Source organism: Amaranthus tricolor, chromosome 3 (assembly GCF_026212465.1).
Source record: "Amaranthus tricolor cultivar Red isolate AtriRed21 chromosome 3, ASM2621246v1, whole genome shotgun sequence".
NCBI lineage: Eukaryota > Viridiplantae > Streptophyta > Magnoliopsida > Caryophyllales > Amaranthaceae > Amaranthus > Amaranthus tricolor.
The window spans coordinates 36,722,391-36,825,546 of record NC_080049.1 but is presented as its reverse complement, the minus strand read 5'-3'; the positions used below and the strand labels follow the sequence as shown (position 1 = coordinate 36,825,546).

At 33.7% G+C, this 103,156-nt stretch overlaps 5 protein-coding genes and 1 long non-coding RNA gene across 30 annotated transcripts; 3 read left to right on the top strand and 3 right to left on the bottom strand.

Annotated features, from left to right (window-relative positions):
• Positions 1–27,248: 27,248 nt before the first annotated feature.
• LOC130807587 (uncharacterized) lies at positions 27,249–36,860 on the top strand. Of its 2 annotated transcripts, none has more exons than XM_057672854.1 (17): positions 27,249–27,787; positions 29,930–30,142; positions 30,378–30,436; positions 30,714–30,851; positions 32,541–32,615; positions 32,953–33,036; positions 33,138–33,199; positions 33,316–33,385; positions 33,548–33,623; positions 33,932–34,062; positions 34,924–34,983; positions 35,076–35,150; positions 35,226–35,330; positions 35,412–35,507; positions 36,224–36,304; positions 36,385–36,486; positions 36,558–36,860. In XM_057672854.1, the coding sequence occupies exons 1-17, from the start codon at positions 27,484–27,486 to the stop codon at positions 36,624–36,626; spliced, it is 1,800 nt and encodes a 599-aa protein (XP_057528837.1). In that variant the 5' UTR covers positions 27,249–27,483; the 3' UTR covers positions 36,627–36,860. The 2 variants fall into 2 exon arrangements, with proteins under 2 accessions (XP_057528837.1, XP_057528838.1); XM_057672855.1 differs by having other exon boundaries at positions 27,507–27,787; positions 29,923–30,142.
• A 3,785-nt stretch (positions 36,861–40,645) lies between these two features.
• LOC130807588 (UDP-glycosyltransferase 74B1-like) lies at positions 40,646–43,257 on the bottom strand. Its single transcript, XM_057672856.1, has 2 exons — positions 42,453–43,257; positions 40,646–41,409 (listed from the first exon to the last, which is right to left on the bottom strand). The coding sequence occupies exons 1-2, from the start codon at positions 43,122–43,124 to the stop codon at positions 40,648–40,650; spliced, it is 1,434 nt and encodes a 477-aa protein (XP_057528839.1). The 5' UTR covers positions 43,125–43,257; the 3' UTR covers positions 40,646–40,647.
• Positions 43,258–49,718: 6,461 nt separating this feature from the next.
• On the bottom strand, positions 49,719–61,811 carry LOC130807586 (DEAD-box ATP-dependent RNA helicase 22). The gene is made up of 9 exons (XM_057672853.1): positions 61,472–61,811; positions 57,643–58,171; positions 55,875–56,165; positions 55,235–55,357; positions 54,683–55,137; positions 53,440–53,770; positions 51,073–51,225; positions 50,875–50,926; positions 49,719–50,030 (listed from the first exon to the last, which is right to left on the bottom strand). The coding sequence occupies exons 2-9, from the start codon at positions 57,946–57,948 to the stop codon at positions 49,981–49,983; spliced, it is 1,761 nt and encodes a 586-aa protein (XP_057528836.1). The 5' UTR covers positions 57,949–58,171; positions 61,472–61,811; the 3' UTR covers positions 49,719–49,980.
• Positions 61,812–70,381: 8,570 nt separating this feature from the next.
• LOC130807583 (uncharacterized) lies at positions 70,382–92,893 on the top strand. Of its 23 annotated transcripts, none has more exons than XR_009040616.1 (7): positions 70,382–70,502; positions 70,609–70,727; positions 83,191–83,268; positions 83,500–83,592; positions 83,693–83,834; positions 91,614–91,781; positions 92,285–92,798. XR_009040616.1 is itself a non-coding variant. In XM_057672851.1 (5 exons), the coding sequence occupies exons 4-5, from the start codon at positions 91,694–91,696 to the stop codon at positions 92,506–92,508; spliced, it is 312 nt and encodes a 103-aa protein (XP_057528834.1). In that variant the 5' UTR covers positions 70,514–70,727; positions 83,500–83,592; positions 83,693–83,834; positions 91,614–91,693; the 3' UTR covers positions 92,509–92,893. The 23 variants fall into 23 exon arrangements, 1 of the variants encoding a protein (XP_057528834.1); XR_009040611.1 differs by having other exon boundaries at positions 82,736–83,268; XR_009040605.1 differs by having other exon boundaries at positions 72,438–83,268.
• Positions 92,894–92,950: 57 nt separating this feature from the next.
• Positions 92,951–94,799, bottom strand: LOC130807582 (protein PLASTID REDOX INSENSITIVE 2, chloroplastic). The gene is made up of 3 exons (XM_057672850.1): positions 94,397–94,799; positions 94,203–94,298; positions 92,951–93,434 (listed from the first exon to the last, which is right to left on the bottom strand). Exons 1-3 carry the CDS (start codon positions 94,664–94,666, stop codon positions 93,246–93,248), a joined length of 555 nt encoding a protein of 184 aa, XP_057528833.1. The 5' UTR covers positions 94,667–94,799; the 3' UTR covers positions 92,951–93,245.
• Positions 94,700–96,875, top strand: LOC130807585 (uncharacterized). Of its 2 annotated transcripts, none has more exons than XR_009040622.1 (4): positions 94,700–94,802; positions 95,637–95,734; positions 96,243–96,316; positions 96,738–96,875. It is a non-coding gene; the product is annotated as an uncharacterized LOC130807585 (long non-coding RNA). The 2 variants fall into 2 exon arrangements; XR_009040621.1 differs by lacking the exon at positions 94,700–94,802 and adding an exon at positions 95,209–95,528.
• The last annotated feature ends 6,281 nt before the right edge of the window (positions 96,876–103,156 follow it).

Genomic DNA, 103,156 nt, shown 5'->3' with positions numbered 1-103,156 from the left:
AATAGGCTACTTTTGAAGAGTAGACTCTACGACTTACGCTTGGAGGAAGGTAAACCTTTAAAACCTCACTTGGATGAGTTTTGTTCCATTGTTATGGATTTACAAAACATTGATGTTAAGCTTGATGATGAAGACTTGGCAATTTATCTTTTATGTTCTTTACCCCCTTCTTATAAAAATTTTAGAGAAACTCTACTTTATGGTAGAGATAATTTGAGTAGTGATGATGTGAAGAATGCCTTGACTCAAAGGGATCTCATTGATACACAATTGTCACAAAAGTCACCAAGCAATGCTAGTGACGGTTTGTTTGTAAGAGGGAGGTCACAAGAGAAAGGTTCCACTAGTGGGAGTGGAAACAAGGGTAAAGGAAGGTCCAAGTCCGTGAGGCCAAACAAAAATAAGTCTTGTAACTATTGCAAGCTTAAGGGCCACATCAAGAATGATTGTTGGAAGCTTAAGAGAAAGCTAGAAGAAGAGGCAAGGGAAGGAACTAGCAATGCCAATGCTAGTTACGTGAATGATAGTGATGATGGCGATGTTCTTGTTGCCACTCATGAGTACAAAGGTAATAATGAATGGATTCTTGATTCGGGGTGCACATTCCACATGACTCCCAACAAAACTTTCTTCCATACATTTGAAAGTGTTGATGGGGGAAATGTTACCATGGGAAACAACACCACATGTAAGGTTGTTGGGATTGGGAGCATTAAAATTAAAATGTTTGATGGGATTGTGAGGACCTTAACCGATGTAAGGTATGTCCCGGGCTTGAAAAAGAATCTTTTATCTTTGGGTACTCTTGATAAGATCGGGTGTAGAATCACTTGTGAAGGTGGAGTTATGAAGGTAGCCAAGGGTTCACTAGTGGTGATGAAGGGGAGGTTGAATGGGAGTTTGTATGCTCTTCAAGGTTCAACCATTCTTGGCTCGGCGAATGTATCCACAAGCACAATGTCCGATCGTGACACCAAACTTTGGCACTTGAGGCTTGGTCACATGAGCGAAAGAGGTATGTTTGAACTCTCTAAACAAGGTTTATTTGATGGAAAAAATTTTGGGAACCTTGGTTTTTGTGAACATTGTGTTTATGGGAAACACAAGAGAGTTAGTTTTAAACCCGCCATCCACAACACTAAGGGGATATTAGATTATGTCCATTCCGACTTGTGGGGCCTTCACGAACGCCCTCCCTTAGTGGTTGTAGCTACATGTTGACCTTTATTGATGATTACTCTAGAAAAGTTTGGTGTTACTTTATAAAACATAAATATGAAGTTTTTGATGTCTTCTTGGAATGGAAGAAGATGATTGAAAAGAAAGCCGGTAGGAGCATCAAGACCTTGAGAACCGACAATGGTCTTGAATTTGTTGATAGCAAGTTTCTCAATTATTGTTCTAATGAAGGTATTGTTAGACATAGAACTTGTGCAGGTCGTCCTCAACAAAATGGTGTTGCGGAGAGGATGAATAAAACGTTATTGGAAAGGGCAAAATGCATGCTAAATCAAGCAAATTTGGGGAAACAATTTTGGGCCGAAGCGGTGGCTACGGCATGTTATTTGATCAACCGTTCACCTCATACCGCCTTGAAGTTCAAGTCGCCACAAGAGGTATGGTACAACACTCCGGTAAACTATTCTAGTCTTAGAATCTTTGGTTGTCCAGCTTATATTCATGTAAATGATGGTAAGTTAGAACCTAGGGCTAGAAAAGGTATCTTTGTGGGGTATGGAGTGGGTGTAAAGGGGTATAGGGTATGGTGTAATGAATCAAAGAAAATTATTGTTTCTAGAGATGTTGTTTTTGATGAAGATAGCATGCTTGTATCTAATGTTGAAAAACCTTTTAATAATGATGATAATGAAGCACAAGTGGAGGTTGAATCCTCCAATGTTGATAATGAGAAAAATGATGATGTTCAACAAAGGTCTCCTCCTTTGTCCACAACTAGGCAAAGAAGGAAGATCGTGGCTCCAAGGAGGTACATTGAAGAGTGTGATTATGTTGTTTATGCTCTCAACATTGCTAGCGAAGTCGAAGGGTTAAATGAACCAAGTACGTACAAGGAGGCTATGGCCTCAAATGACTCAAGCAAGTGGTTGATTGCTATGAAACAAGAGATGGAATCTCTTGCGAAGAATGGAACTTGGGATATCGTTGTTGCACCAAAGAAAAAGAGATTGTGGGGTGCAAGTGGATATTCAAGAGGAAGGAGGGTCCTTCTAGTGATATTCCTCCCATCTACAAAGCAAGGGTTGTTGCAAAGGGATACTCTCAAATTGAGGGTATTGATTTTCACGAAGTTTTCTCTCCGGTCGTGAAACACTCTTCTATTAGGGCATTGCTTGCTTTGGTGGCGATGGAGGATTTGGAGTTACATCAATTGGATGTAAAGACGGCTTTTCTTCACGGTGAGCTTGAAGAAGAAATCTTTATGAAGCAACCGGAAGGTTTTGAGGTAGCCGGTAAGGAGAATCATGTGTGTAGATTGAAGAGGTCATTGTATGGGTTGAAGCAATCTCCAAGGCAATGGTACAAAAGGTTTGCTTCCTTTATGATTTCACATGATTTTGTTAGAAGTTCTTATAATAGCTGTGTTTATCTTAAGAAATTTGAAGATGGTTCTTTACTATATTTGCTCTTATATGTTGATGATATGCTAGTAGCATGTAGCTCTTTGCTTAAGGTGGAGGACTTGAAAGAGTTGCTTTCAAGTGAATTTGATATGAATGATCTTGGTGAAGCCAAGAAGATTCTTGGGATGGAGATTTTGAGAGATCGGGCTAAGGGTGTCTTATACCTTAGTCAAAGGAAGTACATTGAGAAAGTTGTTCAACGTTTCTCTATGGATGATGCTAAAGGTGTGTCTACTCCTCTTGCTTCTCATTTCAAATTGTCCAAGAATTTGTGTCCACAAACAAAAGAGGAAGAAGAGCAAATGGTAAGAATTCCATACACTAGTGCCGTTGGTAGCGTTATGTATGCTATGGTATGCTCTAGGCCCGACATTGCTCATGCGGTGAGTTTGGTGAGTAGATATATGTTTAATCCGGGTAAGGGACATTGGGAGGCACTAAAATGGCTATTGAGGTATTTGAAAGATACTTCAAATGTTTATCTCATGTATGGGAAAAATTCAAGTGAGCTAACCGGGTTTTGTGACTCGGATTATGGTGGTGATCTAGATAATAGAAAGTCCACAAGTGGGTTCGTGTTTACTTTGGGTGGTTCGGCGATTAGTTGGCAATCATCTTTGCAAGATGTGGTTGCTCTTTCTACAACCGAAGCGGAGTACATAGCCGTGGCCGAGTCATTCAAGGAAGCAAAATGGCTTAAAGGTCTTGTTGGTGAAATGTGCAATAAGGTGTGTGAGGTAAGTGTGCATTGTGATAGTCAAAGTGCAATACATTTGGCTAGAAATCAAAATACATTTCATAGAAGGTCCAAGCACATTGACATTAAGTATAACTTTATCCGGGATGAAGTTGAGCACAAAAGGATGTTATTGAAGAAAATTGACACTACGGAAAATCCGGCCGACATGATGACAAAGTCATTACCTACTACCAAGTTTGAGTTATGTGTTGACTTGGTAGGTTTAACTCCTTGCTTGAGATAATGCCCTCTTGGGCATTTTGAGGTGTGTATGTTTTTTGAATATGAAGTGGATTGATGAATGTTGTGACTTGGGTGAACTCAAGTCAAGGTGGAGATTGTTATGAATGGTAGTATACTAATGTGATTATAAATGATAGTATACTAATGTGTGACTTGAGTGCACATTAAAGGGTTGAATTCATGTGTGTGACTCTTGAGTTGTGGAATCCAAAAGGGTGTAATAAGGTGAAGAGTATTCATGGGAATTATTGGTGTTAATGAAGATTAAGGTGAAGAGTCTCATGTGTGTGACTCTTGAGATAATGCCTTTTCAAGTTCTTAGAGTTATTTCATAGTATTCATTACCCTAAATTAACTATGTATTTATGTGAGCCATTCATCTTCAAGTACCTAGCACTATAAATAGGGCTCTCATACCCACACTTCAAGTATGTAAAAACACATCAAACACAACCCTTAAGCCAAACACATAGCCTATTGTTGTTATCTCTATCTCAATTGTAATTCTTCATATTGAAGTGTTGTTTGTATTCATTTGATATAATATAAACATAACTACACACCACGGAGGACGTAGCCATCATTGGGTGAACCTCCTTAAATTTTTGTGTCCTTGTTTGTTACTTTGTCAAACTTATTTTTGCTCATTGTTGTTTGTTCTTAACATCGTAAGTATTTGGCGATCGTTTTCAGTCTTTGAATTTTATGGTTTGCGAAAACTAATGGAGTAACCAAACATAGCATTGCATATATATTTGGATACATTTAATACTTAACAGAAATTTTTGAAAAGTATATAATAATTTAAAGGCGTTCTAATAATCTTAGGATAAGTTGTTATAATAATAGATAGGACTGTAACCCAATCATTATACTTTTCTTAATTGGTACAAAATCTTCTGCTCAATTGTAAGTACTTTAGTAGAAATTTCATATATTCTGTTTATTTTTTTGTTTACAAAGTTAAATTTTATAATTAATCACATTAATTTAATCTTATTTATTACTAAGTTCTACTAAACTAAAATTAGAAATATGTACATTACGTAAATAATTTTCTCTCGATAAAACAAAATGGAGTGTCCTGAGGAGCTAGATTCAACTTCACTCAATCCTTTCCACTGCAGGAATATCTCTTGATATTTTTTGTGTCAAGAAACTCTTTGGCTGCGCTCTGTTTTATGGGTATGAGTTACCGCTTTCTTTCCCTCTCTAGACCCTGATTATAGTTTTCTATGGGCGGGATACGCTAAACGTGATGATGATGATGACTAATATATAAATTTTGTAGAATACTCCATCCTCTTAATATCATACTTTATAAAATGCTTTACTAAATTTATGTGTAATCAATTTTTCAGTTATCTACAAGTGTAAATATGAGCTGACTAGTGATCCTAGCCTTGTAACGATCCCAATTCTTAAATTTCGCCACCCTTTTCATTTTATCGCCACCCCCCTCTAAATAAAATTACGAATTTGTCCCTAATTTTTAAAAAATTATAATTTTGCCACTCCTTACAAATTTCTTATTTATAATAGTAATAGTAATAGTAATAATAATAATAATAATAATAATATTAATAATAATAATAATAATATCATCAATAACAACAATAACAATAATAATTAACTTTTTTATATTCTTCAAAAAGAATATAAATAAAACTAATAATAATAATAATAATAATAATAATAATAATAATAATAATAAAATTAAAAATAATAATTATTATTCAAAAAGAAAAAAAATTGAATCGCTCAGAACTGGGCGATTGGACCCCGGTTCAATCGCCACTTTTTTGGCGATTGGACCCCGGTTCAATCGCCACTTTTTTGGCGATTGGACCCCGGTTCAATCGCCACTTTTTTGGCGATTGAACCGAGGTCCAATCGCCCGGTTCTGGGCGATTCAATTTTTTTTTTCTTTTTGAATAATAATAATTATTTTTAAAATATTATTGTTGTTGTTATTATTATTATTATTATAAATATTATTATTATTATTATTACTGTTATTATTATTAATTTTAATTATATTCTTTTTGAAGAATATAATAAAGTTAGTTATTATTATTATTATTATTATTATTATTATTATTATTATTATTATTAAGAAATTTATATGGAATGATAAAATTGTAATTTTTTAAAAATTAAGGATAAATTTATAATTTTATTTGAAGAAGGGTGGTGAATAGTGATAAAATGAAAATGAGTGGCGAAATTTAATAACTTTCAATGTTTCATAGTGAACTCAAAAGAACTACCGTTGGGATTTTATTCACGGTAGACTTACACGTATTACATCTAGCAGCCTTAATAATTCCTACTGACTTCTCTAAGTGAGGCATGATAAAGAACATTTATAAGATTGTAATTCAATGTGGTCACCAAAAAAACATGTCGTTGTTCTCACATATATTGCTTTGTTGTTCATCTAACAGCCTCATATGTAAAGTGTAGATCATATATGTATTATTTTATGAGAAACCTTACTAATAATAAAATAGTGTTGCTAAACTTCGCCACCCCTCCAAATGAAATTACAAATTTGTCTTTGATTTTTTGAAAATTACAATTTTACCACTCATTTTAAACTTTTTATTTATAATAATAATAATAATAATAATAATAATAATAATAAAAACAACAATAATAAAATTAAATAATAATAATTATTATTCAAAAAAAAAAAAAAAAAGTTGAGTCGCCCAAAATTGGGCGACTGAACCATGGTCGAGTCGCCCAGATCTGGGCGACTGAACCATGGTCCAGTAGCCCAATTTTGGGCGACTCAAATTTTTTTTTTTTTTTTTCTTTTTGGATAATAATAATAATAATAATAATATTAATACTAATAATAATAATTTATAAATTAATGTGGTCTATTAGCTTAGTTAGTTAGAGCGTTGTACTATTAATGTGAAGGTCACAGGTTCGAGACCTGCACAAGCCATTATTTAATAATTATTAATTTTTTATCATATTAATAATAAAAAATTAATAATTATTAAATAATGGCTTGTTCAGGTCTCGAACCTGTGACCTTCACGTTATTAGTACAACACTCTAACCAACTGAGCTAATAGACCACACTAATCTATAAATTATTATTATTAGTATTAATATTATTATTATTATTATTATTATCCAAAAAGAAAAAAAAAAAAAAAAAAAATTGAGTCGCGCAAAATTGGGCGATTGGACCATGGTTCAATCGCCCAGATCTGGGCGACTCGACCATGGTTCAGTCTCCCAATTTTGGGCGACTCAACTTTTTTTTTTTTTTTTTTTTGAATAATAATTATTATTATTTAATTTTATTATTGTTGTTTTTATTATTATTATTATTATTACTGTTATTATTATTATTAATTTTATTTATTATTATTATTTAATTTTATTATTGTTGTTTTTATTATTATTATTATTATTATTATTATTATTATAAATAAGAAATTTGTAAGGAGTGGCATTTTTGTAATTTTTTAAATTACAGGGGCAAATACGTAATTTTAGAGGGGGGTGGCAAAAAAATGAAAAGGGGTAGCAAACTTTAAGGATTGGGTAATAAAATGTGTAACATATATCAAGAGATGTCACATTAGTCGATTGCAGGTGGGTCAAGTTTGACTCATTAAGTTATTAATTATTATTATTTTATTCTTTTTGTTGTAATAAAAAAAAATATTACTAAATATCGCCACCTTTTTCTTTTTATCACCATCCTATATAAAATGAATTTTCAAGATTGCCCCTGTATAATTTTCGAACTCAAAAACTGTAACATCTCTCTGAAACTCTTCAAAAACACTATGTTAACTTAAAATAAGCTAAAAATGTACATCGAATAACAATGGCGAACAAAAACGAGCATGATAACGATTCGGTAAGTAATTAATTGATTCGAAATTTGTCAAAAAAAAAATTTCCAAAACCCCCCCCAGTCGCACAAAATGTGCGACCAGACCTAGGGAGAGTCACACAAAAAATGCGACTGGACCTAGGCTGAGTTGCACTTTTTGTGGGCCTCCTCCTAGGTCAATTCGCACTTTTGGGCGATTGGGGGTTCTGGAAATTTTTTAATCAATTTTTTTTTTGAAATTAATTCTTTTTATTTATTATAATTATTTTTTAAGTTATTATTATTTATCAAATATTATAGTAAATTATTTAATTTTATTATATATTTATATATATATTTGTGTTTACTTAAATTATTTATTTATGTTATTTTAATTTATTTTATTTTATGTATGTATTTTATTTAGTAAAATTTTTTATTTCATATTATTGTATTGATATTGTTAATATATTGAAATTTGAATTATTAAACTAATTGATATTGTTCATATATTAAATAGTTTAATCTTTTAATTATTAAGAATAAATTTATATTTGCAGGACTTTGAAAACTTAGGGGATAATGTAGATTACTCTGATAGATTTGTTATCGATAGGGAATTTGATTCTATAGATGATTTAAATGCTTGGGCTGATGAAATAGCACTAAGAATTGGTTTTCAATTTACACGTGCTTCATATAAACAAAAGGAAGGACGTTCTAGAGTGAGTTTGTACTTAAGATGTCACCGTTATGGTAATATAAGGAGTGATTTGCATAACTTAGACAATGCTACCCGACCTGGTTCTAAAAGTAGGGCTTGTGGGTGTAAATTTATGATTTTAGGAAGTAGTCGTAAACCAGGGAAAAGACATTGGACGGTAAGAGTGTTTCTTGGTGAAAAAGGAAGACATAACCACCCATTCTTGGTGTACAGAGATGGTCAAATAAGAGTAAATAGGATGACGGTCGATATTAGGCAGCACATATGAGATCTTAGTGTAACTGGCGTTTATAATGACTTCAATTAGAAGGAATTTTCCTGGTTTTTTGCTAATATGAATAAAATTTATAATGTAAGTCTGTTAATAAGGAGAGAAGAGATGGATGGAAGGACTCCTCTTCAATACTTTCTTTATATGGCCACAGAGTTATGTAGTTTGGACAGACTTGGATAGTGAGGTGCAGTTGAGTAGATTATTGATTGCAAATCCTACATCTATGCAGATGATACGTTCGTGGCCCCATGTTGTGTTGATAGACACAACGTACAAAACTAATAAGCAAAAGTCGCCCCTTTGCGAAATAATTGGAATGACACCAACCAATCACAACTTCTTGGTTGCGTTCTGTTTGATGCGAGATGAGGCGGCTATGTCTTATTCTTGGGTGTTGGAGAGGTTGAGGGATATTAACGGCAGAGTCCTCCCCCCTGGAGCCGCATCCTCAACCTGGCTGACTCCTACGTGATCAGAAGTGTCAGCCGTGCTATGCCCTCTAATCCTAAACTGACCGGCATGCCCTCTGACGAGCGTCCAATCAACAGGATGACCGACAGACTCATCCTGACCGACAGACTCTTCCTGACTGACAGACTCATCGTAATTAGTATCATCATCACCTGAGCCGACCGTATTACTACGCAGGCTAGTCTGACGCTCAAAGCGGCTACGCACATGGTCTAGGGTACTCGAACGTTGGGCCTGACTATGTCTGGCCGCTTATTCCTGCTTGGCGCGCCTTGTAGAACCCTTAACCCCCCTCTCATGGGGATCCTCTCTCAGTAAAATCGGCCTAGAACTATTGCCGCTCAATAACCCTCTAAAAAAGCCTTTTCTTTTTTCCTGATTTCCAGCCATTTATTACAATTTTTATAATTTAATAAGCTATTAATAAAAAATTAAAAGGATAAAAAAATACATTAGGTTATATTCATTGTAATTAAAATTACAATATTAATTTAATAAAAATTTAATTAAATTTAATAAACACTTACAATCACATAAATTATTAACAACTAAAACAATTCACACATATAAACAAATAAACAATTATTATATTAATAAATAATTAAACAACTAAAATTTAATTAACAACTAAAATAAAATTTTATTAAAAATTATTATATTAATAAATTATTAACAACTAAATTTTAATTAATATATTATTATTATATTAAAAAATAATTAAACATTTAAATAAATTATTTAAATTCAAAACTAATTATTATAATAATATTATCATAATATAATAATATATTAAAATAAAATAATTTATTACAACATTTATTAAATAATAATAACTTAAAAAATAAATTAAATAAACAAAAGGACTTTCAAAATTCAAAAAAAAAAAAATTACGACTCGCACAAAAAGTGCGACTGAACCTAGGAGGAGTCGCACAAAAAGTGCGACTGGACCTAGTTTTGGTCGCACTTTTTGTGCCACTGTTCCTAGGTTCAGTCGCACTTTTTGTGCGACTAGTAATTTTTATTTTAATTTATTTTATTTTTTTTTAATTTTGAATTACATTAAAATAGAAGTTACCTCGAGTTTTTGTTAACTACTTCTCCTAGGTTTAGTCGCACTTTAGCTCCGATTAATTTAATGTGTAGATTTTGTGTTTTTTGAAGTGATAAAAGTGCTATTGAGTGAGTTTGAAGTGTTTTATAGAAGTTTTAAAATTTTTAAGTCCAAGGGCATTTTCGTCATTTTATTAAATTAATTTAAAATAGGGGTGGCGATAAAATGAAAAAGGTAGCGAAAAATAAGAATTGAGTAAAAAAATTACTAAATAAAATGTAGTTTTCTTCGCTAGAATATATATATATATATATATATATATATATATATATATATATATATATATATATATATATATATATATATATATTTATATATATATATATATATATATATATATATATATATATATATATATATATATTCTTTTTTATAATGGGCCAAAAAAATCTTTCAACTCATAGTCATGATATATTTGTTAAGAAACTAACTCAACTAAAAGCTTAAACTGATGGTTAAGAGTTAAGACCCTAGGATATGTTATATATTCTAACACGTCCCTTCACACGAGAGCCCTTTGGGCTTGAAGTGTGGATGCGACATAGACCCTCCTCATACCTAGCACCGACTATTCCACTTTAAATTAGGTGTGGTTGAGATTCAAACCCGTGATCTCTTGTTTCTTTGGCTTCTGATACCATGTTAAAGAATCAATTCAACTAAAAGCTTAAATTGATGATTGAGACCCCATAATATATTATATACTCTAAAAATATTGACTTAAATAAATAATAATAATAATTAATGCAGCAATCAAAAACTCAACAAATATTTATACATATAACATACAAAATAATCGGCATGTTAATTATGTATACATTTAGAAATAAGTATTCGTCTAATTTATACTAATATTAAAAATTCTTCTTTAGCTATGGAACCAACTTAAATTCACTAGACCACTTATTGCTCATATTGGTATACAATTACGGTATGTTTGGTTGTGGAAATTAATATATTAGTTGAAAACTCTCATAAAAAGTTAGATGGTTATGTTTGTTTTATTTTAATAATTTTATTTTTTTAAAAATTAATTTTAAAACATTGATTTTTGGAGATGTTAAGTTCGATAGTAATTAATAATTATAAATAGAAAACTTTAATCAAAACAACATCATGAAAATATATAGTACATGATTTTATAAAAATTTATACAAATAATGATTTTCATCATTATCATTAATTTAGTATCAACAAGTGAAGAGGGAATAAAATGAGTGAATGCCAACAATTTGATTGACGTTTATAGAGACCGATTAAAGACTTGATTGTACTATGATGTAGTATTTTCCACCTCAGAATGCAACTGCCTGCAATTATTATGATAGTCCTTGTCTCGTGGCCGGTTCATGACCTCACAATACCAGTTAACTACTTCCTCTTTTCAGAAATACATTATATTACATTGCGATTTTTTACGCTATTTATCCTTCAAGCTTTTATATACATATTATGGTTAATGTATAATAAAAAATATTGTCAATTGGAATCTTGTTTGAATTGTCTAATCACATACTTTGAAATGCTAATTTTTTATAATTAGTTTTTTGAAATGCATAGTTCAATATATAAATAATCAAAATAACATATTGGATTGCGAACACTACAATAAAATAATAAAATGGCGACAAACCATTTCATCGCCATTTGATAGCTAAACGGTCAAAAAGTAGGTCTGGCGACGAGATACGAGGTGGTCGCTATTCCTTTCGTCGCTAATCTCAAAATGGACGCCATTTCCTCGCCTTTTCTTAGCGACCAATTTGCGACCTGAATCCCGTCGCCAAACTGGCGACCACCGTCTTCTAGCTATTTAGTCGCCAACGGGCGACCACCATGTCGTAGCTGGGTCGTCGCCTGCCTATCAGTCTGCTTAGCGACCCGCTTTCCATCGCCAACTGTCGCCTATTTTATTTATTAGTATATATATATATATATATATATATATATATATATATATATATATATATATATATATATATATATATATATATATATATATAATATTTGTTGTAATATTAAGATAAATATATATATATACATGTAAAACAAGTAAATAAAAATAATGAGCTGGAAATATATATATATAATTAAAGTTTATGTACAAAGTCACAAAAAGTACATATATTTAATCATTCATTTGAAAGAGGGGGTCGTTACAAATTGAGATAGGATTGAATGAATTTTAAAAAAGAGTTCTCATTCTCTTTGAATTTGTTCAGTCGACCTTTGGTGAGTCTCATAGGCTGTGGATCTTTGACCATTTGATTGTTCAGTCACCGCTTTCCTTAATTGATTATTGAACTTCATTTACCATTTGCACCGCTTCCCATAATTGATTATTAAACTCCATAGGCTGTGGCTCTTGGACCTTTCGATTGTTCTTGAAATATTAAAAAAAAACGATTTAAAACTAAATATGAATATAAGAAAAAACTGGAAAATACTAGCAATAAACATGTTTCAAAAATGCCATTATTCGAAAATATTAAAAAAAAACATAAAAAAAAGGCATCATGAAACAAAATATTATCATAATCATCAAGAACATTGAAAAAATACAAAAAAATATATAATAAATACTAACCTTTTAATAACAAGATGAGAATTTTAGAGTTGAAAATAAGTTGTAACCCCAAGATGATGAGGATGAGATTAAGAAAGAAAAGAAAATAAATAGAGATTGAGATTAATGGATGAAAAGAAAAATTAGAGTTGGAAAGATAAAAACGCGTATAAGGAATGAAGAAGTATAAGGTAAGTGAAGATAGAGTTGTAGGAAATGAGAAATGAGAGCAGATTAAACGGCATTTATAATCAGTATTTAGCGACCGCCAGTGTGGTCGCTGGGTCTTGAAAATGAAAAAAGTTTGCGTGCTGCAGTAAGGAAAAAATCGGCTTGCAGTATTTTTTTAAAATTATTATTATTATTATTATTATTGTTGTTGTTATTTTCATTATTATTATTATTGTTATTATTATTATTATTATTATTATTATTATTATTATTATTATTATTATTATTATTATTATTATTTTATTGGTATTAGTATTATTATTATTGTTATTATTAGTATTATTACAACGTTGTTATTATTATTATTATTATTATTATTATTATTATTATTATTATTATTATTATTATTATTATTATTATTATTATTGTTATTTTCATTATTATTATTATTATTATTATTATTATTATTATTATTATTATTATTATTATTATTATTATTATTATTATTATTATTACTACTTATTTTTATGTGTTATTATTATTATTGTTGTTGTTGTTATTAATATTATTACTGCAAAATATTAATAATTCGGAGGAATATAATAAAATTGTATTAAATATTACAAAATATTAAATAATTACATATAAATAATTACATATAAATAATTAAACTACTCTTCATCACTAAAATACTCGTTGTTCTCAACATCTTCATCTTCGGATTCTTCGTTTTCTGAGAGTACAAGATCCACATGTTTTAAATTTTGTGTTGTACTCGGATATGGAAGATAATATAATTGACGTGCTTGACTTGCCAACACAAATGGATCATATAAACAATACGAGCGATCTTGATGTATGTTAACTTATTTTCAGTAGTAATTGGGTCATACTAATGACATTTGAACAACGTTACTCGTTTGATAGGTTACTCGTTTTTCGTTTCAACCCTTGATGTGATCCTTTGTTTTACTTGGCACACACAACAAAATGTTTGTTTTCCAATATGACAAATCCCAAAATATGCTCCTCTCCTTCCATCCTGCAGAGTACTTACTAACCTCTTTATTATGTTCCGATGCATCTTCTTCAAGCAATTTGTTTTTTCGTTTCTTAGAAGTTGTTTACCATCGTATTCTCTTCTGATAACACTTCGTTCACAATAGCACATATATGCACCATCTGGAAACACACTAAAATTCATTTTTAACACATAAATATAATATAATAATATAATTATTCAACTGATTAGTAATTTAATGACAATAAAAATATATAAAACAATTCATGAAAGTAACAATATATGATAATAATATAATTATTCTAATAACAATTATTAAGGAAAATTAATGACAATTAAAATAAAATATAAAACAATAAAATAATATAAAAAACTCAAGTAAATTAATAACAAACGAGTAAAATATGTACTAATTAAATAAAAAACCTCTTCTAATTCTTTAGTTACCGAAATATACGATACACAATAATTCTACGTGTTATTTATAGAAAATATGGCGACAACACGGCCATGACAAACCCATCGCCATGTTTTCAAATTCAAATTGAAAAAGTGGCGGCGACCATATGGCTTCCAAGCCACCGTCGCCTATGTTTATTAAAAAAAAATTACGGTCTACTTGGCGACTAAATCGCGACACAACTTGAATATCGCAAAGAATTATTTAAAAAAAACAAAAAAAAAATTGGCGATCATCTTGTCGCCAGATAATAAAATAAAATAATAATAAAAATAATAATAATAATAATAATAATAATAATAATAATAATAATAATAATAATAATAACAATAATAACAATAATAACGTTGTAATAATACTAATAATAACAATAATAATAATACTAATACTAATAATAATAAAATAATAATAATAATAATAATAATAATAATAATAACAACAACGTTGTAATAATACTAATAATAACAATAATAATAATACTAATACTAATAATAAAATAATATTAATAATAATAATAATAATTAAAAAAAATACTAGAAGCCGTTTTTTTTCTTATTGCAGCACGCAAACTTTTTTCATTTCCAAGGCCCAGCGACCAGAGCGCCGGTCGCTAAATATTTTTTAAAAAAAATAAAAAATTAAAAGCATTGAGCGACGGAGTGGCGACCAGTATGCCCGTCGCTATTTTGCTTTTCCTTTTGGCGACGTTTCTTGCCCTCGCCTATCCGTCGCCACTGGCGACCAACCAACCCCATCGCTATTTTTCCATCGCTATTTCGATAGTTATTTGTAGTGGAAAAAAGTCAAATGTAGCAAGTATAATAGAATAAAGAAAGTATTTGATATATCCCTTCGTATCAAATAGTTTGCCCTATTTGTAAATAGTATAGAGATTAAGAAGTTGAGTTAATGAATATTTAAAAATAAGAGAGATAATATAAAGATTAAAGATAGTACGGTGAAGCCATGTCCAAAATAAAGAGATAAATTTATTAGAAAGGACTAAAGTAGAAAATAAATCGTATTTATTGAGACGGGGGAACAATATTAACTAATGTTTGTTCATAGTAAACGCACGTTGAAGGATGAGAGTTTAAAAATTTAAATTTCACCCCTAAGACACGTACGATTGAAGGTATGAAGACTCTTGTTTGTAAAAGAACCTTAATATATCAATGACTAGGAATGAATATGCAATAGAAAATGAATGCAAAATAAACAAGACGTAATATTATTTATGAGGTTCGTATAACTTGGGCTGCGTCCTTAGTGGTAGCTAGCTTTGATTATGAGTAAAGAAAACAATGGATTTTTTCAAGAACTCTTATAATGGAGTTACACTAGAAGATAATGGAGAAAGTAGGCTATAGTGTATAGTGTTAAAATCATCATAAGGTTTGAGGGCAGTCACTTTTATTTACACTAATTAACATATGCCAATAATATATTGAAAAGGTCCACAACATAAAGAAAGATTAAGTTCGCCGCAAAGTAGCACATATCAAAATAGTGGTGGGCTTGACGACTGACGAGTGCTCGTTCGAGCGCCATATCTGCTCGTTCGAACACTTCATTAGTGACTTCTTTGTATTTGTTGGATCATTCAATGCATGTGGCAGCTTGAACATGCCTTATTCGAACACTATGTTACATGCATTAAAAGATATAAACTCATCAGCTTTTGTCTCCTCATCACCCATTGAATTACATATTGCAATTTCATTAAGTTGTGGTCACAAAATACCATAAATAATAAAATTGTGTATTTGGTTAAATTGTTGTGAAAATAAACACGCACGTTGCAGCTTTCATATGCATTGTTGTTCATCCAATAGCCATAGAAAATACCAACTTAAATTCTCTTGCATTAATAACTGATTGCTTATATTGTATTGATGTACTTTAAATATGAAATGTATGGATGAATTAATGATGATCAAATATTGAAAATATTACTAGTATTCAAGTTTATAGAGCCCAATTAAAGACTTCATTGTACTGTCACGTTTTGCACCTCAGAATGCTGATTATCAACTGCCTCCAATTATTATGATTGTTATTGGCCGCTCAACTCAGAGTAATTCTCAACTTCTAGACCGTAATAATCTTCAAAAATTCTATCCAACTAAAATTTTAAGTTGATGGTTCAAATATCAGAATATTTTATGTATACTCTCTCACGCCCTTTTTACACGAAACTCTTTAGGTTAGAATTGTTGATGCAACATGTGTCCTCCTCATCAAGGGATGTTCTGAGCATGTTCGGTTGCACAGGACTTCAAAAATTAGGGGTTTTAATATTAAATTCCGTAGAATATATTAAGTTTGTAAACTTGTTAGAAAATAAGTGTCATATTTTTTTTCTAAATTGCATGGGCCGTAAGAAATTTGTCAATTTTTGCTATGTCGCTGCTCCTTATACTGTCATACATAGTGTCCACTAAAAATAAGAAATGTATAAGATATTTAAACATATAACTGTAATGTCATATTTGCTTTTAGTATCATGCCGAAAACTTAAATTGATTAAATATTTTATTTGATAGTTAAAGTTCTACAATATGTATAGATATATATTCTATTAATAATGTATTTACATAGTAAATGCACGTTTAACAAAATAAGTTAATGATGTTTGTATTTGTAATCTTCAATTACTATATATTAAAAGGGTTCTTCAATAGGACAAATGTCATTCTTATATTTAATATTTTCCCTCCAAAGACAAAAGGATATATACTAGAAATTTCCTTCATTCGGCTAAATATGGTAATTAGAAAATTTTTTTCTTTTTTATATCAATCACATTAATTAATCAAATATGATCATTAAATTATCAATCTTATGCTAATTTTAGGTTGATAATAATATATTCTGAAGATCATTCTTATGAAATATTACTAGACAGTTAAATATTATTAGAGAAATAATTTAAGAGGACATATAATTATGTATAAATTATAAGATAATCATTCTTATGAAATATTATTACTCAATTAATTAAAGAAAGGGATGATATATATGATATATATTTAAAAAAAAAGATGATATAAATTTTTAGAAAAAAAAATCATTACTTATCAGATATTACCAGTAACCAAAGAGATGAATATTACTTTTAATTACTAATTTTCCGATCTAACACAAAGAATGAAAGTTCTTTAGTTATTAAAGTTTTCACACGAATATTAACACAAAGAAATAGTTCAATTACAATAAATAGTGTGCCTATCAAGAAAAGTTTTCCTAAATTAATAAAGTAAGAAAATTATTAAAAGTCAAAAATTTACATTCTAAATATATAAAAAGATAAATTATTGTCAATATCGAAAACTATACGGGCATATAATATTTGATTTTTATACACATCAGAGATTGATTATTATAAATAAAACTTGAAATCAACCATCATTTATAATTATCAAAGATTAAAGAATATTATCAATGTTAAAAAAAAATATCTAGCGATCAAAGGGAAAAGATAACAATTTAAATGAAGTAACAAAAATTTAGCAATTCAACATTATAGAATATTGTCAATTCAGAATCAAAACAAATAAGCAAAAAAAAAGGAGTATTAGCAATCTAAAGTAGAAATTGTAAGCAATTAATTACATGAAATTGCACACATGTAATTTTTTTTATCGATAAAGAAAATAATAGTATCATATATGCTTCACTATTAATCAATTTTTATGGAATACTATCAATCAATAGCTATAGTAAATTAAACGATATAGTCTAATATTCAAAAGTTTTGAAACATGCAAACAATGATTTTCATAACAAATACTCCCTCCGTTTCCTAATGTTCTTCCCGTTTATTTTTTGCACAATTTTCAAAGTAAATTTTAAGCGTTAATATCTCTAAATACGCATCATAAAAAATATATAATAAAAAAGTATATATTAAGACGAATCTAACGAGATCTCATATAGATATATTCTATCATCTATATATGTCTTAAAAATCTTAATTAAATTTCTCTCTCCAAAGTAGAATATTCTAAACGGGAAAAACATAATTAGAAAATAGAGAGAGTAATAGAATTGTACAAAAAACGCTATATTATAATTTTAGAATAACTTTGAAATATTTATCATAAATTTAACCTTTAATATTTATCATAAATTATTTTATAATAAAATTTATATTTTTAAATTTATAATTTTTTTCAAATCTAATTTGAATTCCCCTGATGGTATTATTTTATCAAATAAATTACTACTTAATTATTAATATCTTTTATAACCTTCAAAATTTTAAATATAGCTATGATTATAATAGATAGTGTACCTTATAAGTAAGAACATTAAAACATATAACTAAAATCTTCTTTTTGATATTTGACGCATGATATTGATCAACTCATTAAGATAAAAAATTATAAAACAATCTGTTTTAGTTTACTTAATTCACATGGTAAAATTATTGAAGAAAACTCTTAAAATGTTGTTTTTAATTTCTTTTTTATGTTAGATATAATTTTATTTATTTTATTTTGTCACCTAACAAATAAGATACAACTAATTTTTTTTAATAAAAAAGCAATTAGTTTTTAAAAAATAAAATATTTTGAATAATTTTATGTTCCGTGCTTGACACGGATTTCAAGCTAGTAAAAAAAACTATAGCCTTAAAATATGTTATATACATTATCAAATTTCCTTCCAAATGATGAAATTAAACGGTTGAAATGTAAATTAGTTTTTCAAATAGTTATTTAGGAGTAGTTGCTAACCTTACTTTAAAACTCAAGCTTTTCAAATTGTTCAACCATTATTTTTCTGTACTGTAAATATAACAATCGGACCACTTAATTCAATTCGATATCAAACTGCTTAACCATTATTCCAAGTTAGTTTTTCTTACGATCAATATTGATTATTGTTACTAACTGATATTTATAATGAAAATTATTTCATCTTTGAAGTTTCATGAAATATAATTATGTTCGACCAACTTTTATTACAAAAGTTTTATTTTCACAATTTTAATTTCCATTACCACACAATACACCTTTTTAAATGTTAATGCCGTTGAATAAAATTTATAAAGAAAATAAAATGATTTATAAAACATAGCAAGTATTAGCATTAAACTTGTCAATGTGCATATTTTCCTACCAAAACTACACTGATATTTTATTACTTTTTTCACCATTTAAAAATGACAACCAAACAGGTCATTAATGTTTCATTAAATAATACTCTTTTAGTTCCTCATAGTTGTTGTTCTCATTTGATATTTTGGATCATTTGTTGTTAATTCACATTAATTAGAATCTTTCCAATTATTCCATATTATATATTTTGGACGAAATCAACCTTATTTATCCTCGTTTTAGTATTTTAAATATGTGTATGGCCCCCACATATCTTCTATAAACTTAATTTTAACATTTTTTTGTTGCTTATTATTCCTACATGTTTCTCACCAACTCTATTAAAATATTTTTTTAACAGTTGGGTTTTCTATATTTTTTTCACTAATATTTTTTAATAGTTGTATCTTTAATGTTTATGCTCCCTATTTTTTCTTCATTAAATTTACTATTTAATAAAATAATATATTCATTATCTAGAAAATTTAATTTTTCTTAATTCTGGTGAATATTTTTTTAGATTAATCAAATATGCCATAAGTGCCTCATCAGGTCAATTTATGTATTTAATCTGTTGATCTTAATCTTCATTTTTTTTTAATTAGTGGTGACAAACTACAACATATAAAATGCATTAAATTCTTAATGTCAACTCTCAATTGGTTGATCCAGCATCTAACAGGAATATAGACATATAGTAATAAACTAATCAATTACAAATAAACAGAAAAAATTATAATTCAAATTGATTTTGTGCATTGTATTCCATAATGATGCAAGTACAATCTCAACTACAAATATACAATCTTCATCATTAACACATAATGTCGATGTAAAAATATAATAAAAAATATACCTTATGTATGCCCGCAAGTTCTTATATAAACTCCTTAGCTATACCATGACATGAAAACAAGCAACATATCATATTTGATCATTATTATATACTCCATATAGTAACAAGCAAAAAATCATTTTTAGCTATGGCTTACTCTCAACTTAAAAATTACCTCTTTGCTATATGCTTAATCATTATGTTGGTGGCTACATTTGCGTCTGATGATCATGATCACGATCACGATCACGATCACGATCATGCTCCTAGTCCAATGGGTGGACATGCTCATAAAGATCATGATCATGGTGCTTCGAGTTTCATTGCTCCTTTCCCTGTGCTTATGGTTGCCGGTCTCATTTCACTCCTTTTCTCAATGGCAAGGATTTGAACGTGATGTACGTTCATGCATGGGACATTTAATCATTTAATGCTCTTTCTATACATTTTTTTTATTTGTGGGATTTTCATGTTTGTTTTGGCCTAGTATTTCCTTGATTTGGTTTATATATTTTGTTTGTAATAATTTTATGGGCATAATTTATTTATTTACATTGTGATCTTTGTTATTTGATGGATCTAATTTTGTGAATCAATTATACATCAAGTCAATTTATGATGTGATTTTTTTACATACTTGGTATATGGTGGTCTTATGTCTGTTCTTTTTCCGTTTAAGCTGGTTTTGGTACACATAATAGGTAATAATGTGGATTTAGAGAACTTATATATTTGAAAGCACTAATGTGTATGATGAACTGGTAATCAATATGCGTAAACTGATTTCTGAGATAACTTCTTAAAACTTCAACAACTGAAGTTTCGTGGAAAATCTTAAGTGTTCAAAGTTCTATCTTATAATGTTTGAGAAATTCATTATGTAAAGGCAAATAGCCTTAGAAAAGGGATTGTTCATTGTACTTATAGTAATTGTAAATTTATATATATTATCGCGTACGATTATCCGTTGAAAATATAAAAATAGACTTCAAGAGGGATTGAAATGCCTTTGGTAATTAAATATAGTTTTCAACCCTTCTAGAATCTAGATTTTCACTTTCAAATGTTATTAAAAACTTTTGAATGATAAAATTTCTGATTCACAATGTTTATGAAATTCATTATTTATAGGCAAATAACCCTAGAGAAGGGGTTCCCGTCTTTCCAAGAGTCAAAGAGTTATTGAAGTGTCTATTCCAAGGCTTTTAATGGGCTGATAAAAGGCCCAATATATAGCTTGGACCGAATACAACTGCAATGGGCTTAATTTTTTTTTAATAAAACCCAAACAAATCAATTTAATGAAACCCCAATAAATCAATGACAAATTCTTTATTAAGACCGTCTCACCATGAGACGGTTTAATATAGGTTGGCTCAATTTTTGATTTCTTAAAATTTAATGAAAAGAACTTTTTTTATTTAGGTAATTGCTATGTAAGTTTTAATTTGGGCTGCTTATATGGGCACGTTTCACGGTGAGACGGTCTCATACAAGACTTGTTGTCCAACTCGTCTTGTATGGGACCGTCTCACCATGAGACGGGTCCATATAGTAGCCCATTTCTCTAATTGATTACTTTAAGATCGTAAGTAATCGTTTTAAGGTTATAAGTAATCATTCTAAAACTATAAAAAATGATAATTTTAAAATTATAAGTGCATCACTTTAAGACAGAAAGTGTGTATTGGCCAGCCCAATACAGATGGTCTCACCGTGAGACCGTCTCATCTAAAAATTAGTGTTTTTAAAAAGTTGTCATATTTAATTTGTTTGCTTACTTTACTTGTTTTTTTTTCCAAATTTTCTTCAATGTTATTATTATGAGTGAACAAATCCAAATCTTATATTCCGATACAAAAATGCTTGTTTTGGAAATTATTAACAGAAAAAATAAATTTTTTATTAAAATTGTATTGTTTCTAATTTCCTAAATGAATTCACTAGAACTTTATAATATAAGCTCATTTCTAGATTGTTAAAGAAACAAAATTCGGAGCAAATTTATTTGAAAAATAAACTTCTTTTAGGTTTGGTGCAAATTCATTGTCTATGGCAATGATTTTATATTTACGTCATTAAGTGTAATTGCTTCTAACACAATGACTATTTTAATTCAATTTGTTGTTCAGGCAACAATTTTAAACCCATTTGGACCAACTTCTCTTGGCTTTTGTGCCAAGGGAAAATCATTATTTTGGATAACGATTTTCACTAAAATATAAAAAGTTTGCAAAAAAAAAAAAAAAAATTCTCCACCTCAACAATATCCCACCTTTTGCAATTCGGCTCCAACCCTAGTTATATGCTTAATTAATAATTACTTATCGTTTGTGATGATGTCGACCAATTAAATTTCCCCAACTCATCTATAACATTGATTTTAATTCGGATTTTTCGTGTTTTGAATGAAAACGATTCGAAAAAATAATAAAAGAAGCAATCAATTTGGCAAAATATTGACAATAAATAAAGCTTTTTTTAAGTGAACAATAAATAGAGCTTTATTTCAACAAAAAGCATTTTAATGGCACATTTAAATTGAAACTGTGACTTTTAAAAAGGTTTTTTTCCTTAGAAAATAAGTTAAAAAGAAATATATTCATATAATTTTTTTTTTTCACATTAATGTCTCAATATATTCAATTGTACAAATTTATTTCGTCATTACATGCATTGTTGTAAATATTGTATTCCAATCTTTTGAATAATAATTCAGTAGTCATTAGAATTCAAAAACTTATACTAATTTGAGTAAGGTGAGGGAAAGAGACATATATCACAATTCAAAATATAAAATTATTAGATATAAAGGAATGATACATGAAAATGAACATTCAAAAATCAAATTCAGTAAATTACACAAAACACATGTACCGTAACATATAGATTATAATAGCTCCAAAACTTGTACAAACGTACAAATTTGATCAACTATATATTTGACTTGAATCAATCAAAACTCGAACAAACATAAGAATAGTGTAAATCGAACAAATTAAACTCAAAGCCTTGCAACAGAGAAAACAAGTCCTGCAAGTGCAACAATCAAAGCAGAAAATGGTGCAAGTGAGGTCGATGCACCTTTGTCACCGCCACTCTTAGGCATAGGAGATGGAGCATGGGCGTGATGGTGGCCCTCGTGGGCCGATACGATCATTGCCATGGCAAAAAAACAAGCAATATACAAAACAAATTTCAATTGAGAGTTTGCCATGGCTCAAACAAAAAAGAGGAGACTTTTATGTAATAATAATATAATTAATAACAATAATATACTTGTATATGTATATGTATTAATTTGTTGTTTTGTTGTAGAAATATTTGTGGAGTTTATATAGAACCCAACTAGTGGTTGGTCAATGATAATATATTAATATACTTGTTCGACCACATTTTCAAAAGAGTTATCTCATAAAAATAATTGCGACGTTCGTTTTTTTTGAAAAAATATCGTTATGATAGATAAAAATGACGTTAGAAATCTTTTATTTTTTTTTGTTAATTTATGTGTTTTAATTTTTAATTATTTAAAAATACGAAGATCAATGAGATACTGTCACATTGACAACTTAACCTCTCAAATTGGTCAAACTTAATGGTCAACTCACATTTTCTGTTAAGTGGTAGTCATTTGCAGAGAAATATATTACATTAGTTAGTTTTTTGTAAAAAAAAAATATATAAGATAGTTTTTTGCAAATAGACCTATGGATATGGTATTTTCTTATAAATTTTCTTTAATATTATATGAAATTTTAATATTATATGAAATTGATGTACTATAATTTACTTATCACAAATTGTTGTAACAAACGGTCTCTCAGAAACACGCATAAGATAAATATGCTAAATAGCCAATTAATATAAATTAATGAGAAAATAAAAACATGGACTTTTTATTTTAAGATCTTTTATTTAAAAAACGGTCTCTCACGAGAGTAAGCTATTTACAAATTCAAATTGCATTGGTTCCCTATTATGTGCGTAGTCGGACATTGTACCAACAGTTGTACTAGTCAGTTGTATTGGGTTGCACGACACTTTTGTGGTGTCATTCTGAAGTCTTAGTTATGTTCTCTTGTTAATATGCGTTGGAGGATAACTAAGTGGTTGACATAAGAGATATCAGTTTTTGGGCGTTGCATATGGTATCAATTCCAATTAGACCGGATATAAATATATATTTCAGAGGTAGTAAATAACTAAATATAGATAAGAAAAATTTTCACCTTTGTAGTTTATGAGCGATGGAGGTTAAATAATCGTGTGCATGATAATTTTATTTTTCATTATGTAAATTGTGATTTGTGAGTATGAATATAAGAAAGAGGCCGCACCCGCATATATCTGTTCGTTCAGACAGTTTTAGTTTATTCGTTATGATGAGCAGATTTTAGTTATAAAAAAATATTAAATTAAGTATAGCTGTATATATAAGTATGAATACAAGGAAGGGGGCACTTGCAAATTGCAACTATTCGTCTATATTTACATCCTTAGTTAATTGTTAGCAACAATTTAACACATCCACTTGTTCTCAAATTATAAACCTAGTAGATCTTATATTATTAAAATTGAGATTTTGACATGCTAAGGCCAATTCTCTAAGCCGAGAGCCACCAAGAAGTCATTTATTTTACCATTAATTAAATTTTTAAAAGCAAAATAGCCTACTCTTGTTAATTGTGTCAATCCAATTAAATATATCGAAAAATAAGTGGTAAATCAACCCCAAGGCATAACGTTTTGATTTTGTCAAATGTTGGATGTCTTCATGACATAAGCCTCGACGACTTTTCATAATTAATCAATTTATTTTCCACATACTTTTTTTATTTTTGGTTTAATTTTTTAAGTTGTAAGAGTAGTTTATATTATGGAACCGTATTGTACGATCTACTGATAATTGAATAAGTTTTATGTGGACTTAATCCATCCTAAAATAATGGGTTAATATTATTTTATTTTTTCATTTTCTACATAATCACTTGATTATACTCTTCGTAGAAAAACGGTGCACAATATGTCTATGTAGACTTAGATAAAAAAAAAATTATAATTAATAATTATTTAGGTGGATACAGCCTATTACGAAAATATTAGATAAAACGTCTTTCATTACTTTTTTTTAATTTAATTTTTTTGACTCTCGATTTATAGATATTTTGTACCCAGAATTATCTTTTTATAGGGACATTTTATTGGCCACAACAACCTCTTTATCTTATTCGATAAGAATATGAACGTCATCTCCTTTTAACTCTTAACATGGTTATTATGAATGAGATATACCGTGTAATATATAATAATAAAAATCTAGCCCATACCCATTAATACAAGAAGAAAATTGCAAGTTTTAATACAACAGCCATGGATGAATTAATTTACTTATAATAACAATAATATACATTAAAAATACTCCCTTAGTAGTATAAATAATATAGAAGTATAATTTAGCCTGTCATTATTCTTTCCGGTCGTATACATAATGGACAGCACGAATCTTGCGTTTTTTCTAATTTTTGTTAATCACAAATTTTAATGATGGTGTTACGGCGAGGTCATTTTAATTGGATTGACTCAATATATAATTATTTTTAAATTAATTTAATATTTTTTATAGTCTTAAAGTTATCATTTATAATCTTAAAGTGATCACTTATAATTTCAATGTAATCACTTAGAGAAATAGACTTACTTGTATGAACTCGTCTCGTGGTAATATGATCTCATATAAGACGGGTTATTTATTAATCTATCTGTAAACTAATTTTGTTGATGAATTAGACAAATAATGAAGGTTAAGTTTGACTTTGGGAATTTTATAATATATAATAATATGAGTAGATATATATACTATATAATCATAAGCATTTTGACTCTGTCTAATAGATTTTTCTTTAGCTATGTATAGATATATGTATTAAACAGTTTAGTTTATAGAATTGATTTAATATAATATTATATTTTTCTAACTTAAATCAAAACTTTATACCATCCAATTTAAATCTTAAGTTAAATTAATCCCACAATCAATGTGAATTAAATATTATATTTATCTAAAATATACTAGTTGACCTGATTCGGCCACAATTAGATTAGATTTGAATTGACCAAAATTAAATTCAATTTAAAGTGACCTTAAGGCTTCAACATGAAGTTACTCCTTAAAATTGACCAAGTAACCAAATTACCCAAAAACCTATTTAACCCAAAACTAACCCAACAATTTTTCAAAATTGACCTATAGATTCGGCCTTGATCTCGACGTATGAACACAAAATTTTAACTTTGAATTTGACTAGCACCCAAGATTAATGTGAACCAAACATGACCTTAATCATGCAAATATTAGAAATCAAATTTCAATTGAAAATCGATCTATTAACAAAAATCAAATCTGAACAAGTCAAAAATACAAAACTAAAAAAAAAGATATTACATTCCCTCTTGTACGCTGTTACTGTTTGCAAACAAGGTATAAAAAATCTTTTAAATTAGAAAAAAAAATAGTTATAAGGATTACTTGTTCGCAATAGATGCTTGATTCCAGGTTTGGACAAAAAACATTTATTTTAAAGTTCAAATTTTTTTCAAATTAATTTGAGTTTTTTTTTTAAAAAAAACCCTTTTTATTTCAAATTTCAGTTGGTCTTGGACGAGACAACCTCATAAATCATAATGCAACCTTCAATTTGGCTCGGCCCAATTCGCATGTATAACAACCTAGGCATTTTTTTTCATTTTCTGGGCATATTTCAATTTGGATCTTAAAGGTATCAATTTTGAAAATTGATAACTTTAAAGTCAAAATTGATAAATATTCAGAAAATTAAAATGTTGTTACACGTGCGAATTGGGCTGACCCAAAATTAACGGTCTCGAGGCCGTCTCGTCCAAGTTTTTGTACCCTACCTAGAAGGCCCATGATACATTATAAGCCCAACACCTATCACATAGTAGAAGAAGTATGTTGTAACCCAAAACCTAATATCCAACCGACCAACCCATAAAATATTATCATCCCATTTCACAATCCCCACATCCGTGTTTCAGCCCACAATTGATCATCATCCTTCCATAATCATTCCTTCCTTCCTTTCTCTCTCTTACTGCTTCGAGAAGCGGCAACAATCTATCCTTCACTTCGACATACACTAACAACAAGTAGCACAACAATAACATCAAATCCAAACAAATTTCGATGATTTCTTTAATGCGTAATTAACCCACTAAAACTAAAAAGATCCAATCTTTAAGCTTTTTCAATGGCTGCTACAACTTCTAATACATCTTCAACCCTCTCTCTTTCTTCTACCAAGTTCCCTTTTTTAATCCAAAAGCATAACCCTTTCCGTCAGAACTTTCTATTTCCAGCGACTTTTGATGGAAGACGACGATCTTTGAAGTTAAAATTTTCTGTAAAAGCCGCTAATGGTTCTACCGGTTCTTCTCGTAGTCGTAGGAAAGTTTATAAAGAGTCTCAAGAACAAAATCAATTACCCATTGGACAATTTAAGGAGATTGCTTCCGCTGTTGTTCCTCCTGCCCTTTTTATTGCTGTTTCTTTCGGTAATTTTATGTTCTTTTTTCTGGGTTATTGTTTTGTGATTGGTTTTTTAAGTTTTGGGTTATTAAGGGTTATTCCGAAACAGTCTTTGTTGCCAACACTTTGTACCTTGCTATGCCGGCATTGGAGCAATATAATTTTTGGTTCGTATGTGTATGGTTGAACAATATGAATTGAACTTGATGGGTAAATATTAATTGGTTTTTGAGTTTTTGTTTAGTAAATGGTTTTTTGGGTTTTGGGTGGGTAAGGGTTAATGGGAAACAGCCTCTTTGTTGTTATAAGGGTAAGTGTTAAGACTATGTACTTTCAACCAGACTTTATTGGCATTGGACTGTTAGAGCATTATAGTTTTTTTTATGTATGGTTGAACAAAATGAATTGAACTTGATTGTTAAATGCAATGGGAGTAGTAACTGATAAGGAGTTGATAATTACGTTGGGTTAATCAAGGAAAAATGATATTTATGCTTCATGTAAGTTGAAAAGTTATGGATATTTTGTTGGTGTTAATCTTGATTGATGATTGGCAAGTAAACATAGTGTATTACTGCATGGTTTTTTGAGTTTTGGGTACTCAAGGGTCAATTGAAACAACTTCTTTGTTGTTATAGGGGTAAGAGTTAAGATCTTGTACCTTCCACTTGGCTTTGGCTCACCTAAATTCTAATCATGAGCCACCTTATTGGCATTGGACTATTACAGCAATATAGTGTTTGGTTTGTTCTTGTATGGTTGGAACTTGAAACAAGATGAAATGAATATGATGGTTTGTAAATGCTAATAGTAAGTTGATTAAGAGAAATCATGTTAAATTGGATATGCTATTTATGTTTCTGTTGATTGATGATTGGCAATTAAACATAGTGTATTATGTATACGTTTGAGGTGGTAAAGTTTTCTTCTTGAAACTTGGAGAACCTGAGTTTTGTTGCGTTCCTTAAATACATGAATGTGGGTTTTAGTATATAATTGTGGATCATAGGATTTGGGTTCTTTAAGGGCTGTTTTGAGGTACATATACTGAACATAATGCTTAGAACTTATTAAGGTGTGAAAAATTTAAGAGTGAAACTAATGCACAATCCTAAACGGAACTACACCGAGTTAGACTCGGGATGAGCTAGGGTGAACATGCCTTAAGCTACATTTTATCTATTTAACTACACTTAAGGAATGCAAAGATAGTGATTAACTAAGGGGTCAGAGAAGTGCATTGCTATTTTTAGGAGTTTTTTTGATTAGCTTGATGAAAACGAAATGTTCTTAAGGATGAGACTTTGTATCATGTTTGGTTGTGATCCATCACTCGCATTTTTAAATGAGCAGGAGAATGTGATACAAAGGGTGTCTTATATTTTGTTTGTCAACTTTTACAAAGTTTAGACGAGTAATGCTCTAAGTTGTCGAAGGTGAATGCTAGGGGTCACTTGTGCAAGATGGACGTAGGGTTCAATGATAGGCTGGACTAAAAATCTTTTGGAAAGAAGCAGTTATAGAGATGGATTGGATAATATGCAATCTCATAAATTTTGTTACTTGTTTTTATGTTGGTAACTTGATATTGTAATTCTTTTTCAAGCTCTTATGTAGGACTATACTTATGAGTTATGAGTTATGACATTGTATTTTATTAGAAGTATGCATATCAGCATGTAATGTTTTTTGGGTACTTTCAAGTTCCAATGTACAGAAAACATAAAGGGAAAATCTTAATTAGTATAACAGCAATAGGAGGGGAGTGGGGTTACTCTTTACTGCATTATTTTATGAAATTCTTGAAAGTTTCCTATTCTTGACTTATGTCTCAAGTGATGACCTTGTTGTGATTTTAAGTGTTACCAGAAAATGTACAATTATGTTGTCAAGCAAGACTAAAGAAACTTGTTGCCTCCATCCATCCTTTATAACTTCTCCTCCCTCGAGTTTTTACCCTCATGAGAATAAGTTACCTTTTTGTAATATGTATGTATCTAGGTGTTGATAAAATCACAGAACATGCTATACAATTGTTACCTGGATGCCGATAGATAGAGGAACATTTTTCCTTATGAACCACTATTATTTTATAATTGCGGGGTATCCTTTTTGTATTAATGTGGGTTTTCCAAAAGGGTTCTCTAATTTATTCTTTCAGCTCACAGTTTTGTGGAAGGTGGTTGGTAAAATTCTTTCGCCAAAGCCCAAAAAGGCTGCAACAGAAGAAAATAAACCTGTTTCATCAGAATTGAAGTGGTCATTTGCTGCTGGGACAAACTTGTTAAAGAATATGAGTCAAAAGATTGAGAGAGATTCAAAGTTGAGGCTCAATGACTTTGCCAAAGAACTTAGGACTTTCAGAGAAGTTGACATGACAGGTACGTTCCGTAATGATATATTCCTTGGTTTTCTTTGTGATTCCTCTTTCATATTCAAATTTCAAGATTGGTTTTCAGTGTCATTTATTTGGTTCATTATCGTCTTTATGTTTTTATAGCTGTGGTCAATAATACTGTTTTTTGCTTGCCTATTAGGGTGATTACTTTTTGTGATTTGTTACCGGAGAACACTTCATTAAATTGAATAATATATTTTATGTTCAAATTTTTGTAGGTCGTAACTTTGGTGACGAAGGTCTATTTTTTCTTGCTGAGAGCTTGGCATACAATCAGGTTACACTTTTATTAAAAATCTATCTTTAATCTATGTTGGACTTCAATATCAATGAAGATGAAAGAAGTTATTGCTTTCCGATTGTTGTATTACCTCGGATTTTTTTGTGTCTCACCATTTATTACATTTATCAATCCTTCTATTGTGTCCACTTTCTAACTGTGTTCATAAGTGTGTTGCTAACTTACGTATGTGTTTATTTTTGGTTTAAAGTTTAGAAATCCGCTTTGCCACCACATGTGCAATGCTGATGGCGTGGATATTGTTTTGTTTTAGGTTGCAGAAGAAGTAAATTTTTCTACTACTGGAATCACAGCTGCTGGAATGAAGGCTTTTGATGGCATTCTTCAGTCAAATGTCTACTTGAAAACATTAAATCTTTCAGGAAATTCAATTGGAGATGAAGGAGTAAAGGTTAGCCTTTCAAAATCGTAGCTTTTACCGTTTAATTAGGCATATTTATAAAGCTTAAACATGTATTCTTTTATGCAGATGCCATAAGATTAAAGATCAATGTCTAGAAGTTGCAGTTATTTTTTTGTCGTCTTTCCATAACAGGGGTACCCATAAATTGGCCGTATTGTGAAGTTTTTCCAATTTACCGAACCGGTATCACCCGCATCACAAAGGTGTAAAAAAAACCGCTTTTTAGGCCGTTCTAAGAGATATTTCATGCTTTAGGCCGATATTTACCGGTACGACAACCGCATCATCCCCGTTATTGCATCACTGTGTCCGTTACCGCAACCATGACCATTACCACATTTTTGCACTATGGGGTACCCCTTTAAAATTCATTTTGTAAACTAAAAATCTCTTCAAGGTTTCAACGTAGATGAACCAAGGCTTAGCTATGCTTAAATTTTAGGCATATATTTACCCTCCATACCCAATATCAACTTTCATTCTCAGCTTTTTCAGGTCATATACAGGATTTTGGGTGGATAGTTTTGTGAGTTTTTGACCCGTAAGTAAGCCAGAAATGGAATTCATCAGCATAGACATCAGTAGCAGAACAATCACTACTAAAGAATAAGGATCAGTTATGTATAGCTACCTTCTTGGTAGAGTGCTTCCATTTAAAATAGTTTACAAAATTTAGACCTCTTTTGTTTGGAACAGATTTAAGCATTTTTAAATAAGAACACATATTAACTACAGGTTTATGGCATGTCTAACTACAACATCAGGATGAATTAGCCTCATCTCTTTTTTCCTACTTACTAAATAGAAATTGAAGTATATATGAGAAGGTCAAAAGGCCTTGTCTTGCAGTTTCTATGGAGACTTCATTGACGTCTTCTTTGAATGATTTGCCCCTTGTATTTTTTCTGTTATGTCTATGCCTATAGAAAATATGATAGGTTAGTGTGTCTATCCTGAACCTGCAATACGTGAATAATTATTCAATGCCCGGGGCATATCCTTTTTTTACCCCTATTTTAAAAAGACATCCAGCCATTATTGACCAGTTGATGTGGTAAAACACTTTGTAGGATGCACAAACTAGCTTTAGAAAAATGATTTTGATACAAATGATGTCCTTCAGAATTAGTTGGGCTTGAATTGCTGGGTTATCTCATAATTTCTCCGGGTTTTAAAAGTGTGGCCTATACTTTCGACTTTTGAGCCACGAAACTCTTAACTGAGCATTTTAAGCTTTGTCTTCTTCTTCAATAAACTAATTGGTAGGTTCAAGCAATCAATATAGCTGAGTAGGAACTGGGCACTGGGAACTTACCTCCGATTTCTTGGAATGTATTTCCTTTCAAGAAGCAATGCACAATCTGTCTTTTTCTTTCTTTTTTATGGATATCTTATAAGATATAGTACTTACATAGGAAAAAATTGCAAATGACAGAATAGGATCTTTACGATTCTGTATTATGAGGATATTGTGAAGATCCTTTGTTTGGATTCTGCTGCCGTTTAACTAAAAGTTTTAGTTTTATTGTGCATCTCTGATTGTATTTGTCTTTCAACTCTATAACCTCTGCCTCCAACCTTCCCACCACACAACAATTCTAGATATGTGTAAAGCAATTCAGAGACTTTATCTTGTTGTTAACTCCAATATTGTTGCTATTTATTTGTTTATTGCAGTGCTTATGTGAGATATTGGTGAATAATAATGGTCTTGAGAAGCTGCAACTAAACAGTATTGACTTAGGAGATGAGGTCAGTTTACATTTCAACTTATAATTTGGCTCTTTGTGAATGAATTTTCCTGCCATATTTAATTGAGCTCTATTTTAGTCTAGCAAATCTTAGAGCTAAATTTCTTCGCTTAGGCAACATAGTTGGAAAGCCAGAGGCTCTAGAGTATTTACATCTCTGCACTTAGGTCAATCACTAACGCCTATGTTTTGGGGTGTGTTTTTTGGGTTTTTTTTTTTTTTTTTGGGGGGGGGGGGGGGAGGGGGGTGGGGTGGGGGGGAAGTGGAGATGACCTAGGAGTTTTATCCTTTTACTTCCTTTATTTTAGTGGCTACTGAGAAGAATTGTTCCCTTGCAGGGTGCCAAAGCAATCGCAGAAATGTTGAAGAAAAATACACATTTGCGTACTATTGAGCTTAATAACAATATGATCGACTACTCTGTATGCTACTGAAATTAGTCTTCTACATCTAATGTATCTATATCAGACATAAGCTTGAGAATTGTCTCTATTTATGTTTTGTGTTCCAAAAATGGAGGTAGGGTTTTGCAAGCATTGCTGGTGCGCTATTTGAGAACAACACCATACAAAGTTTACATCTCAAGTGAGTTTCAAACTATTTTAGATCTCGTTTTGGCTTCTGTAAGCTCTTCTTCCATTCATCATCCATGACACAGCTATACTTCTTTTGACATTGACTGCACTTTTATACTGGTATAGTGGCAACTACGGTGGTGCGTTGGGAGTTGCTGCTCTAGCTAAAGGTATAGAGGGGAACAAGTCCGTGCGGGTATGTATTATAATTTAAGTTATTGCTTCTATGTACATAATTATTCTTATGAATTGTGAAGATGCCCAGTTATTGAAACCTTATCCAAAAATTAACTAAATGCTTGTATGTGATTTTGGCATTCACAAGTTCATCTAAAATCTAAGAAATTAAAAATCTCAGGACCTTCACTTGCATGGGAATTCTATGGGCAATGAAGGAGTCCGGGCTTTAATGAAAGGCTTGTTAGCACGTAAAGGTTATTTTTTTCTTACTTTAATGTTTGGGCGCCTTTAGTTCTAAAATTCACTCCATTTGCACTAGCCGTTTTCTGATATATTTCTATTGGTTTCATTTTCATGAAGGAGACATGTCCATGGTTGTCTCTTCCCATAATATTATTTGTAGCATTTTGGGTTTGAGTCCATGTTTCTATATGCACTTGTGCATAAGGGGAAATTGCAAGTACACACTCTCAATATTTTGTTTTCTTGAAAAAGTCAACTGAAAAAGGTGGAGTTTCCTTGCGAGTGAATGCGCTGAATACTGAATTTGACTAACTGACAGGAAAATTGGTACAGCTGGATATAAGCAACAATGAAATTGGCTCTAAAGGTGCCTTTCACATAGCAGAATATATAAAGAGCACCAAGAGCTTGCTATGGTTGAATATATACATGAACGACATTGGGGATGAGGTATAGTGTTTTTTCCCTTACTTTTCCTCAAGCACTAGCCTCTGGTATGTTCATTGGGCATTGGACTGATGTAAATATATGTAAATAATCAAATAGCGGTTTAGCAAGCAGATTGATTCCAAAATAAATTCTCTGTTTCTTCCACGCCTGTCCTTGAGATACTTTGTCTTCCTCAAAAGAGTGTAAACAATAAAAACAAATAAATAAAAAAGCTAGTAAAAGGACTAAGTTTTAATGCATTCTTTTATTTCTATGTGATATGATTATAAGTTCTTAATCAGGCACAAGGGGACCAAGTATTACCCGTTAACTCAATAAAGTACTTTCAGAGGATATAAAGATGTAACTTTTTGTTTTTTTTAGATTTATTTTGTAGTTATTAATTTATCCCAACTTGTGTTTATGAGTTTTGTAACTGACGTAACTCTATCATGTTTAAATGTATTGAAGGTGTATATTTTTACCAAAATGGATGACTTAGAATTCATTTCTTTCTGGGAAAACCCCATTGTATAATGTTCTTACTTAGATAGATTCTTGTTGAATTATTTTAACAGGAGTGTGTTTTCTGGTGGTTTATTGTACTTATCAGTTTCCATTTCTTAAGTTTGTTGATTGTTTGCATAATCGCAGCCACATGGTGATACTGATAGCTATATCATGAAACATTTATGTTTCATAAGAATATAGCTGGCCTTGCTTTAAGGCTTGTTCCCCTTTTCGATTAATGTCTTTCGATAAGTTTCTTCTTTGGAATGATGATTGTTTCCTTTTCCGATTAATGTCTTTCGTAATATTCTTCTTTGGAATGATGAATTGTTGCCTTCTTCCTGATTATCTTGAATGTTTGCTGTTAACTAGGGGGCTGAAAAAATTGCGGATGCCCTTAAGCAAAACCGATCAATTACTTCCATAGACTTGGTGAGAACAATCACACTTGGTATATCTGGTGTTTAAGAATTTGCTTTTAGTCGTCTATAAGTTATTAATTTATATAGTTCCGAAATCTTTAGGGTGGAAATAACATTCATGCTAAAGGGATCACTTGTATTGCTGAGGTTTTGAAAGATAATGATGTCATTACTACAGTAAGACCCATCACATTCTCTTTAGCGAATCCATTTACTTTTTCTTTCCCTAGTCTCAATTTATTTCTCTCTCAGTTGGAACTTGGCTATAATCCAATTGGACCTGATGGGGCAAAAGCTTTAGCTGAAGTTCTCAAATTTCACGGGAATGTTAAAACTCTTAAACTCGGCTGGTGTCAGGTAAATCTGAATGATCTTCTAATGTCTGCATACATGCACCTTGAAATATTCACTAATAGATTTCTTGGTTGTATTCCTTAGATCGGACGAAAAGGTGCAGAATACATGGGTGATATGATAAAGTACAATACCACCATTTCAACTCTTGACTTGCGAGCAAACGGATTAATGGATGAAGTATATTCCTTGATTACTATGTTTTCTTAATTTCTTGGATATCTATTTTGTTTTTCACCTTATATTACTAACAAGAAACCAACTCGACCAAAAGTTAAAATAATTTAAGTAAGTGTTATTAAATTTGAATGGAGGGCTACACATGACAGTGACCTAAGACTGAAGTAAACTGTTATGAAGGATAAAAACATTTCAGCTTAGCCAAGGCCAATTGACAAAATAAGTCATATTTTGTTTGATTAGGAGTTAGCATCATGTTCACACCTATTAAGAGTTATTTGTGTGCGACCATTTGGATGTCTATTGTGAAGAAAATGTTAATGCGGAATTTGGTTGGGGTTTATTCTGGCGAATACTGGGTTTGTATTAAATTATCAATGAGAGAATACCTCTATCTATACATGAGATAGGACTAAAATAAGGAAACAAAATATTACGGAATATTAAACTCAAGGAAACTAAATCACAATAATAAAATATAAAATATAATACTCTACTTCCCTACATAATGCTTTCCATTTCAGTCCGTTCAATTACCCCAATGCCATTAAATGGCTCCAAACTTGACGGGATTTTTGGGTCATATACTTGGATGTATCCAATCTCACCCTTGTTATTGATAATAAAGACGTTTCCAATCACATCATCTGCAACTTCTCATAAATAAGACTAATGTTTCTATATAGTAATCGTCTTACCAATACTTCTCATCGCAGGGTGCAACTTGTCTGGCAAAGAGCTTGAAAGTGGTGAACGAGGCCTTGACTTCCCTGGATCTCGGATTTAATGAAATAAGAGTACACACTTCAACTCTGGTTGTTCTAATAAGAAATGCGAAAAACTATATTTCCGTCTTTAATCCGGAACCTCTTTGCAGGATCCTGGAGCATATGCAATAGCGCAAGCACTGAAGTCCAACGAAGATGTTGCCTTGACATCTATAAATCTGGCCAGCAATTTTATTACGAAACTTGGACAGGTAATTTCTCTTATAAGCAACTTTTTCTGCCTGCAAATCTCATACCTTACAATCGTTCTGTTAACCTGCAGAGTGCTCTTACTGATGCAAGTGATCACGTATTAGAAATGAACGGAAAAGAAGTCGGGGTGTTCTTCTAGAAGATTTGCTGTATAAGGATAAATTTTTTGCTTCTTGACCAGGTTTTACTCGTCAGTACATACCTCTATTTAGTGATTTTACTCTTGCTCATATTTTTAGATTCTTTTGCATTTGGATTTATCCCTGTTTATCGAGTGGGGATGTAAATTTTGATTTTGAGGAATTGTAAACTTTGATAGATATTGTAGTTAACATAATTCATCAATGGCAGTCAGTTAGAGTTTTCCGAATCATCCAAAAATGAAAGATGCAAATGGTTAATTACTATTCGGAGTTTAGTTCATTTGGTGCAGATTAGCTACCACTTAACATTTGACTTCATACCATATAAATCGTCAAAATTTTCTTGCCCTCCATTTTGCGGAAAAAACATTTGTAGCAAACTTCATGAGACAGAAGTTTTGTAGCCTAAACCAAATTTGGTAAAAGTACTTCAGAGCTTAGAATTAAGTATATCTTTTTCTTTCTTTCTATATTATAACATTTACTTCAAAAAGACGGAAAGTATTATTAATACTATTATAATTGTTATAGTTGTGGTTGTATAAACAAGAATTGGTGGAGTTACTATTATTGAATATGATGGAAACAGATGGAATAACATTACGTTATTTTACTGTCATCTTTTTCTTTGTTTTGATTATCATCAAAACTATGAAATTAGGTTGGTGGAAATTGGAATAATGGTATCATATAAATAGGCTCTCTTGGAAACAGAATTCATTCCTCACCAACACTTAGAAATAATGACATTTGTATCGTAGTTGACATTATTTTACGAATCATGAACCAAAATAAATAGGCGCGCAGAGCTCAGAATAGGCTCTCTTGACCCGGCTGGTTAGAGATTTGATCTATGAGGTGAGCGATTGTGGTGTTTGTACATTTTGTACCATGGGGGTTTATATAGGATTTGTAACTCGGCTGGTACCAAATTCCGTCTGTCAGGTGAGTGTTAGTGGCGTGTATAAGATCTGTACCTGTGTGTTCGTATTATGCAGTGTCACATGATTCACTAATCTCCTCGCTAATCACGAATCAAAAAAAGCGAATTATGGTCGGTTTTGGACTGTTTTTGGACAAATTTGAGCGAATCGCGAATTCAAATACCAAATTAGTTAGCAAATCATGTTATACTGGTATTGTGACCTTGGTGGTAAGAGATTCAATTTGTTAGATAAGTGATAGTGGTGTGTCTTACGATTTGTACGATGTGGGTTTGTGTCTAGATTTGTTTCATGCACGTTCGTGCTGGCGCGTAAATATTGGCTACTAATAAGATTTTGTAACCCATTTCTCAACGTTTTCTGTTTTGCAAGTGCAAAATGACTGAAATATTAGGTTCTGTGACTGGATTTTACTATTGATGTAGCTACCAAGCTAGATACACCAAAAGATAAGCAACCTGTTAATGCCCTTTTCTTTGAGGATAGTGTATATCTCTTGATTTCATTTGATGTATACAATTTGTGTCTTTACTCTGAGTTGGCAGTAGTAGTTTTCAAGTTGGCCATTTGCCAAAATGTTCCTATTGATCGTAGGAATCCTTATCAGTTTGGGTCTAGTTTGTCTCCAATTCATGATTTAAAGGTTGAGTTTAAATTTTGGGAAGTGGTTGTTAGTTGTTAGTTGTGGGCTAGTTTAGTTGATTGTTTGACCAATTAATAATATTGACTTTTTTCTGCATTTGTATTATTGATTGTTTATTAAGAAAAAATTGACTGAACAACTAAAAATCAATAGAAAAAGTTGGTGTAATTTTGATATTGGCTTAAAAAATTGGCTTTCTAGCGAATTTTATGGTAGTTGCCAGACAAATTAGCTTTTTTAAAGTCAACCTAGACAAAAAGTTATTTTACAAGGTTTTAGTGATTTGACTATTTGACATATCAACTTTGCAATTGTACCAAAAGTTTGAATAACTTTGTAAAGATGATTGCGATTAGTGGTGACTGGTGACATAAAAGAGTTTGAATCAAAAAAGTGTCGACTTGATTGTAAAAGAAATAATGTTAAATTTGTTGGCTTTATGTATTTGTCATTAGGCTTTTCCAAATAATTTAGTTCAAAGATTACATCGTCATAATTTGACAATTAACCCTTATTTTGTCTCCTCATCTCGTTCACCAATTTATATTCCTTTTTATATTTTCTATATATTCCTTTCACCTATTATTTTTACATATCTTTTTATGTACTTTTAAAAATGATAAATATAGCAAATCTTGAAAAATTAAGTGTAATTTTTTGGAAGTATTTAAAGGGTCTTGTGATCAAAAGTAGTGGGCTAATACTGTTTTGATGAGGTGTCTAGCAAGTGATGAATAAAGTTTGGAAATTGTGACCTACTCCCCTCTTTCACTCAATTTGCATCATTTGTTATTTTGGAATGTCTTATTTAATTTGCATTATTTCTATTTTTATACAATGATCCATACTTCCTTTTAATTTCATCATTTATTTAATTCTTTTTTTAATTTTATTCACACAATTTATTATTTCTTTTCATTTATTACTATAATCTACCTTTTTTAAAAAAAAAATCTCATTTTCTCTTTACTTCAATCCTAACAAGTTATAAAAAATATAAATTTCTTTTATATTATGATTTAAATCATGTTATAATAATTTATAGTGCTGAATATGTCATGCAAAAGTATTTGTAGGGAGTATATTTTTATTTTATCTGTTTAAACAAAATGATTTACTTTTATAGATGCTACCTTTGTAGGAATCTAATTCAAACATGTTCTTTTGTTGGCCTTACTTGCCATTTGGATACCCAAAGAATTCCTCACTTTCCTAGGAATATAAAGTAAATTCATTTCAATTAGGTTTTCGCTTTATTAAATAATTTTTGATGGGAATAAAAATTGAGTGTTTTAGTTGAAGCACTTATTATTTTTCATATAAGATTTTTGATTTGATTTTCGTTGTTTCCTTTTCCACGATTTCTTTCTTTCAACCTACATACTAAAGAAAAAATTTAGCTTATTCTTAATTTTAGATTTAGATTTTGACTTTTAGAACATTATGAATCCAAATTAAATGTGTCTTATTGAAAAGTTGAGTTTAAATCTAAGTCTGATATTTATAAATTTATATTCCCATCATTCAACTCGTAAAGACATTTTATTTAAAATAATTACTTATTGAGTGGACTAATAGTAGGATTAATATTCAATATGATCAAACGCATTATACATGTTTAAAATCTTACCTGAAATATGGTAACATGGTGTAGTACAGGCTTCTCATGTACTGTACTGATCTGCATTATCGCATGAATCATGCACCAAAATAAGTAGGTAAAGTTTAGACGCATTAATTCAGGTTGGTCTGTATTTGCCCTCGTTAATAAAAATGTGCAGTTTGTGTTTTTGCTTAAGTGGGTAGTAGTGATCAGCTCAGTACAGTGCAATGCAAAAACCTTCAAATTAGGCATATGCCAAAATGTTCCATTAGATTGGAGATAATACTTGCCTTATATATGACATACTAGTTGGATGTGAAAGAAATTTGATAACTCGAATGTCCACCTCTATATATAACATACTCACCTCTGTATATCACATACTCATATAAAGGCCTTCAGATAAAAAATAAAAAATAAAAAAAAATAAAAAAAAAAAGTTCTTATTGTTAGGTTTAAGCATTGTTTCATGTCTAGTTCATTGACAAATAGATATTTTTCTTAATTAAAAAGAACACAATTAATTCTACAAGACCACAATAAAGTTCATTTCCTTGCATCTAGTGGAACAAAATTAATTGGTGAGACCATTTCTATTAAGCTGGCTTAATATACATTCATTATCTTAAATATGATCGATTACGAATTTTCAGGTGATCACTTTTTATAGTTTTAAAGTAATAACTAATAATTTTAAGTAATTACTTATAATCTTAAGGTAATCTAATAGAGAAATAAACTAACTATATAGGTTGGTTTCATGGTGAGAAGGTCCCATATAAGAGTGACGATACAATTAAAGAGTAACGGTACAATTAAAGAATAACTTAACGAAAACCATTTGATTTTGTTTTAGCAAAACAATTACACCTCAAATGTTGAACAAAATCTTCAATATGTTTATCAGAACTCCCATCATTATCAACAGCTTTCTTAGACAATTCCCTCCATTTAATTGCATTTTCTCTTATCTTTTTACCCTTTTCCCCTTCCATTACTTCCTTTAAGCATTCTCCAAGAATTTCCTTCCTTACAACTCCCTTATCATCTTCCTTTGCCCAAACTCCCACCCCCCAAACCTCCTCAATAAACTTCGCATCGGGCAATTGATCACTCCATTGCGGAACCCCAACCATTGGGATTCCGAGGCTCAGCCCTTCTAAAGTCGAGTTCCATCCACAATGAGTCACAAAGCAAGCAATTGCTTCGTGACCTAAAATCTCAAGTTGATTACACCATGTAACTATTATTCCTTTTTTAGTCATACACAATTCTTGTTGAAATCCTTTGGGAAGTTTATTCACTTGCGTTTCCCTAACCACCCAAAGGAAATTGTAATTGCTTTGTTTTAGAGCTAATGCAATTTCCTCTGTTTGTTGTTGTGTTAGTGAAACCATACTACCAAAAGATACATATATTACTGAATTTTTTGGCTTTGTTTTTAGCCATTCCTTGCACTTTTCACTTGATGGTTTCCATAGACTTGATCCATAGCCAATGTCCCCCTCAATTCTTCCATCCAAGTAGGACGATGGCACCATTGGTCCGATCATTTTAGCTGCCCATTTGTCTTGTACACCTTCAATAACCTATAATCACAACCATTAGAATTACACCATTTCAATACCATAATTTCATGAAATTAGTTACCTTCGAATGATCATTATAACAGCAAACCTAATCTACATCTCACACGATTAAAAGCGTATACAATTTAACAAGCAATTATATGTAATTATAATATAGAATGAAGAGTTCTAAACTTGACTTTCATTCAAAATAGACCCAAATGTAAAAACAAAATAAGTTATTTTTATTTTTCTAAGTAGTGTTTGATTATTATAAACCTTAACTTGCGGCTGGTACTATTATTAAACTCTTTATTCAGACAATTTCTGTCATAATTGTACAATTCAATAACAAGAGAACAAATAATAATAGACAACACTCCAATTAAAATGAGGAGTCAAGATACTTCCTCTTTCAGTCACATTGAAAGTTGTTAACATTTTTTATTTAATAATACAACTTCAATGGGAGAAAGTAATAAAGAATTATGCCTTAAGCCTTATGCTCGTGTCTAAGAGGAAAGTTTGATCGTACAAAAGTCTAACTTCAATTTAAATTTATAAAATGAATAAAAAAATTTTTTAAGACGGTGATAACTAATAAAAAATAATTAGTTGGTATCGACTTTAGTAGTTTTTTTTTAACTTACACTTAAGGACAATTTGACACTATTTATTATTGTTCCTTAATTTTCATATTGTCATTTATCTATAAGTTAAAATATAGGCATGTGAGATTTTGTTAGAATCGTCTCAATGTGAATTTTATTGATTTTTAGTTTCTATAATATTTCGATGTGTATAATTAGAGATATTAACGATCAAATTAGTGCATTGGAGCGTGTGAAAGTGTCTTTGGGTGCAAGTAAAAGTAAAACAGAGGAAGTAGTTTTTATGTTAGTACAAGTCTATAATTTAAAATTTCTCTTATATATGAAAAGCAAAACAAATTGGAGAATAGTCGATTTTAGTAAAGTGTTAAAATTTAATAATTAGGTCCGCTCGATGAATTTTCAAAATATTTCTTTTCTTGCAAAGGATGTTGAAAGAAATAAAATACAAACCTTTAATTCTAAATCATCAAAGGAGTTGCAAAACATCCAATCAGCCAAATGCAAATTAGAGAATTGACTCAGCTTCATGGTCAAATAAGCAGGATAAGTTTCAGGTTTTCTAAGAAAAGTTGGGAAATCATTACCCTTAAATAAGGGCATTTTAGGCAACACAGTCCTAACTTGATCTGGGTTAAGAGGCAACTCAATTAAGCCATGGCTCACACAACAAAAAATAGAGCAAACTGCAGCTGAGTTAGTAAAAAAAGCTGCTCCAAGTAAGCCATACGCTTTAGCCACATCTAAAGCCCATGGCAAAAACGCATCGTACACTACACAAGTGACAGGAAACGCAGAGTTTTGATGAGTTTCAATAAGTCGAGATAGTGAAATAGACCCATTTGACTTGAATGCACTAAGAAAGAGGTCCTCTGAGCCAACTTCAGGGGAACCTCGATTTTCGAACCCATCAGAAATTGGCTCGAAAACGACGTTTTCGAGGGAGGAGAAAGAGGAGAGAGTATGTTTTGGTGTGACTAATGTAGCTTTGATGCCTTTTGAAGCTAAACGTTTAGCAAATTGAAGAAGTGGATTGATATGGCCTTGACTTGGGTATGGTATTACCACAACATGTGGGTTTGCAACATTTTGATTATGGACTCCATTGATAGTTTTCTCAATCATTTTTGAGAACAACCTAAATTTGTGTTTAATTTGCTTGAGTAGATTGTGATAACTGATAAGTAACTGATTTGTATAAATGATGAAAGATTGTCACATTATTTATAAGGGAAATGAAGGTGACGATGTGTTGATATAAGATGCTTACGTGATTGCTTGCATATATATATATACTAATATACATATATATAAAGGAAAAGTTCAAGTGAAAATCATCCTTATATGAGAACTGTGAGAATCATAAAAAGGTGTTATTTTTTATATAAAAAGGTGTTACTTTTCCAGAAAAACGTATTATTTTGCATTTATATTTTTTTTTGAAAGTTACATTTTTTTGGTAAAAAGTGCCAAATTTTTTTAAAAACAAAAGTAACACACTTTTTGTGTAAAAGTAACACCTTCTCTGTAAAAGAGTAACACATTTTTTGGTTCTCACGGTTCTCATATAAGCTTTTATATAGGAGTATATAATAAGAGATGATGGTGCATGCTTACCTTTAAATTTAGCAAATATTTCTCCTTTTTGTTTAGTTTGTTGGTGTTTTTGGAGTTCAGTTTTTTTCTCTTGCTTCGTAGTGGACACACCGGACCGGACACTCAACACTTGGTAATTCATTCAGGCTATGTGCAGAGTGCAGTTTACTTTAATACTTATTTGGGTAAAAATTAAATCTTATCTCAATTAGATAGTAAATATTATTTTTCAGAAAAAGTCTTAATTCGATTTTCACATAATTTTTTTTTATGTCTACTTTGTAATTAATAAAAAACTTCTAAAGTTAAAATTTAGCTTCCTTTCAAAAAAAAATTAGCTAATCTAAAAGATAAGAGTATTAAATTTTTACTTCCTCCAATTCAAAGTTAATGTTTTATTTACTTTTTGGACATTATTCACATCTCACTCTAATTTGTATTTAATACTGAATCTATAAGTTTAAATATAGTCAAGTAAAATCTTATGTGATTCGTTTCAATGTAAAGGTTATTAATATCAATTTTTTATAAGTTCTTATTATACACAATTAGATTTATTATAGATTAAATTAATGCATTGATAAACGTGCAAAAAACAAATGGAACATTAACGCTGAATTGGAGAAAGTATATTTTTCTCTTTAGATTGTTCTAACAACTTTTGTATACTCCTATCTTTTAGTCCCATGGAGGATGGGCCCATCCATATGTTATGAGGAAAATTTGAACAAAATAAGTAAATTTGTATAAAAAATTAATAAATTAGGCATGGGAAAAACTTAATTTTCAAAATAAGCATGAAATTTTCCAAAGCTGTGGTTTAGGTCTGTTCGTTGTTAGTGACAGCGAACAAAGGTTTGACCTTGGGGGAAATGAATTAAAATGATTCTGGAACTATTTATAAAACACATCAGTTCACTGTTAATAACAGCGAACAGAATCAAACCACAGCTTTGGGAATTTCATGCTTATTTTGGAAAATAAGTTTCCCCCATGCCTAGTTTAAGATTTTTTTTATATAATTTTTCTTATTTAATTTAAATTTTCTGTTAAGACTAGATAAAATAATAGTGACTTGTGAGTTCTCAAATATAACTATCGGACCTTATCTGATCAAATTGAAACACAAAAATAGTACTTCCTCTGTTTTAAATTATTTGTAAAGTTTGACTTTTTATGTTTTGATTCTTAATATTTTTAATTATGCATAATAAAAAATATAAAAAGTGGATATTAATAATCCTTACATTGAGATGAATCTAACAAGATTCTACTTAACTACTCATATATTTTAACTTATAAATTAAAAATTAAATAAAAATTAAAAAGATACATGAATAGTGTAAAATCGCAGTGTTGAGTGTTGAGGAGTTAAGGTAATTTGGAACACAGGGAGTATTATAGTCCATATGCCAATATGACATTTGTTTTTATTGACATTATATTCATAATTGAAAAATCATGACACCCATGTCTTGTAAGATTATGTTCATGATTTGTTTCATTTAAGGTGATTTTGTTAGCCTACGTATTCCATTACGTGAGCCACTGGTGTCATGTATTTGGTCGTCATTTTGTATTGTCATATTTTATCACATTATTTTCATAGGGCCTAGTGGCCTACATTCAATTTAAATTAATAAGTAGGGTTGTGTAAAATTAGACCGGATTGACGGTCTAGACCTGAACCGATTGAACTCAGACCGGAACTGGCTCGGACCGAAAACATTCGGTCTGATCTCCAGTCCTTAAAATTCTCGAATTCGGGTTTCGGCCAAACCTGGATGAGACCGAAAGTTTTCTGGATTAGACTGGAATCGGACCGGGTGTAACAGGTCAAGTCTTCGGGTCTCAATTTTTTAAAATTTGGTCTTCCGGTCCGAGTTTGGACCGGTATTCACCCCTATTAATAAGTATACTAATAATAAGAATTTACCTTATTGTTTTGAAATATAGAGTCGGAGTTTGAATTAACATAATACTCTTTGTGTCTTTTAAAGTCGTTCTATTGGATTAAAAAAATCGTTATAATGGATAAAAACGATGTTAAATATCTTTTTCAGTCTACGTGTCGAAAAATAGGGGAATACGTACTTATTTCGACCGGATTTCCAAAAGATTTACCCCATAAGGGTACTATTGGTAATTAGGAAAGTCAAAGGTGATTAGGATGGTCAACAAAAGTCAAAGGTGATTAGCGATGGTCAACGATCATTTAGGTTGGTCATGTTGGAAATAATTCACATGTGAGACAAGATCCCATATCGATAAAATAGTGGGTTGTTGACTTGTATATATATTGCGTGAGCTAATCTTCCTACTACCATATGGTTTTGCGAATCAATGAACCTCACCTAATGTATGTGCAAGTCAACGCTCTTGACCCTTGAGTTTGTGGGCTCGAGCCCACGGGTGTCCCGTGTCCACATGAGTGGGCCACTGTGAGATTATGTGACGAATTGTCATGGCCTAATAGGTCAAAGGTCATTTGGGTTGGTCAACGGTCACTTGGCCTGAATGGTGTAGATTTTGATACTTTGGTGGCAGTAATTCGCAAAAAACAAACTTTGAAGTTGTAATTCACAAAAGCCCTAAACTTAAAGGTTGTTATTCGCAAATTTTATTAATTGAATAATTATCAATGATTTAATCAAAATTGATATTATAAAGAATTGATAGTACACGCACTTACATAATGCAATTCTGAACGTATACCAAGTTCACGTAGATCGTGTCTTGCCTTGATGTGATCCTTTGTTTTGTTTGGCACACACATCAATGTGTTGAATAAATTATCAAATACATTCTTCTCTATGTGCATAACGTCCAGATTATGTCGAATCATGTTAGTTTTCCAATAAATTATCAAATACATTCTTTCAGCCAACACAGTACTTACTAACTTCCTTATTATATTCTGGTGTGTCTTCTTCATTGACTCTCAAAAATCCAAACTAGTCTATTTCATTGAGCAATTCATGTCTTGTCTGAATAAGAGGTGGATTTTTTTTCTCAACAACACCAGACCTGAAACTTGTTATGATTTCCTTTAAGGGTGACTCTATCTAAAAATCTTCCTTGACAATCGAACCAACATGTCTTCTTCCTATGTATGAGGTAAAAAGCCTGTGAGTCGTCCATGCCGTAAGGGCAAGCATATCGCCCCGCTGTACTCCACCTAGACAACATCGAATAAGCAGAAAAGTCATTGATTGTTCACATTAAAGTTGCTCGCAGTTGGAAATTCTCCCTTCTTAAGACATCAAATGTATAACTCCCCTCTTCCCACAACATATTCAACTCTTGTATCAACGGTTGAAGATATAAGTCAGTGTTGTGTTTTGGATTTCTCGGCCCAAGGACAATCACCGTCAAGAACATATACGAGTTCTTCATGCACATCCATGGTGGAAGATTGTATGGGGTGACAATCACAGGCCATGAGGAATACTGTTGCCCCGAACTTCCAAAGGGGTTAAACCCATCAGTACACAGACCAAGTCACACGTTTCGAGTCTCCAATGCAAAGTCCGAATGTATGTCGTTGAAAGTCAACCACGCTTGAGCATCAAACGGATGAATCATCTCTCCATCTTCAGTGTGGTGCTCTACGTGCCACCTCATATGACTAGCAGTTGCCTCTAAAGCATACAATCTTTATAATCTGGGGCCAAGAGGAAAATAATGAAATTGTTTCCGCGAAACCTTATCACCATTATTGTTTCTTCTCCACCTAAAAGTTTCACAAATATGACAACAATTTGCATTCGCATTGTTCTCCTAATATATCATACATCCGTTAGGACAACAATTTATCTTCTCAACAGGTAATCCAAGGGCAGCTATTTATTTTTTGATTTCATAGAAGTTGTTTATCATCATATTCTCTTCTGGTAACACTTCATTCACAATAGCACAAATATCGTCGTAACACCTCTCAGTGAGGTGATGGTCTGTCTTCAAGTTTATAAGTCGACCTATAATAGACATCTTGGTGTATACTAGCAGCTACCGGTGGTTCATCATCTACCGGTACAACATCAGACTGTAGGGGAAGAAACTAATGATAAGTGTCTAGGAATATACTAGCAGTTGCATCATACACCATCTATGAGTAAGGATTGGATTGTTTGACAAGTGCTCTCCTACTACAGCTACAACATAAGAACTTGTTCCTACCTATGTGTTTTGATGATATTACCACTCATAGTAATTTTCAACAAAATCCATTCTCATTAGTTGTTCTCGTATTTCATTTGATTCCTTATAACAACAATTCCTACAGTTTTTACAAGGACATCAAATTTCAAAAGTCAAGCTATTTCTACGAGCAAAATCCAAAAACTCTTCTAACCCTCTCATAAATCTTAAACTAAACTTTTCATTTTTTCGTCTGTTGTACATCCAACTTCTTTCTTGACGAACATTCATTTTTAACACTTATATATGATAATAATATAATTATTCTAATAAGAATTATTAAAGCAAATTAATGACATTAAAAATATATAAAACAATTCATGTAAATGAAAAAACAAATAAATTATGTACTAAATTTTAAAAGAATGAAATCACTAACCTTTGTCAATACCACTTGAATTTCGTTTCCGAAATATAACAATGTAAATGAAAAAAACAATAAAGGATATGTCCCGACGACCACAAATCCATCGCCATTTTCAAATTTAAATTTCAAAAAAGTGTGAAAGAAAATGGCGACGAATTGGTTACGAACCAGTCCCGTTGCTAATATTATAAAAAGCAAAAAATAAAATGGCGACGAGCTGGCTACTATCCCCAGCCGCCAGCTCGTCGCCCATTGTTCTAAAAAAATTTGACCATTACATAGGCCTGGCGACGAGCTGGCTACCACCCCTAGTTGTCGCCCAGGTCATAATCCATGTTGTGCATCATCTGGCGATGAGGTCGCCCGTCCGTTTCGACCTCCCAGCATAGAAATGGCGACGAGCATGTCATTGCCAACCCGTCGGCGGCGATGAAAAGGTCACCGTCGCCTTTTGTCATCGCTATTTAAACAGTTATTTGTAATGTTTGAGTTTTGGCACTTTATCAATGATACTCCTAAGTTTTTTTTATTATCAATGGTACCCTCGTATTATTAAACGACTTACAACAATAACCTTTTTTAACTTTTTCTGTTCAAAACTGTTAATTTTTTTTTCTTTTTCTTTTATTTTTCAATTTAAAACATAAAAGAAAGTTAACGGTTTTGTAAGATTTTGGACGGAAAAAGTTTAAAAAGGTTACGGTTGTAAGACGCTCAATAATACGAGATTTCCATTGATAATAAAAAAAACTTAGAGTACCATTGATAAAGTACCAAAACTCAGAGGTACAATTGATAATTTCCCTTAAAAATTTTATCTTTATAAAAAATTTAAAAGAAAAATATACATGGACAAATAAGGATGTCATTTGTTCTTTTTTAGCTCTTATGGTGGTCATCAATAATTTAAGTGTTTTAAAAAACAATACCCCTGCAATTGAAATTTTTACATAAAAATGCAAAGCTGAGATATTTATACTTAAAGCAGTTTAAATCAATTTTTAAGAGGTTAAAACGTATTTAATTGTTTAACAAATAGACAATTTTTATTGATTTGACTTGATAAAAAAAATAATAAAAGCTGAGTTTTCACGTCAAGTTAGTGTTAACAATTTTTGACATGTTTTTAAAATATGTTTCATGTTTGTTTTATTTTGTTTAACATCAAGAAATATCAACACCAACCCTGCAACCCAATCTTTTGCTAACTCAATTTAATTTGTCAAAACATTATTCCAAGCAAAAAAAAAAAAAAAAAAAAAAAAAAAAAAAAAAAAACAATTTGAGAAAAGTATAGTAAAGAAAACTGGAAAATATATTTCCTTGGAAAAATATTCTCCTAGTACACATATTCGAATTATGTTTGAAAATAAAAAAAGAAAATGGAGAATTTCACTTTTTCCATTAGACTGAACTAAGTTTTATAAATTTAAAAAATGTGTATTTAAACGTGAAAATTAAAAGTAAAAGAAAACTATCATTTGCACATTACACGCCTGGCAAGTGCCAAGGACAATACCTTCAATGTAAATGGAATATGCCGACTCATAATTCGCTTGCAAATAAAAATCAACATGTATATTGTATTAACAAAATGATGTGATTTGCATAACATTGCTAACTGAGAAACAAAATTATCATTCATACTTCCATTATTTGAAAAAAGAGGAAACATGAATGGATAGTTCAAATCATAACCTATTCACTGGATAAAACTGAAATAATTTTTTTATGTACAAGAGAAAATTGAATATGAATACATTAGACTGTAGGGTATCATACTTTTAACCTCGCGGGTACAAAACTGGATAATTTGTATCACAGAACCTCGGCAGCAACAGGGTATTCACCCTTCGCCTTGCTCAAACCTGCGGAAAAAAGAATATGTCAAAGTCTCAGCTTAACCGAAGAATGGAGTACTAATCAGTCTAACACAACAAGTGAACTTCGAACAATTTCCAACTACTATGTTTTATTTTGGCTTAGAATTTGTATGAAAATTGCATCTGTATTACGAGTGTCCGTCTGAACATATCTTCAAAATGACTTCCCATCTGAGAAATCCGCAAAATCCTACAGTTTCCCACAAAATACTCCCTCTGTCCCAAAAGTGTCGGTCATAATTTCCATTTTCAGGTGTTCAAACACTTGTTCAGAATCTCATTATGCAATATTTTTCCATTCCTATACATGTCCTATCTAATCTAATCTAATCTAATACTAATGCCCACAATTTTTTCTGTATCGGTCTCCACAATTTTTTCTGTATCGGTCTCCCCAGTTTTTATTGTATACTGATCCATAATACTTGATTGCGAAAATCTAAATGAAATTTTGCGATACATAGTTAAGTTGCTTAGTCTTTTCACTCCACAAAAACACTAAATCAGTAGACACACACACCAATTGCATAAATTCTACCATGTTTTTTGATAATGAGCAACGAATGCGTGGAAACAGATCATATATACCCATATATCGATGTATTATTATTTGTCAGTTCTTAAAAAATCATGAACTGACATTTCTTAGTCCAGGGAAAGTGATAAATAATAGTAGTGACGGATGTATTTAATTATTTATCAACCATCTGAGTAACATAACCTACAACTTCGGCATGATGATAATAAATTGGTGATATTTGGAAAGGGTCAATCTCTCGGACAGTTGGCCTAAACCTAAAGGCAAGCAAATAGGTAAGAAAATTCTCACCTCTTTTCTTCAACTTATTTCGGAAGCTTCTTTTCCTGCTAAATGCCGTCTCCTGAAATCAACGAGACGAGATACCATTAAAAAAATACATGAAAGCAAACTGTAACTCCTTGTATTATCAGCGAACTTGCGCAAAAAGAAGTGACCATAGGCCATAAAGGATGGGGGCTATTATTAGTGTAATGATTTGAAGTATACCACTGCCTTTCCCAGCCTTTCTGCTTCACGGACTGCAGCAACAAGATCACGGTTCTGTTCAGAATATAAGCTTGTCACAAGACCATGTTGACCTGCTCTGGCCGTCCGACCAACTCTATGCAGGAAATCCACAGCTGAAGAAGCAAATTCTGCCTGGAAAAATGACAGCCAAACAAAAACTAGATTTCATATCAAGAGTGACGATAGCACTCAGCAGCCACAAATAATTAATTTCTGATATTTCATATTTTACAGGCATAATCACAGACAAAACACAAAACAGCCCCAAGAATAGTGGCCGAGATAGCCCTTATATAAAGTGAGCCAAGATGGTCTTAAAATCAATAGACAGCACAAAATCAATAGAGTAGATTCACAGTCCATCAACAGCTAGGAAACCTAAAATAAAACAAAACCAAAAAAAGAAAACAAAAAAAAAGCGACGACAACTTTTAAGTTTATATAAATTATACATATCAGGTGGATAATCATAGTACATTAGTATGTGCATCTATGAGAGAAACATATGTATGCCTATTTACAAGAACAAAGGAAATATCCAAGATTACTCTAACTATTGAAGAATAAAACTCATAAGCAATATTATGAAGTTATGGGAAAGAGTGATAGAGATACGTATAAGGACATATTTCTCCATATCAGAGAACTAATTTGGATTTATGCTAGAAAGATCTACAATGGAAGCAATTCATTTTATGAGACAAATGATGGAGTACTATAGGGCTAGAAAAAAGACTTGCACATGGTTGTTATTGACTTGAAAAAGGCATACGATAAGGTTCTAAGAAACGTACTTTGGTGGGCAATGACAAAGAAGGACATTCCCAAGAAATACATTAATATAGTGCAAATTATGTATCGAGAAGTAAAGAAGTAAAGACAAATGTAATGACCAGTAGAGGGGAGGGGCACTGAGGATTTTTCAATCACAATTGACCTTTATCAAGGCTCAACCCTAAGCACCTTTCTTTTAACAACGGTCCTAGATGAGATACCACGATCGATACAAGGAGACGTGTCTACGTGCATGATGTTTGTTGAAGACATTGTTTTGATAGATGGAGGGGGTAAAAGCTACATTAGAACGACGTAGACATGTGTTGGAGTCAAGAGGTTTCAAATTAAGTCGAAGCAAGACAAAGTGCATGGAATGTAATTTTAGCACAATCGAGATAATGAGAGGCATTTTAAAGCTAGAAGAGAAGAAATCGCTTCAAGTGGATACTTCAAATACCGTGAGTCATTTTTCAGAGTAGTGGAGACACCCAACAAGATATGACAAAGTTAAGCGACAAGTTCTATCAAACGACCATTAGACTGGCGCTACTATATGGATCAGAATGTTGTGCTTTTAAAAAGAATCATAATAAAAGATGAGAGTAGCGAAAATGCAAATTCTTCGATGGATGAGTTGGCATACCTTGAGGGCTAAAATTCGAAACAAAGATATAAGAAAGGGTTTAGGAGTTGCAAATATTAAGAAAGAGATGAAAGAGAAACGTTTAAGTTGGTTTGAGCTTGTGCAAAGACAAGGTATTAGTGAACCGGTAAGGAAGATAGAAAGTTGGAGCTCCGAAGACTTAAAAAGAAGGCGAGAAAGACCAAAAATAACTTGAAGGACAGAAGTGGAAAATGATATGAATGACCTAGACTTACAAATTAAGATAGTAGAAAATCAGAATGAATTGAGAAGAATAATTCATGTAGACGACCATCGGATTTGATGTATTGGTTCAGACCCCAATTTATTGGGGTAAAGGGTTCTGGAAATGTTGTTGTTGTGTTGATGGTTCATATCAATTTACACTTTAGTACAATGTTAGTCAATTACCAATTGACTAGTATTCATCATTACCTAACAAAAGGCGATAGGATAACTTTTTTTGTACTTCTAATTTTATTTAATTTAAGGTTGAAGATTGCCCAAAAAACTCAAATGTTGCAAGTAGAAAAAACTGGGAAAGTACCAAATGCAACACACATTTTCAAAAATTTTTTTTTTTTTGGACAGGATAAACAGGTGAAAACGTATGACTAAAATTCTTATATGTTCAACTTGGTATAAGTGTTGAGAAATTCTAAGATATCAATGTACCTCTGTTGTAGTACAAAGTCTATGGAGAAGAAGAATTCAACTAGACGGCCACTAGAACACATCTATTGGTTCAAGTAACTGACACGATCTTCTGGGATTAAGACTTTCACATTGTTATAGTTGTTGTAGAAACAGTACAAAGTCCAGAGCATCTCAGAATTTAAAAGCTTACGTGGCCCACTAACTTTAGCCGTTGGACAGAAATCAAATTTAGACTAGTGCAATTCAACTTTACTATTTAAGGAAAATACCTGAATAACGTGTGATATGTTGGGAATGTCAAGACCACGAGCGGCAGCATCAGTGCACACCAACACACCACCCTTTTCTCGAAAGTCAACCAAGTTCTTTGTAGACTCTTCAAGGGAGCTATTCCTATGGTAGCAGAAACATGGGATTCCAGCAGTCTGAAATATCTTAGCCACAGATTCTACAGCCTCAACAGTATTGGCAAACACTATAGTCCTACTTATTATAGCAGCATCAGAAGCATGTGAAGTGAACTTGACACCATATTTTACTGCATCTATAAGAGCATCCACTTGAGTTTCAATGGAAACTTCTACCCACCTCTGCTCTAACCTAAAATACCAATAAATAAACATATGATAGAAGTTTCAGTAACTCGGAAAATCGACAGAACACCCCTCCTTGTAATGTTCAAACTAAGTGAAGCCACTTAAAGTTCACATGACCAAAAGAAATCTTGGAGTTGACACTGGTACATAGTTATTAAAATCTGGATTCAAATCGTAGAATTGTACAATTTCAAAATTCAAATATGACCATACGACTCGATTCAAACCCTACAGAATTTTATGGATTCCTATAAAACCAAATAAATTTTAATCATGTCAACAAAGCTATTAATAGACATATATGGTCAATTATCACCTTTTTAATGGCCAAATAACTTTTTTTTTTTCAATTATTAACTTTTTGAAACTTTTAATAAAAGCATTTAGATCACATATGTTTGCAGAATCATTCATTAACAATTCAATGCTAAAAGCCCCCTTCAATTCAATGTAAAATCCTGATGTAATCATCCTTAATAGTTCATTGCAATCCAACAAATCGGACATTACTCCAAAGTTCCAAACAACAAATCCACCAGATAAGGGTTTATAAGTTATAGGCTTATAGCACATATAATATGCTCAATCTCCAACTTATCAAACATCCATTAGCATTCAATTACAAATAAGGACACAACAAAACATTCCTTTTTCATCAAATATTTTCAAACCTAGACCAACACTAATAACTACACCTATAGCGGTATGATATCCCCAACTTTTTCCAGTTCAATTAACCTCATTCACTTGGGGAAATAAACTTTTAATCTACAAAATCATGCTAGATAGTCACATCTTAGCATAAAGTACTCAAGTACACAATTGAAAGATATATACAAGAATAAGTTCTCAAAGTAGCAGAAATAGAAACAAAATATGGAACGCATAGTTGAGACAAATAAGAAATGGCAGTTACCTAGGGTTGTGGCAGTGCAGATAATCTCCACTAACCAATGTAGCACCTGGAAACATTTTTTTCAAGACTCCACCTGCTGTTTTCTTTCCATTTACAGGGAGCGTAGCTGCTACAAAAATATACTGCTTACTACGTTCATAATATTTACGAATTCTTCTCCAGTCCTTTCTCTTATCTTCGCTACTTACCTCTTCAACTGCGTCCTCCAATGTAGAATCTTTGGCAACGATATCTTCTTCTTCTGTTTCTCCTTCTTCCACCAAGATAAGGTTGTGCATACCATCTTCATTTTCATAATCAAACAACTGGGTATCAGGATTCAATTTATTTGTTTCCTCACATAAACTTGCCTTGGATCGTGATAACAATTTCTCATCAAAACGCAACATGTTTATGAGTCGAATAACTTGATTCTGGAAGCTACCACAAAGTAACAAATCCGCTTCATCAAACACCTGTCATTGGTGCCATCAAAAGTAAGTCTAAGTCCAAACATGGCTGATGTTTCCAGAAGATCTTAGACAAAATAATTTAAGCAACCAGTTGACTTACCACGTGCTTCACCCCACGCAAAAAGTTAAATTGACGGTTTCTTTCTCGATCAACAGCATACAGATAATTCAAAAGAGCAACAGGTGTTGAGACAATGATATCCGGTTTTTTATGGGGCCATCCCTGCAATAGAGATCCACTCATGTGAGAATAATCCCATAATATCCTTTTTGTAAACCAATAAATTAAATATCTTAAAAATTATATCTCATTTCTCTTATGCACAAAGACAACCTTCACAGCATATTTTGGTTTAAGTATGATGAAGGAGATGGACTTTCCTTGTTAAAATAAAACAAAAAAAAGATGCGAACGGAAAGGTATTCATCTTCAATCCCATTTCCCTTCCAAATTTCTCCAATTTTAGAGAGTCGTGTCTTGAACAAAAAGGAGAACCATTTCTCTCCATTATTCTCCCTCTCATAATCTCGTCGACCTAAGCCTCATCATCTTCTATCCAAATAATGGGAAATATCAAAACAAACTCCTTCATTTCTCTTGTTTTCCTTCATTTCAAATCTCTCTATCCGAACAAAGTGTCATTGAGATTCTTGTAGTATTATATAAAATTTCAGAAAGCAACATACATAGCTGAAACACTACAGTCTACAAGAAAGAATACAACATACAAGAGTTCTACCTGCTTCCCACATACAGCAGCTGCTCTAAGTAGAGGTTCACCATTATCACCACACAGAGAGTTAGCCATGCGAACCACTTGCTCACACAACATAACATTAGGACATAGAACAAGAGACATCTGAGAGTATTGGCTTTTTCTATAAACAAGAGCTTCTATCCCGGGGTGGTCAGAATGTGCTTGAAGAAGCTTCTCAGCCAGTGGGACAAGATAACCATGTGTTTTACCACTTCCAGTCTCTGCAGCAACAACTGTATCATTTCCCGATAGTATGGATGGAATGCAAGCTGCCTGAACGACAAGGTAAAATCCAGTAAGTCAGTTAACAACATGGTGCAAATAGTACCATCCAGTCATCCACACAATCACACCCCAACTCCTTACAGAGGATTTTCTACCTGATGACATACAGGAAACCTTTAGCCAACAATTACAGAGGCCATTTGTTGCAAAATCCTTTAATCATTTGCTATTTCAAAACAGAAAGTAGACGACAGCCAAATCTCCAATGTACTTCATTAGTTTTCCCCATGAGTGTGTACAATAAACAAATTAATAAAATACAAATTTCTAGATACAACAGCAACTAAATAAAATGTGTCTGAGTGCGCATAGCAGAGAGAGTCTCCTGTACCCAAAGATGTCAAAGCCATCACTCTGAGAAATTTCCAAGAAAAAAGGTGATTTAATATCAAACATAAAACCCACAAATTAGTCTCAACTCCACAAACCCACACCTACTCTCAAACCCAACTAATAAAACCCTAAAACAATAGTAAAAAAAATTCTAATAAATCCCAGCAGTGGTTCAATTGTTGGATGTGGTGATTCATAATCCAATCTTGAGTCTCGTCTCGTCTCTTAATGATGTGTATCTTTGGAGGTATATGTTGAAAGGGTGTATCTGAAGTTCTAAAGTAGTTGTGCATGCAACATTCTGTCTATCAGCCTGATGCTCGCTCGACCCCATTAAGTCGCTCGACCGTGTCGAACTAATTAGTCGAGGCTACTGATCTTCCACTCGACTGGATGCTCGACCCCATTAAGTCGCTCGACCCGGTCGAGCGAATCAGTAGAGGCTACTGATCTCAGCGGGCTGTTTCCAAATACTGATATAATATGTTATCCCTTGTTTCCTAAACCTAAAAGAAGGCTTATGTACATCATTTGTAACAACAAGGACGATCATTTGATCTAATCAATTAGGGAATCAAGAGAGAGAGTGTCACAATCAAACTTAAGGTTTGGTTTCTATATTCCTTCATAGATTCTTTCTAAGGGGATTCTCTATTAGTGAGTTTGGATTATACAGTTGTAATCAAGAAACTCTTAATCAATGATATAGACTTCAATTGTTTTAAGGTGGATTTTATAGTCTAATCAAATTGGAATTAGGATTTTTCCACCTTCCAAATTTGTGTGTGATTTCTTTAAGTTATGCTATTCTTTATTCATTCTTTGTCGAGTATCTTCATCTATAATAAACCAATTACTCTAACATAAATCATTTCAAGCTCAACATAAAAATTCCAAAATATAATTTACCAAATACCCAACTAAAAAACACTTCAAGAGTAATCAGTAAAAAAATCAAACTGGCTAAAAGATCCCATTAAAGATTCAATCTTTTTAAGATTAAGGTAACAATTCCCAAAAATAAAAAAAAATAATTAAAACGCACATCCAAAAATATAATTTCCCACACACCCAAGACCAAAATTCATACGTCTATTACATCTTTAAAAAGAACCGAGGAAAAGACAAATACCTGAATTAAGGAAGGTTTAGAAAAGCCAGCATTAAAGAGAGAATGAGAGAGTTTTTCAGATACACCGAGTGAATCCCATGAAACATTTTCATTAGCAAAGAAGGTATCATCGTTATTTTTGGTATGAAAAGCTTGAGAAGTTGAAGTTGTAAGGGTTTTAGCAGGATGAAAAAGGGAAATCGAATGCTTGTGAGGAAGAGTAGTAGAGAAAGAAATGAGTTTAATGGGAGGAGAGATGAGTGGAGGATTGAGAAATAAGGGTGACATAAATGAAGGGTGTTTGTAGAATTTGCAAAGTTGGAGCATTTTTAGGGGTTAGGTTTTCAATTCAACAACAATGGATGAAGAATTCCATTCAAAGTTTAGTTAAGTGATGAATGATGATGATCTACGGAAGCAAGTGAGAGGGTTTATGACTTTAGGTTTAGTCGGCTAAGATTCTTTTGCCAACAAAGCGCCACGTCACTGCCACATCGTACATCCACTTGCCACATCAGGTCCCATGCGCCACCTTTGCTGCTTTCCTTTGCTGACATTTCATGAACATTTATTGCAGCAAGTGTAAAGCACAAACACAATCGTCACAAGAAAAATTGAAATCAATAAGATAAATTATCAAAAAAAAGTACGAAATAAGATATGTTTCAACTTATTTTCAAAATTAAGCATGTAGTTCCTAAACCTGTGGTTTGGGGCTGTTCGCAGTTACTAACTGCGAACAGATCAAAATTGCAAGCGAGCTGTTCGCAGTTAGAACAGGTGTTGACTTCTTTGACCCTGTTCGCAGTTACTATGTAACACCCCTGAATTTTCAACCCCTTGTACGAAACCAAAACCGTAAAGGACGGGAGGAAATTAAGGTGTTGCATTCAAATAAAATAAATAAAATAATAATAAACTTTTTAAAATGTTAGTGGAAATTTCAGCAGCATCTGCCCTAAAACTGTGCGCCTTTGTAGAAAAACAAAAGTTCTTTAGAATCTAATAAAGTAAAGGCATCAACGGCCTATCAAAACTATATTACGGCAGAATGATTCATCGTCGGCTTCTCAAAACAACATGCCAAGCACGAATCGTGGTTCCAGTGTTAGCACTTGCGTTTTAAAATGACTTAACTCTTTAGAAACCATACAAAGTTATAAACTACATAGCGGAAAGACAAATATACAAAGCAGTACACAAGACCTCATAACAAAACGTATACAACCAAAGTTTACAAAAGATAAACAAAAGCTACAAAATCAAAAGATAACGGTATGACACAGGTTATGCTTCGCCCTCATCACTCTCCCCCAATGCAATGCAATGCAAAAGAAGCTCCAATACCTGCCACGCCTGTCTATGATCCTCTAGCTGCTCGACATCAGACCAAAGGCCAATGTGTCATAGCAGGACAATCATAGAAAGTCATCAAACAATCAAACATAAACACAAACACGTACACGTCAGTAACTAGCATCAAATATAATAAGGCCAACTACTAGGTAACATTATGTTGTGCCACAACAACATAAGATGATTTCATAAGACACAAGCACAGATAGTAACCGTTTATCGTCCACCTATACTTCTTAATCTCGTTACGTCCTTTCCAACCCGAACCATGTATTCTTGGGTAGGATGCAGATCATCACACTCCTCTTTTCAAAACATAAACTCTTGTAAAACACGCGTAGTATCAACTTAACCAAGGCATTAACAGACTACCTAACACATGACCCTATAGAGCTTGTCTATCTTAAAATAAGTGTGATCATAGTCTATCTTTGGGGATTGGTAATAACCTTGAAGTAACTTAACTTAGGCACACTTCTCCCTAGCATAAACTATTCTATCAATGAGTAAACGTTCTATCAATGAGCAAACGTTCTACCAATGTGTAAGCTTTCTATAAATGAATAAATTTCTTTCAATGAGTAACATTCTATCAGTGAATTTTTTCTCCACTTCATGGCATAGTGACACGGTCAAGGGCGTTATCGGTCATCCGGCGCCCATGGCAAAGTATGAGCTTATACCCCCTCCAGCTAACCCTCTCGGGTTCTACCTTCAGGAAAAACTAACACACTAGGGTACCACACCAGTGAAGAAGCCACCATATTGGGGTTTGCAAGGCCCACATGGTAACATCTCGGTCAAGGGGCGGTATCGGCCTTCCGGCACCCAATGACAAAAGTATGCTCATACCCCCCTTACGGTGATCCCGTCGGATCTCACCTAGGGGACTACTAAATCAACCGGACATAATCCAGTTGAGTCACGCCAACTAATCATAATCTAATACTTTACCAAATGGGAATAACTCCCGCTTTCGACTATTAATGAGCGCCCTGGGATAGCAGAACGCCAAAACCCACTGAGCCACTCAACAAAATATGAAATTCACCTATAAAGGAGTCATTTTAACTCCAAGTAAGGCATAATCCAATTCTTAAATAAATGAGGGGTGGTCCCCGCCTTCTACTATCACTCTCATTCTCTAAACTATTCTAAGCGCAGGGATTTCATAGTCGATAGCTCTTCGTATAAAGTGTATTCACTAGTACCTTATAGTTTCGATACAATGCATATTATCACAATAAACAATAAACAATGATCTCTTAAAGGAAAATTGTACATAAGAATTATATACTGCGTGTACGTACCTGAAACTGCTACAATACGACCAAAAGCCACAATAATTAGCCAAGGTGAGGTTTTACGACCCTCTTATATACTGAGTACTTATACGAGTTTGAGATAGAAAACTAATAAGCCTTTTTGGTCTTATTTAAGAGCTACTTACTCTAAAAGAAATGACTCTACTACCATTCAAACAAATTTCAACTTGTGCTAACAAGTACTTTAGCCACACACAACGACTTCAATCCTAAACTAGCTTATGAACTAAAATATCATATTACAAATCTAACCACAACACAAAATTTATACTCAACTCTATATTTTATAGTTGATCTAATGAGAAAGCTTCTAATTTTATACTTTTTGCACTAGCATAACTTTTAGAAATTAGTAGACTTAAGCTCTATAATGCAGTGTATTACACCAAATAATAATGAAAATACTCATGATAGTATTAATTTATATTCCTACATTATTCGAGTTTAAGGTGGTAACAACGAAAAAGAAACAAGTTATTTAGATAAATCATAATAAATACGACTAAGTTTACGTAACTTACGACAACAATAAACAAAATCAACAGTGTCAATCACTATTAACAACAATGACACCATGTTACTAAACTAACAATAACCACACGACAACTAACAAATACTACTAATCATTTTACAACCACCACAATCACTATCATAGTCGGCTACAATCATCACCATTACTAATTATCATAACAATAATCAATCGACTAAGTTTCAAGAAAACTTTTAAGGTTATTTAATCAATCATCACACTACCTAAAATATAGTATAAAACACACATCATTAATAATTTCATCTTTAAATCCAAACCTAGTCATTTCATATTCAAAGATAACACTTTTAACCATTGTCCATAGCAAGAATCAGTAAAACTAATACACCGTCAAAAATGTAACACGAAAGCCCACACCACTACTAATTTCAAGGATAACACCTTTACCTATTACTCATAGTAAGATTCAAAGAAACTAACACACAATCAACACACAACTCATAATTTCTAATCATACTTCAAACCCTAAATCATAAATATGTTCCATTCATCAATCACACTCTTACCCACAAAAAGATTCAATGAAAATAACATAAAAATCAACATCACACTCATAAACTTCATAGAACTTTCAATTGAAAACAAGAAGAATCAAATGGGAGAAGAGGAGATGGCTTACAAAGTTAAAACTAGTAAAAATGGTGAAGAGGTGGATGAAGGTCGTGGTGGTGGTGAATTGAGGCTGGTCGTGGTGGTTGAAGGGTCCAAACGCAGCCTAGCTGCTGTCTACGGGCTACACAATGCAGCCTAGCTGCTGTGCACTGGCTGCACAACGTAGCCTAGCTGCTGATGGGGGAAGCGGCGCTGCTGCTATGTGGCTGGCTGCCGGCTAATAGTAGTGTTCGTGGGGTGGCTCGCGTGGCCTGTCGTTGGGCTGCTGCTACCGTGAGGGGTGAGGGAGAAGGAGAGAAGAAGGGTGGGGAGGTTAGGGATGACGGCTAGTAGAGCAACAAGGGTTTCAAGCCCTTTTATGATTTTATCACTATTATTATTATTATTATTATTATTATTATTATTATTCCCCTTTATTTATTTATTTATTTTCTAAATTCATTTTCTTGAAATACCCAACTAAGAAGGCTCACTTATGTGTGCTCACAAGTTCTAGTAAATAGAATAATTTCGATTTTAACCTCTTTATTTTTACTTTTTTAGGAATCGCAAATTTATTTTTAATATAAGTGTGTCAATGTTTAAATTCGTATGTGAATGAAATTTATTATGACTAATTCAAAATAACTTAATATATTTATAAAATCTCCAAAAGTGATTATAATAATAATAATTAAAGACGTCATAAAAATGACGGGGTGTTACATACTAACTGTAAACAGCGTCGATCACAAATACACAGTAGCAGCTCCCTTCGTTCCCATTTTCCCCAATTTCAAAACCCTATCTTAAACAACTTGACATTTCCCGTACAAAAACCACTATTAGACTAGTTTTAATCCATCAATTTTTACATTCCTCTTTCAATTTGGCACTTTAAATTTAGTCTGAGATACTCTAGCTTGCACAAAGGTAAATTTTTATGCATTTTTTTGAGTATATATCGTTTTTTAGGGTTTTGATGAAGTTTGGTTATTTTCTCAAATGTAGGTTACTAGTTCTAAAATCAACACTCTTCTTAATCACCCGTAACTGTTCAAGGTAATGTTTTATTGTTTTCATATCTTTATGTTGTTTTTTGAAGTATTGTTGTTGATGAGCATATTAAATTAGTTGAATTTGATGTACATTATATATTATTAGAAATTTTGATGTTGTTGTTAGAAATATCATTTATGAACTTATTAATTGATTTATTATTTGAATTTTATGTACATTATATATTATTAGAAATTTTGATGTTGTTATTAATTAATTTATTAGTTGAATTTTATCTGCATTATATATGTATGAACTTAGTTACATTATGGACTTTATTAATTTATACACTAAAAAGATTATAATCAAATGAATATAATGTCCTTGTATGGGCATGAAGTTGATGATGATGTTGATTTTGTTTGTATTTATGTAGAATGGCATCATTTCATGTCACTATAGTATGTTTTTGGAATGATTCTATTCGAGAAAGTAGTGGCAGAGTTCATTATGTTGAAGGAAAACGTAGGTTGTTTGCATGCAACTCGAACATGGATTTGAATCACTTTAAACGTTTTATATGTTCTAAGATTATATTGGACCCCACTAGAAGTATCGTAAATATAAGCTTTAAATATGATATGAGTGGAGAATTGCAGCCTTTCTAGTTGAGGATGATGAGGCTATAGATGCTATGTGGGAGCATTCAAAGTCCACCCAAATTCCCTCTTTGGAGTTATATGTAGAAGAATTACCCTTAGGGAATGTAGTTGCTTCTAATCCTACTCCTACCCCTATGCCTATATCAACTCAAGAAACTCAAAATCCTTTTGTTCCTTCCGCATCTTGTACTCTTTCTCAACCCCTCCGAATCAAGTTCCAATTGAGTCAATGGTTAACTTAAAATAAAGTGATGAGATAGGACCTTGGGATGATGGAAATGAGAGTAATGAGCTCATTGACGATTCTTCTGAGGATGATAAGAATGTCGATGAGAATGCGCTAGCAAATGACATGACCCTAGGCAACATTCCTACAATCATTCCTCCTACACCTTATGCCCTATGTCCACCTCTAGATGACTACGTGGAGGACAACTCTTGGAGGACGTGGGCTTGTGATACCACTTACACCGAAGAAGGGGAGTTGGAGAAGGGTATGATGTTTGATAGTAAGGAAGCGTTGTTGGAAAATATTAAAGTGTATCATATTCGTAGAAATGTGGAGTATAGAACGGAAACCATAAACCTTACCTTTAAGTGTAAGCGAGGCTGCTCGTGGAGACTTAGGTCTACGCTCGATTCATATTTATCTTTATGGCGTATTGTTACGTACAAGGTTAAGCATGGGTCTTGTGTTTTGGGTAGTGACATTGTCTCGGCTGGACACATTCACTTGACATCTTCTGTCATTAATAATATCATTAGAAATTGTGTTTCTAAAGACCCATTCATTAAGGTATCTGTCGCACGGCAGATGGTTAAGGATCGTTTTGGTGTAGAAGTGAATTATAAGCGAGCGTGGTGTGCTAAGCAACAAGTCTTGTTGTCCATATATGGAACTTGGGAAGGTTCTTACTCACTTCTTCCAATATGGGTTGGTATAAGGCATTCCACCGCCTTGCGACAATGAACCCGACTTGCACCTAATTTCGCGCAAGAATCAGGGTACGACGAACTGGACAGAGATCAACGGGCGCCACATCGCTCGTTGGGATCATAGACTTGAGCTGCTAGCCTAAGGTGCGCCGATCAATGTTGTTGGCGCACCTACTACACCTGACTACATGCTGTGGTTCCTCTCCATCACTCGTCGATGGATGACACCACGTGGCATCATCGCAGTGTTACATTATGCTCATGCTGCGTCTACAATGACCCAATTTGTAAGTCTTCATTTGCATTTAAATGATTAAGTTGAGTCTTTTCCCTCAATATTACAATTTCTATAAGTATTTCCCACTTTGCATGAATTGGAAAAGTATTTCCCAATATACCGTCCACGTGGAAATTTGTTTTTTTTATAAATTTCCCAGACAAAACAGCCAAATGAGATGGCGGTTTGTAGTGAACAGTAAACTGCCACATGAAGTAGCAGTTTGATTAGGGTAAACTGCCATCTCATTTGGCGTTTTTCTTTAGGTAACCGCCATCTCATGTGGTGGTTTGCTCTATGCCCTTGCAACATTTAATTTTGTTCTTTCAATTCCCATAAATAGTTAGCACAACCTGCATTAAACTAGTTCAATACCATGTATTCCATAATAATCAACTACGAACCAACTTGATTTGTGAACATTAATAATGAAAATTATGAGAACATATATTACAATCATGGAAAGTGATACAAGAAGTTCAAGCCATATAAATTGATACAAAGTGTGTTAAACTACAATCCCCGACCCCTTTTGTTGTGCGCACCGGTGGATGAGGATGGTGTAGACTCGTCAACCTCTGCTGTAATACCCCAGATTTAGCTTGAAAAAAGATTGATAGACTACTCATATAAAAAAGGTGCATCTTATTTTCTAGGGAGCCCATTTGCTAAAAACTCCACAGTTAAACGTGCTTGGTGGAGAGCAATCTTAGGATGGGTGACCTCCTGGGAGGTTTTCCCCGGTGCGCACGAGTGAGGCCAAAGTGCGCTGGAAAGACTTGTGTTCGTTTGTGGGGCTAGTCTACAGTCTCTAAGAGTAGTCACCAGCGGTCCAAGGGGCCGGGGTGTTACATCTGCAATGACATTAAGAGCAGGAGCTCATCTTTGACTAGCACGCTGATATGTAATGATCGTATGCGGAGGCGATGGATGTGAAAGAGTAGTCATGGAAGCTGGAGGAACGAATGGCAACATAGCACCGGATTTCAAAGGGAATCTAGAAGACCGACCTCGAGTAGATGAACGCTCGCGACCTCTTTTGGAACAACTACTTGATCCTCCGGATGAGCTACCTCGGTGGACCGAACTCCGTGGAGAAGGAGTGTTGAATGTATCATCAACCTCACCAATGATGGGTGGAGTCGAAATGAGGTAATCAAACCCCGCCTGACTCAATGCATCGGTCAATGACGTGTTAATGGAGCCAAGGGTCTAAGAACATAGCCGATACCGCACATCAACTAACGATGTAGCGACCTCGTGAATCGTGTCATTGCATTGTATGAGGACCGATCTGATGCGCTCAGCCTGTATGTTATCATTAAATTGTTAAAATAATCACATAAAAGTATTACTATATGTCTATATGTTATAAGTGTTAAAGAAGACGTACCAGTAACATAGATGTCAGATGGTAATGTGATCCTGGCTGTGAAAATGTGGTGTTCGTGAGACGTAGTATGGAGATACGCCTGTACCAATTCATGTACGCACCAGAGCTTTGACTAGTGTAGTTCTCTCCTTGAACGAATCGAGATGCTCGGTCATTCCATGCATCTACCTGCGATCTATGTCGTATGACGTAGTTCTTGTCCCCAGTCCTCCTATCAATCGCATGTAGTTGAGGTTGGGTGTCACAGGCATGCGAAATAACGTGCTCCAAACTGAATTGACGCATGACACGATCTGAGAGATGTAGTTCGACGATGTCAAAGCAAATAAGTGGACAACACGATCTCCAAATCTCGTGGCCCAATCTACATATGTGTCGCAAAACTTCCATCTTAGACGTTGTGTAACGCTGCCATGTCATCTGTAATAGAATTCAATATACTCAGTAATATCTACAATTTATTGACAATTAATACAAATAATAAATCTTAAAAACTTGGTCGTCCCGTTGTCGATCAAGTGCATCTCTGTAGTAGACTAAAGTATGTGGGGAGTGGGACCTCGAAAGATATACGCGAAGCCAGCTGCGAACTAATGAACATTATTTATTATTTCTATGTATCAAAAAATAGTGAAATTTGAATTTGAATAGTGAATTGATTGTTGCTACCTCACTGCTAAAGGATCCCTCCCACGACGATGCTGTGAACCTAAGACCGGTTCAAATTCCTCTGCGTCATCGTCCTGATCATGTTGCCTAGCGGGTCGAATCGTCCGAATTATAAGCCTCCCTATATGAATATGCTCCCACGACCATATCTGTAATAACAACAAGCAGCCTCCAATATCTTTGGCACCCTTACAAGATGCTCGACATAAATTATGATATAGATACGCAAGGGTAGCACTTCCCCAACTATACTCATCTACCCGCTCTAAGTCTCCTAGCAGAGGGAGATAGATCAACTGGACCGAGTCACCGCTCTTGTCTGGAAACAAGATGCATCCAAACAGGTACAAAATGTACGCGCGTGCATGCCTCTTGAATGCAATATCATCCGCGTCGTCCTCTAGCACGCTGAAATGCTTTCTGAGCCAAGTCAACTTCAACGAGGATCCAGTGATAATCTTCGTCTCTGTGGGGTCTTGAGGGTTTTCTGGCCAAATCCCCAGCAACTCAAGAACTAAGGCTGGCCAATGTCCCTATCCATGACCAATCACTGCTTGTCCTTCAATGGGCAGTCTCAGTATAACTGCCACATCTTACAACGTGATCGTTGCCTCGCCAACCGTGAGGTGGAATGTATGAGTCTCCGGTCTCCACCTCTCCACTAATGTAGTGATAAGAGCTCGATCGAACTCCAAACCCCCGCCCAACAACCTGTGAATGTAACTAAAACCAGTTAATTCCACTACCTCTAAAACTCTATCATCCACCTGCCAATGTAACGTACTCGCCTGGTAGTGCTGACGAGTAATCAACTGGGTAGTGGATCCCTCCCACGCAGCTAAGCTCCTGTGGGTCGCTTGAAGCGTAAGTACTGATGGATCAACTGGGCCCGGCATTGCCATTATTGCTGTTACATACATACAATATTATCAAACTCAACATGATGACAAGCAAGTGTGCAAGTAAAAAAAACATACTTTGTTGACCTTTGACTAACCCTACGAGTACATGTTTTCCTATTATGACCACTAAATCCACAAATGCCACATGTGTTACGAGGGCGCGTCACCGGTGCATCCATTTTGTTCCTTATGCGAGTTGATCGCGGATGACCCTTTCCACGCTTAGTTGAGGGATCTGGAACAACTATAGGACCATTTCAAGGATCACAGGTGAACATGTCTGGAACATGCATAAAGGTTTTTTATATGTAGATACATATTATGTAGTGCGAAACGAAGGGTCCACAAAAGCATCATACGAAATGTTATGAGCTCGACATACTGCAAGAACATGTGAGCATGGTAACTTGAATATAGTCGGTTTCTGACAAGAGCATGATGTTTCTGTGAGGTCAACCATGTAACATTTTCCATCTTTTCCTGCTATCCTATTGCCACGACCAGTGGTGACCTCAAATATCCCATGTACTGTGTCATATATCCTAACATCATGAAAGTGAGCTTTTTCAACATTCTTATAAACCAGTGGCGGTCATGATAGCTCGCATCCTCCATTCACAACCTTTCTCCTTCGCATTAGTACATTGGATAACATACTTTGAAGGCTCCGACTCAATTACATGGAAGTTTCTATTATTAGATATCGCCTATGCTTTAACATTCTTCTTAAGGTGGTCTAAGGAGCAAAACTCTTGCCCTATCCTAAAGTCACCATTTTTAGTCATGGAGTTGTCATTATTCCAAGTCATCCATGCATCAATCAATCTTTAATCAACCTCATCAATTCTAAGCCCGTCTTGAGATGGAGCACCATTTCTAATCGCTATATCTAGAGCTTCTCTTTTTTCATCATCCTCCTCTGAATCAGAATCAATATGCTCGTCCTCCTGATCTAAAGAGTCAACCTCATTGGCATTACGCCTACCCAAGTGACTCATGGAAAAGGTGTTCATTACACCACCACCAATGCCACATGAATGAGTTGGAGAAGTAAACTCATCTAAGTGCTCATTAATGTAATTTGGGTTACTTAACATTTGTGTGAATGTATCATGGCGTACACTAGGACTTGATTCTGGAAGTTCCATGCTAGTCATGACTTTCCTTGCATTACCCAATTTGCAACCATTTCGACATATACCTCCATTGCCGTTCCAAGGGCTTGTGATACCGCATAAGCAAGAGAACTTATGCTTTCATCATTCTTAATCGGGACTAACACATTTTTCCCAGTCACCATATATTTCATCTCCATTTTTAACATAAAAGAGTTGCGATCACAATTAATTACATCATAGACTTTGCTATGAAACACCTCAAAAGTAGTATTCTGACGATGGATAAATATCACTGCATTCAATCCTCTATTATACACAACATCGGATCCAGTATAACTTACTTCCCCACCATAATACACTATAATGGGATAATGATCCATATTCTGCACACACAAGCATGTTTTTCATGTGATATCACATGCACTTTATTGTTGATTGTGAGTAAAGAAACTATAAATGTGAATACAAGAATGTGTAATATTAAAGTATTATAACACTTATTAGAAGGTTCAATTCAAATATAAAGCTAACAATACCATGAATATATACTAAAACCATTAAACTAACCCTACAAAGTAGTAAACTTTCATTGAAGCATTTCATCAAACACTTTATATGCATACAAACCAAATCATAAAATTCAACTACAAATGTATATAATGCAAGCTTAAATCATGAAATCAAGAGAATGTAACAAACAATCAATCTACTTATAACTTCAAATGACAACAATAATGAACAAAAAATCAATTTGGAAATTGAAAAAAATTAGGGTTATATTCATATCTTAAATGAGGATGAAAATGAACAAGTACAGAAGGAGAAGATGGCAATGTAGTTGATTAAATTAGTTCAATGGGAGGAATTGTGAATATGAAGTAAATGAGGAGTGTAGAACTTTTTTTTTAAGAAAACCGACAGCAAAGGAACAAATGGGATGAAGTGAAAATTGAGGTAGCAAGTTGCGTTTTGTACAGGTACAAAACCGCCATCTTATGTGGCGGTTTACTCTTTAATTTTCATTATCATTTTTGTTAAAAAAAAACCATGTAATGCAAATTGCTATTTCATCTGACGATTTTCTGAAAATTCCTAAGCAAACCGCTAAGTGAGGTAACGGTTTTATTAAAAAAAAAAGGAAAAAAATATTCTCCCGCCTGTCCTACATGGACAGTACTCAGGGAAATACTTTCCCTTTCATGTACATTGGGAAATATTTTTGTGTTAGGCATTATTTTGGGAAAATATTCGATTAAGTTGCCGATTACATAATATAATATTACATTAACTAAATATTAATTGCAGGCACAAGGTGCGGCAGCCGTGATGCGTTATAGCCACGAGGAGCCGGTGAGGGAGATTGTGCAAGACATGCTCGTCGGCACGCAGTTCCAACACTTCATACCGGAAGTTGCCGCGGAGTCATCACCGGCTACCGCCGATGTGCACGTCTCATCTTCTGCTTATGACTCTTATTTGGAGGAGATGGACCTTTCATACCCCGTTGACCTTCGGGGGACCTCGCAGGCTGAGCCATTCCAGCCATCACAGTACCAATCCTCTCCTCTATCAGAACGACACACGAATGCCTCTTACTATTGTAGGAGGCGTAGGAGACCAATTCAATTAGATAGGGTAGATAAGGGTGATGAGCGTTAGCGTTAAATTTTTGTGTATTTGGATTGATTATATTATATATATGTGTGTGTTTATTTAGTTGTATATTTCAAACATTTGTATATATTTAATTGTATATATATATATGTTTATTTAGTTTATCATAACCTCAAAGCTTTGACTTACGAATGCTCGGACATTTGGCGATGAATCATCCCGCTTGAAACATACATTGACTTGTAATGACTTACAAAAAAAGTCAAACCTCAAATAAAAGATTTGAGAATTACACTCTTATTTTTTTAAAGAAATTGAAACTGTGCTTTTTTTTTTTTTTTTTTTTGATAATTTATGTTACTGATTTCAATTTTTCATCGTCACAGCTGCTTCTAAATCCACTCCATTAAATGCAAACACTGTTCACCTTCTTCCCTTTAGCTCAGCCATATCTTCTCTTCTCTCTTTTTAGCGATTTTTGGGCGGCTGGTCAGGCATACCTCCTCTGCAATTTTCACTCTTCAATCATTCACTCTTAATCCTCCTGCACTTAATTCTTTCATTTTATACCCTTTACCTTTTTTTCTTTTTGCAGATCAAAACAAGACGAAGGTCTCTAATGGAGAAAGCGCCCATTAAAGAGCAACTTCAAGCGATTGTTAGGAGTAATGAAGTGAAGATGGTTCAGTTTCCACTCAAGATTCAGCCAAAATTGTAAGAAATCTGAATGTTATTTCATTTTACCCTTCTCATTTTCTTTTTTTTTGCAGATCAAACATTTCTTCTTTGCCGATCAAACCTCTTCTTCAAAATTCTAGGGTTTCTCCACAAACCCTTTTTGGTCTGATTTGATTGATTTTTGTTAATCATTTATTTGGGTTGATTTATGAATTGATTTATTTGGTTTGCTATTTTCGATTTGGGTTGAATTCGATTTTTTTAGAATTGATTAAAACCTAATTTTGTGGTGCTTCTGCTGTGCTTATTCTGGGTTGAATTCGAATTTTTTAAAGCTACAAACAGATAAATAAGGTAAGAGAGATTCCCATTCCCAAAACAACTTCTTTCCTCTAAAAACAACCTAAAAAAGTTTCATCTCATTTTTGTGTGTTTATTTACTCCTTTTTTCCCAAAACAAAACCGAATTATCAAATTTTGAGATGTAGAACATTTTATTGTTTTTGTGTGTTCTTTTTACTCCTTTTTTTCCCAAAACAAAACCAAATTATCAAATTTTGAGATCCGGGACATTTTTTTGTTTACCTAGATGAATTTAATCAAAAAAACCTACAAAAATGACGAAAATGGTGGTCTTTTCAAAAATACGGAGAATGTTCTTCCCGTAAAAACTTCGGCGGAAAAACAGTAATTGTTGTGATAAGATCAGACCAAGAAAGTAAACAACTTTAAACATGGGCTTTAATGAAAATTGCTCATCCTGGAGACCGTCTTCTTGCCCTTCATGTTCTTCATCACTCTTTGAAATAGACTACATTTAATAAAGCTTAATTATAAGTTTATTAAGATGATTGGGGTTATTAAGTAAGTTAATTTGAGTAATAATATTATTGTTTTGATAATATTGACTCAAGTATTTTATTTGTTAACATTTTCAAGAAAGAGGTATATCTTATTTAATGTATAAAATTTATATAAAAAATACTTCAATAAAAATATATTTTGATTATATTTTATTAATTGAATGCTATCTTATCTTTATAAAAATAAATTTAAATAAAGTATTGAAAAATAAATTCCTAAAATGCAATCCTTATTCATACTAACAATTATTATTTCATAAATAGCCTATTATGTCCTCAACTCCAACCGACACACCCATCCCCTTCCCTTCATCCTCTACACTTTCCTTCTCTCTCTCCCCTCATTCTTGCGCACCACTAGCCGCACAGCCCTCCCCGACGAGCAGCCACCAAAGCAGGGCACCACTCTTCCTCCCCACGAACAACCACGAGCAGCAGGGGCTGCGTGGTCTCTTCCAAGCAGCAGAGCAGGCTGCGTGTACCCTCACAACAGTCGGTTGTCCCTAGTGCCGCCACTCCTTCCCTTGTTCCAGCACCTCCTCCCTTTATTGTTGGTAACCACTTTTCCCTCTTTTGTTGTTTTGTTTTTAAATTTAAATGTTAGGGTTTTGTAAATTGATTTGGGGATTTTGTGACTCAAATTGAAGTTCAAGATTGAAAGGTCCTTTAGTATTTGTGGATTCAATTTGGGTCTTTGATTCAAATTTAGTTATCAACTTGAATTTAAGATGAGTATATGGATTCAATTAGTAATTGAGTTGTTTTTAGTGTTGATTAGAATTGGTTATTTGGGTTATTTGGTTTCTAGTATAAAATTTAGTATTTGGATATTGAAATTTCAGCTCAGAAACTGAGCATTTTGTTTTGGCCATTTTCGGGTCAGTTGTGATTGTTTCTAGGTTCTGGTGCCTTCATGAGATTTGTAGAGCTTCGAGTCGCGGTCGCGTGGGCACTTGAATTGTCCCAAAATGAGTTCGTATGAGAGAGTTATGTTCAAAATAGTGAAATACCAACAGGCTGTCATGAAAATCGAGGATAAGCTTTCTGTTTTGCCATTTTCGGGGTCGTTATGATTGTTTCTGTGTTTTAGTGTCTTCATAAGAATTAAATAAATTAGTGCACCTTATAAGTTTTTATTTTTTCAAACATTTAGGTGGAAGTGTTTAAAATGTTCTCGAGAGACTACAGCGAATTCTGTAGTGCTGAAGAGTTTTCGAAGAAAAGTTTAAAAAGAATGATTGCCAAAAAAATGAGTCATTTATAAATCCATATGATGAATCTCGTAAGGAGAGAAATGTGAGGAGATTTTGCCTTGGCTATGTAACTGTAGCCAAGAATATTATGTTAAAAAGATTGGAAACTTGGATTGAAAATGCCGCTTGCTTTACTATCACTTGTCGAAGGGACATGGATGGCCTACTGCTATTGAGGAAGAAGAGGCATTGGAAGGGTCATAAAATTCACATATCTCATGGCTGTAAAAAAATGGAGACTGTGAAAAACATTGCGAAATACAATTCTATCAACTGTGAGGATTGATGTAAAGAGTTTTAGTGTTAAAATTGCTTTGTATGCCTTAGATTTGTGGTCTTTGTATTTATAAATGCTTTTAAGTGGTTTGTACATTGTAGGATGTGCCTTTGTTTGTTTGTTTTCTTTTTAGAAAGCTAATTTGGGGATCTTCATCAAGCAAACGGTAATTTCATAGAATTTACATATCTATGAAGTTACCGTAACTTCATGGAATCCACATATCTATGAAGTTATCGTTTGCTTAGTGAAGATTCCCGAATTAGCTTGCTAAAAAGAAAACAAACAAACAAAGACACATCCTACAATGTACAAACCAACTAAAAGCATTTACAAAAACAGAGACCACCAATCCAAGGCATACAAAGCTATTTTAACACACTGTTTACATCAATCCTCATAGTTGATAGAATTGCATTTTGCAATGTTCTTCACAGTCTCCATTTCTTTACGGCCATGAGATATGTGAATTCAATGACCCTTCCAATGCCCTTTCTTCCTAAATGGCAGTAAGCCATCCATGTCCCTTCGACAAGTGATAGTAAAGCAAGCGGCATTTTCAGTCTAAGTTTCCAATCTTTTTAACATAATATTCTTGGCTACAGTTACATAGCCAAGGCAAAATCTCCTCACATTTCTCTCCTCACGAGATTCATCATATGGATTTATAAATGACTCATTTTTTTGGCAATCATTCCTTTTAAACTTTTCTTCGAAAACTCTTTAGCGTTACAGGATTCGCTGTAGTCTCTCAGGAACATTTCAAATGCTTCCACCTAAATGTTTGAAAAAAGAAAAATTTATAAGGTGCACTATTTATTTTATTTTTTTGATTGACTTGAACAACATCAACCACTTGTTTATCCTTCACCACCACCGGACGGTAAGTCCTCCAGGTAACCGGTAAGTCCATTCCCCGTTGTTCCACGACAGGTACTTAGTTTTGTTTGGTGTTGTGGTTGTGTAGATCTATGCAGATTTTGTTTTAACAATTTAGCACTCATTCAATTTCCAATCTCCATTTTCAACTCAATTTTGATCTCTTACTTCCTGTCTTACTTGCCTCCTCTTCACCTCAACTTTTCCGCCGGCGCCTTTTACCCTAATTCCCCCCATTTTGTCGTTGAATTCAACCTAATTCTACAGGTTTATCATTAGATATTTTCGTTTTTGATTCGTCTTGCATATTATTTTTTTGTCTTTCCATTGTGAAATTTTGCCTGTTCTATTTTTTTGATTTGTCAGTTTGATATCTGAATTCATAAGTTTTTTGTGTTATAGTTTAGACTAATAGGACTTTATTTGCGTAAAATTTGTAGATTTCGAATTTGTTTTGTTTTTGCGACTTTTTTGCTGTTTGTTTGATTCTTGATTTCTTTATTTATTTTGTTTTTTTTTTCAAATTTCTTTACTATGAATTGAGCATTTATTTCTTGAACGAAAGAAATTTGATGTGAATCCTTTTTTATCTTTTTTGTTGCTATAGAAAATTTGAGTCTTATCAGCTTATCTTACTTTTTTTTCTTCTCTAATTCTAAAAATTAAAACTTCTTTTTTTGTCAATTTTGTTATTTGACATAATCAGATAATCTCTTACTATACCTGATATAGGTTGGCTATGTATTAAACAAGAACCAAACTATAAACACACGTTTGTATTTTGAAGTTTCGAATTCAATAAATAAGGCTAATTAGTTTCTATTGTAATGGAATTGTTTTGTGATTTTGTGGTTTGAAACAAGGAAAATTAAGAAAGACATGTTGATTGAACAACTTAAAATTGGCTGAACCAAAAGTTTAATTTCGATACAGAATTTACCACGAAATTAAAGCTATGGGCTCCTAAGAACACATTCAATCTTTAGCCAAAAGAATGAAAAGCAAAGGAACTTCAACTTACTTTCAACTACTCCAAGTTAAAATTAATTTGCAAAGAAAGAACAAGAAATGCTCAAAGGTTGTTTGTATTAAAGATGTAATGGAAGTGAATGAATTACAAGAGAGCAAGTAGCCTATTTATACTATAGAATTCAGCTACCAAAGATTAAATCTGAATATTACACAAAAGCAAGCTCCCAGCAGCTATATTATTAAATCTAGTGGATAAAAGCAAGTCTCCAACAACTATATTTTGAAATCTAGAGGATATTTGGAAATAAAGTGATTGGCTTGATTTGAATTGATTTGCAAATGTCCTTCAATAGTCTTCATATATCCTTGATGATTTTCAGCCATCTTGTTGATTTTATGGTTGAATGTTTTGCTTCGATTCTTGCTTCGCACGCTTTGTAAATTTGAACCCATTTGAGCCAAAATAAATACTAGACTTAAAAGAAAATTACAACTCAACTAATTAAACATGAGACATGATTAAGCTTGATCCTAAACCTGACTTAATCATTTCTAAAGGACTCAAATATTTGAAATAAAATAAAAGACTCAAATTAATGAAGACTTAGTTTATGACTACGAAATTAAAGGGCTTGACATTTGGACTTTGAAGTGGAGCGTCTTCCGTTTGATGTATCATTGTATTGATCTTAGCTAGCTCATGAGAATTAGATGTAGGTGATCCTATATCAATACCATTTTTTTTTTGTGAACCTTTTGTTGTTTATATAATTTTGCTGAAGTTATTTAAATTCGTTTCAGATCTGGTGGTTTTGAGTTGATTTTTGATTTGTTGTGGCTTTAGCTAGTGCTCCCTTTTAAGTTTTTTTGGTAACTTTTTTACTTTAGTCCTTAGTAGTTGAATATAGAGTTAGGAAGCAATTATGGTCACCTGAGGTCAGGTCCAAAAAGAGGGGGTTAGGGGGGCAACGTAAGTAGGATCTAGAACTATGAGTGGGGACTTGGAACATAGGTACCCTAGAAGCCAAGTCGTTGGAGTTGGCCAATGAGCTTTCTAAATACAAGATTCGTGTAGCATGTGTTTAAGAGACTAGGTGGTAGAAGCTTTCTAAAGGGATATAAGTTGTGGTATGTAGGTTTGGACGGCAGACATAGCAGGGTTGGCATCCTAGTGTCTAATAATATCGTAAAACAACTGGTTGAAGTAAGGAGGTGTAATGATAGGATTATGTTAGTTAGGATAGTAGTGGGGGAAGAGATCATATCCATCGTCAGTGCGTATGGGCCCCAAGTTGGGCTCGATGAGCAGGTGAAGCGCGAGTTCTGGGATAACCTAGGAGACCTCATGAGAACTATCCCGGAAGATAAAGAAAGTTTTCTTAGGAGGAAACTTTAATGGACATATAGGCAGAGATGCAGACAACTATAACTCGGTTCATGGAGGGTTTGGTTTGGGGGCAAGGAATGAGAGTGGGGAGAATTTGCTGGAGTTTGCGCTAGCAAAAGAATTGGTTATAGCAAACTCGATCTTCTGGAAGAAAGATGAGCATTTGATTACATATAAGAGCGGCGGACATGCAACCCAAGTTGACTATTTCCTAGTGCGCAAGGAAGATCGGGCCTCATGCTTGGATTGTAAGGTAGTGTTGGGTACAAAGATGCCCAGGATGAGGAAGAAAAGAAGGTCGAGTTCAGGGGAAAGATCATGTGTGGAGACTCAAAGGGGATATGGACACAACCCTATCAAGTAAGATAAGTTCGTTTGGCTTCCCATATCAGTCAGAGGATGCGAATGAAATGTGGGTGAATATGGCAAAAACCATTAGAAAAGTGACAAAAAAGACCTTGGGGGTATCGTCGGGTAAACCAAAAGTGTTAAGAGTCGTCGTGGTGGAACGATGAGGTGGAAAAGAAGATAAAGGACAAAAACAAGAGATTCAAGTAACTTATAGCATGCACGGAGGAGGAGGATAGGATAGAAAAGAGAGTGAGCTACAAAGAAGCAAAGCGGGCGGCAAAGAAAGCGGTAACAGAGGCAAAAAACCGTGGTTATGAGGACTTTTATCGGAAGCTTGATACCAAAGAGGGGGAGAAGCATATTTTTAAGTTGGTAAGGACTAGATATAGGCGACGACAAGACTTAGAGGCAGTGAAATACATCAAGGATGAGGGAGGACGAGTTCTCCTGAGAAAAGAGGACATCAAAACCAGATGGCTTCAGTATTTCTCTCAATGAGTCTAGGGGGACAAACGAGGAGGATGGTCAAATTTCTGACATCCAAAGACCACTGGAATATGGGTCAACGAGTGATATTACCACAGAAGAAGTAAGAGAAGATCTCAAAAAGATGGGGAGAATAAAGGCAGTCGGACTAGATAACATCCCGATTGAGGTGTGGAGGGGTTTAGGAGAAGAGGGCATTCGTTGGCTGACTAACCTCTTTAATATTATCTTCAAGACACATAAGATGCCAGAACAATGGAGGAACAACACACTAATACCTCTGTTTAAAAACAAAGGCGATGCGCAAATATGCGGGAATTATAGAGGTATAAAACTTCTAAGCCACACAATGAAATTGTGGGAAAGAGTGATAGAGAGGAGAATTGGACAGGAAACGGTTTTATGCCAGGAATGTCAACCATTGAGGCGATTCATGTTTTGAGGAGACTGATGGAAAAATATAGGGAGCGAAAGAAGGATCTGTATATGGTGTTCATTGACTTGGAGAAAGCGTATGATAGCATACCACGACGCGTCATCTGGGATAGCCTCAAGGCTAGAGGTATTTCTTCAGTGTACATTGAGGCTATACGAGATATGTATGATAGAGTTTCAACTAAGAATCAAACACCGGTGGGGATAACAGAGCCTTTTCCGGTTAAAGTTGGACTACATCAGGGATCAACTCTAAGCCTTTTCATTTTTACTGTGCTGTGACTTTAGTGGGACAACACCGGTACGTGAATCAGAGGTGTCCATTGGTGAAGCAATTGTTAAAAGTACGACCAAGTACAAGTATTTGGGATCGATCATTCAAAAGGATGGGGAGATTAACGGAGATGTAAGTCATCGTATACATACGGGTTGGCTCAAGTGGCGAGCAGCCATCGCGGTGCTATATGATAGGAAATTCCCAAGCAAGTTAAAAGGAAAATTTTACCGGGTGGCAATCAGATTTTTGAATATAAGACGGAAGTTACAGAAATGCGTATGCCGAGGTGGATGTGTGGGCACACATTGATGGATCGAATTAGAAACCAAGAGTTTAGGGACAAACTAGGGGTAGCCCCTATTTTTGGAAAATGCGCGAAAATAGATTGAGGTGATTCGGACATATGAAGAGAGACTTTCGACGCCCCTGTGAGGAGGGTAGAAAGCATTATATAGTAGAGGGTAAGAGAAGTCGAGGAATACCCAGGAGAACTTGGGATGAGCAAATTAAAGTTGATTGCATAAGTTAAACCTCTCTGAGAACCTGACTAGAGATAGGGGTAGTTCGAGGCGCCATATTCGTGTTTTAGACTACTGATTTCCTCTTAGGTTACTTATTGGTGTTCTTGTCCTTTTGCTTTTCTCGTCTCTATTTTTATTATTAGTATTATTGTTTTCATTTTTATTTTTTTAATTGTTTTTACTTATTTATTTTATTTATAGGCATTTAATTTATTTTTCCTGTGTAGATACTTCTCTTTATCTTTTTCGAGTCGGGGGTCTCCTTTGGCCGCGCTCTTCTTTATGGGTATGAGTTGTCGCCGTCCTTCCCTTCCCAGACCCTGTCCATAGTTTTTCTATGAGCGGGATACACTGGGTAGGATGATGATGATGATATTTTGTAATGTTAATGATGATTTTGGTGATTGCTAATCGAACATTAAGCAAGTTTAATAAATAGATTAGTGTTTGTAAAGAAGATATTGCGTGTATTTCGCATTGAATAATGTTGTCATTTAGAGCGTATAATGGTCATCGAAAATTATAATTAATTAAATTAAATAATTAATTTAAATAAATTAATTTAAATATATCCCAAGGTTGCAAAGTTTCTGTTTTTGAGCAAAAGTAGTGTTCACGGATCGCGAAACAACTCGCGGATCGTGAGTAATTAAGAAAAAGCTACTGTTTTGTGGGAGCAACAGGTCGCGGCTCGCAACCTATCTACCAACGGTTAGTTATAATGTAACTACAAACGGTTAAATATGGTTATATTAACCAGATATATTGGGATGGATTGATTGAAAGACGACATTAGTTCGTGAATCGATCTTATGTTTGATGGAGTAACATGTTGCTTCGTAAAATGGTGTTAGCTACTCTATAAGTATAGACCGCTTGTGTGGTTATTCTCTACATGCCATTTCTGATTTCTTTTCTTTTGTAGCATTTTACATAGAGAACTTGCAATCCTCGATTGTAAATTTCCGTTTCTTCTTCCACTTAAGTTTTCTCATGTTGTTCTAAATTCCGTGTGCTAGGAATTTAGTGTAATTCTTTGTATTTCAGAACATATTTCCGGTTTATATTCCCAAGCACCGTAGTAGGGAGGAAATGATGTTTTAGGAAAGAGCATCTCGCCTAGAATTAATATCAAGTTCAATACAAAATCTTCATGTTACTATGTTCGATATATGGTGATTCCCGATGATGAAGTTCACATTTGGTGTACGTTAAGCAAAGCTTTGAACTTGTCATATGTTTTTGCAACCTACTAAGTTTATGTAACTTTATTTTATAAGTTTGATTATTAATTTAAAGTCTCAAAACACAACAAATAATTAAATACTTGCTACTATAGCAAGAACAGTGAATAAGTAATGAGTGTTATGCTGCCCTACACTAGATTCTAGATTGGTTCCTACCCAATATTCTTATGAATGAATGCACTATGATATATTTACAAAGATTATATGTTTTTGTTGTTGCTCACCACATTTTTTGGGAATACAAATTTGACATTGTTGCTATTGTACATCTCTTTGTTAAATATGAAGGCTTAAGCCTGAAGCTTTTATAGTTTGATTGAGTTGCCTCTCTTAAATGAACTAATTTGACCTCTTAGCAACTTTAAACATGATACCCTCTTTTACTTTGGTCTCTGGGTATGCAATCACTGTAGTGGCATTGGGGTGATGTTATGTTGTTGTTTGATCTCTTGCATGAATGCTACTATGGCTTCATTTGCAAGATTGGAACTTCTGGTAAATATCGACAAGTTTCAGAAACTTTATGCATGACCTATATAGTCATAAAAGCAAAGAACTGGACATGGAGTTGATGACCATTGAAGAAAATAATCGCTTAAATGCATGAATCAGTTCTTATTTATGCTTACTTTCTGGACATTTTCAATCATCTTATGCTCTCAAGACACTAGAATACTTAATACGGCGATATAAGATTCATGTGTATAATATTGAGGAGTTAATCTTTTGTGCGTGCCTTATCACGACACCCACATTTTTGTTCGGATAGTACAATTAATTGACTTTGGAAATTGTCGTTGGAAGTTTCTAGATAGTGTCAAAAATTCTGGGCCCCCACCTACTAGAGAGGTCATAGTTCAGCAATGCCATCGTGACTTGGGCATTCTTGAGGCTATATGCTCCTATGCCACTGCCGTAAAGAAGCACCGGCCCACCACACCTGTGATTAGCTTTTGCACAGCCGTTGTGGTTGAGGTATTGGGCTCTATGAAAACTATTGATAGTGATATTGTGAAGAGAATTCTTCCATTCCTGAATTCTGGTCTGCAGTCTGGTGGTTTGGAATCTTCGGACTATAAAGCTGGCACATTTATGATTGTCAGTCTATTGGCGAGAAGAGTATCATTGTCTTCCAAATCAACAGCTTGGTTCTGTCAATTGCTGAGCTAGCACAAGCAGATTCACAAGCCTCACCAGATTTGCAGTGGGTTCAGTTATCAATCATGGCTTTGATCAACATTGTGCAAATGCAGTCAGTTGATTCACTCCCTTATAAGGCATTAGATGTTTTGAAAGAAATTATTGATCTTCCTTGGGATTCTTGTACAAATGACCACTAGGTTCAATATTGACAGATTTCTTACTGTGCTCTTGGGTTCCCTAATTGACTACAGTAGCTCTGATGACCGATGCCATCTTGCTGTGGTGTCAATCATTGAGAATGTTGATATCAGATACCTTATTCGAGACTTTGTTTTCAGACTTCTTTCTTCGTGTTTTCAGTTATCTCAAAATTCCGATGCTTCAAAGTTGTCAGGGTCAAGTAGTTGGGCTAATTAATTATTTCTTCTTCTTCATAAGAAATATCCTAAAGAATTACATTCTTCTGTTCATGAGTTCTTGAATGATAAAAAAGTTCTACTGAAGGGTGAAGATACTGTGGTAGAAGCCTTGTGCAGGATGTTGGATGGGGACATGAATTCATCTGTAGGCTTTACAGATTCGAACATTTGTTTTGGGTTAGAACATCCGAAGGCTGAGATTCGACGATCCACGCTCTCTAAGCTTGATTTGTCCGCCTTTTTAAATGATGGATTTACATCACAGAGGATAGTAAGTGTCCAGGATGCAGTTGTTCATTGTCTCTCTGATGATGATCTGAGTGTTGTTCATGCTGCTCTTTCTCTGGATAAGTTGTCAGAGCTTGTGGACCCTACTTGTCTGCTGGAGATATTCAAGGGTTTGCTTCAGAGATGCACTTAGATTATGTGGTCAGGTGATTTTAAAGATATTTTCTCTTGCTGGTGAGGTTGCTATTTTGTGTCTGAAGCTTGCGGTTTCTTTCTTGAAAGACCGAGCTGATTTCGTAGAGCAAGTTGCCACAATGATTCTCCCTTTTGTTCTTGTCTTCCCAAGGACAAAGAAAGTGAACTTGAAGGCCCAGAAGTTGGCCAAGGAAACCAATTGGTCCTTTTACAGAGATCTAATTTTGACATCTGATGTTAAAAAGGAGAAGAAATCAGAAAAGGAGTGGGTTTCTGCTGCTAATATGTTAATAGTTTGCAGCTTGGTGGTTGTATTTTCTGAGAATACTGAAGAATATACACTGGCTAAAATTTGAATTGTCAAAAACATTGTTCTTCTTGGTTTTACATCAGTCATTCACGATAAATAATGATTTTCATCAATTTTCTACTTTTTTTGAAGCTTGGTAAGATTTTATTAAGGTGGAATGGAGAACTTTTGAGTATGGTGAAACTTTTTTGCCTGGTCAGGAATTCAACTCTAAGATTATTGACTCAGAAGACCGGAAGTTTCTGGAGGAGTTTGAAGAAAACAATCTTAAAAATTTGAATTCAACGATCCTGGTTTGTGTTTTGGAGGGAAATTAAGGCATATTAATCAGCAGTGCCTATGAACGTGAGCGTGGGTGATGATGGAAAATTGATGTGTGCTTTGCGGGCCCTTTATGTCTTCTTTGCTGAATCTAATCTGAAGCAAGTTTTTGTGGAACGCAGAAATTATTTCATTCAAAACTGCAAAGTGTGACGCCTAGACTCCCCAAAGTCTAATTTGTTGCCCTTATTGGATCTATGGTTTTTGAAACTCTAAAAAGTGTTTTTTTTTTTTTTTTTTTTTTTTTTTTTTTTTTTTCCTTTAGTGATGTGTCTGTTTCCCCTCTAGTGAGTCCAACATTCCATAACAGTATCGGCGTCCTGCCTACGAACACAGGTACAATGAGGTAAAGGTCAAGTCCTAGCATCACAGCTCCGTTGTATGGCGTCACAATGAATAATGTGAAGTGTTGTCGGGGGGTTTATATGAATTTTGGATGTTTAGCGTCTAACCAACCACTTTTGCTGTTTTTCAATTCAGCTTTGGAAGAGATTGGGAAAAAGAAGTTGTTGCAGTTTTCTGGTTACCTAATTCACTAATCCCCATGTGAATTGTGAATTAAGACAAGCTAATTACGAGCAGTTTTTGGCAAAAATGTGAATTAAGAAAGAGAATCGCTTTGAGAAATATGCAAGCTTATTTCTGTTGCAATGAATATCTTGGTTGATTGACTTCCCTCAAAGACTTAGCTCTTCTAATGTTTCGTGAGCTGTAGCGTTAAAAATAAAACAAAAATAATGGCTGGGTATGATTCGAATCCTCTATAGTCCATGAACCCTAATGCGATTCTCTTCCTTCCCTAAAAATATGGCAATTTTATAGACAAATGACTAATATTAATTTTTCTGAATTGAAAAAGAAGTATGTACTCTTGAAACTGTCATTATAAGACATAGTCATTAGCTTTTTCTCATTACACACTAGCTCTTGTGCAGGGGGCTATTGAATCACAGTCAAATGCTTCTGACCCATTGATCAAGTAGCGGAAGTTAAACCATGTGCCTTCCGATAGTGTGAGTAAGGTTAAGTTTGTGCAGATTATGAGATATTTTTGCGTTTTCTCATCTCCTTCAGTCCTTGTTCTATGTAATTTTGTTTCCGAAGAAGATTTACACCTTTTTAGTCTATGATGATTGAATGTGGCAGTGGATGGAAATATTTGATGTTGCTTTGATGATTAGATACTGCAGTCAGCACACTCAGCAGTAAAATTTTCTGATCAATTACTCCTTTATCATGTGCAGCGTTCCTTTATTCTTCATTTTGATGGAGCTACAAAAGGAAATCCTGGTCCTGCTGGTGCCGGAGTTGTACTTCGAACTTCTGATGGAGCCTTGGTAAGTTGGTATGTGGATTAAAATGGCCTAATTATAAATTATTGATTTCTCAGTTTTTGGTTGTGTGGTTGTTCAAACTTCAACGTGAGAATCCATACAGATGTAGAATTCGTCAAGGCTTGGGAGTTGCTACCTGTAATGCTGCTGAATATCATGCCGTTATTTTAGGGTTAAAGAAAGCTCTTGAGATGGGTTATACAAGTATCCAAGCGCTGGATGACAGCAAACTTGTCTGCATGCAGGTAACCTTTTGAATTCTATATGTAATTTTAGCCTCATTCCCTGTTTTCACGGAGGTGTTTATATTATTACCCTTTTGCATTAGGGAGTACTCCTGCTTAATTTTTAGAAGCTAGTCTTTTAGGTCAATACTTCTATTGAGTTTGAGAAGTAAGTAAATCCTAATTGTAATACAGGTGGATCGTGAGTGTTTTAAGAGTTCATTTTAAAGAGTACTATGACGCTTACGATTAGTTTTATGAATTAACTAGTTAGTTGTGTTGTACTTTGTTGACCGTGCTGTAATTTGGGATTTATGTTAGTGTTAGCACTTAAGATTTTAGTTGTGTGTGTGACGGTAATACTTTTGTCTTTGATTTTATTTTCGCATTTTATTTATTAAAAGTAATTTTTATTTTTTAAGCTTCTAAATTGGCGGTGTTACACTTTACGTTATTGATATGTGAAGATTAGAACGTTGATACTTTTTATGGGTTCTCTCGTGATTGAAAAGTGAAAGCATGGATGTTAATCTGTCTTCAATGTGATAACTTGTGCCTTACCCTGAGTTATGGAAAATCACTTTATTGTTGCTGTGTGAGCTTCTACGGCACTTTTGGTTGTAGGTACTAAATGGTGGTAATGAGAATGATAGTGTAAATATTCATGAATTTAACCCGGTCATTGTCATGGTAATGAAACATTGATCATTAAAAAAGTTTTGTTCATAATTTTCCATCATCAACTGTTACCACATCTCCAAATGTTAATACATTGGAATAAATTTTGTGAAGAAAAGTGAGATGATTGAAGTAGAATAAGCATGGTCATTAAACTACTTAAGATATTTTCCCACCAAAATTACACTACTTTTTCAATACCATTTTAAATTCCACCATTTAATACCGACTACCAAACAGGCGGTTAAAGCTTTGATATGAAAATTGTAAATGGATTGCTATGAAAATCACCTTATGAGATAGAACCATAGCCTATTTTTCTGTTTACTCGGTTATTGTTTATGAGTGAACATTTTAATCTATGTACTGCAATTGCTCATGTAATACCCCTGAATTTCCGATCCCTTAAAGAAACCAAAACCGTAAAGGACGGGAGGAAATTCGGGTGTTACATAAAAGAAAAGGAAAAGAATTTGGATAAATTTTAAATATTAACTTTAAAAAGTTGAGTCGAAATTACGGCAACATCTGCCTTAAAACTGTGCGCCTTTGTAGAAAAACAAAAGTTATTTAGAAGCTAATAAAGTAAAGGTACCAACGGCCTATCAAAACTATGTCATGGCGGAATGATTCGTCGCCGGCTTCTCAAATTAACATGCCAAACATGGATCGTGGTTCCAGTGTCGACGTTTGCGTTTTAAAAAGACTTAACTCCTTAAAACCATACAAAGTTATAAACTACGCAGCGGAAACACAAATATACGAGGGAGGACACAAGGTCTCATAACAAAACATATACAACCAAAGTTTACAAAAGATAACAAGAGCTACAAAATCGAAAGATAGCGGTATGACATAGGTTATGCTTCGCCCTCATCACTCTCCCCAAATGCAAAGCAAAAGAAGCTCCATTACCTGCTACGTCTGTCTATGATCCTCCTGCTGCTCGACATTCGACCAAAGGCCAATGTGTCATAGCAGGACAATCATAGAAAGTCATCAATAATGAAACATAAACACAAACACGTACACGTCAGTAACTAGCATCAAATATAATAAGAGGCCAACTACTAGATAACATTATATCATAAAACAACATAAGATTATTTTATAAAACGCAAGCACGGATAGTAACTGTTTATCGGCCACTTATACTTCTTAATTTCATTACGTGCTTTCCAACCCGAACCATGTGTTCTTGGGTAGAATGCAGGTCCTCACGCTCCTCTTTTCAAACATAAATTCTTGCAAAACACGTATAGTATCAACTCGACCAAAGCATTAACAGAATACCTAACACATGACCTTGTAGAGCTTGTCTATCTTAAGGTAAGTGTGATCATAGTCTGTAATACCCTTGAGGTAACTTAACTTAGGCACACTTCTCACTAGCATAAACTATTCTATCAATAAGTAGATGTTCTATTAATGAGTAAACGTTCTATCAATGTGTAAGCTTTCTATCCAAGAATGAACCTTCTATCATTAAATAACTTTCGATCAATGAATAAACTTTCTATCACTGAATAACTTTATATCAGTAGATCTTTTCTCTACTTCCTGGCATAGTGACACGGCTAAGGGTGTTATCGGCCACTCGGCGCCTATGGCAAAGTATGAGCTCATGCCCCCTCCAGCTAACCCTCTCGGGTCCTACCTTCGGGAAAAACTAATACACTGGGGTACTAAACCAGTGAAGAGGCTATCATATTGGGGTTTGCAAGGCTCGCATGGTAACACTTCGGTCAAGGGGCAGTATCGGTCACCCGGCGCCCAATGGCCCAAGCATGCTCATACCCCCCTTACGGTGGTCCCATCGAACCTCACCTAGGGGACTACTAAATCAACCGGACATAATCCAGTTGAGTCACGCCAGCTAATCATAATCTAATACTTTATCAAATGGGAATAACTTACACTTTCGACTAATAATGAGCGCCCTGGGGTAGCAGCACGCCAAAACCCACTGAGCCCCTCAACAAAATATGAAATTCACCTATAAAGGAGTCATTCTAACTCCAATTAAGGCATAATCTAATTCTTAAATAAATAAGGGGGTGGTCCCCGCCTTCTACTAACACTCTCATTCTCTAAACTATTCTAAGCAAAAGGATTTCATAGTCGATAGCTCTTCATATAAAGTGTACTCACTAGTACCTCATAGTTTCGATACAATGCATACTATCACAATAAACAATAATGTCTTAAAGCAAATTGCATATAAGGGTTAATTACTGCGTATACGTACCTGTAAGCGTCATTGCACGATCAAGAGTTACAAAATCACCCGACTAAGGCTCTACTTTCCTCTTACAAAATGGGCACTTATATAAGTTATGAGTAGAACTAATAAGTTCCCTTAACTACTTTGCCATACCAAATTAAATACCAAAGTAACCGCTATCACCCATTCAACATGAGTTTTCGATTACTCTAGCACGCACACAACTCATTCAATACAAGTCAAAATCATTAACTCAACACAACATAAGTCTTTCCATCAAATTAAAGTAGAAGTATGTGTGAATGGTTTCTTTACATTAACTAATTTTGAGCATATCGGCTCGCGTTACCCAAAAATAACTAATCACAACTAAATCTTACAATTTAATATAACAATATAACGATAAGGCAAATCTTAGAGTTATCGTATTGAGATATCATTTGTTACATTCTCCAAAGCTATTAAGAACTATAGTCAAAACAACACGACAATTAGCTTTAGCAACCATCGACGATAAGTTGACATTATGCTCTTGGCTTACTAATATCATGTATCTATAACTTCAATAACAACCTAATAAAGGTATTTGTAATTCACAACAATCAAACCACAACAATTAGTAGCTATTATTCTCGATTTAATCAATCAAAATCACTTTCATAGTCAACTAACATCATCACCATTACTAATTATTCACAATAATAAACAATCGACCAAATCTTAAAACAACTTTTAAAGTTATTTAAATCAATCATCACCAAAATATAGTACAAAACACATTATTAGTAGTTTCATCTCTAAATCCAAGCTCTAATCGTTTCGTGTTCAAAGATAACATATTTAATTACTACCCCTACTAAGATTCAAAGAAACTAATACAAAATCAACACACAACCCATAATTTCAAATTACCTTTCAAACCCTAAGTTATAAACATGTTCAATTCATCAATTAAACTCTTACCCACAAAAAGATTCAATGAAAATAATACAAAAATCAATACTAAACTCATAAACTTGATAATAGTTTCAATTAAAGACAAGAGAAAATCAATTAGGGAAGAGGATATGGCTTACTTAGGCGAACAAGAGAAAAGGGGTGAAGAGAGGAGTGGTAACTGTAGTGGTGGACCACAATTGGTGGTCGTGTGGGGCAGCCGCCACTGCTGGAGGTGGAAAAATGCAACAGCAGCTGCTCTTGGGATGGCTCACGGTTGCTGTCTGCTGCTTGGGGTGAGTTGCGGTTGCCGTCTGCTGCTTGGGGTGAGTCACGACTGTCGTCTGCTGCCCTTGGTGGTAGTGGCGGCTCAGCAGTGAGGGAGAGGGGAGAGAAGAAGAGAGGGTAGAGGGAATGGAGGCGTGAAGAATGGCGTGATTCTTTGTGAGTGAGGGAAGGAGTACTCACGACCCTAACCCATCCTTTTATATTATGTATACACTTATTTATTTATTTACTTAGGTTCATTTTCTTGCGAGGCCCAACTAAGAAACTCACCTTTGTATGCTCACACATTTTAAATAAAATAATTATTTTGATTCGAACCCCTTTATATAGAATCATAATTGTATTTTTAATATAAATATATGTTAATATTTAAATTCGTATATAAAAGGAATTTATTAAAACTACTAAAAAATAAATTTAATATAATTATAAAATATCCAAAAATTATTAAAATATTAATTAATGACGTCGGGAAATCTCAGGGTGTTACAGACTACCCCCTTAAAAGGAGTTTTGTCCCCGAAACTAGAGTTACAAGAGTACAATTCATGAAAATTTGTATTTCTAATAACTCAAGGATCGTGACCTTATTGACACTATTAACAAAAGGATACTCAATCTATTAGAATATTCATACATATCTCATTTCGAGTATTTATAATCGCCTAAATTGGCTCAAACAACTAATCAAAAGCATGTAAATATCACACCAATTGATTCAAACAATCAATCAAAAGCATGTAGATATCACACAAATTGGTTCAAACAGTCGATCAAAAGCATGTAGATTTGTAATAGGTTGTTATCATAGACGCGAAAATGCGTGAAAGCGTAGGAGAAAATGCGTGTAAACGCGCGAAATTCTATCGCATTCTACCCCCCTTAAAACTTAGTTACGACCCCGTAACTCACTAACCTCGAAACATATACAAGGATAGTGTGGTCAGTACTACACACCCTAGTATCTAGGTCTCAATATGTTCTCTTAGTAAGACAAGTCTCCTCAATGTTTACAAAAGTAATAGATCTAGCAGATGTGGCTTTTGAAAAGTGTATCACTTGAACTCGTAACAACACGAAAAGTCTTGTTATCTAATGTAATTCTTCAAACAACCTTTCCACTTCTACGTGACCACCTAAGGTCGTACTTTTTGATAATCTTGAAATGTACGGAAGGTTTAACTATTATAATTTAAATCATGAATGGGGGTAAAATATCAAAACAACAAAGTCCTAAAAGTAAAGTGCACGAAGTTGCTCAACACTTAACTTATTAGAAATGGAGAAGAAGCAAAGGTTTATAAGGTCACGTGACAGTTAACGGTTAACTTAAACGGTCAAACGGTAAAAACCGTTATAAGGTAGTGTTTTGTAAAGAAATGTATTATATAAGGTAGTTTTTTGCAAAAAATTTTAGATAAGGTAGTTTTTTGCAAAAAGAGGTATAGAATAGGTAGTTTATTATAATTTTCTCTTTTTTTATAAGTTATAGCTGATCATAATTAATCACTTTAATGTCTAAATTGATCATTCTTAGGTTAAAATTGAAATTTTTTATAACAAAAAAACTATGAATATTAGGTCATTTACAAGAGCATTCAAATCAATTGACAAATATAATTCGAAATCAACACTTTCGCCACCTTCACATCCAGGGTAAGAAATTATTACACCTACAACTTTATTTCTAAGTCCATTATGAACAAAAAATTGTTAAGGAAAGAACGGTATCACTATTATTGATCGATAAATTAAAGAATACAAGTACTCTTATGTTTCATTATTCTATTAAACTATCTTGTTGCATCGAATAAGAGTACTTATTATGGGCAATGTTTTAACGCTATTGATAATGTTATACTATTCATTTGTTGTTTGAAATTCAACTACAGAATAATACCATCAAATTACCTCAATTCTGAAATTGTGAAAAAAAAATCATATTTAGGTATAAATTGATCAATTTAGCATCAAAATTGATCAATTTTAGGTCAAAATTGAAATTTTTTTATTTTAGTTGATCTATTTAAGGTTTATTTTAAGTTAAAATTGATACGTTTAAGGACAAAATTGATATATTTAAGGTCAAAATTGAATAATACCCATAAAATGGGAAAAACAAAGGAAAACATGTGAAATCGTTACATACGCAAATTGGACTGACTTTAATTGACGGTCTCATAAAGAGATCGTCTCTTCCAAGTTTTTGTGATCAAACATATAAAAATCGTAAATGATGATGATGACAATCTTGACCTTGTTCGTAAGCTGCCAGTAACCGTTACTAAACCCGTGGTTCTACCCAATGTTCTTCAACCACGTGTGGTTGTCTTTGACGGCGTTTGTCGTCTCTGTCATTCTCGTATGGGCGATACCCATCTTTCTCGTTTTGCTACTTTTCATATTCTTTGAGCTAAACTTTAAAATGTGTAATTATTTTTAGCACTAGTTTAATTTCATTGCTATACATTCAACATTTAAGTTCATGAAAAGAACGTAATTACTGTTTTAATTGAAGTATTTCCTGATTTTTATTGCTTAGAAATTTGATTCAAACTTCTGATATACTAATGGCGATGAAGAGCGGCGGTGTATCAAGTACTCCTGATTGAACATACGCTGCCAGGGGCAAAGTCAGAAATTTAGACTATGGGGCCAAATTGAGGATGCTGTCAAAAAAATAAATTCAAAACTCTAAAGTCGGTCCTAGTACTTCGACCACTAAATTTTAGTTAATTATATTTTGTGATACCTAATGTGTATTCAGGTGTAGATTTGCCTATGGTTGCTGTTATAATTGAAGTATTTCTTGATTTTTGTTGCTTTGAAATTTGATTTAATTTTTATGATATGGTTATGGGTTTGAAGAACTACCGTGTAATAAGTACTCCTAATTGGTCGTTTCTTTCATTTTATTTTGATATGATTTGATGATTATTTTGAGTGTGAGATGGAACATATGTTACAAACTTTTAATCCTTAGTTTCAAAAAAACTCGCAGAGATTTGAGGTTCACACCTTACATAGGTGATCAAGAGTCAGTTGGAAACCTCTTTGTATTACAATTTGCAAGGATAAGGTTGCATATTTTACCCCTCCTAGCCCCGCTTCCGCTTAGGCGGGAGCCATGTAATGGGATTGGGGTAAGGAATGCAATGTTGTAATGTTGAAGTATTTGAGAATGGCCCGAAAAGAAGTGTGTTGCGGATAGTTTAAATTGGAGGGAGTACACGATAGGTTTTCTAGTTTTATTAGTTGTATATTGTCCGGGGAGAGGAAAAAGGATCTTAAAAGGGTTTTCGTATTAGAAGTAAGATGATATTGCATTTCAGAACTAAGCAGCAATGTTGACCTTTTAGAATTGGATGTAGATAGAAACCTACTGACCTGATTGTAAATTGGCTTCTGTTAGTTTTTCACTGCTCCTCTATGCATATATATTGAGCAATAGACTTGTTGATAATCAACCGGATCTGGAAATCCTAATTCAAGCCCTTAACTTGTCAAAATTGTGCTTGTTTTCAACAGCAGTTTTACCTCCAAAAGGTGTCTTGAATCGCGTAATACATAGGTTAACAAAAAGGAGTCGTGTCAGACCACATTTGTTGATAATCGATTTTACATTATTAACTAGTGTTTTATCCCTATGTTTTCTTGATCATTTGATTTTCTAGGTGTGAAGCTGGTTATAAAGGCTGATAAGTACCAGAAACTCAAGTTCTGCTACCTTCAGTCTGAGACCGCTGAACCACATATGAAACTCTGTGGTGTGGAAAGGGAGGATGTGCTTCGCCGCTTTATATTCATTGAAAGTCTAGGCCAATATCATCGGGGTTCTACAGGTAGGACCCTTTACTTAGTGTATTACCTAACTGTCCAATGCCCACTTCTAGTTTGGTTTTTGCCTAAACTTTGTCGGTTCTGGTTTATATAATTCTTGCTCCTACTCTATTATTGAAGTTCTGTACTAAATTGAATGAGTTGTGTTTCGTAAAGGTGACACTTTTTGAAGTAGATTTTAGCATTTGTGCCCTATGGAATATGTCAGTTTGGATATTCTGGTTTGGTTGCTCTCTACAGGAAAAACTTGAACTGGATTTGTAAATTAGAAACAAGTTCTCTCATTGAAAGTCTTTAGAAGTTAAAACCATAACGGTGCTTAACAGTCGAGTTTCCTGTTTGCGCTGCAATTTTCTTCTTCTGATTATTAATTTCTTAAACACGCCATTTAGATTCATTTAGTTCTTGTATTCTGACATCCATTTCAATTTTTCAATCATTTTATCTATACACCTCTATCTACAATGTCACATACCCTAATGTTATTTTTGGAATGTCTTGCCAGCTGCACTGAAAGTTCTATCATACTTGCCATTCCCTTACTCAGCATTGAGCTCTCTTTTGATGATTGCAACTCCAGCAAGAGATGCCATCTACAACTACATTGCTAAACGACGTTATGATTTATGTGGGAAGGAGGAAAAATGTCTTGTTTTGAAGGAACCAGAGATGCTTGAACGGTTTGTTGACAGGGAAGAACTTTTGAAGCAACTTCACTCGGATATCTAGTTGTTCCTGCTCTGTGGAGTCGTGCCTTGTTTATGTCCTACTAAAGTAGTCTTCCTTCGTGAACTTATCCAACTTGTATAGTTTGTAACTGTAATTAAGAGCAACTTGAAAGGTAATCAAGCAGCGGTGCAGATTTTGTTTGTTGCTAATGTGAGTAAAATGGCTTGTAAATATATTTACTTACTATTTGCCAATGTCTATTGCATGAAAAAATTGACTGGAATAGTTCTAGTAGATATGAATTTTGTAGAGTGAAAAAAGATGGAACTGAGCATTCTATTGTGGTAGACTCTCATAAGCTTCCATTTGGACGGTGTTTGGAGGGCTAAATGTATATTTGCTTAGAAAAATATCATCTTAATTTACTGCAACTTCAAATAAATAAAAGCCGTCTTTTGTGAATCTAATTCAAGTCAAACGAGTATGAAATATATGCACGAAATTTTCAGAAACCTGAACCAGACATCATGAATCTGTGACAGACGGTCACTCTATCATGACATATTCCATGTTCCATAGAAAAAATTTATCAGCCAACAGTCTAACCACGCCACATTTATTCAACCATCATATGGATCTCTACGAATTGCTCGAATCTTCTGGATGACCTAATGAACTACAACTTACAGCAATAGAAGTTGTCTTTCTGCTGGTTCCCTATCAAGAAATTAAAATTTTTCAAGATGATGTACTTAGATATTATCTAAAAACATCAAAATTCTCTTGTTGACATGTCTCTACTTGCTACCAGTCCATTCTTTCCAATCTTTGTCTACATTTTCTTGAGCCCATTTGACAGCAACTCGTGCAGCTTGAGGTCCCCCAGGTAACCCGCGCTCATTCAGAGTGTCAGCCATGTCAATAAAAGGGAGTACTAGCAAAGTGCCTGGCCCACCATATTCGGTATGCAGAAAGTTTTCGAAGATCTGTCGAGAATCCAACAGCTTAGTGTTTACTCAGTATGAGCACATTATTCTTTCAAATAAATTGATGGATCAACGGAAATTATAAGAATATACTTATAAGTTTATTTAAGAACTATTAAGAGAATTTACAAATTATGTAATTCAATAGAATATCTCAGTTGGTGTTTCAAATTACCCCCAGTGGATCATACATAAACTAGATTTGAAAACAATTTCAAGCAATACCATTCATTATTTTTTATTTTAAAACTCATCAACATTCAACAACATCGTTCCCCAATGTCAATAACTGGCTCTCATCTATAGAGGGTTTGGCCATTTGGAAGAGCCGGTTGTACAAAACCTTACCCTTGTTCGTTTAACAAAGAGGTTATTTCCGATTTACCCTTAGCAGCAAATATCATCTAAGCAGCGCACATGATTCAAGAAGTCATTATAATATCATCATCATCCCAAAGCGTCTCTGCCCAGAGGCAAAGGTTTGGAGTCATTATAATATAGTCTATAATAATCCAAAATCAAAGAATTATAACCTTCGGCCCCTTAAAAATAAGGCGAAAAGTTGCCTAGCATCTTGTACCAACAGGCCAATTTTGTACAACCTTAAATAAATACACAAAAGAATTGGTTTTACACTAATACAACAATACCAAAATCTTAATCACAAAAAATTGAATAACTTTATGAATTTTAGTCCATTGAAAAGTATAGTAAATGGGTAACATGAGCTGAACAATCAAGATTGGGATGATTTATATGCTTCATTACCTCAGTACAAATGCTCACAACTTCATCCAATCCATCCCCATAAACATCTTTCTTTGATAACTTCTTCACCAGATGTGTCTTAAACTTCTCTGTTTCCTACTTTCCAACCAAACAATCTGAAAAATTAAAAATGGGCAGAAAATACAAAACAAAAAATTAACCCAAAAAATAAATTGAAAGTATCATGAACTTACAGATTCAGCAAATTCAGGAATTGGGTCAGGAAATTTGTACTCAGCTGCCTTACAAATGAAATTTGATGAAGATTGAAGGGTTTTTTGTAAGGGGAGATTAAATGCAACTAGCTTTGAGTTTGAATTACAAGTATTAATACCCAGAAGTGTGGAAGAACAAGAAGAAAAGGGTGAATATGAAGGACTGAAAAAGGGGGTTGTAATGAAGATTGAGGAATTATTCGATTTGGATGGATGAAGAGATAAAGTAAAAGCTTTACTCCAAGCCATTTCCTCTGTTTTTTTTTCCTTTACTAACTTTTCTCTTTCTGTGCTGCGCTTATCCAGCTCAATGGCAAATTGTTTAGGCTTCCAAGGAAACGCACAAGTGTATGTACAGGGGGATACCCAACCACTACTCCCAAAGGTAAAAAATTATGTTAAGATTTTACTGTTATATAATATGATGATAAATTATTATTTCTAAGGAAATAAATCTATTAGAAAAGAGTTTTGATATTATAAAATTGTTGCTCAAAAGTAATAATTTTATTAAATGTAAATAAATAACAAGTGAAAAAGAGTTCAAGTAGGATAAAAGCTCTATTTCAAAGTTACCTTGGGAACCATTATTTAATAATCTTATTAGAAAGGAGTTCAATAGGATCTATTTAAGCAAATAAAAATTCCACCCATTAATTTTTCTCCTTTTCCTTTTCTTTTAAAATAAAAAAAATCAATAATATATATATATATATATATATATATATATATATATATATATATATATATATATATATATATATATATATATATATATATATTACCCCAAACATTTCTCCTTCTCCTTTTCGATTAACCCAGCAAGAGTTTGAAAGTAAGGCAACCAAAAACCTTCAATCATCTTCGTTCTCAAATGTTCGAACTCAAGTGAATCGATTCTTTCCTCTTCTTTTCGACATTTTCTCTGGTATTAGGGCTGAAATTTCTTATTTTCTTGCTAAATACTTCTATACATGAACAAATCCTCTTTCCATGGTTCCTTTGACTTCGAATTTCAACGATAATCGAAGCCAACCATTTCGAAGCCAACAATCATCTTTGTTCCATCTGGTTCCTTGATTTTCGGAAATAACGAACAAAATAATAACAGGTATAATCCCGTCTTTCTCTGAATTTCAATTCTATAATTTCTGATCATGAAATTTCGATCTAACCCTTCTCTCCCTCTCAATTCATCTGATTTCTTTGAACCCAACAGCTGCACCATGAATGTCACCCAACCTTCTTGAGCATTTTCGAAGAACCGTGCCTTCTTGCTCTCTCTTCTTTCGGCACGTCCTAGTATACGGCAAGAAGGTAGTCAAGTTTCTTTTGTTAATTTTGTTATTTCATCCTGTTAGCCGCATCTTTTGGATATATGCAATTGGATTACCATTTCTTTATTACATTCAATTGACATGCTCTTACCAAATTAATCTTTTCAATCATAAAAAAAAAAAAAAAAAAACTTATGAAGTTAAACATTTGAGATGCATTTTATAAGTTGCTCAATTAAAAGTAGTTGACCTTGTAATGATTGCTAGTATAGTGGAAATGTGATGTTTGATTACTATAGGAATTAGGAGTGTTAATGGCAAAATATTTAATAATTTGATGTCTTGGAATGAATTAAACGGTTCTTGTGGACTCATTAGTGGTGAGTAAAATCTTTATTGTTGTGCTAATTGGATAATTGGACCATCTTGAAAAGAATGAGTATTATATTAATTGGTATAAATAGGCGATGTTGAGATGTAATAAGTTATTTGCTAGTATAGTAGTATCGAATGCTCTTTAGTGATATTGTGACTTTGTTATGCTCCAGGAGACGTTATCATCGAAGAACCCTTCTAGTTGATAGCTGAGGGCCAGACTCGAGTCCTTAAAGCTACGTTGTCGGTGAGTAGTAACAGTCCCTAAAAGGGGTTTGGCCAGACTACATTCTTAAAAATAAACTTTTTACTAAAGCTGTTTTGAAATTGGAAATTGTTGACACAAATGTTGTTGTGAATGCTTATGTTGATATTATGATATGGTGAATGGATCGGGCTTGCGAGCTGGTCATTGACGGAGTTGAGAAACATTGTTCCCTGCTCCCTGTTTTGAAGCGAATTGTCATTCAGATATTGACTAGCTTCACCCGAGAGCGACATAGCCCTAGAGCTATGGGGCACCTCTCAAACTAGACTCCCTGTGCGCACATAGATCTAGGGAACTGATGTTGCTTTTAAACCTATGATTTGAATTACTGTGTTTTATTGTTTTGGATTGTTACTTCTCATTCAGTTTAATCTGACCCTCTATTGTTTCCATCTTTTAGTTTGATCACAGATCGGAATCGGTCGGGAACGATGGGTTAGCGGTGTTGAATAGCGTTTCAAGGATGTATATTGAGCTGAGCACGTAGGAATTTGTAGATTTGTATTAGAATTTTGGATAAATGTATATTAGATTTGATTGTGTTGGTTGTAATGGACTTGTAGAGAATTGTATGATTATCTTGTGTTTTAGTTAGATATTTATTTTGAGATTTAGCTGAATTAGTCATGTTAAAAAGCTTGTGACCCCTTTGCTCGAGTTTTGAAAGTGTGATTTCAGTTTCTTGGAAAATGAACCCGTGATGACCCTGTTTACTCAGTCAACGGTAAGTCGAGTTGTTACAGTTGCTCTTGCCATGTGTCTTCAAACTTGTGTTGTGTACTCTCTATCCATGCCCTACAATGCAATATTAGAAATGGGCAGTCAGTTTCCAAATTTGCCATTAAACTATCACAATATTTTACTTTCTAAATTGTAATATTAGCCATCAGACGATGACAATGATACATGTTAGTCACACCTGAAAGTTAATTTTAACAAAAAAGTTCAGATTGAGGTTCTCCTGCAACAATTAGAAGGTGCAACATAACATATGCTATGATGGAGGTCGAACACCGATTATACTTCGTATAATTTTTGGATAAAAAAAGTTAAAAGAGAATATTATAACCATAGAAAAGTAACGGGAAAAGAAGACGAGATGTGCATCTAACAAGAAATTGAGTTACAAATTAAACTCATTTCTTTAAACCTCCTCGGAAGTAACTCTTGTAACACCACAACAAATCAGGATACATAATAAGACATGTGAATCAGAATACTTAATATTTAAGACCTTACTAATATTAATCCTCAAACTTTCGTTTTATTGGCTAAACTAGTATGAATTTAACAAAAATATACCTTAATCCTAAATCAATCATAATCTCAAACTTCTGTTATATTGAAAAGGTTAATAAAGATATTTAAACTAAAGTTCATTAAACATAGATTCAACCATAGATTCAAATTTCATACAATTAATCAAATAAAATCATTACATTGATCAAATTAGGGTCAAACCCTCAATCCTAGAAAGAAAATCTACTCACTAGACATAATGATGAACATGTCAACAATAACAAAAACCCTAATTATAATACTAAACATAATGTAAATAAATAATTAAAGGCAATTAAATAAATGATTGAAGAGCAAAATAACGATACTTACGAATTAGAATGTAAATAAACATGAATTGCATGAAAATAAATAAAAGTAGCAATGAAGAACATAAAAACTGAGTTTGTAGACTAAGAACTCAAAACTAGAAAATTAGGGCATAAAAATATAAATTAAGACTTAACTCAAATTTGAAAATAAAACTACCCTATTTAAACTAAAAGCTATTTTGGGTAAAATTTCGAAAAGAAATAACCGAAATCTGATATTAAAATAAAACTAAAATAAATTAAATCATTAAAGTAGTGGGAAGATACTGTAGGTGCGGAATTCCAGGAGAAAACGAAGACTCGCCGGCCATCCCTATGACCCGAAGCCGAGTCGGCTTCTGATGTTGACAAAAACCACATTTTTGGTTTCAAAAAAGGCCGCCGAGTCGGCTTTCATTGCTGCTGAAAATTGCAGCAAACTTCAAACAGTCGCTATTTCTTGCTTGATTGTTGAAATTGGTCATATAATATATCGTTGAAAAGCTTTTGAAGTCTAGTTTTCAAACCCGCAAACCTTGCATGAATAAAATATTCCTATTAAACGTTATGACCAAAAGAGTGAACATGTATCAAATTTCACCTTAAAACTTTTACATTATAAACACTTTTCTACTCTTTTGCCCATCTTCTTTATAACCATCTTCAAACGAGCCAAAATCTTCTTAGTAAACTCCTTCATCATTAAAACCATAAGAATTAAAACCATAAGAATTATGCTTAAAACAATCAAAACCACTCAAAATCAAAATGAATAACCAAAATGGATATAGTAGTATAAATCTTCAAAATAAGTACAAAATTACTAACAACAACTATCAATAAGGAGTATAAAATGATATAGATAAGTGCAAATAATTGCACTTATCACTATACCAGATAGTTCGTCACAAACACACGGGAGGCGTATTATATTGCCCTCCACATACATTGGCGGTCCAAGATACATGACCGACATATACCATGATGCCATGGGAATTTGCAAAACATACGACTTTTCAGATTTGTTTATTACATTCACATGCAATCCCAAGTAGCCAAAGATTACACGCGTTGTGAACACAAGAGGAATACATGCAGAAGATCGACCAAATATTCTTTGTCGCGCATTCAAAATGAAGTTAGACACTTTAATTAATGATTTGAAAAAGGAGAGTTTATTTGGCAGAATAATTGCAGGTTCGTTATCCTTTCCCATTTAATTTACTTGTTTCGGTGATGAAACGAGGAAGTGGGATACGCTTGAAATACCTGGAGACAAGTAGAAGTGTGATCAAGAGAAGCGACTTATGATAGGAGGTGACCTGAATTCCTGCAAGATAACGTTAGCCTTGTCCGGGGGGTGATCTCCCGGAAAACCCTTCCGACGCTCAAGTTAGAACGTAAATCGGAAATTAATGAATGACAGATTATAGAATGAATACAAGAAGGAAGGTCGGGATTGAGATTGCTTGTTCTAGTGCTAGTGGTTGGGAAGGCTTGAGGAGGTAGTGTAAGCAAGGATACTAGGAAAAGCTGTTTTTTTAGATGTCCCTTCCCCTCTGATGGTTGTCCCTATTTATAATATTGAAGGGGAAAGTTACTTCAGAGAGGAAAGGTGGAAGATCATGGGAGTAGTGGGAGTAGTGGGAGGTGGACTGGTCATGGGAAGAGTGGACAGTTATTCTCTTGAAACAAGGAGAGCCAAGCATGACTGAAGAGTGGAAGGTGGTGGGCAGTTATTCAACTAAAAAGGAGGATGGCCAAAGAAGATAGATGACAGGGAAGTTAAGTATTTCTGAAGGTAAGATGCCATGAGCCTTCCAAGGAAGATGGGAAGTTCAGCAGAAAGCCCATTGACCAAAAGTCAAAGTCGATCCGGAAAGGTCAAGGGGTATTTTAGTAATATGATGTTTAATTAATAAATAAATAAATTAATTAAAAAAAACAGTACCATGACATTTAGCCCCACGCATGAAGGGTGAGGTGAGGGGAGAACCACAACGACTAGAAACATCCTCCTTTATGCGGAAAAACAGGTGCCCTGACGAATCTCCTTAAGGATCTTAAAAATTGAGTTTGCAAGCTTTGAATCGACAGTCCTTGCGCTGAATTCTGAGTTATAATGAAAAAGATATGACCTTTTAAGCTTGTCAGGTAAGAACATATTGAACATGGGCCAAACGGGAATGCGAAGCCGCGGCTTGAAGTATGCCGCGGAGTAGCCCCAGACGCGTTATATTACAACAGCGAAATAATGACTGTGGGATCTAGATTCCGCGACATCTTGTCTCGACCTTTGCTTTCACTGATATCGCAGAAATCAGGTTCTCAACAAAACACCCAAGGAGGGTCCGACTTATCGACTATGCGGACTAAATCAACTGTCTGTTTTGAACCGATGCCGCGTAACGCCAATTTTTTTACGAATCAGATTCCTAGTAATGACGCGGCGTTGCATTCTTCTCAAGATATTTTTACCCCTATGGTTGAACTATGCCGCGAACTAATATTTTGCATCTTCACTCGTAAGTTCAGCACGAGAATCCCTCTTCAATACTTAGAATATTTTGAGAAAGAGAAGGACCCCCTGGGGGTCCGACTTATCGACCACACGGATATCTTTAAAAATATTCAGTACTTGGTCCAAGCAGCCCTCTTTATTCCAGCATGATACGGAATGAGCCCCATAACTCGCATCTTCAATCCTACGGACACACATGAGAGGTTCTATACTTAGGATTTTTTACTTGGATTAGGGTCATTTGGGGGTCCGACTTATCGACCACACGGATAAATATGGGAATCAGCCACTTTACTTTTCACCCCTCCTCTTTTATGACGAGGAACCAGCTCGCAGACCCGTGTCTTTAATCATACAGAAATATGGGACTTCTCTTTATATTATGACTGGGTGCACCAAGGAGTCCGACTTATCGATCATACGGATTTCCTTCTCCCTTGAGATATTTTTATATTTCCTTCCATCACATTTTACACGCCGTGTCCATAAGTCGGACGGAAGAATGGGTAATCTCTATACTTAAAATGATTTTCCTTTCTGAAGGTTCAGTTTAGGGTCCGACTTGTCGACTCTCCGGACATATTCGAGAGCTAAAGGACTTGAATAATTATCTGCTCCTCCCTCCCTGGGGGTCTAACTTGTCGACCCACAGGTTGGATGGCTTTGACATTCAAACATATTTATGACGTTCCTCTCTAATTGGGGGTCCGACTTTTCGACCTTCCAGCTATATTCAAGAGTTAACACTTAGAAAAATTTCGCAACACACCCTTTCAACCATGGTCCGACTAATAGACTTCACGGTCATCACTAAACACTTAAAAAGTATGTTTTCCCCGACTTATCGACTTCCCAGTTTTCCTCCGGAATTCCATCCTTTCGTTCGAATGCTCAAGTCCCAAGTGAAGCATTTATTGCTGTTATAAATAGGATAGTTGGAATAGTTCCATTTCACCTAATCTTCATTAACTTCTTCAAATCTTCAAATTGCGAGAAAGAGAAAGTAGAGAAACGCTCGGACAATCTTCATCCCTTCTTCAAACTTCTGACAAATCTTTTGAAGATCTTCAAAGTTTCTGACAGATCTTCATCAAATTTCTGACAAATCATCAAATTTCTTCAAGGTATTCAAACTTTTCCCAGATTTTTCGAATTTCTTCAAGTTATTCTTCAAACTGTTCTTGAATGTTAGCCTAGAACTTTGAATTTGTTTATGAATTTAGTCTCTATTCTTTACAAGTTTCGACTACTACTTTATTTTTAACATGGACGTCGCGGCTACTCAAGAGACTATAGCTAACTCAGACACCAACCCTACTAACTTGCCGGAAACTCTTTTGATAGTACCTAGGCGTCTTAATAAAAAGGGGTTACCAATGAATGACTCGGATGAAAGTAGTTCGGTGAGAATTACCCCTCATTATGAACCAATAAAAGATGGGGATGAGTCGTCTGTATCCCCTATATACCCTCCGGAAATTATAAAAACTGCTCCTTGGGAAGTGAGCGTTGCTTTCTTTCCAAATTACTTGCCGCGAATAAATCCTGACCTAGAAGGGTTATTGTATGTAGATATGGAAAACTTTGAAGGATCAGCCGAGTCTTCCGGAAGGGAGAGTGCAGCGCCAGTTCCTCCTCCATTCTACATTCCAAACGGCGGGCCCCTAAATTACTTCATTGATTTACAGACCAAAAGGGATCTAGACAACCGCCGGGAGGCCATCTCTCAAAAGTGGGGTTTGAAGGATAATATAAACATTATTACCCCGGGGAATTATGACACCGTTAGGTTTCCTCCCCCACATTGTATAGCAGTATACTTTCCTTCTTTTGAATTAGGGCTCAGATTTCCTCTCCACCCGTTTTTTAGGGAGGTGTTAGAGTTTTTGAACATTTCAGTGCCCGAGTTATACCCAAACGCCTGGGGTTGTATGGTGGCCTTTTTGATCCTATGCAAAGTTTTGGCCGTGCCACCAACACTCACAGCTTTTAGATACATATTTAGAGCCCGCCTATGTAATTCGCAATCATACGGCTGTGGCTGGATTACTTTTACACACCGTCGAGGACTGAAGATAGTCCAAGACCTCCCCGATAACCAGAAGGGGTATAGGACGAAATTTGCATTTTTGTATAATTCAGAGGGATGGAACATCAAGACCTCTTTTGACATTAAACCCAACCTCACGGGTTTTAATAATGGGATCCCGCAGTGTTCTTTTAGTGACGCGGTGATCATAGAGTACGCAAAGATGGACGTTCAGTTGGGAAGGAAACCAATGAACGTCCAACTTAATTGGATACCTGGTCGCCCTGAGTTGGAGAACGAGAACCTCCTCTCATCATTCGGCATCAGCTTGGCTATCGATCGGAGTAAGAATGGCCGGGTTTCTTCCTTTTCTTTGCTATGATATGTTTAACTGCTTCTAACTCGCGATTTTTACAGGGGTAGCCAAGGAGAATCTTCGAGCAAAGAGTCCGGAGCTGATGAAGAAATTCAGCGTTCTAAGACTTGCTCAAGGGGCCATACAACGACCCGAGGATAAGCCTCTTCCCCTTCCTCCGAAGGTATAACTTCACAAAATTCTTCGTTATGAAAGATCCCTGTTGATTCTTCCTAACTTTTTCTTTTGTAGGACTCGGCGACTGTAGAGAAGGGTCTGGAGGACGTGCCCTCAGAGCAAGAGGCTCTCCGACTTCTCGAAGAGA

What these genes read in the sequence shown, in the direction of transcription:
- LOC130807583 (XM_057672851.1), top strand. Translation starts at nt 91,694, where the DNA reads ATGAAACTCTGTGGTGTGGAAAGGGAGGATGTGCTTCGCCGCTTTATA. An exon ending in ATATCATCGGGGTTCTACAG is followed by an intron (nt 91,782 to 92,284) that starts GTAGGACCCTTT and finishes ATGTCTTGCCAG; the next exon opens with CTGCACTGAAAGTTCTATCA.
- LOC130807588 (XM_057672856.1), bottom strand. Translation starts at nt 43,124, where the DNA reads ATGATTGAGAAAACTATCAATGGAGTCCATAATCAAAATGTTGCAAAC. An exon ending in TTGATGATTTAGAATTAAAG is followed by an intron (nt 41,410 to 42,452) that starts GTTTGTATTTTA and finishes TTGTGATTATAG; the next exon opens with GTTATTGAAGGTGTACAAGA.
- LOC130807586 (XM_057672853.1), bottom strand. Translation starts at nt 57,948, where the DNA reads ATGCTCCAACTTTGCAAATTCTACAAACACCCTTCATTTATGTCACCC. An exon ending in CTGCTGTATGTGGGAAGCAG is followed by an intron (nt 55,358 to 55,874) that starts GTAGAACTCTTG and finishes TCTCTATTGCAG; the next exon opens with GGATGGCCCCATAAAAAACC. An exon ending in TGCGTGGGGTGAAGCACGTG is followed by an intron (nt 55,138 to 55,234) that starts GTAAGTCAACTG and finishes CACCAATGACAG; the next exon opens with GTGTTTGATGAAGCGGATTT.
- LOC130807587 (XM_057672854.1), top strand. Translation starts at nt 27,484, where the DNA reads ATGGCTGCTACAACTTCTAATACATCTTCAACCCTCTCTCTTTCTTCT. An exon ending in AGAGCTTGGCATACAATCAG is followed by an intron (nt 30,437 to 30,713) that starts GTTACACTTTTA and finishes GTTTTGTTTTAG; the next exon opens with GTTGCAGAAGAAGTAAATTT. An exon ending in GTATTGACTTAGGAGATGAG is followed by an intron (nt 32,616 to 32,952) that starts GTCAGTTTACAT and finishes GTTCCCTTGCAG; the next exon opens with GGTGCCAAAGCAATCGCAGA.
- LOC130807582 (XM_057672850.1), bottom strand. Translation starts at nt 94,666, where the DNA reads ATGGCTTGGAGTAAAGCTTTTACTTTATCTCTTCATCCATCCAAATCG. An exon ending in TTCCTGAATTTGCTGAATCT is followed by an intron (nt 94,299 to 94,396) that starts GTAAGTTCATGA and finishes GTTGGAAAGTAG; the next exon opens with GAAACAGAGAAGTTTAAGAC. An exon ending in TTGTGAGCATTTGTACTGAG is followed by an intron (nt 93,435 to 94,202) that starts GTAATGAAGCAT and finishes GATTCTCGACAG; the next exon opens with ATCTTCGAAAACTTTCTGCA.